This window comes from Pan paniscus, chromosome 10 (genome assembly GCF_029289425.2).
Source record: "Pan paniscus chromosome 10, NHGRI_mPanPan1-v2.0_pri, whole genome shotgun sequence".
NCBI classification, from domain to species: Eukaryota; Metazoa; Chordata; class Mammalia; order Primates; family Hominidae; genus Pan; species Pan paniscus.
In genome coordinates this window covers 119,879,494-120,018,309 of record NC_073259.2, presented here as the reverse complement: position 1 = coordinate 120,018,309, position 138,816 = coordinate 119,879,494, and the positions used below count along the sequence as shown (strand labels likewise).

At 44.0% G+C, this 138,816-nt stretch overlaps 4 protein-coding genes across 13 annotated transcripts; 1 reads left to right on the top strand and 3 right to left on the bottom strand.

Annotated features, from left to right (window-relative positions):
* Window positions 1–14,941: 14,941 nt before the first annotated feature.
* Window positions 14,942–22,877, bottom strand: LOC100971565 (disintegrin and metalloproteinase domain-containing protein 1-like). Its single transcript, XM_034934523.3, is given in 2 exon segments — window positions 14,942–22,774; window positions 22,776–22,877. Coding segments are annotated over 2 exon segments (2,475 nt in total). The 3' UTR covers window positions 14,942–20,401.
* Window positions 22,878–46,972: 24,095 nt separating this feature from the next.
* On the bottom strand, window positions 46,973–50,417 carry LOC100968595 (disintegrin and metalloproteinase domain-containing protein 1-like). Its single transcript, XM_055096181.2, is given in 2 exon segments — window positions 46,973–50,270; window positions 50,273–50,417. Coding segments are annotated over 2 exon segments (2,697 nt in total). The 5' UTR covers window positions 50,313–50,417; the 3' UTR covers window positions 46,973–47,613.
* Window positions 50,418–51,770: 1,353 nt separating this feature from the next.
* On the bottom strand, window positions 51,771–107,097 carry MAPKAPK5 (MAPK activated protein kinase 5). 9 transcript variants are annotated; one of them, XM_008957871.6, is made up of 16 exons: window positions 106,966–107,097; window positions 84,412–84,485; window positions 83,519–83,594; window positions 82,080–82,177; window positions 80,890–80,998; window positions 79,374–79,463; window positions 78,554–78,649; window positions 69,090–69,170; window positions 65,827–66,014; window positions 63,559–63,679; window positions 60,971–61,101; window positions 60,579–60,700; window positions 59,441–59,545; window positions 56,559–56,614; window positions 55,992–56,100; window positions 51,771–53,379 (listed from the first exon to the last, which is right to left on the bottom strand). In XM_008957871.6, the coding sequence occupies exons 1-16, from the start codon at window positions 106,999–107,001 to the stop codon at window positions 53,363–53,365; spliced, it is 1,509 nt and encodes a 502-aa protein (XP_008956119.3). In that variant the 5' UTR covers window positions 107,002–107,097; the 3' UTR covers window positions 51,771–53,362. The 9 variants fall into 9 exon arrangements, with proteins under 9 accessions (XP_008956119.3, XP_034790417.1, XP_034790419.1 ...); XM_034934526.3 differs by lacking the exon at window positions 79,374–79,463 and having other exon boundaries at window positions 51,771–56,100; XM_034934528.3 differs by lacking the exons at window positions 80,890–80,998; window positions 82,080–82,177 and having other exon boundaries at window positions 51,771–56,100.
* LOC100969289 (putative uncharacterized protein encoded by MAPKAPK5-AS1) lies at window positions 106,732–109,963 on the top strand. Of its 2 annotated transcripts, none has more exons than XM_003832457.7 (2): window positions 106,732–108,401; window positions 109,255–109,963. In XM_003832457.7, the coding sequence occupies exon 1, from the start codon at window positions 106,868–106,870 to the stop codon at window positions 107,387–107,389; it is 522 nt and encodes a 173-aa protein (XP_003832505.3). In that variant the 5' UTR covers window positions 106,732–106,867; the 3' UTR covers window positions 107,390–108,401; window positions 109,255–109,963. The 2 variants fall into 2 exon arrangements, with proteins under 2 accessions (XP_003832505.3, XP_008956117.3); XM_008957869.5 differs by having other exon boundaries at window positions 106,840–108,044.
* The last annotated feature ends 28,853 nt before the right edge of the window (window positions 109,964–138,816 follow it).

The following is a 138,816-nucleotide window of genomic DNA, read 5'->3' as shown; positions in this document are numbered from 1 at the left end:
TTTGCTTTGATTGTCTTCATCTGGTTTTAGTATTAGGGTAATGCTGGCTTCATAGAATGATTTAGGAAACGTTCTCTCAGCTACTGTTTTCTGGAAGAGATCGTAACTAGTTGGTATTGCTTCTTTCTTTTTCCCTTTTTTCTTTTCTTTTTTTTTTTTTTTTTTTTGAGATGGAGTCTCACTCTGTTGCTCAGACTGGAGTGCAGTGGCATGATGTAGATTCACTGCAACCTCTGCCGCCCAGGTTCAAGCAATTCTCCTGCCTCAGCCTACCAAGTAGCTGGGATTACAGGCGCCTGCCATGGCGCCCAGCTAATTTTTGTATTTTTAGTAGAGACAGGGTTTCACCATCTTGGCCAGGCTGGTCTTGAACTCCTGATCTTGTGAGCCACCTGCCTCAGCTTCCCAAAGTGCTAAGATTACAGGTGTGAGCCACTGCGCCCAGCCAGTATCGCTTCTTTCTTAAATGTTTGGTGGAATTTACCAGTGAACCCCCATCTAGGCCTGGTGCTTTCCTCTTTGAAAAGTTACTAATTATTGATTCAATTTTTAAATAGATACAGGCTACACTAAGATGATGTGTTTCTTTTCGTATGGGCTTTAACAGATTGTGTCCTTCTAGGAATTGGTCCATTTCATCTCTTATCAAATTTGTGAGCATGGAAGTATTCCTAATATTTATTATGGGATCAGTAGTGATGGGATCAGTAGTGATGTTTATGGGATCAGTAGTGATGGGCCCCTCTTTCATTTCTGATATTAGCAATTTATGTCTTTTCTAGTTTTTTCTTGGTTACTTTGCCTAGAGGTTTATCAATTATATTGATTTTTCCCAAAGAAACACATTGGTTTCATTCCTTTTCTCAATAGATTTCTTATTTTCAGTTTTATTTATTTCAGTTTTTATTTTTGTATCTCTTTTCTTCTGTTTGCTTTAGGCTTACATTGCTTTTCTTTCTCTAGTTTCCTAAATTGAAGCTAAGATTATTGATTTTAGACGTTCTTTCCTAATATATTCATTAAGTGCTATAAATTTCATTGAAGTATTGCTTTCACTGCATCCCACAAAATTTTGACAAGTTGCATTTCATTTTAATTTAGTTCAAAATATTTTTAAATTTCTCTTGAGACTGCTTTGACCCATATGTTATTTATTTATTTATTATTTTTGAGATGGTCTTACGCTGTTGCTCAGGCTGGAGTGATCCTGCTGCCTCAGCCTCTCGAGTAGCTGGGACCACAGGTGCACACCATCAGCTAATTTTTAATTTTTTGCAGAGATGGGGTCTCCCTGTGTTGCCCAGGCTTGTCTTGAACTTCTGGGCTCAAGCAGTCCATCCCTTTGGCCTCCCAAAGTGCTGGGATTACAGGCATGAGCCACCATGCCCGGCTGACCCATGTGTTACTTAGAAGTGTGTTGTTTCATCTCTAGATATTTTAGGATTTTCCAGCTATCTCTCTTACTGACTTCTAGTATAATTACATTTTTAAGAAATCTATTTTTTATTTTTTAAATTGAAATAAAAATATAGATCTGATTTACCATCTTTACTATTTTTAAGTGTACAGTTAATAAATACTCTATATATTTTTTCAAAAATAATTTCATTGTGGTCCAGGAGCATACTTTGTTTGATTTCTATTTTTAAAATTTTGCTAAACTATGTTTTATGGCCCAGAATGTGGTCTTAGGGAATGTATCATATGAGCTTGAGAAGAATGTGTATTCTGCTTTTGGTGAATGAAGTGTTCCATAAATATCTTCAATTCTCAGCTACCTTCCATGTCTTCTTAGTGGAGGTAGGAGTAGATATAACATTTTTTGTTTTTTTGTGTGTGGTGATGAGGTTTCACCAAGTTGCCCAGGCTGGCTTGAACTCCTGGGCTCAAGAGATCCACCTGCCTCAGCCTCCCAAAGTGCTAGGACTACAGGAGTGAGCCACCACTCCTGGCTGGGTATAACTTTTTAATAAATTATCCACTGCTTTCAACATAAACCACTTCTATATCCAATTCCCAAATCTATCTTGGAATTTTTATAGCTCTTCTAACAGGGTTTTAACTCTAAGGGAGCAAGCCTTTACACCAATGTCAAAATTACCTCACTGTCCTATCTGAATATTCTCCAAGGTTCTTCCTCCTTCCTTTACCCAGAGAGGATTTTTATTTCTTTTTTTTTTAAATAATGAATAAACTGGTCTTTTTTCCTCTCTGCCTTATAGTATAAGCCCTATTCTCTTAAGGAATCCAGGTCTTGACTTCTAGGAACATGACTCTCCTAGCTTCTCAAAAAAGCACCCCCACCCTCACCTTTTTTTTTTTGAGATGGAGTCTCGCTCTGTTGCCCAGGCTGGAGTGCAGTGGCACAATCTTGGCTCACTGCAAGCTCGGCCTCCCGGGTTCACGCCATTCGCCTGCCTCAGCCTCCCAAGTAGCTGGGACTACAGGTGCCCACCACCATACCCGGCCAATTTTTTTGTATTTTCAGTAGAGATGGGGTTTCACCGTGTTAGCCAAGATGGTCTTGATCTCCTGACCTCATGATCCGCCCATCTCAGCCTCCCAAAGTGCTGGGATTATAGGCGTGAGCCACTGCACCCAGACTTTTTTATTTATTTTATTTTTTATTTTTTTGACAGAGTCTTACTCTTGCCTAGGCTGGAGTGCCGTGGCGCAATCTCAGCCCACTGCAACGTCCGCCTCCCAGGTTCAAGCAATCCTCATGCCTCAGCTGCCCAAATAGTTGGGACTACAGGTGCACACCACCACCCCCAGCTAATTTTTGTATTTTTAGTACAGACAGGTTTTCATCGTGCTGGCTAGGCTGGTCTTGAATTCCTGGGCTCACTTGATAGGCACACCTCGGGCTCAAAAGCACAACTCCTGTTTTGTTTTGTTTTGTTTTGTTTTGTTTTTGGAAATAGAATCTTGCTCTGTCACCCAAGCTGGATTGCAGTGGTGTGATCTTGGCTTACTGCAACCTCCACCTCCCAGGTTCAAGCGATTCTCCTGCCTCAGCCTCCCAAGTAGCTGGGATTATAGGCATGCATCACCACGCCCAGCTAATTTTTCTGTTTTTAGTAGAGACAGGGTTTCACCATTTGGCCAGGCTGGTCTCAAACTCCTGATCTCAAATGATCCACCCTCCTCAGCCTCCCAAAGTTCTGGGATTACAGGTGTGAGCCACCATCCCCGGCCATCCACTCTTAATAAATAAAAAATACTTTGATCCTAAGACTATTTTTTTCTGCCAAGGATTCAGCTTCCCAAGTAGCCACATGCTGGGCTAGTTTTTTGTTTGTTTGTTTGTTTGTTTTGGTAGAGATAGGACCTCAGTATTTAGCCTAGGCTGGTCTCGAACTCCTGGGCTCCAGCAGTCCTCCTGCCTTGGCCTCTCAAAGTGCTGGGATTACAGGTGTGAGCCACCATGTTCAGCCCTGCCAAAGATTTTGAGAGCCCATTTTGGAACTCAAAACCAAAAATTTGACTCTTTATTCTTATTATTTGATTCCTTTCTTCCTGGGACAATAAACTTCAGCCTCACTGTTTCTATTTAGTTAGAAGAGCTTTCATTAAGAAGAAATTACTGAGAAGAAAATTATTAATAAGAGGAGAAAATACATTGTCATCCAATTCAGAATGCTATTCTGAAAATTATATAATATTTATTATACTTTCTATTGCTTCCCTTTTTTTCCCTGTCTTTCACTGGCTTGGATAGATTTCCTTTATTCCTTTTCTTATTCCTATGTTACTTTGTGAAGTTTTACTTTGCTTGTCAATACTCAGTTACTCTAGTGGTTACTTTCCTGTTTCTAATAATCATGAATAAACCTCTATCATTATGTCAATATAAATAGTAAGTTATAGCAGTTAAGTGCTCCATCAAAATAATTTACTTGTGGCCAGGCACAGTGGCTCATGCCTGTAATTCCAGCACTTTGGGAGGCCAAGGCAGGCAGATCACTTGAGATCAGGAGTTCGAGACCAACCTGGCCAACATGGTGAAACCCCATCTCTACTAAAAGTACAAAAATTAGCTGGGCCTGGTGGCATGCGCCTGTAGTCCCAGCTACTTGGGAGGCTGAGGAACAAGAATCACTTTAACCTGGAAGGTGGAGGTTGTAGTGAGCTGAGATCACACCACTGTACTCCAGCCTGGGTGACAGAGCAAGACTCCATGTCAAAAAAAAAAAAAAAATTTATTTGCCATTCCCCTTACCTTTTTCTACCATGAAAATATAATTAAAAGGTTGAGCACAAATATTCCAGGCAAAAACAAATAAGAAGAAAGCAGGGATTGCAATGTTCAAAACAAAGTAAAATTCAAGATTAAAATCATTAATTTTACAGGCAGTGGCTCACACCTCTAATCCCAGCACTTTGGGAGGCTGAGGTGGGCGGATCATGAGTTCAGGAGATCAAGACCATCCTGGCTAACATGGTGAAACCCCGCCTCTACTAAAAATACAAAAAATTAGCTGGGCGTGGTGGCAGGCACCTGGAGTCCCAGCTACTCAGGAGGCTGAGGCAGGAGAATGGCGTGAACCCAGGAGGCAGACAGAGGTTGCAGCAAGCTGAGATCGCGCCATTGCACTCCAGCCTGGGTGACAGAGCGAGACTCCATCTCAAAAAATAATAAAATGAAATGAAATGAAATAAAATAAAATCATTAAAGGGGAAAAGAGGATATGTAGTTATTAAGAGGTACACCCAAAAAAGAAAATTTAAGTCATAAATTCTTGTTTTCTTCTTCTTCTTCTTCTTCTTTTTTTTTTTTTTTTTGAGGTGGAGTCTTGCTCTGTCACCCAGGCTGGAGTGCAGTGGTGCCATCTTGGCTCACTGCAACCTCTGCCTCCCTGGTTCAAGTGATTCTCCTTCAGCCTCCCGATCTTGGCTCACTGCAACCTCTGCCTCCCTGGTTCAAGTGATTCTCCTTCAGCCTCCCGAGTAGCTGGGACTACAGGCACGTGCCACCATGCCCAGCTAATTTTTTGTATTTTTAGTAGAGATGGGGTTTCACTGTGTTAGCCAGGATGTTCTCAATCTCCTGATCTCATGATCCGCCCACCTCAGCCTCCCAAAGTGCTGGGATTACAGGCGTGAGCCACTGGGCCCAGCCTAAATTCTTGTTTTAAAACAATATGGCAATCAAGAATGAAATAATATATCACTACAGACCTAACAGATGCCAAAAGAATAATGAGGAACCACTACAAACAGCTTTACAGACGTACATTTGATACCTTAGATAAATGGACCAATTTCTCAAAAAGCACAAACTACTACATCTCACCCAATGTGAACTAGATAAGTTGAATATCTTTATAGCTATTAAGAAAATTGAATTTCGCCAGGCACGGTGGCTCATGCCTGTGATCCCAGCACTTTGGGAGGCTGAGGCAGGCGGATCACCTGAGGTTGGGAGTTTGAGACCAGCCTGACCAACATGGAGAAACCCTGTCTCTACTAAAAATACAAAATTAGCCAGGCATGGTGGCACGTGCCTGTAATCCCAGCTACTTGGGAGGCTGAGGCAGGAGAATCGCTTGAACCCAGGAGGTGGAGGTTGCGGTGAGCCGACATCATGCCATTGCACTCCAGCCTGGGAAAACTCCATCTCAAAAAAAAAAAAGAAAGAAAAAAGAAAATTGAATTTATAACTTCACATCTCCCAAGAAAAATAATCAGGCCCAGATGGTTTCACTGGAGAATTATAACAAACCTTTAAAAATAAATTAACACTAATTCTACACAATCTCTTCTAGAAAAATAAAAGAGAAGGAAAGGGAACCCTATCCGATTCATTTTATGAGGCCAGCGTCACCCTGATACCAAAACCAGAGAAAGACAGTACAAAAAAAGAAAACTACAGACCAATATCCTCCATGAATATAGATGCAAAAAAAATTTAATCAAATATTAGCAAATAAAATTCAGCAATGTGAAAAAAAGAATTATACACCATGACCAAGTTTTGTTTTTTCCAGGGATGCAGGATTGGTTTATGTTTGAAAATCAAACATTGAATTCACCATGTTAGCAGGCTAAATAAGAAAAATCCCATGATCATATCAATTGGTGCAGAAAAAAGCATTTGGCTAAGCTTTACATCCATTCATGATAAAAACTCCCAGAAAACTAGGTAGAGAGTGAAAACTACCTCAATGTAATAAGAACATCTACAAAAAGCCTATAGTTAATGTTTTACTTAATGGTGAAAGACTGAATCTTCCCCCTTGCAGGATACAGTAGCAACATATAAAAATCAATTATATTTCTGTATACTAGCAATGAACAATTTAATCAAAATAAAAATGCAATTTAAAATCACTCAAAAAATGAAATATTTAGATGTAAATTTAACAAAATATGTACAGGACCTATTAAATGAAAACCACAAGACACTGATGAAAGAAATCAAAGATGTAAATAAATAGAGATTTGCTATGTTTACAAATTGGAAGACACAACGTAATAAAGATACCAGTTCTCCTCAAACTGATACATAGACTTAACCCAATTCATATCACAATCTGAACAAGATTCTTTGTAGATACAGACAAGAAAATTTTAAAATTTATATTTTGCAATATAAATTTTCTAAAAGACAAAGGAACAAGACTAGCTAAAACAACTTTGGAAAATAATAACTTGGAGAAATCACTCTTTTCTGTTTCAATAGTATGCGGTATTGCTGATGAGATACACACATAGATCAATGGAACACAGGAAACCCTTAAATAGAGTTTTTGCACTTTTTAAATTTAGCATAATATTCTTTTTTTTTTTTTTTTTTGAGACGGAGTCTCGCTCTGTCACCCAGGCTGGAGTGCAGTGGCGCTATCTCAGCTCACTGCAAGCTCCGCCTCCCGAGTTGACACCATTCTCCTGCCTCAGCCTCAGGAGTAGCTGGGACTACAGGCGCCTGCCACCACACCCAGCTAATTTTTTGTATTTTTAGTAGAGACGGGGTTTCGTCATGTTAGCCAGGATGGTCTCGATCTCCTGACCTCATGGTCTGCCCACCTCAGCCTCCCAAAGTGCTGGGATTACAGGCATGAGCCACCGCGCCTGGCCAATTTAGCATGATATTCTTAAAGTTCATCCACATTGTAGCAGGTGTTAGTATTTCATTCCTTTTTTTTTTTTTAAGAGTTAGGGTTGGCCGGGCGTGGTGGCTCACGCCTGTAATTCTACCACTTTGGGAGGCCAAGGCAGGCAGATCACAAGGTCAGGAGATCGAGACCATCCTGGCTAACACAGTGAAACCCCATCTCTACTAAAAATACAAAAACAAAATTAGCCAGGCGTGGTGGCAGGCACCTGAAGTCCCAGCTACCAGGGAGGCTGAGGCAGGAGAATGTTGTGAACCCGGGAGGCGGAGCTTGCAGTGAGCTGAGATCATACCACTGCACTCCAGCCTGGGCGACAGAGCAAGACTGTCTCAAAAAAAAAAAAAAAATTGTTGGGGTTTCACTCTGTCGCCCAGGCTGGAGTGCAGTGGTGCAGTCATGGCTCACTGCAGCCTCAAACTCCTGGGCTCAAGAGATTCTCCTGGTCGGGCACAGTGGCTCATGCCTGTAATCCCAGCACTTTGGGAGGCCAAGGCAGGTGGATCACTTGACCTCAGGAGTTCCAGACCAGCCTGGCCAACATGGTGAAACCCCGTCTCTACTAAAAATACAAAAATTAGCTGGGCGTGGTGGTGCACATCTGTAATCCCAGCTATTTGGGAGGCTGAGGCAGGAGAATACCTGGAACCTGGGAGGCAGAGGTTGCAATGAGCTGACATCTTGTCATTGCACTCTATCCAGCCTAGGTGACAGAGCAAGACTCCATCTCAAAAAAAAAAAAAAAAAAAAAAAACATGGAGATTCTCCTGCCTCAGCCTCCTGAGTAGCTGGGACCACAGGTGCATGCCACCACAAACTTAAGTTTAAAATTTTTTTTAGAGACAGAGTATCACTATGTTGCCCAGGCTGGTCTGGAACTCCTGGCTTCAAGCAGTTCTCCCACCTTGACCTATCAAAATGCTGGGATTACAGGCATGAGCGATTGTGCCCAGCTCAGCTCATTCCTTTTTTATTGCTGAATAGTGGTCCATTATATGGATATACTACATTTTAGTTAATGATAGACATTTGGATTGTTTTCATTTAATGTATAAGTAACATGCTATAAATACTCATGTACAAGTTTTTGTATGGATATGTTTTTGTATTTCTTGGGTATATTATGCATATATGAGTGGAAGTGCTAGGTCATAGGATAACTCTGCATTTATTTAGCATTTTAAGAAACTACCAAGCTTTGATTCAAAGTGGCTGCACCATTTTACATTCACACCAGCAGTGCATGTGGGTTCTAATTTCTCTACATCCAGAATCTGTGTTTTTTATCTTTAACCATTTAGTTCCTAGCATATAAATATTTCTTAAAAGTAAATGTTTAAATTTAAAGAATGAAGTCAATAGGAAAATAAACAAATGAACTGAGGTCAGATTAGTTTGTTGGGTCTTTTTTTTTTTTTTTTTTTTTTTTTTGAGACAGGGTCTCACTCTGTAACCCAGGCTGGAGTGCAGTGGCACCATCACAGCTCACTATAGCCTTGACTTGGCCTGGGCTCACTGATTCTCCCACCTCAGCTTCCCGAGTAGCTGAGACTACAGGCGCAAGCCACCATGCCTGGGTAATTTTTATATTTTTATATTTTTATATTATATTTTACCATGTTATCGAAGCTGAGCTTGAACTCCTGGATTCAAGCAATCTGCCCCTCAGCCTCCCAAAATACTGGGATTACAGGGGTGTGCCACCACACCTAGCCTGAAGCCCAGATTTGTATCATTTGCCTGTTTCTGTGGTATAAATACTCCCACCACCATGACATAACAAGATAAGATGGTGGAGTATACATATACATGGGGGAGAGTTATGGAAGATTTTCTCCCCGTGGCAGAGTAATTATCTGGAGCCATATTACATATACAATGGGGAAGTGATAAAAGACCTCACAATTTTTTAAAGCTTTATGTCTAAAAGCAGGGTGAAAACATTTTACAGTTGTTCAACATTTTGCATTCTCATTAGTAGAGGAAGACTGCCTTTTTTCTTTTTTGAAAAAATACTTCAGTGATACTTTTCTGCCCCTTTCCCACAGCTTGCCCACAAAAAATGACAAAATTCAAGAATGAAGTTTGGGGGAATAAGAGGCTAAACTGTTTTCAAGTTAGTGTAACACTTTGCCTTCATTGTGGGCAGAATTGCACCTATCTGAATTTATGATGGTGTGATCTGGGTTTTCAGTAAATTACTTAAAAAAAAATTTTTCCCTCTCACTGAGCCCAGAGAATGAAATGGAGTATGACCCCAGGTTAGGAGGAATTTCCATCAGACATTCCTAAAAGGACCAGAAAAGATGTCAGGTTGGGGCCAAGGAGAGAGATCACCAATCCAAGTCCCCCAGGGAGGGGCTTGGCCCCTGGGCTCCAGGAACACTAATATCTGTAACATCCAAATGTATTTTCTTTCCCATATCGTCATTCCCTTTGTTTAACTCAAGTCTAGATAAAACTAGAGCCTGAACTTGGCAGTGCTTTGGGTAAGTAAAAGAAGGACCTGGTTCTCCACTGGCCTGAGGCAGCACAGAGAAGACAAAAGCGGTCCAGAGAAGGCAGATAAAGGATGGCAAGAAGTCACCAGTCAACACCAGAGTCTCTTGGGGCAGCACCTGGCTGGGTCACAAGTGACTACCAATGACAACACGTAAACATTCCTCATAATTCCCCAACACACTGGGGAGAGGAACCAGGAGAAAGGCTATACTTCCTAGAGGCACAAACACACCATGCAGAACAGACTATTCTCACTCATGCTTAAGGGAACTCTGACTCTTGAACCCAGACATTTAAGATCCCAAGTTCCATGTACCTGCTCATTCATTCCTGCCTCCATTAAAACTCATCCTTCCCTGCCACAGTCTATCCTAAAGGGGTTCAGCCTTATTTGGCTGGAGTTTGGGGTTTATAAACATTCAAAATTTACTTAATGAGCTTTATAAAATTAACAATATTGTATCTGAACAAGATTTTGGATTGTGCAGTGGCTATGGACTGGCAAAAAGCATCCTACCTGGCTGGGCACAGTGGCTAATGCTTGTAACCCCAGCACTTTGGGAGGCCAAGGTGGAAGAATCACTTGAGGCCAGGAGTTCAAGACTAGTCTGGGTAACAGAGACCTCCATCTCTAAAAATAAAAATAAAAATACTTAGCACAAGAGGCTGAAGTAGGAGGGTTGCTTGAGCCCAGGAATTTGAGGGCTATGATTGTGCCATTGCACTCCAGCCTGGGCAGTAGAATGAGACCTCATCTCTCTTTTTTAAGAAATTTTTCTCCAAAGCAGTTTATTAATTTTTTTAATTCTAATTTTTGTGGGTACATAGTAGGTATATATATTTATGGGGTACATAAGATGGTTTTATACAGGCGTGCAATGCATAATAATCTCATTATGGAGAACGGGGTATCTGTCCCCTCAAGCATTTATCCTTAGTGTTATAAACAATCCAGTTATACTCGTTTAGTTATTTTAAAATGTACAATTAAATTATTACTGACTATAGTCACCCTGTTGTGCTATCAAATAGTAGGCCTTATTCATTCTTTATTTTTTTTTGTACCCATTAACCATCCCTACCTCCCCCTACCCTCAACTACCCTTCCCAGCCTCTGGTAGCCATCCTTCTATTTTCTATCTCCATGAGTTCAGTTGTTTTAACTTCTAGATCCCACAAATAAGTGAGAACATATGATGTTTGTCTTCTGTGCCTGGCTTATTTTACTTAACATAATGATCTCCAGTTCCATCCATGTTATTGCAAATGATAGGATCTCATTCCTTTTTATGGTCGAATAATACTCTGTTGTGTACATGTACTGCAGCCTCAACTTCTGGGGCCCAGGTGATTCTCCCACCTCAGCCTCCAGAGTAGCTAGGACTATAGGTATATGCCACCACTCCTGGCTAATTTTTTGTATTTTTTATAGAGACACGGTTTTGCCATGTTTCCCAGGCTGGTCTCAAACTCATGTGCTCAAGCAGTTCACCCACCTCAGTCTCCCAAAGTGCTGGGATTACAGGCATGAGCCACCGCACCCAGCCCACATTTTCTTTATCTATTTGTCTGTTGATGGACACTTAGGTTGCCTCCAAATCTTGGCTGTTGTGAACAGTATTGCTACAAATATGGGAGTGCAGCAGATATCTCTTCAATATACTGATTTCTTTCCTTACCCAGCAGTGAGATTGCTGAGTCATATGGTAGCTCTAGTTTTAGTTCCATAGTGGTTGTACTAATTTACATTCCCACCAAAAGTGTAGAAGGGCTCCCTTTTCTCCACATCCTCGCCAGCATTTGTTATTACCTGTCTTTTGGATATAAGCCATTTTAACTGGGGTGAGATGATATCACATTGTAGTTTTGATTTGCATTTCTCTGATGATTAGTGAACAGTCACCTTTTCATATGCATGTTTGCCATTTGTGTGTCTTTTTTTGAGAAATGTCTATTCAAATCTTTTGCCTATTTGATCAGATTAGATTTTTTCCTATGGAGTTGTTTGAGTTTCTTTTTTTTGAGATGGAGTCTTGCTCTGTCACCCAGGCTGGAGTGCAGTGGCACAATCTCGGCTCACTGCAAACTCCGCCTGCCGGTTCACGCCATTCTTCTGCCTCAGCCTCCTGAGTAGCTGAGACTACAGGCGCCCGTCACCACGCCTGGCTAAATTTTTGTATTTTTAGTAGAGACAGGGTTTCACTGTGTTAGCCAGGATGGTCTCGATCTCCTGACCTTGTGATCTGCCCACCTCGGCCTCCCAAAGTGCTGGGATTACAGGTGTGAGCCACTGCACCCGGCTTGAGTTTCTTATATACTCTGGTTATTAATGCTTTGTTAGATGGATAGTTTGCAGATGTTTTCTTATATTCTGCGGGTTGTCTCTTCACTTTGTTGATTGTTTCCTTTGCTATGCAGAAGCCTTTTCACTTGATTTGAGCGCATTTGTCCATTTTTACTTTGGTTGCCTGTGTTTGTAGGGTATTACCCAAGAAGTTTTTGCCCAGAGCAATGTCCTGGAGATTTTTCCCCATGTTTTCTTGTAGTTGTTTCATAGTTTAATGTCTTAGATTTAAGTGTTAATCCATTTTGATTTGATTTTTGTATATAGCAAGAGATAGGGGTCTAATATCAGTCTTCTGCATATGGATATCCAGTTTTCCCAGCACCATCTATTGAAGAGACTGTCTTTTCCTGTTCTTGGCACCTTTGTCAAAAATGAGTTCACTCGGTGTGTGGATTTGTTTCTGGGTTCTCTATTCTGTTCCATTGGTCAATGTGTCTGTTTTTATGCCAGTACCATGCTGGTTTGGTTGCTATAGCTCTGCAGTATAATTTGAAGTCAGGTAATGTGATTCCTCCAGATTTGTTCCTTTTGCTTAGTATAGCTTTGGCTATTCTGGGTCTTTTATGGTTCCATATAAATTTTAGTATTTTTTTTCTATTTCTGTAAAGAATGTCATTGATATTTTGATAGGGATTGCATGAAATCTGTAGATTGCTTTGGGTAGTATGGACATTTTAACAATGTTGATTCTTCCAATCCATGAACATGGAATATCTTTCCACTTTTTGGTATTCTCTTCAATTTCTTTCATCAGTGTTTTATAGTTTTCATTACAGAGATCTTTCACTTCTTTGGTTACGTTAATTCCTAAGTATGTAATTTTATTTGTGGCTATTATAAATGGGATTACTTTTTTATTTCTTTTTCAGATTGTTCACTGTTGCATACAGAAATGCTTCTGATTTTTTATGTTGATTTTTTATCCTACAACTTTACTGAATTTATCAGTTTTAATAGTTTTTTTGTGGAACCTTGAGGTTTTTCCACATACAAGATCATATCATCTGCAAACAAGTTTAATTTGACTTCTTCCTTTCCAGTTTGGATGCCTTTTATTTCTTTCTCTTGTCTGATTGCTTTAGCTAGGACTTCCAGCACTATATTGAATAACATTGGTGAAAGGGGGCATCTTTGTCATATTCCATATCTTAGAGGAAAGGGTTTCAGTTTTTCCTCATTCAGTATGATACTAGCTGTAGGTCTGTGGTATATGGCTTTTATTATGTTGAGGTATGTTCCTTCTATACCTAGTTTTTTTATAAGGGTTCTTATCACGAAGGTATGCTGAACTTTATCAAATGCTTTTTCAGCATCTACTGAAATGACCGTATGGATTTTGTCCTTCATTCTGTTGATATGATGTATTACATTAATTGATTTGCATATGTTGAACCATCCTTGCATCCCAGGGATAAATCCCACTTGGTCATGATGAATAATCTTCTTAATGTATTCTTGAATTAGATTTGCTAGTAATTTGTTGAAGATTTTTATCAGATATTCATCAGAGACCAATGCCTGTAGTTAGTTTCCTTCCTTCCTTCCTTCCTTCCTTCCTTCCTTCCTTCCTTCCTTCCTTTCTCTTTCTCTCTTTTTGTTGATGTGTATTTGTCTGGTTTTTGGAATCAGGATAATATTGGCCTTGTAGAATGAGTTTGGAAATATCCCTTCCTCTTCTATAGTTTGAGTAGGATTGGTATTGGTTCTTCTTTAAATGTTTGGTAGAATTAAGCAGTGAAGCCATTGGGTCCCAGGCTATTCTTTTTTTTTTTTTTTTTTTTTGAGACAGAGTTTCACTCTTGTTGCCCAGGCTGGAGTGCAATGATGCAATCTTGGCTCACCGCAACCTCCGCCTTCTGGGTTCAAGTGATTCTGTTGCCTCAGCCTCCCAAGTAGCTGGGATTACAGGCATGCGCCACTACGCCCAGCTAATATTTTGTATTTTTAGTAGACAAGGGGTTTCTCCATGTTGGTCAGGCTGGTCTCAAACTCCTGACCTCAGGTGATCTGCCCACCTCGGCCTCCCAAAGTGCTGGGATTATGGGCATGAGCCACTGCGCCTGGCCCTTTTTCCATCTCTTTGTTTTCAGTCTGTTTGTGTCTTTATAGGTGAAGTGTTTTTCTTGTAGGCAAAAAATCAGTGAGTCTTGCATTTTTACCCATTGAGCCACCCCATGTCTTTTGATTAGAGAGTTTAGTCCATTTACATTCAGTGTTATTATTGATAAATAAGCACTTACTCCTTCCACTTTGTTATTTATTTTCTGGTTGTTTTGTGGTCTTCTTTTCCTTCTTTCTTTCCTTCCTGTCTTCTTTTTTTTGTAAAGGTGCTTTTCTCTGATGATATAGTTTCTTGTGTCCAGGTGTGGTGGCTCATAGCCATAATCCCAGCATTTTGGGAGGCCGAGGCAGGCGGATCACCTGAGGTCAGGAGTTCAAGACTGGCCTAGCCAACATGGAGAAACCCTGTCTCTACTAGAAATGCAAAAATTAGCTGGACGTGGTGGTGGGCACCTGTAATCCCAGCTACTTGGGAGGCTGAGGGAGTGAATTCCTTGAACCTGGGAGGCAGAGGTTGCAGTGAGCCAAGATCGCGCCACTGCACTCCAGCCTGGGCAACAGAGTGAGACTCTGTCTCAAATAATAATAATAATAACAATTTAGTTTCTTGCTTTTTATTTTTTGTGTATCTATTATATGTTTTTTTGGCTTGAGGTTACCATGAGGCTTGCAAACACTATATTATAACCCATTATTTTAAACTGATAACAACACTATTTGTATAAAAAAACAAGCAAAAAGAAAACTAGTAAGAACTCTACACCTTAACTTCATACCTCTGCTTTTTAACTTTTGGTTGTTTCTGTTTATATTTTACTGTGCTATGTCTTGATAAGTTGTTGTTATTATTTTTGATTGGTATATTATTTATTCTTTCTACTTAAAATAAGAGTAGTTTAAACACCACAGTTACAGTGTTATAATATTATGTGTTTTTCTGTGTATTTACTATTACCAGTGAGTTTTGTACCTTCAGGGTGATTACTTATTGCTCATTAATATTCTTTTCTTTCTGATTGAAGTGCTCCCTTGAAAGCATTGCTTGTAGGGCAGGTCTGATGTTGATGAAATCCCTCAGCTTTTGTTTGGGAAAGTATTTCTCCTTCATGTTTGAGGGATATTTTCACTAGATATACTATTCTAGGGTAAAAGCTTTTTCCTTCAGAACTTTAAATACGTCATGCCACTCTCTTCTGGCCTGTAAGGTTTCCACTGAGAAGTCTGTGACCAGAAATATTGGAGCTCCACTGTACGTTATTTGTTTGTTTTCTTTCTTTCTTTTTTTATTAAAAAAAAAAATTGATTTTCCCAGCCCCAGCCCCAGCAGTCCATGGGGCTGAGGAAGCCTGGCTGATTTGCTTGTTTTCTCTTTCTGCTTTTAGGATCCTTTATCCTTGATTTTTGGGAGTTTGATTATTAAATCCCTTGAGGTAGTCTTCTTTGGGTTAAATCTGCTTGGTGGTCTACAACCTTCTTTACTTGGATATTGATACCTTTCTCTAGGTTTGGGAAGTTGTCTGTTATTATCCCTTTGAATAAACTTTCTACCCCTATCTCTTTCTCTACCTCCTCTTTAAGGCCAATTAATCAGATTTGCCCTTTTGAGACTATTTTCTAGATCCTGTAAGCATGCTTCCTTTTTTCCTTTTCTTTTTGCTCCTTTGGCTGTTTATTTTCAAATAGCCTTCTTCAGGCTCACTAATTCTTTCTTCTGATTGATCAATTCTGTTACTGAAAGCCTCTGATGCATTCTTCAGTATGCCTATTGCATTTTTAGCTCCAGAATTTCTGCTTGATTCTTTTTAATTATTTCAATCTCTTTGTTAAATTTATCTGATAGAATTCTGAATTCCTTCTCTGTATTATCTTGAGTTTCTTTGAATTTCCTCCAAGACAGCTATTTTGAATTCTCTGTCTGAAAGGTCAGATAGCTGTTTCTCCAGGATCGGTCCCTGGTACCTTGTTTAGTTCATTTGATGAGGTCATGTTTTCTTGGATTGTCTTGATACTTATAGATGTTTGTCTGTGTCTGGGCATTGAAGAATTAGGTATTTATTGTAGTCTTCGCAGTCTGGGCTTGTTTATACCTATCCTTCTTGGGAAGGCTTTCCAGATATTTGTAAGGACTTATCTAAGCTGTATCTGCTTTAGAGGGCACCCCAAGCCCAGTAATGCTGTGGTTCTTGCAGATTCATAGAGATACTGCCTTGATGGTCTTAGACAAGATCTAGGATAATCTGGATTGCCAGCCAGAGACTCTTGTTCTCTTCCCTTAATTTCTCTCAGACATACAGAGTCTATCTCTGTTCTGAGCCACCACTGGGGGTGCAGTGACACAAACACCCCTGAGGCCACCACCACTATGACTGCACTGGGTCAGACCTGAAGCCAGCACAGTACTGGGTCTTGCCCAAGGTCTGCTGTAACCACTCCCTGACTACCGCCTATATTTATTCAAGGCCTTGGGGCTCTGCAATCAGCAGGTGGCAAGGCCAGCCAGGCTTGTGTCCTTCCCTTCAGGGTGGCGAGTTTCCCCGGGCCCTGGGTGGGTCCAGAGGAGCCAGGGACTAGACTCAAAAACCTTAGAAGTCTACCTGATGTTCTGTTGTACTGTGGCTGAGCTGGCACTCAAACCACTAGATGCAGACCTTCTCACTCTTCCTTTCCCTTTCCAAAGGCAGAGGAGCCTTACCCTGTGGCCACCGCCACCATGGGCCCATGGGATGTACTGCCAGACTACTGCCAAAGTTCCCTTAAGACCCAAGGGCTCTTCAGTCAGCTTGTGGTGAATGCTGTCTGGCCCAGGGCTCACCCTTCAGGAAATTAGGCTCCCCTCTGGCCCAGGGCAGGTCCAGAAATGCCATCCAAGGCTAAGTCCTGGAATCGGGGACTCTAGCCCACTTGATACTCTACTCACCTGTGGCCGAGCTGGTACCTAAGGTGTAAGAGAAAGTCCCATTTACTCTTCCCTCTGCTTTTCTCAAGTGGAAGGAGTCTTGCCCCATAACCACCACAGCTGGTAATGTGCTTAGTCTCACCTGAAGCCAGCAAGTCTCAGACTCTCGCCCAAAGCCCTTGATGTAGTGCCTGGGTATTGTTGCTGGTTATTCAGGGCCCAAGGGCTCTTCAGTTAGTAGGTGATGAATGCTGCCAGAACTTAGTCCTTCCCTTCAAGGCAGCAGGTTCTCTTCTGGCCCAGGGTGTGTCTAGTATTATCATCCAGAAGTTAGGGCCTGGAAAGTGGGCCCCAGAACTCTGACCAGTGCCTTATCTTGCTGTGGCTGAGCTGGTATCTTAAGATATAAGGCAAAGACCTCCGCACTTTTCCCTCTCCTCTCCTCAAGTGGAGGGAATGGGAGTCTCTCACAGCTGTGAGCTGTGCAGCCTGGGGTGAAGGGGGAGGGGTGATGCCCTTAGCCACCCCAGCTGGTTTCAAAGTAGGTCATGTCCCCACCACCCTCTCACCCAGTCCACTGTCTCAGGGCCAATTCAGCACTAGGACTCACCTAGGTTTTGCAGTCCCTGTGTCCTACACTGCCTTTCAAGTTTCTTTGGGGCCCCAGAACACTTTAGCCCATGGTGGTGAGGCTTGCAGGAACTCAAGTTCCAATGCTGGGATCTATCATTTCCCTCTGGCTAGAGCTGGTTTAAATGCTCCCTCTGTTGGCAGGATCAGCTGTGTTTGGTCCAGTTATCCTTTCTGATTTTTAGTTCTTATGAATGTGCTTTTTTGTGTGTAGATAGTTGTTAAGTTGGTGTCCTTGCTGCGGTGGGATGATTGGTGGAGTCTTCTATTCCACCATCCACCCTGCCTAGACACCATCTTTAAAAAAAAAAAAACAAAAAACATCCTGCTCAAGGTACAAATATTGCCACAGTTGTGACAGTTGGATTTGATTAAATTATTCACTTGGTCAACATTTATTGAGCATCTGTATGAGCTGGGCCTACAAAACTAAATAATGATGCCAACTTGCCACTCCATTCTGTCAGGATGTAGTAGGGGAAAAGACATTTTCATCCATAATAACTACACAATGTAGTAGATTCATGACAGATATCAGCATCCATTTGTAAGGCTTTGGTTTCGTTAGAGTCACTGAAGAAGCACCTCTGTTCTGGGCAATTAAGGACATGTCTTTCCCTTCAGTTTTTTTTTTTTTTTTAATGGAAGGAAAAGGTTCATGAGGCAGTAGATTCACTCATTTCTGGGGAGGGATGCAGGTCCCACCACTTACTAGCTAGCTCTAGAGCAAACTCTTCAGTCTCTGTTTCCTCATGTACAAGATGGAGGTTTTATTGGGAAGTTGGGAGGATTAAATTAAGGTAATGAATGTAAAGTATTGCTTTAACACAGTGCCTAGAACAGAATGAATGGTTTTTATTTATTTGAGACAGGGTCTTGCTCTGTCGCCCAGGCTAGAGTACTGTGGTGGTATCATAGCTCACTGCAACCTCAAACTCCTGGACTCAGCAATCCTCCTGGCTTAGCCTCCTGAGTAGCTGGGATTATAGCTGCACACCACTATGCCCAGCTAATTTTTTATTATTATTATTATTTTTGGAGAGACAGGGTCTTACTATGTTGCTCAGGCTGATCTTGAATTCCTGGCCAAAAGTGATCCTTTCAACTTGGCCTCCCAAAGTGTGGGGATTACAGGCATGAGCCACCAAGCCTGGCCTAATGTTAACATTATATTTGCTTTGTGCTCTCTTCTCAGAGAAGTAATTGCCACCTCCAGAACTCTATTACCTGTACTGGAGAAGTTCCTTCTGATATTCAATCAACAAGTTATTAATATAAATAAATTTTTTAAAAATGAAAACTAGAGGAAAAAATACTTTATTTATTTTTAGTTTAGTTTTTTTTTTTTTTTTTTGAGACAGAGTCTCGCTTTGTCACCCAGGCTGGAGTACAGTGGTGTGATCTTGGCTCACCGTAGCCTCAACCTCCCAGTTTCAAGCAGTTCACCTGCTTCAAGCCTCCAGAGTAGCTGGAACTACAGGCACATGCTACTACTCCCGGGTAATTTTTGTATTTTTAGTAGAGACGGGGTTTCACTACGTTGGCCAGACTGTTCTCAAACTCCTGACCTCAGGTGATCCGCCCTCCTCAGCCTCCTAAAGTGCTGGGATTACAGGTGTGAGCCACCGCGCCTGGCCAAAAATAGTTTAATTTCATACATATACTCAGCACTGTGGTAGATGCCAGTATACTATTATAGAATTAATGTAAACACAGTTTCCTAACTCTAGGTGATGTTCATCAGCCACGAGTTATCTGAGGGGTATGAAGTTCATCCCAGGAAAATTAGTAAAACAGAAGAGCTATGAAAGTTGGCCTCACTTTGGGAGTCTGAGGCAGGTAGATCAGGAGTTTGAGACCAGCCTGGCCAACATGGAGAAACCCCGTCTCTACTAAAAATACAAAAATAAGCCGGGTGTGATGACATGCACCTGTAATCCCAGCTATTCTGGAGGCTAAGGCAGGAGAATCACTTAACCTGGGAGGCGGAGGTTGCAGTGAGCTGAGATCGCACCACTGCACTCCAGCCTGGGTGACAGAGCAAGACTCCATCTCAAAAAAAAAAAAAAAAAAAAAAAAAGCTGGCCTCGAAGAAAAAAAGTATTTTAGGTAAAAAGGGAGGATGGCTATAGGAAGCATCTAGAAATATTGGGAAGTAATAAATCAAATATACATATTTCATATTAAACATCTGCCAGATTTGGAAAGCAGGTGACCTCAATGCTGACCTCTTAACCTACGGGCAATCAGGGTCTTCTACTTTGATATAGTCCCTCCCACAGTGCCCCAGAATAAAGTGGACTCAGTAACTATACCATGTGGAACCTGAAGAGTTGTCTAATATGAATCGGGTTTTATTTGTTTTTGCATTTAAAAACTTCTCCTTTGATGAATGCACATTTATAGGGCAAGTTAGAACAACCAATCACATAAACAACTGTCCTCACATAATAGGTAGTTGTTACTTAAAATGAAAATCCCAGAGTTAGTAATAAATTCAGGTACATACAATTCTGTATGTCAAACAAATAGAAGATAGCATGTCCTGAAAAAGTTTCTGGTGACTAAAACAATTGGGCCAAAAAGACAAGGACATTGATGTCCAAAGATGCATGTTAATGGTTCAAATGAAATGTGAAAAAGCAAAAGGTACTAAAATATTTAACATATTAAATTAATGTAAATTTAATTACTAAAATGAATAATAAAAGTGAAAGAATCCTTCCTTCTACATTAGTATATCTGAGTCAGAGCCACTAAAGCTATCTATTTCTACTTCACCAAACATCTCATTCCCACTCAGTACTTGAGGAGTTTGATATACTTGGCTTCATCTCCCTATTTCTAACCTTAGGAATCTGATTCTTCCTCCTCTTCTTCCTCCTCCTCTTCTTCTTCTTCTTCTTCCTCCTTCTCTTCTTTTTCTTCTGTGGCCACTTCTGCTGCTTCTGGCTTTATTTCTGGGGCCGGTGGTGGAGCCACTGCTGGAGGAGCTTCTGCTGGGGCAGCCTCTGGTGATTTTTTAAGCAAGCAGATCAAGCAAATAATTGTACTTAATATTATAAAAAGTATAATGAATGATAATATCATCATGTCTACAGCATGTTCTTCACGTCTGGAATGAGTCATATTGTGATTTTCACCTTCTCCTGAAGGTGTCCCACCTAGCTTACCAGGAGGGCCACTGTCCACACTACCTCCACTTCCTGCAGTAACACAGTCAGGGGGGGCATGCCCTTCATTACAGTGGCAGTGCCCTAAATCATTACAAACTCCCTTCCCATTACACGTTTTTTCTGGGTTGCAGGCAGAAATCACTGGGGTTTTATCTGTGCAGGCGGAATTTAGGCAGACTTTGTTTGGTGCACAGTAAATGCCATTGTGCACATCTCCTTCATCAGGAATGTCAGTACTCATATAGGCATCCATGCTCCAACATGAGCCATCTCCCTGAGGGACCTGAATCATTGTATGTTGGAGATTGATTTTTGGTAAGCCTGTAATACCTGAACATATAAGTTTCCCACAAAATATATTACCATCTGAACACCGAACATATTGTGACCCAGGACTGGTAGAAATGCCACAGTTTCCAAATCGGTCCCCTTTGCTGTTCATTGAATTGTAACACTCTTGTGAGGCTGATTTTGCACCATATCCATATAATTGTAAGCACTGATTATTAGGGTCCATACAATGACCTTTAAGGCACTCGTAAATTTTATGACATTTTGAGCCATCTTGCTTATGCCTGTTGTTGGGTCATAATGCAGATGTACCATTGCAAAATTCTGGGAGATCACAGGAACGACTAGAAGGACGGCAAGGATATCCCTTACGGTGAAATTTACACTTATGACAACATGGACCATCACTGCACTCTGCTTTCGCCTTCAATATACAGTTTTCATCACAACATGGGTGATGCTGACATAGAGAACCACAGTCACACTGCTCCGTGTCCTCCACCACACCATTTCCACAGGCAGAATCCCTACGCTTGCGGCCCCTGGGCCATGGCTTGTTAAATAGGCAGGCCCCTTTGTGTTCTCGAAGGAACTGGTAGAAGTAGTCAGAGCTGCAGTTGCTGAAGCCACTTTCTTTTGTGATATTTTCATGCATGAGGCAAAAGTGCTTATCTTTACAAAAGCAGGCCGAGTGGTCGTGCTGAATACCCAGGTTGTGCCCGAGCTCATGGGCCATCAGGGCTGCAAACAACAGCGCATCTTCATGATGGAAGGATTCAACAGCTGCCACAAAACCGCTTGAGCAGGCACCACTGAGAAAGGCCTGGCCCATATTCTGTCCAGGGTGATGCCCAACGATCATGTGGGCAACATCGTGTTTTGCACGATGGAAGAGCATCTCTTGTCTCCAGTGATTGAAATTCCTGAGTGTGATTTGCAAGTCCACTGTGACATCTATTAGGTCCCCCTCGGTCCAAATCTCCATTCCAGCCAGCACCACCTCTGTGTTTATTCCCCTAGTGAAGCTGTTGGCCAGAGCAATGACATCCACTACTGTCTGGACCGTCTCATTGACGTTACTGCCCCACATCTGGAACCGCTGGTTGTTGACCACGACAAACATCTCCACGTACTTTTTGTGTGACCACAAGTAGGACAGCGCCTGTAGATCATGAGGCTTCCTGCTCCCTTGTTGCCAGCTAGTAGACACCACATGGCTGTCTCTGGAAGTGACACCACAGGAGACTCGCGCTTGATGTGCCATGGTGTATAACACATGTTCAAACTGTCTTGAAGAGTCCATGGGCTCACTGCTGTAAGATTTTTCCTCCTTAATCAGGATGCCCCTGAGACCTGCACAGATGTTGACAGAAACAAAAGAACCTGACACTCCTTCTATGTAGCCTTCATAGTGGCAGTCATGTGAGATGAAAGGCAATTCTTGCCCCAGGAGGCCATTGTGGTAACTGTAGACTGGAAAGTTATTCACAAAATGGTTTCTCTTCACCTTCAGGTGAACCAAGTGTTTCTGGCCTTGCATAAGTAGCAAATAGGTTGCCTTTTCCACTGGGTCTTCACTTCCCCTGACCATCAGCCACTTTGGGATGACTATTTCATAGGAAGAGTAATATACCGAGGCCATGTCACAGTATATGCTCGGGAGAAAAATTATCCCCAAGAGCAACATGGTCCCCAACCTGACACACGAATGACCTGGCATTAGCCCCAGCCTCAAACTCTTCATCTGGGGAGCCCAGGTCTGTCTGAAGCACCCTCCTAGCCTCATACAAAACCACATGGAGTTTCATCAGAGAAGACAAGAAGGAGGCAGAGTCTCTCACAGAGGCTGTTACTGACATGACCCTAGGGAATCAGTTGATGATGCAACTTGTGTCCATGAGCAGCAGCTCTCCCTGACACGCAGACCGTCAGACACAGGTACTAGCCCCAGATCTATGCCGGCTGCATGAAGCTACTTTCAACTCTGAAAGACCCAGCTTTCTGGCTGAGTCTCTGCCTAGTCTTCCGGGTCTATCTCATATCGTTCAGAAATTTTCCATACTTGATGACTTTCCCTTTCAGCTTCAGCTTCAGTGCTCCTGATTAAGGTCCTATTGACACCATGAAGGAAATTCTATAATGTAGGACTGTACTGTGCAAGAGGAAACAAAATCTTCGTGCCTTTCTTCAACTGAGCCACGTGGAACAACCCCTCCCCCACCCCTCCTGTTGTCCGTTGCTCAGCTAACTCCAAATGTTCCAGACCAGGGGGCTTGGAGATCTCTCTGGTGGGCATAGTCCACTGTCCATTTCCTCTCTTCTAAAACTCATGTTCTGAGCATATGAACATCTTTACCCAGGGTGCTCTTTTCTTCTCAGTGAGGCATTATGGATATGTGTGTCTGCATTTCAGTGGCCAAGTGAGGTGGCTACCCTGTGCCTCAACATAAACAGTAGGCTGGTGACCCATGGACAAGGCACAGTAGTGTTTTTTTGGTTTTTTTTTTTTTTTTTGAGACTGAGTTTCGCTCTTGTTGCCCAGGCTGGAGTGCAATGGCCTGGTCTCGGCTCACTGCAACCTCTGCCTCCCAGGTTCGAGCAATTCTCCTGTCTCGGCCTCCCAAGTAGCTGGGATTACAGGAACCTGCCACTGCACCTGGATAATTTTTGTATTTTTAGTAGAGATGAGGTTTCACCATGTCGGTCAGGCTGGTCTCGAACTCCTGACCTCAGGCAATCTGCCTGCCTCGGCAACCCAAAGTGCTGGGATTACAGGCATGAGTCACCGCACCCAGCCAGTCCTATTTTTTAACATCATCAAAGTTGAGTTTTTACGTTCTGATTATAACACTATCCAAAAGAGTATATGGGAGATGCCAACAGAGCAGCTTTCTATTATATGTGATTATCATAAACACATTGGCTGGTACCTCCAGGACTACACTCTCCTGGGGATAGCCTCACATAGGGAGGTGCTAAGATTATTCTTATGTCTGTTCAAAGGTAGGTGTGCTAAAAGTCACCCTGTGTTAGAATATAATCTCTATGCTTTCAGTGACCACCTCTATTTGTTCATCCTGATACCATCAGGCTTATAAGAGGCCTTGTCCAAGAGTAGATGAACACGAATTATTTTTGAATGAATAAAGGACTCTTGGGTATGAGTGGTACAGTGTGTCATCTGTTGTGTGTTATTTGTACTTGTGTATTAGGTCTCCTTTCATTTCACTTTCTTATGAACTTCATTGTATGATGGGCCCTTCTCTCTTCTAATCTTAAAAATGTGTTTATCCGTTGGATCAACCTCTTTATATGCTGCACTTTCTCACCTTAATGAAACCATTCCATTCAATCCATATCATTCTCCAGTAACCATCCAAATCTTGCCTGTGTTTTATACTGAATGGCTTTGAGAAAGAGAACATACTTGCGCTCTCCATTGTTCATCACCTATTGTTTGTTTTTAACATTTTAAATTCTGGAATACAGTGCATTCACTAAAAGGTGCATTTTTTTTTTCAGACTGAGTTTCCCCCTTGTCGCCCAGGCTGGAGTGCAGTGGCGTGATCTCAGCTCACTGCAAATTCCGCCTCCCACTGTCCATTTCAAGGTCTCCCAGGTTCAAGTGACTCTCCTGCCTCAGCCTCCCAAGTAGCTGGGATTATAGGCACCTGCTACCACACCCAGCTAATTTTTGTATTTTTAGTAGAGATGGGGTTTCTACTAAACCAGGCCAGGCTGGTCTTGAACTCCTGACCTCAGGTGATCCACCCACCTCAACCTCCCAAAGTGCTGGGATTACAGGTGTGAGTCACAGCACCTGGCAGAAAAGTGCATTTTTGACATAGATGTAGATTTGGGGGAATTATGAAAAATAAAAAAGCTGTATAAGCATAAATTTGTTAAAGCAATCAACACTTTGAGCTCCACAGAATAAACATAGGCTCCTCTTTATAATTACAAATCCCTCCTCTTGCATATGTACCCAGGATGCTGTCTTTTTATTATTATTATTATTATTATTATTATTATTATTATTTTGAGAGACAAGGTCTTGCTCTGTCACCCAGGCTGAAGTGCAGTGGTGTGATCATGGCTTGCTGTACCCCTGAACTCCTGAGTTCAAGCAATCCTCCTGCCTCAGTCTCCCAAGCACCTGGGAAGACAAGTACATGCCAAAACACCTGGCTAACATTTATTTTTGAACTTGTGGTGGATTAACAGCTTCCTCACTTTTTTTGTACTTTCACCTTCTAAATATGCAACCTGTAACATGTAGCTTCATTTCACCTGTGTTTAGACTTCATATGAATACATAAAAGTGTAACTTTTTAACGGGGCTTCTTTTATTCCATAGTTCACTTAAGTTGCCTCCATGTTGTTGTGTGAACCCAAAGTTCATTCCTCTCCATAGCACAACACTGGTATTTCTCTGTGTGAATCCCTTATGACTCATGATCCTTTCTTTATCGGTTATCCTTTGCTTTCAGGGTATACCATGAACACTGCTGCTGTGAATATTATTGTCTATGTAACATGATGCAAATGCATATGACCTTCTAGGGTATAAACCTAGAAGTAGGGCCAGGCATGGTGGCTCATGCCTGTAATCCCAGCACTTTGGGAGGCCGAGGCGGGCAGATCATGAGGTCAGGAGATCGAGACCATCCTGGCTAACACGGTGAAACCCCGTCTGTACTAAAAACACAAAAAATTAGCCCGGCATGGTGGCGCGCGCCTGTAGTCCCTGCTACCTAGGAGGCTGAGGCAGGAGAATGGCATGAATCTGGGAGGCAGAGCTTGCAGTGAGCTGAGATCGCGCCACTGCACTCCAGCCTGGCTCATCCTTTCTGTATTGATTCTAGTAGAAAAAGGCTTGCATCCCTCAGCCCCCATCCAGCTAACTGCTCTACTACAGGTTACCAGTGAATACCTCCATTGTTAAATCACATGATCAACCCTCAGTCCTGTCTTTATGAAACCATCAACACCATTTGCTGAAGCAGGAGGATGGCTTGAGACCAGGAACTTGAGACCAACCCTGGGCAACATAGCGGGACACCATTAAAAAAAAAAAAAGTTGGCTGGGCATGGTGGCTCACGCCTGTAATCCCAGTACTTTGGGAGGCCGAGGCGGGCAGATCATCTGAGGTCAGGAGTTCGAGACCAGCCTGGCCAACATGGTGAAACCCCATCTCTACTAAAAATACAAAATTAGCCAGGTGTGGTGGCACACACCTGTAATCCCAGGTACTTGGGAGGCCGAGGCAGGAGAATCGCTTGAACCCGGGAGGCGGAGGTTGCAGTGAGCCGAGATCATGCCATTGCACTCCAGCCTGGGTGACAGAGCGAAACACCATCTCAAAGAAAAAAAAAGTTAGTGTGAGGTGCCTTACATATTTAAAGAATCACTGTACCTACTGGATGGACAATAGGCTATAAAGGCAGTCAGGATGGAAGCAGAGGACCAGTTAAAGCCTTGTGCAGTTGACTGTGAGGAAGTTGAAGGTGACTTGCACCACTTTGGAGACTGGGGGTGGGGTAAGAGGTCACTTTCTGGACATATGTTAACCATAGAGCCAAGAGGATTTCCTGCTGAACTGGGTTTGTCATGAAAACTCCTCCAGAAACTCTTTTCTTGGTTTTCTGAACAGAGCTCTCCCTTGCTGGTACTCTACCACACTGTGTCCAGTCTTTCTGTGTCCCATCTTTCTCTGACTTATTTCCTGACACCACTGCCTCGTAGCAACATCCACATGTGGAACACCCTAGAGCTAAGTCCTCACCCAGTCCTCAGATCCCTTCTCTAGCTATAATCCCTCTCTAGGCAATGTCAGCCACTCCCCATGGCTTGAAGTGTCACTGATGCATAGACAGCTCTCAAATATGCTTCTCTTGATCATGTCTCTCCTGAAATCCAGACCCAGTCATCTTACTGCATAGCTGACATGCCTGCTTGGATGTTTAGCCGGCATCTCAAACTGTCAACACTTCCAACACCTGCTCTATCCAAACTCATCCCCATCTCAGTAAATGACAACTCCATTGTTGCAGTGGCTCGGGGCAAAGCCTCTGGAGCCATCCTGCTCTGCTGCCTTTCTCTCACACTCTACATCTGCTCTCTCAGCCAACCCTTTACCTCCATCACACAGTATTTCCATATTCCAACCATTCTCACAGTACCACTCCAACCACCTTCCTACAAGCTTCCGACATCTGCTTGGCAAATCACAGGCACTGCTAAGCATTGTTGGCTCCTACAATGGATTGCCAATTGCCCTCTCCTGCCTGGTCCTCACATAGGAGATGGAGTACTCCTTCCACGCGTCTCAGTTCACATCACTCCTGTGCTACAACCTTCCGTGCTTGCCATCTCCACTGCAATAAAAATGCCATTCCCAAGGCTTTATGTGACCTCTGTCCACCCACAGCCCTCATTCACTACTCTTCGCGCTGCTCACTCTGTCCAGAAGTGCCGACCCTCCTTGCTGCTCTTACATGCCAAGCAAGCTCCTGTCTTAGGATCGTCTGCTTAACATTCCTTCTCCCTGGTTTGCCCATCCGTGGATACCTGCAGAGCTTTCCCCCTCACTTTCTACACATCTCTCCTCAAATGACTCCTTATCAGACAGGCCCCTGTGACCACCGTTTAATCTAGCACGCCACCCTAACATCACTATCAGTCCCCTTGCACTGCTCATTTTGCTTCACTGCACATAGTAAAACCTGGCACATCGTGTAGTTATCTGATTATTGCTCACCTGCCCCAACCCCAGTTCATAATTTTCATGGGAAGAGGCTTTGTCTTACTCACTGCCACATGCCATAGTGCCTAGAACTATGCATGAATAAAGACTCGATACAGAGTTGTGGAATGAATGAATGAATGAATGAAAACACAGGAAGCTACAACAGGTGCAAGCCTCTCAGTACAATGGCACTTCTTTTAAAAAGTATAAATCTGGGCAGTCAAGGCCTGGTGTGGGCCAATAGATTTCCCCTGGAGATTTGGGCACTAAGGACAGAAGACAGGGTCAGAAGAGGCAGAAGATCAGGATTCTTGATTTGGGATCCAAGAAATAAGATTGCCTTAATGTCATCATGGTCTTGAGTGGGGCTCTGAGGAAAGCAAGAAAGTGCATGCCGGCCTTAGCCATATGGTTTGGCTCTGTGTCCCTGCCCAAATCTCATCTTGAATTGTACTCCCATATTTCCCACGTGTTGTGGGAGGGACCCGGTGGGAGACAATTGAATCATACTGTTCTCATGGTAGTGAAGAAATCTCATGAGATCTGATGGTTTTATAAGGCGTTTCCACTTTCACTTCTTTCTCCTTCTCTCTTGCTGCCTCCATGTAAGAATTGCCTTTGGTCTTCTGCCATGATTGTGGGTCTTCCCTAGCCACTTGGAGCTGTGAGTCCATAAACGTATTTTTCTTCCCAGTCTTGGGTATCTATTTATCAGCAGTGTGAAAACAGAATAATACACTTAGCCATAACTGAGCCCAAAGTAGTGAGTGATTGCCAAGTTAACCAAACTTTGCTCCTCACCCGCAGAGATTTGCTCTATAGTAGTGGAGACAGAATATGTTTGCAATGACCACGTAGTAGGTCAGAATGCCATATCAGAGAAATTCAGTATTATAAGCTGATGGTGATTAAATCTGATCGTTGCTGAACAATACACAATTAATAATACAATCTATATTCATCATGGCATTTGATTTGAGATGCCATCAGCATTTATTTGAGCACAGGCTGTATGCCAGGCACTGCACTAGATCACCTCACACACATTATCCAATTTAACCTCACGAATACTCTGTGAGAGGCAACTTTTATGTGGCATCTTAACTGAGGAGGAAACCCAGGTCTCAGGAAGTTCAGTTCTGTGTCTTAAGACACAGTGAGAACATGACACCTGCTACTTAGGAATGTGGAACACGGAAGTCCCCTCAATCAGAACAAAGATGACTTTCTCCCTTTTAAAAAGGTTCATTTTTGCTCTAAAATATATCTTCCGGGTTGGATTTATTAGGCTAGCAAAACACAAGATGCAGAGCTGACATAGTTCTCAGAGAAGTTCTTAGCATCCAAGGCAAGAAGAGAGCTCCTGGAGGGCTCAAGAAAAGTGTCTCAAATGTTTTCTACTGAGTTGTTTTGTAAAACATTTTTAGGTATTTAGAGTGATTATAAACGGCTGGGTGCAGTGGCTCACACCTGTAATCCCAGCACTTTGGGAGGCCAAGGTGGGCCGATCACCTGAGGTCAGGAGTTTGAGACCAGCCTGACTAACATGCTGAAACCCCGTCTCCACTTAAAAAAAAACAACACAAAAATTAACTGGGTGTAGTGGCAGGTACCTGTAATCCCAGCTACTCAGGAGGCTGAGGCAGGAGAATCACTTGAACCTGGGAGGCAGAGGTTGCAGTGAGCCAAGATCGAGCCATTCATTGCACTCCAGCCTGGGCGACAGAGACTTATTAAAAAATAAATAAATAAATAAATACTTAAATAAACAAACATGGCCAGTGTACTGAGTCTGATCAGTTGTCTGCTCTTGTAAAAGCTCATGAATAAGATTAACAGGCTCTTATTTTAGGTGTATTAGTGTAAAAATATAAAACTTTCCATGAAAACCCTTCATAGTTGTGAAATTTGATGCACTTATGTAATTTTGTGGCAGCAGTTTTAGTTTTTCGATAAAGAGATACATGAATGTCTGGAACTTTCCATAAATCATGACACATTCATTACCTCAAAGTGGGGACCCATTCTTATTTTTTTAAACCAAAGAATTAATTGGTGGCCTTTTGCTTTGTCTTAGTATATTTATTTGTATCTCTGCCTAGTTATAATACATAAGTTATTCATGGAAATAGAAAGGATGGCTTGGGTGTGTAAGGGACCAGTGGCAGGCATGAGGGAGAGCTTTTTCTCCTGTTCCTTAGCACTGACATTATGCTTTTTTATTTCTGTTTTTCATGTGAAGTTGTCTGCGACACCCAGCTCATCACTATCTGTGAGAAGAAAGGTTTCCACTATTGAAAATCCTCTACCAGAAGAAATGTTGTGGTTTGAGGATTATTTCGTGTGTCTCTTACAAGGTTTTGTTTATGTTTCTCCTCTAAGACATAAGTACACCTCCAGAATTGTGGTTCTGAGAACACGTCTCATGAGGAAACACATTTCTCACTCACAGTACCATCTCATCAGTCTGGGTAACATAGGGAGACTTTTTTTTTTTTTTTTTTTTTGAGATAGGGTCTCACTGTTGCCCAGGCTAAAATGCAATGGTGCAATCATGGCTCACCATAGTCTGGACCTCCCCCGACTCAGGTGATCTTCCTGCTTCAGCGTCCCGAGTAGCTGGGACCAAAGGTGCTCATCACCACATCCGGCTAATTTTTGTATTTTTTATAGAGACAAGGTTTTGTCATGTTGCCCAGCCTGGTCTCGAACTCCTGTGCTCAACCGATCTGCAATCTCAGCCTCCAAAAGTGCTGAGATTATAGGCATGCACCACCATGCCTGGCCAGGGTGATCTTGTCACTACAAAAAAATTAAAAAATTAGGCCAGGTGCAGTGGCTCACGCCTGTAATCCCAGCACTTTGGGAGGCCGAGGCAGATGGATCACGAGGTCAAGAGATCAAGACCATCCTGGCTAACATGGTGAAACCCCGTCTCTACTAAAAATACAAAAATTAGCTGGGCATGGTGGCACATGCCTGTAGTCCCAGCTACTCGGGAGGCTGAGGCAGGAGAATCGCTTGAACCCCGGAGGCAGAGGTTGCAGTGAGCCAAGATCACGCCACTGCACTCTAGCCTGGCGACAGAGCAAGACTCCATCTAAAAAAAAAAAAAAAAAAAGATTAGCCAAGTGTGGTGGTACATGCCTGTAATCCCAGCTACTCAGGAGGCTGAGGCTGGCAGATGCTTGAGCCAGAGAGTTCAAGACTGCAGTGAACCAAGATCACACCACTGTACTCCAGCGTAGGTAACAGAGCAAGACCCTGTCTCAAAAATAAAAGGCAGAAACAAGAATTAGGAAGACAATTAAGGGTTAATATTGAAAACAAAAACATTTATTTTCAGCTCCAGGCTTCATTGATCTAGAATATATGAACACTCAATTTCAACAGTGCAGTATCTGTTTTTCTTTTTTTACATTTTTTGCAATTTTAGAAAATGAGATAAAATTCAATAATATAAAATTCTCTATTTTAAAGTGTACAGTTCATTGGCTTGTAGTATATTCACAAGGTTGTGCAACTGTCACCACTACCTAATTCTGGAACACTTCCATCACTTCCAGAAGAAAGCCTGTATCCTGTTAGCAGGCACTCCCCATTCGTCTCTTCCTGCAGCCCTGACAACCACCAGTCTACTTACTGTGTCTATGGTCTGGCCTGTTCTGGGTATTTCACAGATACCTTAGCATTCAATTTTATACCAATCTGATATATTTTAATGAAATATAGGAACAATTCACACTTACATCTTCAGATTTCAGCACTTCAGCTCTTTCCACATACACTAGCTGGCAAATGTCACCTTCTATTGAGTTGAACTGATGGCCATTGCATGCCATGTAAAAACTATCCACATCAGCCTATGTACACCAATGGGGGAAAGGAAAAAATTAAGACAGATACCTTAAAAATCTGCTTTATATTCAATATGCATGGTTTTATTCATTCTCATCAGCTTTTAAAATTTATACTTAGGAGAGAAAGCAACTACCAAAAGTTACATCTATTGAAGCTGATTGGTAGGCTAATCGCACTCTGTAAGTCAGTATTCTATGTCTACAGTGTTTCCTGGGCTATCACAGAGTTTTTAGTTGAACTGGCAGAAGGTACTGAAGTGCCAACAAGTTGAAAGCTGCTACAATTTTAATATGCAGCCAGCAACAGTCAACATTTCCCTTAATAGCGATTTTTTTTTCCTCTAGTCATCACTTGTGCAGCTGAAAGTAAACACTCACTTCTGCAAAGCCTGGAACCAAATCATAAGTGACGCTTGTTATGAAAGAACTCTTTAAGAAAATGTCAGTATTTATGTTAGAAAAAAATAAAAGACCAGGGGAACTGGTATGAGATGAAAAACCAACTCCTCTTCAATAAATCAAATAATAATACGTGATAGTTAGATCCCATCTAATGGATACCATCAGGAGGTCTTAAACTGCCACCTAGTATCCAATACCAAAAGCAAAGCTCTTGGTCAAAGTCAAGAGGCCCAAGATGAACCAGCCTTTAAAATACTAAGTCTCATTCCCTAGCAGTAGAAAATGGGTGAAAATGAGGAGAAACAGCCCCCTTGAGGCTAAGCTGCGAAGGCACATGTGCGTCTGTGAAATGGACACAGGTAAACAGGACCTTCTAGTCTAGCCTTAGTAGAAGCAACAGAGATGATTCCAGTTTTTACACTCAGCCAATTTTTTGAGGCAAGCAGGGAAGCCAAGGTTTGTCTGGATTTTATTCCCACACGGGCATTAGCCCAAACACAGAAAGTTGTGTGCTTTGGCCCTACCAACGTTGACAGGCTGCTTCTGGGAATTCTGCAAAAGGAAACACTGCATTGTTAACCTTAAGGAAGAGACTCAAGGCTACACCAGGCAAAAATAGTCCTGCCTGTCCACCCTCACAGGGTTCTGAATCTCACAGACACTGTAAGCTTCTCAGCAGCTTTTAATTACCCTCCAATGTGGTAATTGTGAATTCTTGATTACCTCTGCTTTTTTTTTTTTTTTTTTTTTTTTTTTAGACAATGTCTCACTCTGTCGCCCAGGCTGGAGTGCAGTGGCATAATCTCGGCTCACTGCAACTTCCACCTCCCGGGTTCAAGGGATTCTCCTGCCTCAGCCTCCCAAGTAGCTGGGATTATAGGTGCCCACCATGATGCCTGGCTATTTTTCCTATTTTTAGTAGAGACGGGGTTTTGCCATTTTGATCAGGCGGGTCTTGAACTCCTGACCTAAGGTGATCCGCCTACCTTGGCCTCCCAAAGTGCTGGGATTACAGGCATGAGCCACCGTGCCTAGCCTTATGATTTCTTAATATGACCAAGTGAGCTAAGCAGCTGAGGAAGATCAATGCTGAATGTACTTTTATTTTGGAGGGGCAAACTGGCAGGAGGTAGGGAGGCTTTACTTAGGGAAATAATCCGTGTATTGAGTATAGTGCATTTTAATTTCAAAATGTTTAAAGCAGGCTGTTGGATAAGAAGCCTCTTTAAGGCCGGGTGCGGTGGCTCATGCCTGTAATCCCAGCACTTTGGGAGGCCGAGGTGGGTGGATCACAAAGTTAGGAGTTCGAGACCAGCCTGGCCAATATGATGAAACCCTGTCTCTACTAAAAATACAAAAATTAGTCGGGCGTGGTGTGGGTGCTTGTAGTCCCAGCTACTCAGGAGGCTGAGGCAGGAGAATTGCTTGAACCCGGGAGGCGGAGGTTGCAGTGAGCCACGACCGAGATTGTGCCACTGCACTCCAGCCTGAGTGACAGAGCAAGACTCCCTCTCAACAACAACGAAAAAACAAAAAAAAAGCCTCTGTAATACTAAGAGGTTATAACCTAAGATGGCTTCCCCCATTCTTCAGGAGCAATGGCATCTTTTTGAAATGCTTTTGGCTGAGTAAGCAGAGAAGTCAGCACATGGATTCACCAGGAGAAACCCCACCACCTGAAAGTCAGGGCCTCTGCTCATCTCTTCAGAGCCTCAGGCACCACCAGGGGCTGGCAGAGCCCTCCTGGGGTCTAGAGCTCTGCCAATGCTCACTAAGCAACCAGGCCACCTCAGAGGAAAGGACAAGGCATGTGACCAGATCCATTCAATGAATTATTTCTTTCTGCTACCTGAGCCCAGGAGTTTGAGACCAGCCTGGGCAACCTGCGAAACCCCGTCTCTACGAAAAAAATACAGAAATGAGCTGGACATGGGGATGGAAGCCTGTAGTCCTAGCTATTCGGGAGGCTGAGATGGGAGGATCACTTGAGCCCGGGAGGTGAAGGTTGCAGTGAGCTGAGATCGTGCCACTGCACTCCAGCCTGTGCAGCAGAGCGAGACCTTGTCTCCAAAAAAATAAAATAAAAAAGGAAAAGAGGCATCCAGGTGAGTCAGGATGGCATGATGGTGGCCTAACCAGAATGTTGCAGCAAAAATTTTTTTTAAAGTGTACTTTTTTGAAATGACAACATCACTAAACGGTTCAGATTTCCCAGTTAACATATTGGTCTTTTCTTTAAAACCTTTTTTTTTTTTTTTTTTTTTTGAGATGGAGTCTCGTTCTGTCGCCCAGGCTGGATTGCAATGGCACAATCTTGGCTCACTGCAACCTCTGCCTCCCGGGTTCAAGTAATTCTCCTGCCTCAGCCTCCTGAGTAGCTGGGATTACAGACGTGCGCCACCACGCCCAGCTAATTTTTGTTTTTTTAGTAGGAATGGAGGTTTCACCATGTTGGTCAGGCTGGTCTCGAACTCCTGACCTCATGATCCGCCCGCCTCATCCTCCCAAACTGCTGGGATTACAGGTGTGAGCCAACGCGCCCGGCCTAAAATCTTGGTATTAGAAATGCACCTTCGCCTGTTCACATATTTTCTGAGCATCTAGTATGTGCCAGGCCCTGTGCTATGTACTAGCTAGAGAGTAGGGAACAAACTACACATGGTTCCTACTTCAACTCACCATCTAAATGCACTAAACAAAAGCCTGAAGCTAACTGCCAAGAACATTGCAGAAACAGCTTTTATTGAAAATGTTTGCATTGTATGGACCCAAAATTTTAAATAAACCTGGCTTTTGTTTCCTTCTGGTCCTTCGGTTTTATTGTTCTCTTCTGAGGATTAACTCAGAAAAAGACAAATCCATTATGATCAAGGTCCTTCACTGTCACAGGAATCAACTACAGTGTTGAGAACATACCTCTACTTCTCCAAGGAGGTGTCTGCTAAGGCTGTGGTAACTACGCCTGGAGATGAAAAAAAGCCAACATACTCTATTAAGTGGTCATCTGTCCTTTTCTGCCCCCAAGAAAAACAAAATTGAACTTCCTTCTGCTTTTCATATGTCCTGAAGAATTGTAAATTCTCTACCCAAAGACCAAGTTTCCTGAGTGTGACACTACAAATTTGTAAGCACAACCTTTTTTTTTTTATCTTTTAAAAAAACTTTTGTTTGTTTGTTTGTTTGAGACCAAGTTTCACTCTTGTCGCCCAGGCTGGAGTGCAGTGGGATAATCTCAGCTCACTGCCACTTCCGCCTCCCAGGTTCAAGTGATTCTCCCACCTCAGCCTCCCGAGTAACTGGGATTACAGGCACCCGCCACCATGCCCGGCTAATTTTTTTGTATTTTTAGTAGAGATGAGGTTTCACCATGTTGGCCAGGGTGGTCTTGAACTGACCTCAGGTGATCCGCCCGCCTCGGCCTCCCAAAGTGCTGGGATTACACGCCTGGGCCACTCTATCCAGCCTAAAAAAAAATTTTAAGAGACAGGGTCTCACCATGTTGCCCAGGCTGGTCTTGAACCCCTGGCTTTAAGCCATCCTCCTGCCTTGGCCTCCCAAAGAGTTGGGATTACAGGCAGGAGCCACTACGCCTGGCCTCACAACTCATTTTTATAAGACCTCCAGCGTACAGCTAAGGCCAACAGAAATTCAAAAAATTATCAAAGAGAAGGCTCATGAGTCCTTATTTAAAAATCTGTGGTGGGGAAAATAAAAACATAGTTAGGTGCCCAGGCTATGGAGTCAGGCTGCCTAGGTTTGAACCTTAACTCTGACACCTACTAGCTGTTTAGCTGTGGGCAAGTGACATATCTGTGCCTGTTTCCTCAACTGTAAAATACATGGAATCTTTTTTTTTTTTTTGAGACAGAGCCTCGCTCTGTTGCCCAGGCTGGAGTGCCGTGGAGTGATCTTGGCTCACTGCAACCTCCGCATCCCAGGTTCAAGTGATTCTCCTCATCAGCCTCCCAAGTGGCTGGGATTACAGGCGTGCGCCACCAATCCAGATAAGTTTTGAATTTTTAGTAGACATGGGCTTTTGCCATGTTGGCCAGGCTGGTCTCAAACCACTGCCCTCAAGTGTTGCGCCCACCTTGGTCTCCCAAAGTGCTGGGATTAAAGGCGTGAGCCACTGCACTTGGCCAAGATGGCATCGTTGAGAGGATTCAAGGAGACAATGCATGGAAAGCACTTGGCACAGGGTCCGGTCTCTAGTAAGTGCTTCAGAGTTGGTAGCTACTGAGCCTATTATTCTCACTACAGCCGATATTAGTTTAACTTCCAGTCTTACACCAAGAGGGTATTATTAGGTATTAGAAAATCCCTGTTAGGATGATAGGGATTAGCCCCTAAGACCCAGAGTTAGCAATAAATAATACAACTCATGATACCAAGATAAAGGGTTCTAGCCCCATGGGGAAGAACATGCAGCAACCTGTTTCGCAGTCTCAGAAAAACATGTCAACTTGAGCAACCTTCACTTGATCAAAAGACACAAGGGGAAGGATAGTGCAGATGTACAAGGAAAATTCATTCACAGTAAATATCCACAGTACTACCTGCACATTATGAAGGGCAGTACTTGTTATAGGGAACTGTGTGGGTTTATTAAACAGGTGACTGTGGTGGATTTATACGACTTCAGACTATTTCAAAAGCCTAAGTGCTCTTAAACATTTTTTTCCCAATCTATTTCTGGGTCTTTTCCTTTGTTACTTGCTTATTGCCCTAGTTGTTAAGTAGAAACTGTAACAATACTGCTGTCATAGAAGGTCTCACAAACAACCGCCTCCCTTCCCCACACCTTCATCCCACTCCTACTAGAAGAGGAACGCGTCCCTGGAATTAAAAGTGAGGGTGCCACACTCTTGCTTGTCACTTATGTCTAGCTGTGTAACCCTGGGCAAACCACGTATCTCCCTCTGCAGTCACCCTCCTCATCTGTAAAACAAGGATAACAACAATGTCCGTCTCCTCGAAGGTTGTAGTGAGGATTAAATGAGATAAAGTGTGTTAAACATTTAGCACAGTGAGTGATACAGAAGCCATCAATAAACGTTACATATTATCATTGTTGTCCTTATTATTACATGTGCTATCAGACTGAAATGCCTTAAGGCACGATTTTCCCATGGTTTGCAAAGCTCCTTGGCAACCTTGGAAGGCTTTCTGATGGTCAGTGAAAGGAGCTATTTAAGTGCTTTTCTGTTCTTAATGTCAGCTTGTAAACTCTAAATCCACCGGATAATTGAAACGTGTTTTAAATGTCTCCCTATAATCATCCCTGTTTTACAGAGGAGTAACCTGAAGCCTAGAGAAAGAGTAACTGGCTCAGGATTTCACGCGTAGTAGGTTGCAAAGCTGGAATGTAAATCCAGGCAATTTGAATCCAGAGACAACACTCTTTATCTCTTTTTCTCTTTACCAAACAAACCATCTTCTTAATGTATGACAACACACACTGTGTGTGCATATTTATGGGAGCATCGTTTAGGTAGCAAATCTGCATTATCATGCTAATCCCATTCTGAGTGTCAGCAAGAAGTCAAATCTTTATGGTAGATGTCAGTAACAGACAACTGTTAGCCAGAGTTGGGCAGGTTGGGAATGTTTCAGCTCTTTGTGGCTCCCAAGGACTAAATCTGTTTCCAGCTTTTCCCTATTTTCTGATATCTCCAGTTTATGCATCATTCCAACTCATACTGAGCACCTGTTATGTATCTAAAAATTGTACTAAAGGCCGGACGCGGTGGCTCACGCCTGTTATCCCAGCACTTTGGGAAGCCAAGATGGGTGGATCACAAGGTCAGGAGACCAGCCTAGCCAACATGGTGAAACCCCCATCTCTACTAAAAATACAAAAATTAGCCGGGCATGGTGGTGGGTGCCTGTAATCCCAGCTATTCGGGAGGCTGAAGCAGGAGAATTGCTTGAACCTGGGAGGCGGAGGTTGCAGTGAGCTGAGATCGTGCCACTGCACTCCAGCCTGGGAGACAGAGCAAGACTCCATCTCGGGGAAAAAAAAAAAACTGTGCTAAGTCCCACAGGATGTATACCAAGATGAATAAGATACTCCTTGTCTTAAGGAGTTTATGAGTATAGAAACACATAGACGTGAAAACAGGCTGGGCGCAGTGGTTCTCACCTGTAATCCCAGCACTTTGGGAAGCTGAGACAGGAGGATCACTTGAGGTTAGGAGTTCAAGACCAGCCTGAGCAACATGGTTAAATCCCAACTACTAAAAAAATACAAAACTTAGCTGGGCATGGTGGTGCACACGTGCAGTCCCAGCTACTCAGGAGGCTGAGGCAGGAGAATCGCTTGAACCTAGGAGGCGGAGGTTACGGTGAGCCAAGATTGCACCATTTGCTCTGGCCTGGGTGATAGAGCAAGACTCTGTCGAAAGAGAAAAAGAAAGAGAGAGAGAGAAAGGAAAGAAGGAAGGAAGGAAGAAAGGAAGGAAGGAAAAGAGAGAGAAAGAAGAAAGAAAGAGAAAAGGAAGGCGAGGAAGGAAAGAAGGAAGGAGAGAGAGAAAGAAAGAAGGAAAGAAGGAAAGCGAGAGAGAGGAAGAGAGAGAGAGAGAGAAAGAAGGAAAGAGAAGGAAAGCGAGAGAGAGGAAGAGAGAGAGAGAAAAAGAAAGAGTAGCTCGCTGCCAGCGCAGTATTCTCAGGGTAAACGGGATGTGAGTTAAGTAATCGCTAAATTACTTATAATACCTAATACAGTGTAAATGCTGTGTAAATAGTTGTTAACTTGTATTTTTTATTTGTATTTTTGATTGTTGTACTATGACTTTTATTGGGATTTTTTTGTTTGTTTTTGAAACAGACTCCCGCTCTGTCACCCAGGCTGGAATGTGGAGTGCAGTAGCGGGATCTCAGCTCACTGCAAACTCCACCTCCCGAGTTCAAGCGATTCTTGTGCCTCAGCCTCCCGAGTAGCTGGGATTACAGGCGTATGCCACCATGCCTGGCTAATTTGTGTGTGTGTGTGTGTGTGTGTGTGTGTATTTTTAGTAGAGATGGGGTTTCACCATGTTGGACAGGTTGGTCTTGAACTCCCAACCTCAAGTGATCCACCCGCCTCCGCCTCCCAAACTGTTGGGATTACAGGCATGAGCCACCGCGCCTGGCCTGTTTTTACTTTTACTTTTTCTTTTTTTTTTTTTTTTTACTTCGAATATTTTCTATTGTAGTTGGTCGAGTCTGTAGATGTGGAATTCACAGATATTCAAGATTTACCGCTTAAGAGTCCTTTCTCTAGGTGGTTATAGAGGTTGAGTATCCCTTATCCCAAATGTTTGGAACCAGAAGTAGTTTGGATTTAGGATTTTGGTATATCTGCCTATATATAATGAGCTATCTTGGCGTTGGGATCAAGTCTAAACATGAAATCCATTTGTTTCATATACATCTTATACACATAGACTGAATTTAAAATTTTATACAATATTTTAAATAATTTTGTGCATGAAACAAAGTTTGTGTTAAGTACTTATGTGTGGAATTTTTCACTATGGCATCGTGTTGTGGGGGGTGCTCAAAAAGTTTCGGATTTTAGATCATTTCGGATTTCAGATATTTGGCTTAGGGATGCTCACCCTGTACAGTTTTTTGAGTCCTGGCCTGGAGCGGTGGCTCATGCCTGTAATTCCAGCATTTTGGGAGGCCAAAGCGGGTGGATCACCTGAGGTCGGGCATTTGAGACCAGCCTGACCAACATGGCAAAACCGCATCTCTACTAAAAATACAAAAATTAGCCAGGTATGGTGGTGTGCGCCTGTAGTCTCAGCTACTCAGGAGGCTGAGGCAGGAGAATTGCTTGAACCTGGGAGGCGGAGGTTGCAGTGAGCCAAATTCATGCCACTGCACTCCAGCCTGGGTGACAGAGAGAGACTCTGCCTCAAAAAAAAAAAAAAAAATTCTGATTTTGGAGCATTTCAGATTTCGGATGTTTGGATTGGGGATGCTCAAATTGCCTAGTTTTTGGAGTCCTTTTGACCCCACTGAAGTGACTCTCATAAACTCAGAGGCTGTTTACCAACCTGTTTTGTGCTCTCCTGATTTTCAGTAAGCTTTTTAACTGTAGAAATCACATAAAAAGCTTAAAGATTTTCATGAAGAAAATAGAATTTGCCTTCATTATTTTGTTTTTTTCCCCATCTTTTTATTTCAAGCTTATAGAAAAGTCGAAAGAAGGCACAATGATCTCCCGTTATACCTTTCATCTAGACTCACTATTAATGTCTGGCCATGTTTGGTTTTCTCTATACACAGGTGTATATAGGTATGCATCTGTATACGTGTGCATGTATGTGTGTTGTGTGTGTCTTTTATTTCTGAACCTTTTGAAAGTAAGTTTGGGGAACAGTTACCAGGCTGCTGCAGTGATCTGTAAGTGGAAGTGATGGTGTTTTGTGGTGTGAGCGTGTCATGTAAGTGCTAGGAGGAGGCAAGTACAGGACATCTTAGGAGCACACAGGAGAGACTCCTAATGAGTCTTTTCTGGTAGACAGAAGGGGTTTCATGAAGACAGTGACTGGTAAACTACAACCCAAAGGACTGCTTGGAATTAGCCAAGCAACAGGTGGAACAGAGCATTCCAGAGAAGAGAACAGTGGATGCAAAGGTCTGGAGCAGGAGGAGAACATGCATTTGAGGAAACTGCATGTAGATGTGCGTGTCCAGATCATCCCAGATTGAGGTGAAAAAAATGGGGAATTGCTACAGAAAGGAAGGAGTAGACCTTTTGTTTGTTTGTTTGTTTGAGACAAGAGTCTTGCTCTGTCGCTCAGGCTGGAGTGTAGTGGTGCAATCTTGGCTCACTGCAACCTCTGCCTCCCAGGTTCAAGCGATTCACCTGCCTCAGCTTCCCGAGTAGCTGGGATTACAGGCACCCACCACCACACCTGGCTAATTTTTATACTTTTAATAGAGATGGGGTTTTGCCATGTTGGCCAGGCTGGTCTCAAACTCCTGACCTCAAGTGATCTGCCCGCCTTGGCCTCCCAAAGTGCTGGGATTACAGGCGTGAGCCACCACACCTGGTGGGAGTAGATCTTAGAGGGCCTTTTAAGCCAGGCTTAGGAACCGAGAGTTTATTTTGAGGGCAGTGGGGAGCCATTGAAGGTTTTAAATGGAGTTAGGATGTGATCAGATTTGCAATTTTGAAAGAATACTCTGACTGGAGGGTGAAGAAAGAATTGGAGAGAGGTCTGAGAAGAGGCAAGGGGGCCAGTTAGGATCCACGGGCAAGATGGTAGCAGTGAGAATGCAAAGAGGTAGATGAGATTTTCAGGAGAAAGACTTGACAGCACAGAACTAGATAGGGCGAGGTGAGGTAGAGATTGCAGAAAGTCAGAGGCGAGTCCCAGCTTTCTAGCTTGGGCAGCCGAGTGGGCGATGGAGCCCTTGACTAAGTAGCCAGGGAGGGAGGAGACACTGAGGTCAGTTGTGGGTGTGATTTGAAGTGCCTGTTGGAGATGGGTTAGAGATGTCTGGCTGGCCCCTCTGAGCTCCAGGATGGAGGCCTGGTTGGGAGGCAGTGCAGGCAAGTCACGCCCTGTGCCTTCTTCCCACACAGCCTCGGCCTCACCATGTGTGTCAGGAGCTGTTTCCAGTCCCCCCGTCTCCAGTGGGTGTGGAGGACAGCCTTCCTGAAACACACCCAGTGCAGGCACCAGGGGTCCCACCGATGGACGCACCTTGGAGGCAGCACCTACAGAGCGGTGATTTTCGACATGGGCAGAGTTCTCATTCCTTCTCCAGGGAGAGTCGCTGCAGGTGAGCTATTGATTCTGTTTCACTTTGTGGGACTAGAGTGGCCGTGGGAGAATGGAGGGTGATCCGGAAGGCAGAGGGGAACACTTGGGCAGCAGTGTGTCCCAGCAGGCCATGCTCTGGCTCTCGAGTTGAATTCCAAGCACCACTAGGGGGCTGAGTGTCTTGGGCGCATGATTCAGCTTCTCCAAATCTTACTTTCCTTATCATTAAATGAGCTAATGGTAGTGCCTTCCTCCTTGGGATTTGGCGGAGAGTTATCCGTGGGAAGCACTTGCTTAGCACAGTGATTGCTCAGTGCATCCTAAATTCTCAATCAGTGATGAGCTGCCATGAATGCTGTGATTAGAATTTAACCACCAAGGCAGGGCGCAGTGGCTGAAGCCTGTAATCCCAGCACTTTGGGAGGCCGAGATGGCAGGGTCGTTTGAGCCCAGGAGTTCAAGACCAGCCTGAGCAACATCATGAGACCCCATATCTGCAGAAATTTAAAAATTTTCTGGGCACAGCCGGGCGCAGTTGCTCACATCTGTAATCCCAGCACTTTGGGAGGCCGAGGCAGGTGGATCACCTGAGGTCAGGAGTTCGAGACAATCCTGACCAACATGGTGAAACCCTGTCTCTACTAAAAGTATAAAAAAATTAGCCAGGCATGGTGGCGCAAGCCTGTAATCACAGCTACTCGGGAGGCTGAGGCAGAAGAATTGCTTGAACCCGGGTGGCAGAGGTTGCAGTGAGCCAAGATCGTGCCATTGCACTCCAGCCTGGGCAACAAGAGTGAAACTCCGTCTCAAAAAAAAATATCTGGGCACGATGACACACACCTGTAGTTCTAGCAACTCGGGAGGCTGAGGTGGGAGGGTCACATGAGTCCAGGTGGTTGAGGCTGCAGTGAGCCATGATCACACCATTGCACTCCAGCCTGGGCAACAGAGCAAGACCCTGTCTCAAAAAAAAAACAAAAGAAAACAAAACAAAAAACAGCAAGGCGCAGTGGCTCATGCCTGTAATCCCAGCACTTTGGGAGGCTGAGGCGGGCAGATCACAAGGTCAGGAGATTGAGACCATCCTGGCTAACGTGGTGAAACCCCATCTCTACTAAAAATACACGAAATTAGCCAGAGGTCGAGACCAGCCTGACCAACATGGTGAAACCCTGTCTCTACTAAAAATACAAAAAAAATTAGCCGGGCCTGGTGACGCGCACCTGTAATCCCAGCTACTCAGGAGGCTGAGACAGGAGAATCACTTGAACCCGGACGGCAGAGGTTGCAGTGAGTCTAGATCGTGCCACTACACTCCAGCCTAGGCAAAAGAGTGAGAGTCCATCTCAAAAAAAACCAACAAGGCCGGGCATGGTGGCTCACGCCTGTAATCCCAACACTTTGGGAGGCTGAGGCGGGTGGATTGCTTGAGGTCAGGAGTTCGAGACCAGCCTGGCCAACATGGTAAAACCCCGTCTCTACTAAAAACACAAAAATCAGCTGGGCATGGTGGTGCATGCCTATAATCCCAGCTACTCAGGAGGCTGAAGGGGAGAATCACTTGAACCTGCGAGGCAGAGGTTGTAGCGAGCCGAGATTATGCCACTGCACTCCAGCCTGGGCAACAAAGCGAGACTTTGTCTCAAAACAACAACAACAAAAAACAAAAACAAAGAATTTAACCACTTTTCCTTGGGAACTGTGCTACTTCTGAAATCTAGAATGCTGAAATTCCCCTTTTGATTATAGCCTTCCTCTCTTCTACCCCCACTCCCTCTAAACCTGCTTCTGGACCGACAGGATAAGAGTCAGCCCTCTGGTCTCTGGTCTTCTCTTTACCAGCCCCTTCCTGGTTTTACTTCTTTTCTACTCAGTTCAGCTTTTATTAGCTAGAGTCATTTTGGCTTCAAGCAGTAGAAAACCTAACAAAACAGTGACTGAAACAAGCTAGAAGTTTCTTTCTCTTGCACATAAAAGCCCAGGTATGTGGTCTGGGGCACTGTGTGATGCGACTCTGTGGTATCAGGGACTGACTCTTTCTAGCATGTTGCTCTGCTGTGACTTTTCATTTCCACTCTCACCTCGTGGTCCGTCTTGGCTGCCTCACCTCCTGCTATCACATTCTCATGCCAGCCAGCAGGAAAGACAAAGGGTCAGAGAGCCATCCCTCTCCTTTTGACCTTCTGTGGTGGCTGGTTGGCCAGTTCTCCATCCTAAATCAACTCAGGCACAGGTTTTCTATGCCTGCGTGTCTAGGCTTTCCAGCACTGCTGACCAAATTACTCAGCCGTGCGAACTGGCTGCACAAGCTGGTTTCTGAGCTCCAGCCTCAGTTGGGCCATTGGTGCTACGCCTGAGCCTCTCTGTTCCTTCACTCTTATCTCTCTCATGTTTAGGATTGCACCACTGCACCCCCGCCTAGGCAACAGGCTTTTTTAGATAACCTGCTCTTAAAAAAAAAAAAAAAAAAAGGCAGTGGAGAAGAACATAAAGATCACTGGACAGAAAGTTTCTTGACTTTCTCCAGAATATTTTAAGAACCAGTTCACTTCACTTCTCTCCATTCCCACTGCCTCCACCCCTACCTTCTCTTACCCAAATGATGTCATCAGCCTCCTAACTCTTCCCTTGCCTCTGGCTCTCTGGATTTTACAAAATCCCCTCCCACCTCCAGAGTTACCTTTCTAAAACACAGATCTTGTGGCTGGGCGTGGTGGTTCACACCTGTAATCCCAGCACTTTGGGAGGCCAAGGCAGGCTGATCGCTTGAGCACAGGAGTTCAAGACCAGCCTGGCCAACATGGTGAAACCTCGTCTCTACGAAAAATACGAAAAAATAACAATTCATGTGAGAGTTTATAAATATGTCCAATTTCCTAACATCATTTCTGAGAACATCTATTCAAATACCTGTTTTGGGCAAGGCACAGTGGCTTACACCCGTATTCCCAGCACTTTGGGAGGCTAAGACAGGAGGATCACTTGAGGCCAGCAGTTTGAGACCAGCCTGTGTAACATACTGAGATCCCCATGTCTAAGAAGAATTTTTTTTTTTTTTTTTTTTTGAGACGGAGTCTCATTCTATCACCCAGGCTGGAATGCATTGGCATGATCTCGGCTCATTGCAACTTTCGCCTCCTGGGTTCAAGTGATTCTCCTGCCTCAGCCTCCCGAGTAGCTAGGATTACAGGCATGCACCACCATACCCGGCTAATTTTTTATATTTTTGATAGAGATGGGGTTTCACCATGTTGGCCAGACTGGTCTAGAACTCCTGACCTCAAGTGATCCGCCTGCCTCGGTCTCCCAAAGTGCTGGGATTACAGGCATGAACCACCGTGCCCGGCCCTAAGAAGAATTTTTTTTAAAAATTAGCCAGGCATGGTGGCATGTGCCTGTAGTCCTAGTTGCTTGAGAAACTCCAGCAGGAGGATTGCTTGAGCCCAGGAGTTTGAGGCTGCAGTGAGCCATGATCATGCCACTGCACTCCAGCCTGGGCAACAGAACTAGACCCTGTCTCAAAAGAAAAGAACAAAAACCAAACACTTGTTCTTATCTTGGTTTCCCATCTTCAACATGGTCTTGTAACCCTGAAGCTCAAATCAGTCATAAAGATAAGCAACTAAAATCTTAAAAGTCTATTACAAAAAAACTCTTTATTTGCCAAATTTCTTAACTTCTTTGTCCAAGGCTGTGAAATCCTGTATTGGCTTTATGTATTGCTTCCCAATTATCTACTTGCCTATTGGTCCTTAAAGAGCTCTATTAAATCAGCCAAGAATAATCATCCTGTGTATAAATCATGATTTATGTCATGATTCCCTTACCCTTGATGCTTTAAATATGTGATGCTCATTCTCTTTATTACAGTCACCATCAGCATGCCCACTATGAGGGTTACCCCTTCTGTAACTCCCCAGTTCTCTGTACAAGTGCTTTTCAGCTTCACATCTTTTGCAAAAGTCTCTAATACAAGTTTACATTTGGAGACCTTTAATTAAACAGTTTCACTTTTGTCCTCAAAACTCTCAAGTGCGTGCCAACTGATAGCATGGGTTCTTGCTTTTTTGTTTTGAACCAGAATCTCATTCTGTTGCCCAGGCTGGAGTGTGGTGGCACGACTGTGGTCCACTGCAGCCTCTAACTCCTAGGCTCAAGGGATCTTCTCGCCTCAGCCTCTGAAGTAGCTGGGACTACAGGTGCACACCAGCATGCCCAGCTAATTTTTTAAAATTTTCTTGGTAAATTTTTTTATGTTGCCCAGACTGGTCTCAAAGTCCTGGATTCAAGCCATCCTCTCGCCTTGGCCTCCCAAAGTGCACTGTGATTACAGGTGTGAGCTCCCACCCCCAGCCTGATATCGTGGTCTCTCACTGTGAATTTTGATCTTTTGGCATAAAACTCATCCTGGATTTGATGATCAGAATCAGACCTGAGAACTTGTGACCTGGTTTTCCTACCTGTTTCCCTTGTAGTCACGTATCCACAACTGAAGGCTTCGTTTCGGATTTTGCTTTGAAGTTTTTATTCCACTCAGAGTAACTAACATAAGTTTCTTGAAAGCAGACAGCAGGCGTTATCCTTTGGTTTGTTCTGTTATCGCGCATACAGTAGGCAGTTAGAAGAGAGGCTCGGCAAGTGTGTGCTCAGGGACTGATGCTCAGGACCTTCCCTGAGACAGAACATTTGCTCAGTCTGTAGCTCTATCGTACCTGAGAAAGATTTTGCATGTGCCATGCCTAGAGACTAGCAATCCCCATATTTTGAGGTTGGCTCTGGTTAAGTCATTGACTTGGCCAACACTTATTGAGCACCTACCATGAGCCGGGCCCTCAGAGCTAAATAAGATGCCAACCTCATTGCCAGCCATGCTGTCAGGATGTAGTAGGGGAAAAGATACTTTAAACCGTAATGACTGCACAATGCCATAGGTTCATGATAGGATCGACATTCATTTGTACGGCTTTGGTTTCATTAGAGTCACTGAAGATAAAGCCGTGTTCTGGGCAGTTAAGGACATGTCTTTTTGCTCACTTTTTTTTTTTTTTTTTTGAGACAAAGTCTTGCTCTTGTACCCCAGGCTGGAGTGCAATGGCGCAATCTCTGCTCACTGCAACCCTGGCCTTCCGGGTTCAAGCGATTCTCTTGCCTCAGCTGGGATTACAGGGAGTGATGATTCATGTGGAAAAAAACCTTTTTATTTATTTAAAATCACCTATATTTCTTGAATAGAAGCAGACAGGGCATATTAGAATATTCAATCACTATAATAACATTCCTAACATAATGGGTCACTATTACTGGGATGGATAACCCAGTCACAGCAATACAGGCATGGATAATCGATAATACATTACATCAGATCATGTGAATGAAAGTTTATATGCCCTGAAAAGCAATTTGGGTGACTCAGAAATTGGCCCAATTGAAACAAGAGATTGATAGCAATGACCCATGAGAAGAGCTAAAATTATTTCATGAAATGTGAGAAAACAGAAATACATAATATTTTATATATGATTTTATGTATGAGAATATAACGAGTTTACAATGAATACTGGAAGTGAGGAAATCCCTCTTCGTACGGGTGGAAATCCCTCTTCGTACATTAGCATGTTTCTACAGATTACATAGTCCAGTCACAGCCTCTGTAGACACCAATTCTCACTTCACCTTTGCTTCTATGAGCTTCTTATTCCCACTCAATGCCTGACATGTTTGAGATATTTGGCTTCATCCTTCATTCTTCTCCTTCAGCTTTTCCTGTCTTTTACCTGCTTCCTCTTTTGGTGCTGGCTCTTTCTGGGCATCTGGTGGAAGGGCCTACTGTGCTGGTGGGGCCTCTGGTGGTGGGGCCTGTGGTGCTGGGGGAGCCTCTGGTCGTGGGGCCTGTGGCGTGGGGGGAGCCTCTGGTGGCGGGGCCTGTGGTGGGGGGGCAGCCTCTGGTGGCGGGGCCTGTGGCACAAGGGGAGGCTCTGGTGGCAGGGCAGCAGCCTCTGGTGCTGGGGCAGCCTCTGGTGGTGGGGCAGCCTCTGGTGGTGGGGCCTCTGCTGGTGGTGGGGCCTCTGCTGGTGGTGGAGCTTCCTCTCCTGGTGGTGGGGCCTCCTCATCTGGTGGTAGGATTTCCTCTGCTGTTGGGATCTTATCTGCTGAAGTCAGCTCTGATTCCAATGTTGTCTCCGTTGATGACTCCTCTACTTCAGCCACTGCTGTCTGAACTTCAGAGCAGAGGTAAGACATTGTAAGTGGAGTGCACAATAAAAGTACAAGAAACAAAGGAACCAGGAACACTATCAGTTTATAGTCTAGGTCTTGTCTCTGACGTTGAACACGAGCACTACCTTCAATACCACTTTCATTGTTGTTAGTAACTTGCATTCCTGGGGGACCACTGTCCACACTGCCTCCATTTCCTGGATTTTTGCAGTCAGGAGGAGCAAAACCAAACTCACAATGGCAGTGCCTTAAATTGTTACAAACACCTTTCCCATGACACGATTCCTCTGTTCTGCAGTCATACAGGAGTATGGAGTGATGAACACAGGAGTGATCCATGCAGACTTTGTTTGGGGCACAAGAAGTGCCGACGCGCACATCTCCATCATCAGGGATATCAGTAATGTTATGGGCATCCATGCTCCAGCACCAGTCATTGTCATGAGGGACCTGGATCACTGTATGTTGAGCTTTGACTCGTGGTAAGGATTGAACACCTGTACATATGAGTTTCCCACAAAATACATTATCACCTGAACATATAACATATGTTTGCTGATCCTCAGTGGGACGGCCACAGTTTCCAAACCGGTCTCCTCTGGTATTTATTGAAATGTAACAGTCTTCCGGGGCAGATCTTGCAGGGTACCCATATATATTCACACATTGGTTATCAGGGTTCTTACACTGACCCCCAGAGCAATAGTGAATTCTATCATACAACGTGCCATCTTGCTTGTAGCTGTCTGCAGGGCATTCTGCAGAGCTACCGTCACAATATTCTGGGAGGTCACACTCATCCTGAGTAGGATGGCATAAAAACCCCTTCCTTCTGAAAGTGCAGCCCAGACAGCAGAGGCCATGGCTGCACTCAACATTCTCCTTCAGAGTACATGTGGCATCACAGCATGGGTCGAGGTGACAGGCAGAACCACAGTCACACTGCTCTGTGTCCTCCACCACACCATTTCCACAGGCAGAATCCCTACGCTTGCGGCCCCTGGGCCATGGCTTGTTAAATAGGCAGGCCCCTTTGTGTTCTCGAAGGAACTGGTAGTAGTAGTCAGAGCTGCAGTTGCTGAAGCCACTTTCTTTTGTGATATTTTCATGCATGAGGCAAAAGTGCTTATCTTTACAAAAGCAGGCCGAGTGGTCGTGCTGAATACCCAGGTTGTGCCCGAGCTCATGGGCCATCAGGGCTGCAAACAACAGCGCATCTTCATGATGGAAGGATTCAACAGCTGCCACAAAACCGCTTGAGCAGGCACCACTGAGAAAGGCCTGGCCCATATTCTGTCCAGGGTGATGCCCAACGATCATGTGGGCAACATCGTGTTTTGCACGATGGAAGAGCATCTCTTGTCTCCAGTGATTGAAATTCCTGAGTGTGATTTGCAAGTCCACTGTGACATCTATTAGGTCCCCCTCGGTCCAAATCTCCATTCCAGCCAGCACCACCTCTGTGTTTATTCCCCTAGTGAAGCTGTTGGCCAGAGCAATGACATCCACTACTGTCTGGACCGTCTCATTGACGTTACTGCCCCACATCTGGAACCGCTGGTTGTTGACCACGACAAACATCTCCACGTACTTTTTGTGTGACCACAAGTAGGACAGCGCCTGTAGATCATGAGGCTTCCTGCTCCCTTGTTGCCAGCTAGTAGACACCACATGGCTGTCTCTGGAAGTGACACCACAGGAGACTCGCGCTTGATGTGCCATGGTGTATAACACATGTTCAAACCGTCTTGAAGAGTCCATGGGCTCACTGCTGTAAGATTTTTCCTCCTTAATCAGGATGCCCCTGAGACCTGCACAGATGTTGACAGAAACAAAAGAACCTGACACTCCTTCTATGTAGCCTTCATAGTGGCAGTCATGTGAGATGAAAGGCGATTCTTGCCCCAGGAGGCCATTGTGGTAACTGTAGACTGGAAAGTTATTCACAAAATGGTTTCTCTTCACCTTCAGATGAACCAGGTGCTTCTGGCCTTGCATAAGTAACAAGTAGGACAGTCCTTCCACTGGGATATCTCCTCCCTGGACTGTCAGCCTCTTTGGAATAATTATTTCATAGAAAGAGTAATAGATTGATCCCAGGTGACAGTACATGCTTGGCACAAAAATCACCAAAAGCATCAAAATCTCTAACCTGATACATGAAGGTCCTGGTACTAGCCCCAGCCTTAAGTTCCACTTCTGTGGAGCCCAAGTTTGAAACTTTATCTTAGCCTCTTCCAAGGCCACTTGGTTTTTCCATAAAGCAGGATGTTGGCAGAGTCTTTTAATAATGCCACCAGTGACATGGCCCAAATAAATCAGTTAATGATTCTGGGCCTATGTCCATCAGCAGAGCTCTCCCTCGCACACAAACCCTCGGAGGCTCAGGTGTTAGTCTCAGATCTACGCTGGCTCCCTTATTGGCAGTTCTTGCCCAACTCTGATTCTTACAGAACTTCAAGCCGTGTTTCTCTTCCTGCTTCTCTCCTGGCCTTCGGCAGTTTCTTTAGTATGTCTTCCTTCCAACAGCAACAACTTTAATCTTCCTTAGTTATATTCCTTTTACTTTCATGGGAAGATATTCCAAGTAGAAGGCCTGTAGTGATCCAGCCAGTACTGTAACTCAGGCAAATTATTCTTTATCCTCAGCTCAGGCCACACAACTTGATATCCGTTAATCTGCTCATTCTTTGAAACCCAACATTCTGTCAGGGGGTGGGGGGAAGGGGGCAGGGCTTCTCTGGGGATCTCTGAAAAGGTCAAAGTTCTTTGTGGCCCACTGCCTCTTTCCCTCATTTCTGCAGTTTTCAGGGTACCATTTCTCAGTTCAACTCTCCTTTGTCAGTGTCTGGTTTTTTTTCTTTAATTCAAGAAAATCTGTATGTGGATGTTCAAGTTTTCCCTCATTATCATTGGTTCATAACAAATGAGTTTAGATATTTTATATCTGCATATAATCTTCTCTACCAAGTTTTCCTAATGCACGGATATATTATGTGTTAAGTAAAATGGGCTCAAGTTTCACCATGGGAGTATATAAAGGATCAGGATCAAAGTTCAGTTCCTCCAACTGCCCTAACATAAAAACAAAGTGTGGGGCCCGGGCACGGTGGCTCACCCCTGTAATCCCAGCACTTTGGGAGGCCGAGGCAGGCGGATCACCTGAGGTCGGGAGTTCGAGACCAGCCTGGCCAGCATGGTGAAACCCCGTCCCTACTAAAAATGCAAAAATTAGTGGGGCGTGGTGGCAGGCGCCTGTAATCTCAGCTACTCAGGAAGGTGAGGCAGGAGAATCGCTTGAACCCAGGAGGCGTAGGTTGCAGTAAGCCGAGATCACACCTTTGCACTCCAACCTGGGCAACAGAGTGAGAATCCGTCTCAAAAAAAAAACTGTGGGGTCAAAATAAAAGCTGACTAACCAGGTGTCTAGTTAACATTTCATCAAGAAAAGAAAACTGGGCTATATAAGAACTTTTAAAAGATTTCTTCGGTTTGGAACTAAAATTGACCTGAAATGTCTGTGGAAGTCCTTGAATTTGGTTTTGATGTCAATTTCCTTGGTGTATTTAGCAGTACAAATTTAAAAGGAAAAGAAGCCCTATGCACCCATTCCTTACGCAGTTATTCTGTGCATTCTAGATGAAGAAAAATAAAACTCTACATTTTTTATCTTGTATAATTTTACAGCAAGTCAAATATTTACAACATGAGACCTTTCAAATATGAGATACGACTACAGAAAGGAATGTAATGGTAGCATAAGATCTTAGATAACAGCATGAGAGCAGATCAATTTATTCACTATTCCTATTAAATATTTAATTCCTAATACAGATAATACAATGTATCATTAGCATCTAGCAAGAAAATTTATACTGTCACAAACCCACTAAAAAAATTTACAGCAAGAAAAGTGAAATGATTTCCAGCTGTATTTCTTCTTGTGATTTATGTAAGCGCAAAGCTTCTTAAAATTATATTTTGAAAATTATCACAGATTTTAGGGTGTTTCCCTGTTTCTTAACCAAAATAGGCAGCGCAAATTAGGTTAAGCCATTTGGTGGGATAAAAGAAGATTCAATAATGGAAGAACATTCTACTCTTTAAATAAATAATTAAAATGAAATATCCAATTTTCTAATTCTCAAATTGAAACGTATTTTCTTCAATAAATACATGCACATACACATACCCACACACAAGACCTTATTTAAATCTTTTGGCTTCTTTGACCAACAATTACCATTTCTTCAACTCATTTTTTTCTCAAATGAATACAAGCAACATAAACTCTTTTTAAAGAGTAATTCCTGCCAGGCACAGTGGTTTGCTCCTGTAGTCCCAGCTACTTAGAAGGCTGAGGCAGGAGGATTGCTTGAGCCCAGGAGCTTGAGTCTAACTTGGGCAACATAGCAGGATCACGTCTCTTTTTTAATTTTATTTCTGAGATGGAGTTTCGCTCTGTCACCCAGGCTGGAGTGCAATGGTGCGATCTCCACTCACTGCAACCTCTGCCTCCCAGGTTCAAGCAATTCTCCTGCCTCAGCCTCCCGAGCAGCTGGGATTACAGGCATGTGCCACCATGCCTGGCTAATTTTTTTATTTTTAGTAGAGACGGCATTTCACCATGTTGGCCAGGCTGGTCTTGAACTCTTGACCTAAGGTGATCTGCCCGCCTCAGCTTCCCAAAGTGCTGGGATTACTAAAGGCATGAGCCACCACGCTGAGCCTCATCTATGTTTCAAACAGTAAATTCAGACTGGCATTCTCCTATATTCATACATATTAGTCAGAGAGAGACAAGTTTTTTTACTACATCAAGCTGACTTTTATAACTGTGGTAAAGTCTAAAAGTATCTGATTGACCAGTAATGGCTTTAGTAAGCAGAAGGTTAATAAATCATGTAGGCAAACAGGAGAGCATAACCTGCTGCTTTATAAGAATTATAAATATACCTGTGTTATGTTTCCACAGGTATAGGTGTTTGTTAGGCCAAAAAATATGAGAAAGATATCGTTTCACTTCCAGTTATGTGCAAATTTCGAGTAGCAAACCTGACAGTTATGTTAAAGCAGAATTTACTGCTGGACTAGGAATATACAAACAAAACTCCACTTCGAAGACCAAGCCGAGTCCCTTGGGAGCTACTGTTTTTTTTTCAAGGTATGCTGTTGCATTACAACAGCTGGGGCATCCTCCAGAGTGTTCACAAACTTCCAGCTTGGTGCTCATTTGGATGTGTCTGGACACAGCACTTACATTGAGGGCATGAATTCAGCTTGAAGTGACTGAAACACGGGCAACAGATGCTCAGAGTCGAAGGGAGTATCACTTTGGATACCTTTTCCATCGCACCTAAAATTCAGCATACACTGAAGGAAAAAATAATCATCCTGAGCCTTTTTAGAAGACACTCAAGTCACAAATTTAAGAAGTTATGGATATAATGGATATGCTAGAATATTCCTCTAAAGAAGGAGAAGAGTAACAAAGGTAATTACTGTTTTTTTCTCCCCATGGAATACTGAACCTCTGCCCTAAGATAGGAAAACTACAGTTGTTCTAATATTACACAAACAAGTGCAGTATTCCTAACTGTAAGAAGTGATCTGTAAGATTTGCATTTCACTGAAAAACACAACAGGCACTTAATTCAACTCTCAGTCAAGTTTTCTGGTCAGTAAATTTAAAAACATTGGTTTTTCTTCTGTTGCTGGTTAGATTTTGCCATCATGAAAAGTATTCAGGTCGCGCACGGTGGCTCACGCCTGTAATCCCAGCACTTTGGGAGGCCGAGGTGGGCGGATCACGAGGTCAGGAGTTTGAGACCAGCCTGGCCAATAATGATGAAACCCCGTCTCTACTAAAAACACAAAAATTAGCTGGGCGTGGTGGTGTGTGCCTGTAGTCCCAGCTACTTGGAAGTCTGAGGCACGAGAATCGCTTGAACCTGGGAGGCAGAGGTTGCAGTGAGCCAAGAGCAAGCCACTGCACTCCAGCCTGGGGGACAGAGCGAGACTCTGTCTTGGTGGCAGCAGCGTGGGGGGTGGGGGGGAGACATATTCTCCTTACAGGAAATCCATTTATAACAGTTATCAGTCACCTAAGATTAGTGAACTTTATCTCAAAAAATATCTTTCAATTAAATTCTCCAAGGTAAAAAGGAACCAATGTAGGCCGGGTGCAGTGGCTCACACCTGTAATCCCAGCACTTTTGGAGGCTGAGGTGGGCGGATCACGAGGTCAGGAGATCAAGACCATCCTGGCTAACATGGTGAAACCCTGTCTCTACTAAAAATACAACAAGAAATTAGCCGGGCGTGGTGGCGGGCACCTGTATAGTCCCAGCTACTCAGGAGGCTGAGGTAGGAGAATGGTGTGAACCTGGGAGGCAGAGCTTGCAGTGAGCCAAGATCGCGCCACTGCACTTCAGCCTGGGCGACAGAGCAAGAATCCATCTCAAAAAAAAAAAAAAAAAAGGAAGCAATGTAATAAGGTAATTCTTAAGACACTTGTTTTTTATCATCTATTCCCACAGGCAGTCACACACATACAGGGCATACTAACCAAATGTCACCCTAAAGATTCAGGGTGGAGGAATTACTCAGCACAGTGGAGGAGTTAGAAAATAAGTTGCTGGTGAGATCAATTTTGATCGAAGAGAATGAGATGAGAAAAAATGGAATAACAGATGACTATCCTCTCCCTCTGCTCTGCGAGCTGGAGTCTACCTGCCAGCTTTTCTATGTACCAACCTAAGTACCCACCAAAAACTGCTACACACACACACACACACACACACACATACACGAAAATTGGTTTGTTATGGAAACCCATATGCACAACAGAAAACTAAAAAAGGACCTAGCCTTATTTTTCCTTCAAACAGCTGCTCTCGGGGCCAAAACCATGCTTCCTGAAAATGAAGGGTAATAAACAAGATAAATGCAGCCCAGAGGATGCCAACACAAAACCCAGACAGACATATTACAGAGAAACAGGGCAGCCTTATAAAAAAAAAAAAAACCAAAACTGGATCATCTTACATGATAATCCAATAGTCCCACTTCAATTAATTACATGTAAATTTCTCGGACAAATTATTCCAAAAACAGGACCAGAGGAACAGGGAACAGAAATAAGGAGTAATGGAGCTGGTGAAGGCTGCAGGGAAGGGGAAAGGACAAAGCAGGACCTCCTGGAAGGGGAAAGGGAAGCTCCGGTTAAACATATAAAGAATAGGCCAGGCTTGGTGGCTCATGCCTGTAATCCCAGCACTTTGAGAGGCTGAGGTGGATGGTCAGGAGTTCGAGACCAGCCTGGCCAACATGGTGAAACCCTGTCTCTACTAAAAATACAAAAATTAGCCGGGCATGGTGGCGGGTGCCTGTAATCCCAACTACTTGGGAGGCTGAGGCAGGAGAATCACTTGAACCTGGGAGACAGAGGTTGCAGTGAGCCGAGATCGTGCCACTGCACTCCACCCTGGGTGATAAGAGCAAGACTCCATCTCAAAACAAACAAACAAACATATAAAGAAAGAATAAACCCAAGGCCGGGCACAGTGGCTCACGCCTGTAATCCCAGCACTTTGGGAGGCCGAGGCAGACGTATCACCTGAGGTCAGGAGTTCAAGACCAGCCTGGCCAACGTGGTGAAACCCTGTCTCTACTAAAAATACAAAAATTAGCCAGGCGTGGTGGCGGGCACCTGTAATCCCAGCTACTTGGGAGGCTGATGTGGGAGGATCACTGGAACCTGGGAGGCGGAGGTTGCAGTGAGCGGAGATAGTGCCACTGTACTCCAGCCTCCACTACAACAGCAAGACTCTGTCTCAAAAAAAAAAAAAAAAGAATAAACCCAAAAGAAAACCCTGTTAGATTTAAGAAACACACCAGTACCCTTTTAACAAACAGATATGACAAAAAGGAAATGTTCCTGCTTTTCTCTTGGGAATTAGGGGGCAGGAGAAATGAGGGCTCACCTCCCTCTTCTTCCATCATGGAAGTTGGCTCCCCAAGCTCAAGTGTGCCTCCTGTGAGTTCCAGCAAGCAGTCTGCAATGACAGCCACAAAAATGTCTTGGCAGTAGAGCTAATCTAGCAATGGTGTGGAAAATAAACACACAGGGCAATTGAAACCAGAATCCAGAGTCCTTGATTCAACTGTTTACTAATCAGAAAGGTCGGTATAGTCGGTCCTTTTTCTACTGCTGGCAAGTGATTTTTGTATATTTTATTACAAATAAAACAATATTGCTTGACAGCATCATCTGTCATCTTACAAATATACAACTACACAGTCCTAAAGTAATAATATGTCTCTAGAACTGAGCTTTTCTTAAAAACAAATAATAACTAACTATACTATTATTAAGTCCTGCACCCTAAATCTATACAGCAACTTTAATCAATGTGGAAATGAAATTATGATTTATTAATTTACATAAAATTACTTTATACATTAAAGAATAATTTTTCAAATTGTTAAAAAAACAAAGTCTGAAGCTGTCATTATTGGGATTCGTGGGACGTGGTTTGCTCTTCTATCACCTGCTTCACAATTTCTGCCAGTTTTAGTCGATCTACTTTATCTGTGAATCCACGACCTGAAAGCAAAAAAAGAACAAGGTCAGTCCTCAAATTCTTTGAGAGGTGGCAGACTCTTGACAGAGACCCAATAAGGTCCACCTTACCAGTATCAAATTCACCCTCACCAGTGGAGGAACCACCGCCACCACTGATCAAAAGCAGTTCAGATCCCCCATTTTTCAGGTAGCAATTGTACAGTTCCACTAACCTGGCAGTAAAAATCCAAAGCTCACAACACACAAGCAAACCACAAAGAGAGACAAGATCTTTGTAATACATACAGCTGACAAAAGACTCATATCCAGAATATATAAAGAATTCCTATACATCTATAAGAAAAACACAACTCAGTGAAAAAAAATGGGCAAAAGACTTGAATAGGTACTTCACAAAAGAGGAAATCTAACTGGCCCATAAACATTTAAAACGTATATCAGTACGTTTTAAGGGTACATTTAAGGGTAATGCAAACTAAAACCACATTGCAATACCACCTACAAACTAACCAGGATAACGAAGATTTTTTTAAAAGACAATAGCAAGAGTTAGTGTGGACGTGAAGTAACCAGAACCCCCAAACACTGCTAGTGGGAGTTCATAAATTCACTTTGAAAAACTGGTAGCAGTACCCACTAAAGCCAGACAGATGAAGACCTCCATGAACCAGCAATTCTAATCCTATACACGTAAGATAAATGAGCTCATCAAAAGACATTCGCAAGAGTATTCACCACAGCCCTTTTCTTAATTCCCCAAATCTGGAAATAATCCTAAAGTCCATTCAACAGTAGAATGGAGAAATATAGCACACATTCATACAGTGAAAATGAATGATCTGCTGCTACACACAACATGGATGGATGTCACAAATATAATGACTAAAATTTAATTGACTAAAAGAAGCCAGACATAAAAGAACACAGACTTGTCTGACTCCATTCACAAAGAATACAAAACCAGGCAAACTTAGGCTACAGTGCTAGAAATCAGGACTGTGATTACCCTTGAATGGAGGGAGGGAGTGACTGGAAGAGGATGCATGTTCTACTGCATGATCTAGGTGCTGGTTACAGAGGAGTGTTCAGTTTGTGAAAATTCACTGAAGTCTGTATTTCATATGTGATCACTTTTCTAAAATGACATATTTCAAGTTTTTTTTTCCCTTTTTTTTTTTTTTTTAAAGACGGAGTCTCACTCTGTTGCCCAGGCTGGAGTGCAGTGGTGTGATCTCAGCTCACTGCAACCTCCGCCTCCCAGGTTCAAGCGATTCTCCTGCCTCAGCCTCCTGAGTAGCTGGGACTACAGGCGCATGCCACCATGCCCGGCTAATTTTTTTTTTTTTGTATTTTTAGTAGAGGTGGGGTTTCACCGTGTTAGCCAGGATGGTCTTGATCTCCTAACCTCATGATCCGCCCGCCTTGGCCTCTCAAAGTGTTGGGATTACATGCGTGACCCACCGTGCCTGGCCCTCAAATTTTTCTTTAAAAAAATCCCAGGGAAGTGAATCTCCTCCAAGAATGGGAATGGCCAGGCTAGCACTTTAGATTTCTTATGGCATGTCTAAGAAACAAGAAGGCAGGCCAGGTGCAGTGGCTCACACCTGTAATCCCAGCACTTTGGGAGGCCAAGGTGGGTGGATCACTTGAGGTCAGGAGTTCGAGACGAGCCTGGCCAACATGGGTTGAAACCCCGTCTCCACTAAAAAAAAAAAAATACAAAAATTAGCTGGGTATGGTGGTACGTGCCTGTAGTCCCAGTTCCTTGGGAGGCTGGGGTGGGAGAATCGCATGAGCCCAGGACGGGGAGGTTGCAGTAAGCCAAGATCGCACCACTGCACTCCAGCCTGGGCAACAGAGGGAGACTCCATCTCAAAAAACAAAACAAAACAAACAACAACAACAACAACAAAAAAAAACGCGGAAACAAGTGAGGCATTGAAATCTTCAGTTTGCTCCCTTCCCTGAGCATCCTGGAGCATAAGTCTAGTACAGTTTGCTCAACTGGAAAGACAATATTAAAATCAGTTTCAAGCCAGGCACAGAGGCTCACGCCTGTAATCCCAGCACTTTGGGAGGCTGAGGCAGGTGGATCACTTGAGGCCAGGAGTTCAAGACCAGCCTGGCCAACATGGTGAAACCCCATCTCTACTAAAAATACAAAAATTAGCTGGGCATGGTGGCACTTGCCTGTAGTCCCAGCTATTCGGGAGGCTGAGGCAGGAGAATCACTTGAACCCGGGAGGCAGAGGTTGCAATGAGCAAAGATTGCGCCACTGCACTCCAGCCTGGGGGACAGAGTGAAACTCCGCCTCAAGAAAAACAAGGCAGTTCAAGAAATTCATCTCTACCTTATTTGCTTCAGGAAAAAAAACTTAACCAGCAGTAGATTTGGCAAACTTTCTCCTCTTTCGTGAAACAGCTCTTCTCTAAGCCAAGCAGATCAGCGGGATCAGCAGGGTGGACTCGCTGGCACTTTGTCCTCTTTCTCCCCTTCAGCATCTGTTGCTTCTTAATGACCTGGTGAATAGTCCTGGTATCTGAGAGGAGTTCTGAAATTTGGGTTTTTTTTTTACCCAAGTGGTGTGTGATGGGGGCTTTCTAGTGTTGAATCTGCAATACACAATTCACTTGAACTCCGGAAAATAAGTGAAAGGGCCAGATATCCAGGTATGCCTGGGCAGTTAATGTAGAGCTAACCCCCATTCCACAATGCTCCACTCACTCTCCAGCCAGCCTCACTTCACTTCAAAACAGCCGCAGCTCAGGCCCCAAAGAGATACTATATGTTCTAAACATAATCACTTGTCTGCATTCCTGGGGAAGGGAGGTGATGAAGGCTCCTACCATTCCAGCTGAAGCTCTGCAGAGTATCTCTTAGGAGTTTGCATTCCCGGTTATACTTCCAAGCCTCCTGCATTACTTCATTCAGTTTCTCATCTTCATTCTCTCCTATTGGTAAGGATGAAGAGGAATTTGCATTTTTCCTGCAGCATCATGGGGTTTTAGTGTGAGAGATGGAAGGACGTGATGTCCAACTGGTTGAAAAATGTTGACTGAATGTGCAAAACTTCACCAGACAAGGGCTTTACTGCTAGTCCCTACATTATGTAGACCGCATCTGGTATGTGGACTCTTTTTTACTCTGACATCTTTATACAAATCCACTGATGGCCCCAGAGTCTTAGCACCAAGGGATGGGAAACAGGCTGTGGCAGACTCTATTGCTGAACAAAAGACACCTGGTCAACCAAAGACCAAAAAGTGGGAGAGTGGGCTACTTTCTCTCCCCTAAGCTCATTTCTTACTTTAGAAAGCTATCTGAGGTACACTACATGAGTTCTCTTAAAACCCAAGGAATCTAGGGAGATAGATAGGTCAACCCAACTGTTTTCTGGCCTAGTATGTGAAGCCTCTCATTTATCTGCTGAGAATAGCCCCTCACCCGCCGATGAGTGGAGAGAGAACATAACGAAAGAAAGCTCTCACTCCAAAGGACCCACGTGTAAGTCACTCTGCCCATGACATGAGTAGCAGCAGGAGCCACTTCTGAACTAAGGAGGTATTCTCATATTTATGAGCTAATGGCAGCCTTGCACTCTAAAGGCTCTGGAAATGGTTAACAGCCTGCAATGAGATTCAGACCCTACCCACATTTTCCATTCTCTATCCCCCAACCTGTGCCCTTGTTGTCAAACTAAGAAAACACAAAATTGCATGCTTGCACCTGACACTGCCAATTAAGTCTAAACTAGAAATTCCACAGAAACAAAGGAGGGGCAGAACTTAACTGCATTTCTAAGCTCCCACTGTCCAATCTTTTTAGTGGGCATAGACTACCTTATATAATGTACTTTTCTTATAACACAAGATGAAACAGACAACCCAAAATTAAACCATTCCTTTTGCCATGTGCATGCATACACCCACCCACCCCTGCACACACACACTCACAGACACACAGAGGATTAGTAAATGGTGTGACCTTTACCAGCCTGGGGGAGAATACACTGAGCAATCACATCTCGGAGTTTTTCCAAGGCAACATTGGAATCCTCGGCTCCATTCTCATGGTCGTGGATATAGACACTGTCCTTTGGCTTGGTGCTTTAAGAGTTTGAGGGAGGGGTAATGACAACGTGAGACCCCAAAAACCAACTCTGGACAGATATTAACTCTAAACATAAGGCAACAGATGTATCAGAAAAATAACAATAGTGTCCAACTCCTGATACTATTTTAAGAGCTTATCCTCTCCACCCTCTTCAGAGGCTAAAGAAAGACCCCTAGCTGAGCAAGTTAAATTTCTTAAATTTCAGAACCCAGTACTCAGCCATTCCAGCCATGAAGAAGAATCGAAGAAATAAGCTCAGTTACCCAAGTAACTTCCTCTTCCGCAGAATGGGGTTGTTCACTGAGTGCAGGGGTTTGAGGCTGACTTTCAGATCCTGGATTCTCATGTTGGCCAACTGTTCCGCGTGAGCCTGCTGGATTCCTGCAACCACTGCCTGAATGCAAACACTGCCATCAGTTTTTCATATTCATTGCTGGGCACCTAAAAAGCCAGTCTAAGAAAGTGGAAAGGAAAAGCTCAAAGTACTAAGAAGGTAATTTCACTCTTATGCTGAAGGAATATAAATATTTTGATAAGGCAGAGGACTCTTCCCCATGGATCAGCAGGAACCAGGAAACACCAGGCCAACCAAAGGTCACACAACAACTAGCCCTTCTTCCCTGGTGGGGGGACAGAAATGCAAGTAAGAAATACCAGCAGGAACCCCACTCAAAGCCACTACTGAGGGGAAGTGTAAAGAGGCACATATGGACATCAGCGGAAAGGCTGGCAGGCTGCTGCCCAAGAAGCCTTACAGACGGTATTGATTCACCTCAGCCCTGACAGCTCAGAGCCCTGACCATCTCACATGGCCAAGGCTGAGGCCACATGACCGAGGCCACAACCAGTCAAGTAATTTACAGTAAGAAATAGCTGTCATGGAGTCTGGAACTCTGGAAGTTTGTGCTTTTATGAACAGTGTATAATCTCACTACGGGCAGACGAAATCATCAGAAGGCTTCATAGGAATATGATCCCATTTTTGTATTTTTTTTTTTCCATTTTTGTACTTTAAAAGAAGGACAGAATGTGTGTGTGTGTGTGTGTGTGTGTGTGTGTGTGTGTGTGTGTATCCCAGAAAACGATCAGGAAGTATACATCAAGCCATAGATTACCTCACCTCTGAGGGGTGTGACTGTGGCAGGGAATGAAAGGGAACTTTTACTTTTTAACACTGCTGTACCATCTGAATTTTCACAACAAGAATTTTTTTGAGACGGAGTCTTGCTCTGTCTCCCAGGCTGGAGTGCAGTGGTGCAGTCTTGACTCACTGCAACCTCTGCCGCTGCCAGGTTCAAGCAATTCTCCTGCCTCAACCTCCAGAGTAGCTGGGATTACAGGCGCATGCCACCACGCCCAGCTAATTTTTGTATTTTCAGTAGAGATGGGGTTTCCTCATGTTGGCCAGGCTAGTCTGGAACTCTTGACCTCAAGTGATCTGCCCGCCTCAGCCTCTCAAAACTGCTGGGATTACAGGCGTAAGCCACCATGCCTGGCCTTATCTCCTCATTTTTAAGATCTTGAGTAACCTCTATGTGCTGACAACCAGGATCTAAGTAATCCCTTTGGATTTTTGAATGACCAAACCATTTCTGGAAAACAGGAAGACAACCACCCACAAATCAAAGAGAAGGCAGAGAACTGTACTTTCCAGTTCTCCTTTTTCTTCCATGCTCCAGCTAAACTTAGAAAGAGACGTCTAACACTTCCACCCTACCCCTTCAAAGCTGTTAACACTCAAGTCTGTGTCACCGCTTTGAGCTCACAGCCACACTATGGTCCCACCCTATAAATCTCATTCATTTGAATGTTCCTCTGCCATCTCAAACAATATCTAAAACCTAAGAGACTCCCTCTCACCCAAACCAGCCTCCTTCCTAATCTGTCAATGTTATCACCAGATATGCCACAACTGTCCCCTTATATCTAGTCTATCACGAAAAACTGTAGAAATTTTTCTTCAAAAATATTTAGCCTGTTCATTCACCTCTACTTCTCTGCTCCCATAGCCACCTCCAACTTCTAGATTACTGCAGAAGTATTAGGCTGGCAAGTCTGCGAGTCGCCAAGTCTGACTATCTCTAAATACCTTCCTAGTGGCAAATCTCTTCTCAAAAAGCTACCATGGCCTCTCAGCTGCATCCCACTAAGACTTAAACCCCTCTGTCCACTTGCAAAGCCTGGCCCTGCCACACCCATCTCATTAACTTCCCATTAGTGAGGCCAAATTATTTTTCCCGATGATGTATTTGCATGTGTTTTTTTGCTTATGCTGTTCGCCACGCATGGGCGTTTACACTGTCTACTCAAATTCTTCAAGGACAGCGCATGTCCGAACATGAGAAAGAACTCAGATGCTGCAACACAGAAGACAGTTAATACATGTGAGGGGTTCTGCCTTCTCTTTGGGAAAATTACATCCCTTCAAAGATGTGCTCTTTTTCTGAATTCCCACAGCATTCACAGAAAAGTTAACATGCAAAGCTCTGATATTTGAAATGTTCCCTCTTTGTTTCATGTTTATTGGCCTTGCCTTCCCAGCCAGTCTTGTTTAAACCCCTTGGGGAAAGGGAGGGAATCTTAAACTGTTCTGTGCCCGCAGCCCTGTAGCAGAAATATGGAGGCTATTCCTTTGAGTGCTCCCTTAGTTTATATTCACCAGGCCTTGATTTGGTCTTTTACCGAAAGAAATTCCTTATTTTGGATCCTGACTCTCAGGAAACCAGAGATGTTTCTCTGGGAAGGATCGTGTACTCTGCACTGTTTTGCCTTTAACCCCTCACTGAGCCAAGCCCCAGCATTCCTTCCCAACACAGTCTTTTCAGCCAACAAAGTAAACATCATTCAAAACCTTGTCCATCATCAGCTGAGCAGAAGGCAGCACATTATCCAGGGCCTCAGTGGAATTGAGCCAGGGGTGGTCCAGCACTCCCTCGATGGTGAGTCTCTCCTCCGGTTTGACCTTCAGGAGCCTGTGGAGAAAACGCCAACAGGGCTGCCATGCACAGTTGCTACCAAAAGGCCATAGGAAGTTCCTGGACCTGGCTCTAAACAGTTCTGATTACTTCTGACTTCTGCAAGCCTGGGCTTTCCACCTGCAGAGCACAGATGGGATTCTAGTCTCCAACCACTTGTAGGGGTACTATGGCTTGAGGCAGTCCTTTGTATACTGGAAAAAGTGAGATTAAAATGGTAGAAAAGGGCTTAATCCAGTGATACTTTTGAGTTCTAGGGTTTAATAAGGTAATCCTACATATGGCTTATAGTTCCTCAGACCTTGAATCTCCATACTGAGGTTTCTAGGACAATGGGCTTTAACTTCCAAAAGGAACTCAGAGTGCTCTTTTTGGCTGATAGTGGCTGCAGAATTAGTTGAAGGGTCATGAGGTTCTGGAAAAGCAGGTTGCTACCCAATATAAAACTCTTAGATGTCACCATATGGCAGGACATGAGCCCATTATTCCACAGACATTCAAAAGCTAAAAACCTAGAGTCTCTGAGACAGGGATGGCATTTCCTTCTAAGCCCAGGGTGTTGCTTCTGTGCTGTCTGCCTTCAGATCATGCTTCTTTCCATCTTGTTCATTCCCACTGATGTGGTTCCTAGCTCATCTCAGCCCGTTCCCTCCTTCCAACTCCATCTCTCATTACAAATGTCAGGACAACATGCCTAACTGCTCCTTCAGCTTGTCTGCCACCTTCTTCTGGATCATTCTGAACAGATGGCTTCAGATTCTAAAGAAAGGATTATCTGGAAGATCCCAAAACCAAAAAGATAATCAGTGTTGCTCTAGGGACAGGAAATGTATTCTATAGAAAACTGGCAAAGAACTACTTACAGGACATTGAGGTTTTGGTCAAATAGCTGGGAATACAGCAAGGAAATAGCATGTCAAGACAGATGGTGATTTAATCGTTGCACCCACGTTCCTAAAAACTTGTACTTGTCTATTTTAGAAAACAGTCCCTCTTTATAGCACACAGAACCTGCCCCCAACCCCCACCCTCTAATCAACAGGACAAGCTTACTTTTGAAAGGGAGTAATTTCCACGGAGAAATGGCTGTACTGTTGGGAGACAGCTCCCAGGTGTTGCCCCTAAACATGTACCTTCATCCCATTATAGAGGAAGAAACTGAGACCAACAAGGGAGACACTGCTCAGTGAAGACCCAGCAGTGGGAAGACAGGGGCAGTGCCTAAGTCCATGGGCACCCAGCCTCCCACACAGGTGGGCAGAAAAAACAAACATATTCTAATTTAGGCCTGACTTCTTACCTAGTCCTCCAGCTACCAAAAGACTCTGAATATCAACTCTCCCTCATCCACTCACTAGCCCTAATTCTGACTAAATCTTCCCATCTTAAGATATGCCAGAGCAGCTGGGTGCGGTGGCTCATGCCTGTAATCCCAGCACTTGGGAAGGCCGAGGCGGGCAGATCGCTTGAGATCAGTAGTTTGAGACCAGCCTGGCCAACATGGTCAAACCCCATCTCTACTTAAAATACAAAAACGAGCTGGGCATGTTAGCGGGCTCCTGTAATCCCAGCTACTGCCGAGGCTGAGGCAGGAGAATCACTTGAACCCAGGAGGCGGAGGTTGCAGTGAGCCAAGATTGTACCACTGCACTCCACCCTGGGCAACAGAGCGAGACTCCGTCTCAAAGCAACCAACTGGCAGCGCGAAGGTGGAGGGTGGGGTCCAGGCCTGACAAACCCACATAACCACAGCATCCAAGGATGCTGTTTGTCATCTCGGCACCTAGTTCACCTCCTGGCATTGTATCTGTCCCAAATGACATGCCAGCTCACACGTAAGAAGGACAGCACACCAGGTTTATAATTTAGGGTCTTGAATTAATGTGCAGAGACTGCCTATGGAGGGACCTGGGTTCACACCCTGGGGACAAAGTCTAGGGATGCAACAGGAGGGAGGAAAGCTTCATTCGCACCAAGGTGTGGACACTGAGAACAGTCACCTCAGGCTCCAGAGAGATTTCTGTGATATTAAAACGGGGAGGAGCCTGCCTAGGAAACCAGTGACTTTTCTCTACCCACATTCCCTTGAGCTCCACCACCTGGAGGCCTCCTTGGCCTCCCTGCCCAGCAGCCCGTGAACTCACTTCCTCACAACATCTTTGGCCATCTCTGAGATCTGACTCCACTCTTCCTCTGGGAACTCAAAACTGCCTGTCATGATCTTTCTTCGCATATCCTTTGGGATAGTCCGGCTGTGGTGTTTGGAGTAAAAAGGAGGGTATCCGCACAGCATCACATAGATAATCACCCCTAGGGACCACAAGTCACAGCTCTGAAAGCAAAAAAGAAAATGGTCACTCACAGCAGAAGCAGAGCCCCCAAATAAACACCCCATGACAGGCTCAGGAATAGCCCCTGCAATATATAGGCTGATATAAACTAGAGTCACTTAACAGAGACTAGGAAAGCTGAAGGAAGTCTTAGGAGAACTAGTCTTTATCTCCATATTTTCTTTCTTTCTTTCTTTTTTTTTCTTTGAGACAGAGTCTTGCTCTGTTGCTTAGGCTGGAATGCAGTGGCGTAATCTCAGCTCACTGCAACCTCCGCCTCCCAGGTTCAAGCGATTCCTCCTGCCTCAGCCTCCTGAGTAGCTGGGATTACAGGCATGTGCCACCATGCCGCCTGGCTAATTTTTGTATTTTTTTTTTTAGTAGAGATAGGCTTTCACCATGTTGGTCAGGTTGGTCTCTAACTCCTGACCTCGTGATCTGCCCGCCTTGGCCTCCCAAAGTGCTGGGATTACAGGCGTGACTCACCACACCTGGCCTCTCTCCATATTTTCAGTAAGCTACCAATACTACATACATGCATCCCATCATACAAAGCCAGTCTGGGATAAAATGTACAGGTACTTTCATTCTCACTCTTTAGGCCCAAGCACCTATCTGATCCCTGTGTACAGGTATAGGATGCTTTGCCCCAGCCAGAAAAGAAATAAATATAAACCAGCTGGTTGTGAAACCTCTATGTAGAAACAAAGCAACTAAGAGACAGGTAGGCTCACCTACAGTACAGCACAGGCCACTTCATAAAGGCCCAAAGCAGTTTGACACAGATCATGGAGAGGACTGGAGGGAAGAACAGAAGGTCTAAATGCATTCCTTTGACCATGAAGGACTCACTAGGTCCATTTGCAAGCTCTTACACCATTCTGGGGGAAGATACTGTGAAAAAAAGAAAACTGCTACCAACTACCATGTCTGCAGGTAGTAAGGTGACTCCATGGCCTATAATCACTGCATAAAGGACTCCTATTTTAGTTAAATGCAGCTCCATTTGCTTTGAAAACTGGGTTTGCAGAGGCTTCAATTCAAGCCTTTCTTGAACAGCGAGATAAAAGAGGTGCCTGCCTAAGATGGCAGCCCCGTGAGCCTGCCACTGGGGCCCCACACTCCCCCTCACACCACAGCTGTGCGGTGCTCTGCATAAAGGCTGAATAATGGGGTGTCTCAGGTACTCTCGCCTGTATTTTCTTTTTTTGAGACAGTCTCGCTCTGTCACCAGGTTGGAGTGCAGTAGCACAATCTCAGCTCACTGCAACCACTGCCTCCTGGGTTCAAGCGATTCTCATGCCTCGGTCTCCCAAGTAGCTGGGACTACAGGCGCCCGCCACCACACCCGGCTAATTTTTTGTATTTTTAGTAGAGACGGGGTTTCACCACATTGGCCAGGATGGTCTTGATCTCCTGACCTCGTGATCCGCCCACCTCGGCCTCCCAAAGTGCTGGGATTACAGGCGTGAGCCACCGTGCCAGGCCTGCCCATGTTTTCACATTATACTAGTAGATATTTGTGGATGACACAGCCCATGCTGTAGAACAGAATCACAGAATAAAATTACAGGGGTGGAAAGGGACCTTCAATCCCTCACTTTCCAGAAAGGGAACTAATACTGCAGAGATCATGTCATCTCTCAGGTCCTCTGTCAAGAGTGAAACCAAGTGACCTCACCAATGTCACACAGATTAAGAGTAGTGGAGCCACAGCAAGTGTCCCAGCCTACTGCCTTTTTACCATTCTCAGCCACTTCTGTCATCTATATCTAGCCTCAAGTCCCCAAGTAGCATCTTTTTTCTGATCTACTTACTCAGTGACTCCAGGGCCTATTTCTAGAAGCCCTAAACCTCTTGTGCTTTAGAACAGATAGGATCGGCTGGGCACGGTGGCTCACACCTGTAATCCCAGCTCTTTGTGAGGCCGAGGCGAGTGGATCACCTGAGGTCAGGAATTCAGGACCAACCTGGCCAACATGGTGAATCCTCGTCTCTCCTAAAAATACAAAACATTAGCCAGGCGTGGTGGCAGGCGCCTGTAATCCCAGCTACTTGGGAGGCTGAGGCAAGAGAATTGCTTGAACCCGGGAGGCGGAGGTTGCAGTGAGCCGAGATTGTGCCACTGCACTCCAGCCTGGGCGACAGGGTAAGACTCTGTCTCAAAAAAAAAAAAAAAAAAAAAAAAAAGAACAGACAGGATCAATATGTGGGCTACAGGCTGGGTGCGGTGGCTCACGCCTGTAATCCCAGCACTTTGGGAGGCCAAGGCGGGCGGATCACTTGAGGTCAGGAGTTTGAGATCAGCTTGGCCAACATGGAGAAACCCCGACTCTACTAAAAATACAAAAATTAGCTGAGTGTGGTGGCATGCACCCATCATCTCAGCTACCTGGGAGGCTGAGGCAGGAGAATCGTTTGAGCACAGGAGGTGGAGGTTGCAGTGAGCTGAGATCACACCACTGTACTCCAGCCTGGGCGACAGAGCAAGACTCTGTCTCAAAAAAACAACAAAAAAAATGTGGGCTACAGATTAAGAACCGTAATATTACCAAGTAACACTTAGGAGCCCTTGCTATGTGTATCAGATACTGTTCTAAGCTATGTGTATCAGATACTGTATTTTATGGGGTAACAAAGAATGGTGCCATAAATGACCACAAAGTGTTCTCTAGCGTCTGTATCTCAGAAATGGCCTCCACCTCAAAAACACAAGCCAACCATATGTTTTCAGTGTGGCCAGTGGACCATATGGACAGTCAAAAAAATAACCTGACTGATGATCACGGTCCCTAATTACCACTGCAAAAGCTAATTGGGTACAAACTTTATTTGATATTTCATTAAACAAAAACTTGAATTCCAAATACTTTTCTGCGAGTCTGGCTGAACCTTATCTGATATTTCATCAAACAAAAACTTGAATTCCAAATACTTTTCTGCGAGTCTGGCTGCTTCTTTAGGGCAGGAATATTAAGGGGTGAGAAAGGAATTGGCCACACTCCCAGAGGGCCACAAACACCTCACTAAAGGAGAGGGGCTGCATCTGTCAAATGAAGAGAAATCTCTTCCTGTACCTTGTTGTAAGTGTAGGGCGTCGGTGAGGTAGGTATGATGCCAGATTTCTCCTTCTGATGCCTTCTTTGCGCCTCCAGTACCTGTCAAGAGTCAGACCAAAGGGGACCATTTAATGAAAATCACACCACCGATAACCTGCCTTGAGACAGGCTACTATGAGACTGAAGGAGGTAAACAACTGGCAATCAGCCATCGAAAAAAAACTCCACATAAACACTACACTTCCAAAAACGTTTTTTTCTTACAACCAGTAATTTATCCATCAGCCAAGGAAATACTCAGGTCAAGGACATGAAGATGAAGTTCCTAGAGGAGATTCCTCTCTTCTTCCTGCCCATCAAGGAATCTGAGATCACTGACTTTTTCCTGGGGATAGCCCTTATGCCTATGCGAAAGCAGATCTGTCCAGCAGATGAGCTTCAAGCCATCTGTTACCATCAGGGACTGTGACAGTCATGTCAGTCTAGGTGTTAAGTGCTCCAAGGAGGTAGCCACTGCCACCGTGAGACCATTATCCTGGCCAACCTCTCTAATGTCCCATGAGGAGGGACTCCAGAGGGGGGCACAACATTAGCAGCCTCACACTGTTCCTTGAAAAGTCACAGGATGCTGAGGTTCTGTGCAAGGGGACTTCATCCCACACCCCGACCTACTTGATACTGTCTCAGCCCCTGTGCCCATGAAGCTGGGGCAGATGGGATACAACTGCTACCGCTTAGCCAGGGGCTGCGGTGCCATCTTGGGCAACTTTGCAAAGGCCATCTTCAGTGCCACCTCTAAGACCTGCAGCTATCTCACCTAATAGAAATTCACTGACCATCTTATAAAAACCTACACTAGGCTGGGTGCGGTGGCTCACACCTGTAATCCCAGCACTTTGGGAAGCCAAGGCAGGCAGATCATGAGGTCAGGAGTTCGAGACCAGCCTGGCCAACATGGTGAAACCCCATCTCTACTAAAAATACAAAAATTAGACGGGCATGGTGGTGGGCGCCTGTAATCCCAACTACGTGGGAGGCTGAGGCAGAAGAATCACTTGAACCCGGGAGGTGGAGGTTGTGGTGAGCCAAGATTGAGCCACTGCACTCTAGCCTGGGCAACAAGAGCAAAATCCCATCTCAAAAAAAAAAAAAAAAAAAAAAAAACCTACTCTAAAGTCTCCATGCAGAGGACCTGGGCTCTAATCACGACCACCATATAGAGCTTTTACACAAGAACAACAAAGTGAGTTAATTAAACCTGAAAATAAAACACCATTCACAACAGCAGAAAAAATATTAAGCATTAAGAATAAATCTCACAAACATGTGAGAGACCTATAAACTGACTACATAATATTGCTGAGCAAAATTATGAGACAAACATGAATGGAGTGATACAGCTTGCTCATAGGTCAGAAGACTCAATATCACTAAAATCTCAGCACTCCCACATTGAATGATAGCTCTAAAACAACCCCAGTCAAAACTCCCAGTAGGCTTTTTTATAGAAATCAACAGCTGACTGTAAAGTTCACATGGAAATGCAAGGAAGTCAGAATAGCAAAAACAACTTTGAAAATGAAGAACAAAGGTGGAGGGCCAACGCTACCTGATTTCAAGAATTATTATAAAGCTACAGTAATCAAGACAGTGTGGTATTGGGGTAAAGATAGAAAAAGAGATCAATGGAATAGAATAAAGAGTCCAAAAATAAATTCACACATATATGTTCCATGATTTTTGACAAAGGCTCAAAAGCAATGCCGCAGAGAAAAGACAGCCTTTTTCATGAACGGTTGCTTCTGAGGGTGGGGCTTAAAAGATAAAAATTAAGGCGGGGCATGGTGGCTCACGTCTGTAATCCCAGCACTTTGGGAGGCTGAGGCAGGAGGATCACGAGGTCAGGAGATGGAGACTATCCTGGCTAACACGGTGAAACCCCGTCTCTACTAAAAATACAAAAAATTATCCGGGCGTGGTGGCAGGTGCCTGTAATCCCTGCTACTCGGGAGGCTGAGGCAGGAGAATGGCTTGAACCCTGGAGGCAGAGGTTGCAGTGAGCTGAGATCCGCCACTGCACTCCAACTTGGCAACAGAGCGAGACTCCGTCTCAAAATAAATAAATAAATAAATAAATAAATAAATAAATAATAAATAAATAAATAGAACAACAAATGGTGCTAGAACAACTGGACATCCAAATGCTAATAAGTGAACTTGGATCCATACCTCATGCATTATATAAAAATTGACTCAACATGGATCACAGACCTAAATGTAAAACCTAACACTATATAAAACTTCTAGAAGAAAACATAGGAGACTGATCTTGGGTTAGACAAAGATTTTCAACATAGGAAACCAAAAGCACAGGCCTTAAAAAAGTTTTCTGATAAACTGGCATTCATGAAAATTAGAATTTTCTGCTCCTCAAAAGACACTGTTAAAGAATGAAAAGATAAGCCACAGACTGGGAGAAAATCTTTGCAAAGCACAGATCTAATAAAAGATTCGTATCCATCTCTTGACAACCTGGGAGAGTTTAAAAAAAAAAAAAAAAAAGAGTCAGAGTCAGCTGGACGTGGTAGATCATGCCTGTAATCCCAGCAAGTTAGGAGGCTGAGGCAGGAGGATCACTTGAGCCCAGAAGTTCGAGACCAGCCTGGACAATGTGGTGAGGCCCCATCTCTTAAAAAAAAAAACCAAAAATTTCTTAATTAGCCAGATGTGGTGGCGTATGCCTATGGTCCCAGCTCCTAAGGAGGCTGAGGTGGGAGGATCGCTTGAGCCCAGGAGGTTGAGGCTACAGTGAGTCGTGATTGTGCCACTGCATTCCAGCCTGGGTGGCAGAGCAAGACCCTGTCTCCAACAAAAAAAAGAAAGAAAGGAATTCATATCTGAAATATACAAAGAACTCTCAAATTCAGTAATAAGAAAATAAACAACCCAATTTTGTAAATACAGAAAAGGTCTGAACAGACACTTCCCGAAGAAAATATACAGAAGGCAGGTGCATACACAAATGTGTACACAAAAGAAAAGATGGCAGACATCATTACTCATTAGGGAATGCAAATTAAAACTACAAAGAAATACCACTACATATACACTAAAATGGCCAAAATAAAAAAGACTGACCATACCAAATGCAGGTGAAAATGCAGAAGACCTGAAACTTTCATACACTGCATTAAAAAAATGAGCAAATGGAGTCATTTGTAGGCCAGAAATATTAAAGAAAAAAAAACAGGCTGGGCATGGTGGCTCACGCCTGTAATCCCAGCACTTTGGGAGGTCAAGGCGAGTGGATCACCTGAGGTTAGGAGTTCAAGACCAACCTGAACAACATGGCGAAACCCTGTCTCTACTAAAAATACAAAAAATTAGCCGGGCGTGGTGGCACATGCCTTTAATCCCAGCTACTCGGGAGGCTGAGGGCGTGGTGGCACATGCCTTTAATCCCAGCTACTCGGGAGGCCGAGGGCGTGGTGGCACATGCCTTTATAATCCCAGCTACTCGGGAGGCTGAGGAAGTAGAATCGCTTGAACCCGGGAGGTGGAGGTTGCAGTGAGCCGAGATCATGCTACTGCACTCCAGCTTGTGCCAGGAGCAAGACTCCATCTCAAAAAAAAAAATTAAAATTAAAATTAAAACCACAATGAAATATTACCTCACACCTTTTACAGTGGCTATTAAAAAAGATAAAAGATAACAAGTTTTAACAATGATGTGGAAAAAAGGGAGCCTTTGTACACTGTTTGTAAGAATGTGTATTAGTATGACCACTATGGAAAACAGTGGGAAGCTTCCTTAAAAAATTAAAACTAGAAATACCTTATCATCCAGCAGTGCCACTATTGAGTATATATCAGAAGGGAAGAAGGGAAGGGAAAGCAGAAAGAAAAAAAAGGATGAAAGAAAAGGAAAAAAGGATGAAAATACAAAAGATCAGAACTCCAGTTCCCTGTACAGTCTAATATATATGTCACTGATTGGAAGTCTCAGAAAACAAGTAGAGGAGTAGAAAAATTGTTGAAGAGATGATGTCTGAAAAATTTCCTAATTTTTATTTGATATGGTGTTTATTTGATAAACACCATAAACCAACAGATCCCAGGAGCTCAAGAGATCCCTGGCAGGAAAAACAAAGGAACAAGAATGCATACATAATCAAATTGTTGGGACTTTTTTTTTTTAACTTTTATTTTGGGTTCAGGGGTACATGTGCTTTATGCGTGTTAATTATATAGGTGAACTGCAGTGTCTTCACAGGGGTTTGGTATACAGATTATTTCATCACCCAGGTTTTATATAAGCATAATACCACATAGGTAGTTTTTTGATCCTCACCCTCCTTCCACCCAAATTGTTGGGATTTCTGTTTCTGCTAGGATATAGAAAGCTGGAAAGTGTCAAAGATAAATTATAAAATCATCTTTTTTTTTTTTTTTTTTTTGAGATGGAGTCTCGCTCTGTCACCAGGCTGGAGTGCAATGGCTCAATCTTTGTTCACTGCAACCTCCACCTCCTAGGTTCAAGCAATTCTCCTGCCTCAGCCTCCCGAGAAGCTGGGATTACAGGTGGCTGCCACCACACCCGACTAATATTTTGTCTTTTTAGTAGAGACGGGGTTTCACCATGTTCGCCAGGCTAGTCTTGAACCCCTGACTTCAAGTGATCCGCCCCCCTCAGCCTCCCAAACTGCTGGGATTACAGGGGTAAGCCACTGCGCCCGGCCCATCACTTTTTTTGAACCCATCAAAGATCAGGTCTCAGGGCAACCAATTATTCGGAAATCTTTAAGTCAGGCCCTTCCAAGGAGAGATGGGGAGTGAAAGCTGGCTCACCTATGGCAGAGCGCAGGAGGAAGTGATATCACATGCCATTTGGGTAAAAAGAATTCAGCGAGGTTTTTAACAAACTGCTAAAGGCAAAATGTAGGCTAGGATAAGAGTACAGACCCTCTAGGAGCCATACAAACAAGGAAGACTCATGCCTGCTCCCATAATCTTCTGCACAGACTTCCACCAGATATTCATGAGACTCAAGAACACAGGTCCTGCCCAACAGCAGAGAAACAGATACCTCTCGGTCCCCCATTGCCATCTCCCTTTCGGCAGGCTTGCAGGGACCAAGCAGTAACTGACAGCAATCTATTGCTAAGGGGGGGCCAAGACTGTAAAGAGAGATCCCCTCTGAGGTACAGGTGCACTAGCAAGGCCAAGACTGAGGGTAGAAGTGGAATATTTTTTTAAAAATTTTTTTTAATTAAAAAAAAAATGGCATTTCAGATCCCACCTAACCATAAGGTAACAAAACAGGAATCCCATGCCACTGAGGCACTGAAGACAACGATAGCAACAACAAAACTCACACTCAGCTCAACTTTTGAGTAGAGTGATTTAACCCTCAAACCCAACACTAAAGGCCGAGCAACAGAAGAGGCATGCCCACTTTTTAGGCTCTCAAAAAAGAAAAAGAAAAAAAAGAAAATCCTAATAAATCTACAAAAAATTTACTAGATTTAATAAATGAATTTAGGAAGGTCCCAAGACACAAAGTCAATATACAAAAATCACTAGTATGGGCCGGGTGCAGTGGCTCACGCCTGTAATCTCAGCACTTTGGGAGGCCAAGGTGGGCAGATCATGAGGTCAGGAGATTGAGACCATCCCGGCTAACAAGGTGAAACCCCGTCTCTACTAAAAATATGAAAAAAAATTAGCCGGGCGTGGTGGTGGGCGCCTGTAGTCCCAGCTACTCGGGAGGCTGAGGAAGGAGAATCGCTTGAACCTGGGAGGCGGAGATTGCAGTGAGCCGAGATTGCGCCACTGCACTCCAGCCTGGGCAACAGAGCAAGCCTCCATCTCAAAAAAAAAAAAAAAAAGTCACTAGTATGGCTGGGGGCAGTGGCTCACACCTGTAATCCCAACACTTTGGGAAGCCAAAGTGGGTGGATTACCTGAGGTCAGGAGTTCGAGACCAGCCTGGCCAACATGGTGAAACCCTGTCTCTACTAAAAATATAAAAATTAGCCAGGTGTGGTGGTGGGCGCCTGTCATCCCAGAGGCTGAGACAGGAGAATTGCTTGAACCCGGGAGGCAGAGGTTGCAGTGAGCTGAGATTGCGCCACTGCACTCCAGCCTGGGCAACAAAGAGTGAAATTCCATCTCAAAGAAAAAAAAAAAAACCCAAAACAAACAAAAAAAACCACTAGTATTTCTATAAACTAGTTAAAATTAGAAAATGAATTTTTTTTTTTTTGAGATGCAGTTTCACTCTAGTCACCCAGGCTGGAGTGCAATGGCATGATCTCGACTAACTGCAGCCTCCACCTCCCGGGTTCAAGAGATTCTCCTGCCTCAGCCCCCCAAGTAGCTGAGATTACAGGCACTGGCTACTACGCCCAGCAAATTTTTGTATTTTTAGTAAAGATGGGGTTTCACCATGGCAGCCAGGCTGGTCTCGAACTCCTGACCTCAGGTGATCCGCCTGCCTCAGCCTCCCAAAGTGCTGGGATAACAGGCGTGAACCACCATGCCCAGCTGAAATGTTTTACAATATCATTTCCAACAGCATCCAAAAACAAAATTTAAGGATAAATTTAAGAAAATATGTGCAAGACCTGTAACATTAAGAAGCATAAACATTTTTTAGGAAAATTAAAGACCTAAACAAATGGAGAGATATATACCTTGTTCATCGATTGGGAGACTTTTATATTGTTAAGATATCAGTTCTCTCCAAATTCACCTACAGATTAAATACCACCCCAGTCAAATCCCAGGAGGCTTTTCTGTTATACAGAAGTGAATTCTAAAATGTAGAGAAATGCAAAGGATCTAGAATAGCCAAAACAATTTTGAAAAAGAATGAATCTGAAGTCAAGATATAATGTAAAGCTACAATAATGCAGATGCTCTTGCTATAGACACATACATATATTAAACAAACAGAATAGAATCCAGAAAAGACCAACAGATATATGGCCAGCTGGTTTTCAACAAAACTGCAATTCAGGCCAGGCGCAGTGGCTCATGCCTGTAATCCCAGCACTTTGGGAGGCCGAAGCAGGCGGATCACGAGGTCAAGAGATCAAGACCATCCTGGCCAACATGGTGAAACCCCGTCTCTACTAAAAATACAAAAAATTAGCCGGACATGGTGGTGGGCTCCTGTAATCCCAGCTACTTGGGAGGCTGAGGCAGGAGAATTGCTTGAACCCGGGAGGCAGAGGTTGCAGTGAGTCGAGATCGCGCCATTGCACCACTCCAGGCTGGGCAGAAAGAATGAAACTCCGTCTCAAAAACAAACAAACAAACAAACAAAAAACTGCAATTCAATGATGCAATCCTTTTACAAATCCTTTTACAAATGATGATTTGTAAAAAACATTTTACCAATGATGCTGCAACAACTTGACACCCTTAAGGGGGAAAAAAAGAACCTGGTCTCTCATTTCATACACACACAAACTCAGATGAATTACAGACCCAAATGTAAAAGCTAAAGCTATAACCTCTTATAAGAAAACATCAGAGAAAATATTTATGCTTGTGGATCTTAGGAACAAAAAGTACTAAGCATTAAAAAAAAAATGGTGAAACAGACTTCATTAAAATTCAAAACTTCTGCTATTCAAAGGCCATTAAGAAAATTAAAAGGCAAGTCACAGACTGAGATGAATATTCATGATATATATATGGAAGGCAGAATAATGGCCCCCCAAGATGTCCATGTTATAATCCCTGGGATTATTTTACCTTGTATTGCAGAACAATTAAGTTAAGAATCTTAAAATGGGGAGTTATCTAGGTAAGGCCAATGTGATCAGTAGGGTCCTTATAAGAGGCAGGCAAGAGGGTCAAAGTCATAGAGAGAGACATTCATTGGAAGATGCTATGCTACTGGCTCTGATGATGAAGGAAGAGGCTACAAGCCAAAGAATGTAGGCAGCCTCTAGAAGCTGGAAAAGGCAAGAAATGCCTCCAGAAGGAACACAGCCCTGCTGACACCTTGATTATAGCACTGAGTACCATTTCAGACTTCTCATTTCCAGAAGTATAAGATAATACATTTCTGTTGTTTTTATCTACTAAGTTTGTGACAATATGTTACAGCAGCAGTAAGAATACAACATACATATGGCAAAGAACCTGTGTCCAGAATATTTTAAAATTCTTATACCTCAATTCTTTAACAAGAAACCAACAATAACAAAATGGCAAAAGATGAATGCCCATACTTACAACAGAATGGCCAATACACATGTACAAAAAGTGCTCCAAAATAGTGGCCATCAGGACAATGTCGTGATTAAAACTATAATGAAGTAATACTCTGCCCGCTACCAGAATGACTAAGATGACAAATGCTGACAAGCAACAAGCATGAGGCGTTAGTAAAAATGTGAAATGACTGGAACTCTATACGTTGCTGGTAGAAGCATAAAATGGTATAGCCATTTTGGAAAAAAGATATGGGCATGGGGGAACATGTCCCCCCAAAACTGTAAATGAAGTGTTCCTAGCAGCTTTCTTCATAATAGCCAAAAATGAGAAACAACCCAAAATCCTGTCAGTGAATGGAAAAAACAAATGCAGCTTAGGTATATAATGAAATACTACTTGGCAATGAAAAGGAATTAACGAGTGATAAATGCAGGAACATGGACGAATCTCAAAAACATGCTAAGCAAAAGAAATGAAGCATACAAAGTCCACGATTACATTTTTCTGAAATTCTTCAACAGGCAAAACTAACCAATAATGACAGAAAGCATGTCAGTGGTTGCCTAGGGCCAGGGGTTAAGTTGGGAGGGGACTGACTGCAAAGTGGCACAGGCAGCTTGTGAAGTGAGGGGCGTGTTCCACATCTTCAATGTGGTGGTCGCCATATGGGGTATATATTTGTCATAACTCATCAAACTCTCCTTGAAGTGGAGGTATTTTACTGTATGTAAATCATACTTCTAAATCATACCTCAATAAAGTTTATTTTATTTTATTTATTTATTTTTGAGACGGAGTCTCGCTCTGTCGCCCAAGCTAGAGTGCAGTGGTGCCATCTCGGCTCCTTGCAACCTCCACTTCCCAGGTTCAAGCGATTCTCCTGCCTCAGCCTCCTGAGTAGCACGAATTACAGGTGTGCGCCACCACACTCGGTTAATTTTTTATATTTTTTTTAGTAGAGACAGGGTTTCACCGTGTTATCCAGGATGGTCTCCATCTCCTGAACTTGTAATCCACCCGCCTCAGCCTCCCAAAGTGCTGGGATTAAAGGCATGAGCCACCGCACCTGGCTAAAGTTGATTTTAAAAGAATAAAAGATCTACACCAAATAAAGCAATCTGTAGGTTTCTAAAGCTAAGTTCTCCCCCTCCCATCTGTAATATATGCCTACTTGTGCTGTAGAATAGAAGGAACACGAGTTGATGGGCAGCTTGGTGACAGATCTTAGGACAGAAACCGCACATGCTTACCTGGGGTGCTACATAATAAGGGGTGAACTGGGGTGTCATCAAGTCACCTTGGTCAATCTTGGCAAATCCAAAGTCACACAACTTCACTGGGGCATCCTGAAATTAAAAAAAAAAGGAGTCACTGCTCCAGAGTGCTCAGTAAACATTAAAGGAAAATCCAGGTGTAAGACATGTTACCCTGAGATCTAACAAGTTTCTTTCCGGCTGAGATGCGAACTTATGAAAATAACATGTCCCCAGGTCTGGAGACAATGATTCACACTGAGGAACTGTCCTTAGTAATGCAGAAGTAAGGAATTCCTACCCACTCACACAGCTATTTTTGCTTTAGAACTTGTAAGGGCAGCACTAACGTCAAGGTCTTGGCCTAGGAACCCTTCACTCTATAAGCCCATCACCTCTCATCAATCTGGGATGCTACTTCACTTTTAATATCTGCCATAAGCTTCATGATAGACAGAGCAACTTATCTGGTGGGACACGGGGCAGGGGACAGAGCTGAAAGGGAAAACAGCAAATGAAACGAGATAATATATAACAGCATACAGATTCCTGCCCCTTCCCAAAGGTCCTCCAAATAATATCCAAAATCATTAAGTCCCACAAATACATATCAGTATCATCCAAAATTATCAATGCCGGGAGTACAGTAGTACAGCTTCTCTGAGCCTCTAGCAAGGGAACGAGTTGAAGAAATAAGCTGTTTGAAGCACTTTGGCTTAAAGCTTTTTCACCATGAATTCAGAGCGCTCCAAACACACCCACTCCTGAACTATGTTAAGAGTTGCAGCACTAAAATGCAGAAAAACAGTCTTCTCACCAAAGAGTTATCCTTAAAAAGCAGATTTTCAGGCTTGAGGTCTCTGTGCGCAATGTTTAACAAGTGACAGTGCCGCAGAGCCAAAGCTATCTGAAAAAAGACACAATGAAACAGTCGCTTCTTAGAAAAGATCACTCTTTAATACACCTGGTGTAGAGAACTCAGGATGTTAAAAAACAAGCCTTCATTAAGACTGCGTTCAGTTTCAATTTTAAAGCAGAAATTAAGAAAAACTTGGAATACCAAGAAACAGAATGGATTAAGCTTAGTTTAACTGCAACTTGTATTTTGTCAGACAGAAAAATATGATGGTACAGCAATTCTTTGTCAGAATAAACTGATGGGTAAATCCTGTAAGAAATGGGAAAAATGAAATGCTCCCACTTTCATTCATCTGAGGTATGACAGACACTGCAGAAGAAACACCTAAGCTGAGCAATGGTCAGCAGGCGCAGTTTCCACAGCAGGGCTACCGGCAGGCTCGCCTGGCTCAGACAAGAATGGCACTCTCCAGGGAGCTGAGGGTCAAGAAATCAGCTGACTGGGTTTTTCCAACTAATACTGGAAACTCATTTTGCTCATCATGCTTGTTGAAAATGTTGCCTGTTTATGTGGATTTGAAGGGGTTTTATTTTATAGAAGATTATCAGAGCTCATCCTTTAATCCTAATATTTGAAAAAATTAAAGGTATAATTTTAAAAATCAAACAGAAAGAACAGATTTTACTTGTTCTTTAACTCTCCATATGGAATTTTCTCAGCAATCCAAGTATCAGTTCCTCCCTACCAGAAAGGAGGCATCCAAAATTGCTTAAGGTTCATGGGAAACTTGGAAGAACTTTTTATTAAGAAGCAATTGGGCTGTGCTTCCTAATTCTCTTTGCTTTGCTTGCCTGGTATGAAGATAAGCCTTGAGGGTTTAGCTTTTCACCTCTGCAAGAAGTGATTATCAGCTGGATTCCTAGTATTGTTTGTGACATAAATCATTTCTATAGCAATAAAATGTGATGTCAACATAGAATATAACCAGGAATAATTCAGAATTACAAAGATCTTAGGATATTATTAAATCTGAAGAAATCACAGAAAGGTGGCTCACATGCAGGAAGCATCTTATGTACAATTCTCCTAAAATATATTTTTATACCATACAATCTTTCAGGTGGTATCAGCAGCATTTTATTGCAAAGTTCAATAACAGTACTTGGTAGCTACATGCCTAAAGATAACTGCAGTCTACAAAGCAGTTAAGATCGCCTTCCTTCCAGAGTTTATTGAAATCTCACAGCAGCCTCAGGAAACAGTTGACAACCAATTAAGAACACAGTACCCCCACCCCCAAGTATAAAAGGGGTCACATTTCTCCTGTCAAAACATCTTTTCTGATTACATAACAAAGCAGGCAATGAGAAGTCAAATAGAGCTTTTCTTTAAGTTTTCTTTTCTTCCCCCCAATGAAATTGCGCTTGTTAACCAACTTTGGTGGCAGTTTGGTTGGTACCTGGGGTTAACTTGCCTGCTTTGTTACTTGGCTGGCTTGCTTCTCTGTAAAGTGCCGGTGCTGGCTGATTCTGTGAAATAGCTCTCCCCCTTCCATCATCTCCATTACAATTAAGAGTCGGGCCCTGTTTGAAAGCATTTGATTTTGTTAAGTTAAAAAAAAAAAAGAAAAAGAAACAAAAAAACCCTGAAACATTAAGAAGCTGACCTAAAGATACTGCATCTACAAAGTGTGTAACAACTTCCTAAGTCCAGGGTAACACAGTTACTAAGAGCAAAAATTCTCATGTTCTGAAAAAAAAATTTTAATGTGATTTTTGGCTACCATTCTTTCATATATGCTTCCAGCTTCCATCCAAATGCTTTCACCAACAGAGCACAGTTGTGAAAAATAAGCGGTTTTTTCCCATTTGTTTGATTTCCCATTTGTTTTTAAAATTCTGTCTTCTTTTTCCATCTGGAAAATTCCTACCCTTCCTTCAAGTCCTAGCTTCCACACAGCCTTTGTGAGACACCTCTCCTCCCAGACTATAGTTAGCAGCTCCTCTCCTTTGTAAGCTTAGAATATTTTAGGGATGCCTGTCCTTAGTGCCTATTGCACTGCTATGATGATGGGTTTACATCTCAGTCCTCCCAAAAAAAACCATACCTTATTTAATTTTGAATTTTAACAAAGAGACTTAGAATGCCACCCAATATGCTTGCCAAACATTTGGTAACTAAAAGAATAATGTTGATTTATTTCTTTAAAAGGAAAGTTAGACTAAGCAATAATAAAGGCTTTTTGTTTTATCAGCCTCTAAGACTCTGCCTAGAATAATATTTGGGCCCCTTTCACTGATTTCAAATAGAATCTGTTTAAATTCTACATTAAATGCTTTCTTGAAATGAGAAAGTAATCAGAATCATCAGGGGATGTGAAGAGTGGTAGGGGCATAGATGAAATTAGACTGGTCACAAGAGGATTACTGTTGAGGATGGATCATGAGAACTTGAGGATTCATTACATAATTCTGTCTGCTTTTACAAATGCTTGACATTTTCCAAATTACAAAAAGGGAGATGGAGGGGGAGAAGGAAGGGCAGAGGAAGGGAGGGTAGGAGGAAGAAGGAGAGGGAAGGGGAGGGAGCACATAAAAGAGAGGACAGCTCCACTACACATTGGCCTACATGTGGGCATTTGATGATGACACTGTGTAGTCTTACCTAGGGCTGGACTCATGGGGAAACTGGACACTGTTAGCAAACACTTCAATAATCTGAACTATGTTTGGGTGTGTGGCACACATCATGTGCAGACGTACCTTAAAGAGAACAGAGGAAATGTATCAATAGGTAGGGGATACCAACATTTTCTCTCCAAAAACTGACCATACTAGGTACAAGCTAATTACAATAAAAACTTTATCACTCAGAATGATGTAAAAACCCAGTGTTTTCAAAGATTATCTCCTTAATGCTTTTTCCATGAATAAAAACTCACCAACAGATTTACTTCCTACTGTTCCATTTATTTGCAAAGGAAAATCTGGCAAACAATTCATTTCATTTTAGAAATTATTTGCATTTCTTTACGCAAAAGAAGTCCTTCATTGCACATGTTATTAGAATGTCATTACCATATCCAGATAATTTAAAACCAATGTATAACCAGGGGCAGTGGCTCACACCTGTAATCCCAACACTTTGGGAGGCCAAAGTGGATCGCTTGAGCCCAGGAGTTTGAGACCAGCCTGGGCAACATGGCAAAACCCCATGTCTACAAAAAATACAAACAAAATTAGCCAGGTATGGTGGCAAATGCCTGTGGTCCCAGCTACTCAGGAGGCTGAGGTAGAAGGATCACTTGAGCTTAAGGAGGTCAAGGCTGCAGTGAGCCATGATCGTGCCACTGCATTCCAGCCTGGGTGACAGAGCAAGACTCGGTTTCAAACAGAAACAAAAACAAACCCAATGTATATTTTTAAAAACTAAAGGCCGGGCACAGTGGCTCACGCCTGTAATCCCAGCACTTTGAGAGGCCGAGGCGGATGGATCACCTGAGGTCAGGAGTTCCAGGCCAACCTGATCAACATGGAGAAACCCTGTCTCTACTAAAAATACAAGATGCGTGGTGGCGCATGCCTGTAATCCCAGCTATTCGGGAGGCTGAGGCAGGAGAATCACTTGAACCCGGGAGGCGGAGGTTGCTGTAAGCCGAGATTGCGCCATCGCACTCCAGCCTGGGCAACAAGAGTGAAACTCTGTCTCAAAAAGAAGAAACAAACTAGAAACATCCTCAGAGTCCTCCTGTAGCATCACTTTTATACACCATTCACCTGACTCTTCCTCGTGCTATTTTATCTCCACCTTTAAGTACCTTCTTCAATAAGCAAAACTGAGGTAAATCTGAATACATGAGGGTACAAGAATCACATTAATTTTAAAAGAACAAGAGGTGGCTGAAAGGAAATGACTCAGTGGCCTTTGATATTGACAGATCTAGGACTACTTTACTAAGATAGCATGAATGGGGAAGAGAGGTAAAGTTTGGACATAAAACTTTTTATGCATCACTGTATTCTCTCTAGGAAGCTGCCTTACTTGCAAAATAACAATTCTTAGGCACTTCAACTATTTAATTAAGTCGAGGCAATAAAGCATACCTCATTTCTAGCTTTTGGACGATCAAGAAGAATTTTCAGTGCAAACCGTTCTTGAGTAGATTTCTTTACACAGACTCTAGATTTAGAGAAAAAAAATCAGTCAGAGATCATATATGTTAGAATGAAAATTAATTTAACAAGCTTTTTCTTTGAGATTTGTACTTCTCATCAAGGATATGGCCAGGTGCATCCAGAACAAACTTGCCCCCAAGGGTAGCAGGTGGGGGAAAGAAGCATCTCACCCCTCTGCCCAGCAGCCAATGCTCAGGCCTCAGCTTCTAAGCCATGCTTTTGGGGCTGTGGGTCAATGAAAAAATAATGGCCTCAGCTGGCTACAGTGGCCCCACAGTCTCGACACCCTTTTTTTTTTTTTTTTTTTTTTGAGACAGAATCTCGCTCTGTGGCCAGGCTGGAGTGCAGTGGCATGATCTCAGCTCACTGCAATCTCTGCCTCCCTGGTTCAAGTGATTCTCCTGCCTCAGCCTCCCGAGTAGCTGGGATTACAGGCACCCACCACCACACCTGGCTAATTTTTGTATTTTTAGTAGAGACGGGGTTTCACCATGTTGGCCAGGATGGTCTCCATCTCCTGACCTCATGATCCGCCTGCCTCAGCCTCCCAAAGTTCTGGGATTACAGGCATGAGCCACCGCGCCTGGCCAGTCTCGACATCTTAAATGACTCTATAAAAAGACCATGCGACTCAGTCACTCTTAACTAATTCCTAAATACATGAGAAAAAGCCTAACATAAAAACCTGTACTTGTTAAATTCAGCCTATTCCTCAAATCTGGCACACCTGATGTGTCTAATTCAAGATGTATTTCAAATGGCCCTTCTCAGAGTTTGCACATGCCAACAATTTGCCATAATTTCTCATATGGATCTCTTACCTAACTGGACCACTAATTCCAGCTCCCAGCTTCTGAGTCCAATTGATACTGTATTCTTCTAAAATGGAAGTTTCCTATTAATATAAAAAAAGGGAGAGGACAGAGAATGATTCCTCAGTTAACAAACTGAATAAGCAGAGATGGGACAACAGAAGACCTGTCGCTCAACAGCTCATCTTCTAAGAGAATCTGATAAGCAGAACTTTGTGTTCTACAGGGCTTTATGACATTTTGTCTAAATGACAATGACTCAGACATTGTTTTCCAATTTTCCAACAAGAAAGCAAAGACTTCACGATAAAGGAAATTATTCAGCTCATCTATAAGGTACATTTCCATAGACAATCAATGCTTTTGGGGGGTTCTGAGAGGAAGATACTCTTTCAAAATGCATCAATTACTAAATGCCTCTTTGCTACAATGGTCAAGTATATTTTATGAGATTCTAGAAAGACTAGTCAGATATATGCTGCCAAGCTGTAGAGGCCTATATCCCTGAACAAGTTGATTACATTATTGGAATAACTGAATAAACTGAGACTTAAAAGTTCAAAAAAAATAGTAACTAATCAATATCATAGTAAACATCCAATTTCCAACAGCACCATTTTGTGTACAGATATATTCTGTCAATTTCATTATGTAAGTATATTTCTGATATAAATAACTTTCAACAGTTTAGGATAGAGCCTCTACAGTTTAATGAAAGTTGTAATGGAATTCTTGGCTAACTATTGCATGTTAGCCTCTGTTGCCATATGCTTTTAGATAAAAAAGAATTTAATTAATTAATTCATTCACTCACTTATTTATTATAAGAGACAGGGTCTCGGCCGGGCTCACACCTGTAATCCCAGCACTTTAGGAGGCCAAAGCAGGCAGATCATGAGGTCAAGGGATCAAGACCATCCTGGCCAACATGGTGAAACCCCGTGTCTACTAAAAAATACGAAAATTAGCTGGGCGTGGTGGCGCGTGCCTATAGTCCCAGCTACTCGGGAGGCTGAGGCAGGAGAATTGCTTGAACCCAGGAGGCGGAGACTGCAGTGAGCCGAGAAGACCGAGGGTCACCCAGGCTGGAGTGCAGTGGTGTGATCATTTCTCACTGCAGCCTTGAACTCTTGGGCTCAAATGATCCTACCACCTCAGCCTCCCAAGTAACTAGGAAAACAGGCACACACCACAGCATCTGGCTAATTTTTTTCTTTTTTCTTTTTTTTAGAGAGAGGGTCTCGCTATGTTGCCCAGGTTGGTTTCAAACTCCTGACTTCAAGCAATCCTCCTGCCTCAGCCTCCCAAATAGCTGGGGTTACAGGCAAGAAAGTCACATATTTAAATTGTGATAGTCTAAAATTCATTTTTGCAGGGTTCCACAGGTAAAATAGGAAACCAACTGCAGAACTTAAGAAATCAAAATCCTTCCGGGCACAGTGGCTCATGCCTGTAATCCCAGCACTTTGGGAGGCCGAGGTGGGAGGATCACCTGAGGTGGGAGTTCAAGACCAGCCTGACCAACATGGAGAATCCCCATCTCTACTAAAAATACAAAATTAGCCAGGCATGGTGGCGCATGCCTGTAATCCCAGCTACTCAGGAAGCTGAGGCAGAAGAGTCGCTTGAACCCAGGAGGCAGAAGTTGCTGTGGGCCAAGATCACGCCATTGCACTCCAGCATGGGCGACAAGAGCAAAACTCCATCTCAAAAAAAAAAAAAAATCAAAATCCATAAGACTTTCACGTTGTTTTGTTGCAATGAAAATCTGATAGACTATGCAGCACAAGAATCCTGCTCACTAGTATACAGGAATAGGATATTTGCTTACGTAATACACACTCACTGAGCAGCTAGTATACCAGGCTAAGTTCAGGTATGAAAACAAGGCCTCTACCCAGTGAATGTGCCAGGCTTGGAAAGTCTTCATCTCCACCCCTTTGTGTGTCCAATTCTTGGTAAAGGTTCTCAGCATACAGTAAATAACTATGGAATGAATGACTAGAAAGGAATTAATCCCTAGAAAGGCAGACTAAAGCCTTGTGATGAAGGGATATTGAGTTAGGAGGACCCAAAAGATCGCTACACAAACTCCCTTCTGAAAAACTGTGCGTCAGGATTATGGAGCTTGTCAAGGTCACACAGTGAGTTATGGGCACAATCAAGGCTATAATCTATGGCTCTGGCGTCCTCTACCATTCCCTACCCTAAGCACCTTTCCATCTATTAAGGGTAACTGCCCAGGCCCTAGCATAAAGATGAGGAACAAGTACTGCCCAATCAGAGAGGTCCTAGGCTCCATCTTCACTCACCACCTCCTCAACAGAACTCAAACCTACCCACTTAACCTGCCTACTTCCTTCACTTATCTGCTACATGACCTGTTTGACTTAGGAGTATCTGACGAGACCCAGGGGAATAGAGTAGTGGGAAGGAGGGAGTTGAAGCAGAATTTAAGCATCGTGGTAAAAACTGTTCCACTCAACTAATGGAATCATACACTCACAGTAGACTCTATGGAAAATAAGATTTGTTCTACTGAACTATTCATTATAATCAGAGTTCATATGCCCAACCCCCCGGATGTAAAAATAAGTTGTCTGACCAAATTCTCCATTGTACTTATTTTTTTATTTTTTGAGACAGAGTATTGCTCTGTCGCCCAGGCTGGAGCACAATGGCGTGATCTGGCCTCACTGCCTCCCGAGTTCAAGCGATTCTCCTGCCTCAGCCTACCAAGTAGTTGGGATTACAGTTGCGCACCACCACACCCAACTAATTTTTGTATTTTTAGTAGAGATGGGGTTTCACTGTGTTGGCCAGGCTGGTCTTGAACTCCTGACCTCAGGTGATCCGCCCACCTTGGCCTCCCAAAGTGCTGGGATTACAAGCATGAGCCACTGCATCCGGCCCTCCACTGTACTTACTAAGTTAGTACTCTACCTGATGGACAGCCAAGAAAGTTCAACTTGTAGAGACTCTGGAGTTTTGACACTGAACTTTGCAGAAGGTAGGAGAACCACTACCAGGCTCTCCTACAGCTGAATTTCTGGACCCCATTTTTTATACCTCCTGTCCTTTTTCCCAGGCTTAATTCTTCCATCTTTGTTGATGGTGCCATAAACACTAGCCAGCTAAGGCTTCACTGAGCCCAACTGGGTCAAAAAAGTTAACACACACCTTTCAACTAGATTGCCCACGGCTGGCACATTTTCTCACATATTTTAATGACAAAGGAGAAGGTAGGAAGGCATGGTCAATTAAAACACTTCTACTGAAGGAAATTATGGACTAATTCTTCAAAGACATCAATGACAAATGCAAAGGCTGGGTTGTGCTAAGAAATATACACACTACCTTAAATTAACAAGGATACAAACACTTGGAATAAAATCATTTTTGAGAATTCTCCAAGACAAGGGGTCAGCAAATTCAGCCATTGCCTGTTTTTGCAAATAAAGTGTATTGGAATATAGCCACATCTACTCGCTTTCATACTGTCTTTGGCTGCTTTCACACTACAACAACAGAGTTGAGGGGTTGCAACAGAGACCACAGGGACCGCAAAACCTAAAATATTTCCTATATCACCCTTTACAGAGAAAGCTTGCTTTTCTAAACACTGTTCTAAACCGCTGGATCTCAACAATAACTGCACATCACAATCGCCTGAGAAGATTTTTTTAAAGCTACCTGATGCAGGCCGGGCATGGTGGCTCATGTCCATAATCCCAGCACTTTGGGAGGCTGAAGCAGGCGGATCACGAGGTCAGGAGTTCGAGACCAGCCTGACCAACATGGTGAAACCCCATCTCTACTAAAAATTAAAAAATTAGCCGGGTGTGGTGGCGGCGCCTGTAATCCCAGCTACTTGGGAGGCTGAGGCAGGAGAATCGCTTGAGCCTGGGAGGCGGAGGTTGCAGTGAGCCGAGATCACGCCACTGCACTCCAGCCTGTGACAGAGTGAGACTCCATCTCAAAAAACAAACAAAACAACAACAACAAAAAAAAACAAAAAAACTACCTGACACAAAGGGGATTCTAATACTACTTGTTTGAGAAGTGGCCTGGGCATTAGTCCTCTATTCCTACCTTTATCTCTAGTAAGGCAGACCCTAGTCATTCTCTGAAGCTCAAAAACTAAGAAAAAATGGAAATTCTTTTTTTTTTTAGACGGAGTCTCGCTCTTGTTGCCCAGGCTGGCGTGCAGTGGCGCGATCTCGGCTCACGCCAACCTCCACCTCCTGGGTTCAAGCTTTTCCTGCCTCAGCCTCCTGAGTAGCTGGGATTACAGGTGCCCACCACTGCACCCAGCTAATTTTTGTACTTTTAGTGGAGACAGGGTTTCACCGTGTTGGCCAGGCTGGTCTCGAACTCCTGACCTCAAGTGATCTGCCTGCCTCGGCCTCACTTGCCTACCACTTCATGCTGTGAATACAAGAATTTCCATGCCTGTGCTGGGATTACAGGCATAGAAATTCTTGTATTCACAGCATGAAGTGGTAGGCAATTCCTCGCCACAATGGAAAAGTTAAAAATTAAAATTGTCAAAAAGAACTATTTCAATACAGTGTAAATCAAACAAACTGAGAAGTACAGATTCTTGAAAATCTGCTAGAGGTTCAGGTAAAAATAGTAAGCTTTCTAGCCTAGGATCCTGCCATCCTTCTACTCCTCTATCCCCACTGCTTACAGCATAGTCAGCTGGTGACCATGCTAGTTTTCCCAACATGGGGCCAGCTATGAAAATCAGCAGTTCTGCTGCTCTAGGGGGTGGACTCAATTTGGGGTGAGGAAGAAAATTCATGGATCTACCAGCTAAAAGTGGTGAATGTGGATGGAAATGAACAGCTTTGGCAGTCGTCCTTGTTAGATGGGCAGAACATCCAGAGATTTAATGGGAAAATCCTGAAACAGAGCCATAGAAAGTCTGAGTTAAGCTCTTCACATGACCATCACTGACTGGGAAATTATACCTAAGAGAACCAGGAAAAACTGAAAACCAAAGGAGACTTTAGAGCCAGCAGCAATTTTTTAGAGTTTCTCCAAACCCACATACACATTGATCAGGGGGGTATAGCTCAGCAGTAGAGCATTTGACTGTAAGTTGATCAGGATAGGGTAAAAGCCTCAGGGGCTGAAAGTATTTGAGAACCTCTGCCCAAATCACTGGCTGACAACTAAGTTAAACAGATACAGGGACAACCCACCAAAAGCCAGGCTGGGAAGAAAAAATGAAAATATTTTATTTTCTTTTGAGACGGAGTTTCACTCTTGTTGCCCAGGCTGGAGTGCGATGGCGCAATCTCGGCTCACTACAACTTCCACCTCCCAGGTTTAAGCAATTCTCCTGCCTCAGCCTCCCAAGTAGTTGGGATTCGCTGGGCACGGTGGCTCACGCCTGTAATCCCAGCACTTTGGGAGGCTGAGGCGGGTGGATCACCTGAGGTCAGGAGTTCGAGACCAGCCTGACCAACATGATGAAACCCCGTCTCTACTAAAATTACAAAATTAGCCGGGCATGGTGGTGGGCACCTGTAATCTCAGCTACTCAGGAGGCTAAGCCAGGAGAATCGCTTGAACCAGGGAGGCAGAGGCTGCAGTGAGCTGAGATCATGCCATTGCACGCTAGCCTGGGCAACAAGAGCGAAACTCAGTCTCAAAAAAAAAAAAAGAAGAAAAGAAAAGAAAAGAAAAAAAGAAGTGCTGGGATAACAGGCGTAGGACACTGAGCCCAGCTGAAAATAAAAATTTTAAAATTGACCGGGCACAGTGGCTCACGCCTATAATCCCAGCACTTGGGAGGCCAAGGCAGGAGTATCAAGAGGTCAACAGTTTGAGACCAGCTTGAAACCCCATCTCTACTGAGAATACAAAAATTAGCTGGGCGTGGTGGCGGGTGCCTGTAATCCCAGCTACTCGGGAGGCTGAGGCAGGAGAATCGCTTTGAACCTGGGAAGCGGAGGTTGCAATGAGCTGAGATCGTGCCACTGCACTCCAGCCTGGTGACAGAGTGAGACTCCGTCTCGAAAAAACTAATAATAATTTAAAACTAAGCAGAGACATTAGCACACCAAAGGAAAAATAGATTCTGGTTTAATTCTAAGCAATTAACTGTAAATATAACAAGCCACAGGGGGGAAAACTCAGAATCCAGAGTTGCTATATTATCTAAATGTCCAGTTTTCAACCAAAATTACTAGACTTGTAAAAACCAGGAAAGTGTCACCTAAGCTCAGGAAAAAGAGAAATCAATAGCATCCATCTCTGATTGGATGCAGATACCAGATTGAGCAAGTAGTTGCACTTAAAAGCAACTATTTTAAACGTCCAAAGAATTAAAGAAAACTGATGACGAAGTAAAAAATAATGATAAATAGAGATTTTCAGCCGAGAAACAGAAAAAAATGAAGAGGAACACATGGAAATTCTAGAGTTAAAAATTATAATGACTGGCATGAAAAACTGATCAGAGGTGCTCAACAGGCTGAGCATGGTGGCTCACGCCTGTAATCCCAGCACTTTAGGACGCCAAAGCGGGCAGATCATGAGGTCAGGAGCTCGAGACCAGCCCGGCCAACACAGTGAAACCCCGTCTCTACTAAAAATACAAAAATTAGCCAGGCACAGTGGCAGGTGCTGTAATCCCAGCTACTCAGGAGGCTGGGGCAGGAGAATTGCTTGAACCCAGGAGGCGGAGGTTGCAGTGAGCTGCGATCGCACCACTGCACTCCAGCCTGGGTGACAGAGCAAGACTCCGTTTTGGGAAAAAAAAAAAAAAAAAAAAAAAAAAAGAGGTGCTCAACAGATTTTCAGGTGACAGAATAATTAGTGAACATGAAAATACATAGAAAGAAATGATCAAATCCAAAGAATAGACAGAAAAAAGATTAAAGAAAAATGAGACCTGTAGAATAATGTCAAGCGTTCCAACATATGTGTAATGGGAGAGCCAAAGAGGGGTGAAGATGGGGGAGGTGGGAATATTTGAAGAAATAATAGGCAAAACCTTCCCCAACTTGATGAACAGTAATAACCTATGGCCTCCAAGAAGCTCAACAAACTCTAAATAAGATAAACACAAAAAGAACCACACCTAGACATACCACAGTCAAAACACTGAAAGACAAGACCAGGTGCAGTTGCTCACGCCTGTAATCCCAGCACTTTGGGAGGCTGCGGGGTGAGGATCACTTGAAGTCAGGAGTTCGAGACCAGCCTGGGCAACATGGCAAAACTCCGTCTCTACAAAAAATACAAAATTTAGCCTGGTGTAGTGGTGCATGCCTGTGCCTGTGGTCCCAGCTACTGGGGAGGCTGAGGTAGGAGGGTTGCTTGAGCCCAGGAGATCGAGGTTGCAGTAAGCTGAGATCATGCCACTGCACTCCAGCCTAGGCAACAGAGCAAGACCCTGTCTCACACACACACACAAACACACACACACACAAAAAAACACTGAAAGAGAAAGAGAAAATAATGTAAGCATGAAGGGAAAAAATGACAAATCATGGACAGCAATATAAATAATGGCTGACTTTTCATCAGAAACAATGGAAGCCAGAAGACAGTAGAATCACATAATGAAAGTACTGAAAAAAAAACTGTCAAGCATAAATTCTATATTGAACAAAACTATCCCTCAAAAATTAACAGTGAAATAAAGGCATTATCAAATAAATAAACACTGAAAGAATTCACTGCTAGTAGACTTGGCCTACAAGAACTACCAAAGGAAGTCCTTTGGAGAGAATGGCAATGCTACTGTATGAGAACTTGGATCAGGCCGGGCACGGTGGCTCACGTCTGTAATCCTAGCACTTTGGTAGGCCAAGATGGGAGGGATCACCTGAGGTCAGGAGTTCAAGACCAGCCTGGCCAACATGGCGAAACCTCGTCTCTACTAAAAATACAAAAAAAAACCCCAAAATAGCCAGGCATGGTGGCACACGCCTGTGTTCCCAGCTACTACGGAGGGTGAGGAAGGAGAATTGCTTGAACCCGGGAGGTGGAGGTTGCAGTGAGCCGAGATCATACCACTGCACTCTAGCCTAAGCAACGGGAGCGAGGCTCCATCTCAAAAAAAAAAAAAGAAAGAAAAAAGAAAACTTGGATCCACAAGAAGGAACAGAAAGTACTAGAACAGGTAAACATGGAAAAAATTATTTTCTTCTCTTAATTTCATAAATATACATAAGATAGGTTATAACATATAAAGATATACATGACAATAAGAACACAAGGGAGAAAGGAGGAAATAGAGCTACCTTGGAGCAAAGGTGCTGTATATTACCAGACTTTAGTCAATTTTAACCCAAAGTGGACTGTGATAAATTAAAGATGCATATTATAATCCTCATAAAAGCATTTCAAAAATACATATCCAGAAAATCAACAGAGAAATTACATCAGATGGTAACTTGGATCAAGAGGGGAAAAAATGAAGAATAACAAAAATGGTAAATATACTGTAGGTTAACATAAAAGGCTGTAAATATATTTTATTCCTTTCTCTCTTATTTAAAACACATAAGATTTAACTGCATAAACAAATAACTACAACACTGTATTTTCTGGTTTGTAATATATACATACATAATACATAGACAACAGTAACACAAAAGAAGAGGGAGAAGGCTGAGCGCAGTGGCTCACACCTGTAACCCTGGCATTTTGGGAGGCCAAGGCAGGTGGATCACCTGAGGTCAGGAGTTTGAGACCAGCCTGGCCAAAATGGTGAAACCCCATCTCTACTAAAAATACAAAAATTAGCCAGGCATGGTGGTGCACACTTGTAATTCCAGCTACTGAGGACGCTGAGATGGGAGAATCACTTGAACCCAGGAGGCGGAGGTTGCAGTGAGCCGAGATCGTGCTACTGCACACCAGCCTGGGTAGACAGAGTGAGACTCCGTCTCAAAAAAAAAAAAAAGAAAAAGAAAAAAAAAAAGAAGAGGGAGACAATGGAGCTAAACTGGAGCATTTTCTATATTTTACTGAAACTATTAGTATTAATTTAAAGTTAGTCTTAATCTGAAATGGCTTATGATAGGCCATATTCTAGATCATAAAAAAAACTAAATGAATTGAAAATAAATTATATGAAGTTCTCCAACCACCATGGAATTAAGCCAGAAATGAACAGAAGGAAACTTGGGAAATCCATATATATTTAGAAATTAAACAACACGACTGGACACAGTGGCTCACGCCTGTAATCCCAGCACTTTGGGAGGCCGAGGCGGGCAGATTGCCTGAGGTCAGGAGTTCGAGACCAGCCTGATCAACATGGAGAAACCCAGTCTCTACTAAAAGTACAAAATTAGCCGGGCATGGTGGCGTATGCCTGTAATCCCAGCTACTCGGGAGGCTGAGGCAGGATAATCGCTTGAACCTGAGAGGCAGAGGTTGCGGTGAACCAAGATCACGCCATTGCACTCCAGCCTGGGCAACAAGAGCGAAACTCCATCTCAAGAAAAAAAAAAAAAAGAAATTTAACAATGCATTTTTTTTTCTTGAGATGGAGTCTCGCTTTGTCACCAGGCTGGAGTACAGTGGTGCAATCTTGGCTCACTGCAATCTCTGCCTCCCAGGTTCAAGCGATTCTTCTGCCTCAGCTTCCCAAGTAGCTGGGACTACAGGTGCACACCACCACGCCCAGCTAATTTTTGTAATTTTAGTAGAGATGGGGTTTCACCATATTGGCCAGGCTGGTCTCGAACTCCTGACCTCGTGATCCGCCTGCCTTGGCCTCCCAAAGTGCTAGGATTACAGGCGTGAGCCACTGCACCTGGCCTAAACAACACACTTATAAATAACCAGGAGGTCAAAGAAGATTTAACATGAGATATTAGAAAATATTTTATCTCAATGAAAATGCAAACACAATTTGCCAAAAATAATGAGATGAAGTTGAAGTGGTGCTGAAACAGAAATTTATAGCTGTAAATGCCTACCTTAGAAAAGATCACAATCACTAACCTAACCTTCTACCTTTAAAATGTAGAAAAAGAGCAGACTATACTCAAAGCAAGCAGAAAGAAGAAAATAATAAAGATTTGAGCAGAGAGCTATAAAACAGAATACAGAAAAATAGAGAAAATCAATGAAAACCAAAAGTTGATTATTTGAAAAGATCAAAAAAGTTAACAAACCTTTAGCTGACTTGACCCATAAAAAAAGGGGAGGACACAAATTATTAGAAAGGAAAGAGGGAACATCACAATTGACTTTACAGAAATCAAAGTATTAAAAGGGAAAACCATGAACGACTTTATGCCAACAAATTAAAGCACTAGATAAAATGGACAAATTTCTAGAAAGAAATTACCAAAACTCACTCAAGAAGAAAAAGAAAACCTGAATAGACCTGTAACAAGTAAAAAAAACTGAATAACTGAGTATCTTCCCGTGAAACAAAGTCTAGGCACATTGGTTTCAGTGGTAAATACTACACATTTGTAGGGTTTCTCAACCTCAGCACCACTGACATTTTGAGCCAGATAGTTCTCTGTTGTGGGGTTGCCTTGGCCTTTTAGGATGTTCAGCAGCATTCCTGCCGTCTACCCACTAGGTGCCAGAAGCACCCGCTGCCAACTGTGATAACCAAAAATGTCTCCAGATGTTACCAAATGTCTCCCAAGAGGTAAAATCCCTGCCCATTCCATTGAGAACCACATATTTAACGAAATAATGTATTCCAAACTTTGGCCTCCCAAAGTACTGGGATTACAGATGTGAGCCACCACACCTGGCTGTAAAATACCCTTTTATTTCATATTGAAAATCATTACTGGCCGAGCACGGTGGCTCATGCCTGTAATCCCAGCACTTTGGGAGGCCGAGGCAGGTGGATCACGAGGTCAAGAGATCAAGACCATCTGGCCAACATGGTGAAACCCCATCTCCACTAAAAATACAAAAATTAGCTGGGCGTGGTGGCGCAGGCCTCAAGTCCCAGCTACTTGGGAGGCTGAGACAAAAGAATCACTTGAACCAGGGAGGCAGAGGTTGCAGTGAGCTGAGATCGTGCCACTGCACTCCACTCCAGCCTGGCAACAGAATGAGACTCCATCTCAAAAAAAAAAGAAAAAGAAAAAGAAAAGAAAATCTTTACTATGTTCATAGTAATGATCCCATAGAGGAGGGTATACTTTCTAACTTGTTCTATAAAGCTAGCATTACATTCACACCAAAACTAGAAAAACGCATCACAAGAAAGTATCTATCATGAATATAGATTAAACAATCCTCAACAAAATATTAACAAACTGAAACTAGCAACATGTAAGAATGATTCTACACCAGACTAAGTGGGTCTGAGTGGGGTTTATACCAGGAATGCAAGATTGGCTTAATATCTGAAAATAACGTAATATTACCATATACTATATTAAGAATAAAGAACAAAAACCACATAATTAACTCAATAGATGAAGGGAAAATATTTAACAAAAACTCAACACCCATTCCTGATAAAACTGTCAGCCAGGCCGGGCGTAGTGGCTTAAGCCTGTAATCCCAGCACTTTGGGAGGCCAAGGCGGGTGGATCACCTGAGGTCAGGAGTTCGAGACCAGCCTGACCAACAAGATGAAACCCCATCTCTACTAAACAGATAAAAATTAGCCAGGTGTGGTGGCAGGCACCTGTCGTCCCAGCTACTCAGGAGGCTGAGATAGGAGAATTGCCTGAACCCGGGAGGCGGAGGTTGCAGTAAGCTAAGATCACACCACTGCACTCCAGCCTGGGCAACAGAGAGAGACTCCATCTCAAAACAAAAAAATTTTGTTTTATATGTAGAAAATCCTAAGGGATCTATAAGAACTAGTATGCAAATGTACTAAGGATACAAAATACAAAGTCAACATACAGAAATCAACTGTATTTCCATACACTAGTGACAAACAATCCAAAAATGAAATGAAGAAAACAATTCCATTCTTTTTTTTTTGAGACGAAGTCTCGCTCTGTCACCCAGGCTGGAGTGCAGTGGCGCCATCTTGGCTCACCGTAAGCTCCACCTCCCAGGTTCGCGCCATTCTTCTGCCTCAGCCTCCCAAGTAGCAGGGACTACAGGCGCTTGCCACCATGCCTGGCTAGTTTTTTGTATTTTTTTTTTTTAGTAGAGAGGGGGTTTCACTGTGTTAGCCAGGATGGACTCGATCCCCTGACCTCGTGATCCGCCCACCTCAGCCTCCCAAAGTGCTGGGATTACAGGCGTGAAGAAGAAAACAGGAATACATTTATCAGGCTGGACACAGTGGCTCATGCCTGTAATCCCAACACTTTGGGAGGCCAAGGCAGGTGGATTGCCTGAGGCCAGGAGTTCAAGATCAGCCTGGCCAACATGGTGAAACCCTGTCTCTACTGAAAATACAAAAATTAGCCAGGCATGGTGAAGCGAGCCTGTAATCCCAGCTACTCAGGAGGCTGAGGCAGGAGAATTGCTTGAACCTGGGAGGCAGAGGTTGCCGTGAGCCGAGATTGCACCACTGCACTTAAGCCTGGGAGACAGAGTGAGACTCTGTCTCAAAAAAAAAGAATAAATTTATCAAAAGGCAAGATTTATAGATTTATACACTGGAAACTAGAAAACACTGCTTAGAAAAACTGAAGAAGCCCTAAAGAAATGGAAAGCTCTACTACGTTAATAGATAAGATAATATACTTGACCCTTGAACAACGTGAAGGTTAAGGGCACTGACACCCTGGGCAGTCAAAAATCTGCACATAACTTCTGACTCCCCCAAAATTTAACTACTAATAGCCTGTTAACCATACTGACAACAGAAAGTCAATTAACACATATTTTATGTATTACATACTATATTGTTACAATAGAGTAAGATAGAGAAAAAATGTTATTAAGAAAATCATAAGAGAAAACATATTTGCTATTCATTAAGTGGAGGTGCATCATCATAAAGGTCTTCACCCATCTTCAGGATGAGTAGACTGAGGGAAAGAAAGAAAAGGAGTTGGTTGGTCTTGCTGTCTTGGGGTAGCAGAGGTAGAAGAGGTGAAGGGCATGGAAAGGAAGGCAGGAGAGGCAGGCACATCTGGTGTAACATTACAAAAATACATCCTCATTTCTGTCTGACTTTTTTGCTTTTCCATTTCTCTAAAAACATTTCTATACAATACTAATCCTTCTTCCACCATTTGCTTTCACTTCAGTGCCAGTATCACAGAAGGTTCCATTCCATATTCCATAAACAAAGCTAAAGGAAGTCTTGAATAATTGGAACCCTTCTGGCAAATTGTCTAATGTCAATTTTTTCCTGCCCCTGTTTCTTGTACATCTTATTCCTCACTGTCTGGCACAGAAGCACTCATCTCCATCAAGTCATCTTCTATTAATTCCTCAGGTGTGGTGTCTATTAGCTCTTGAATTTCTCCAAGATCTGTACCTTAAAACTCTTCACCCTTCACCTTTTTTGCCATATCCACAATCTCTTTCATGATTTCCTTAACCAGCTCTGTCATAAATCCTATGAAGTCATGCACATCTGGACAGAGTTTTCTCCACCAGGAATTTATTGTTTCAGGCTTGATGGCTTCCACAGCTTTTTCCATAACAATGGCATCTTCAGTGGTGTAATCCCTCTAGACTTTCACTACATTCTATCAGGATTCTCTTCCTTGGTGTTAACAATCTTTTCCAGAGTATCCCATGTAATGAGTCTTGAAAGTCCTGGACCAGGTGCGGCAGCTGAAGCCTGTAATCCCAGCACTTTGGGAGGCTGAGGCAGGCAGATCACTTGAGGCCAGGAGTTCGAGACCAACCTGGGCAAAATGGTGAAACCCCATCTCTCCTAAAAATACAAAAATTAGCCAGGCATTGTGGAGCATGCCTGTAATTCCAGCTTCTCGAGAGGCTGAGGCATGAGAATTGCTTGAACCTGGGAGGCAGAGGTTGAAGTGAGCTGAGATCACCCCACTGCACTCCAACCTGGACAACAGAGCCAGACTCTTTCTCAAAAAGTCCTTGAGACCTCCTGATCTACAGGCTGGATTAGAGACACTGTTTGTGGACAAGTAGACCACTTCAAAGCCTAGTGTTGAACTCATGGGATTCTCAGTGGCCAGGGGCATTGTGTCAAAAAAACTTTAAAAGGCAGTCCTGGCCGGGCACGGTGGCTCATGCCTGTAATCCCAGCACTTTGGGAGGCCGAGGCAGGCGGATCACTTGAGGTTAGGAGTTCAAGACCATCCTGGCCAACATGCCGAAACCCTGTCTCTACTAAAATACAAAAATTAGCTGGGCGTGGTGGCAGGCAACTATAATCCCAGCTACTCGGGAGGCTGAGGCAGGAGAATGACGTGAACCCGGGAGGCAGAGCTTGCAGTGAGCCGCGATCGTGCCACTGCACTCCAGCCTGGGCCACAGAGCGAGACTCCTCTCAAAAAAAAAAAAAGAAAATGGGTTCTCATTATCCAGGCTTTCTTTTGGTAAAAACAGACTGGCAGCTGGTGTTTTATCTTCTCCCTTGAAGGCTCAGAGGTTAGCAGCTTTATAGACAAGGGTAGTCCTGATCATAAACTTGACTGTGTTTACACAAAACGGCAGTTAACCTAGCTCTTCCTGCCTTAAATCCTGGCACTCACTGCTCTTCCTTACTCATAAATGTCCTTTGTGGCATTGTTTTCCCCAGAACAGGGCATTTTTGTCTGCATTAAAAACCCATTCAAGCAGATATCCTTTCTCCTCAATGATTTTCTTAATGGCATCTGGGAACTTGTTTGCAGCCTCTTGGTCAGCAGAAGCTGCTTCTCCTGTTACCCTGACATTTTTTTAAGCCAAACCTCTCTACAGTTATCAAACCATCCTTTGCTGGCATTAAATTCTCCAACTTTAGATCCTTTACCTTCCTTTTAAGACACAATGACTTTTTCTCGAAAAATATTAGAGTCTATAGCTATGCCTTTCTTATAGCACTCTTGCACCCACGTAAAAGCTGCATCTTCAATATGAAATAAAAAGGTATTTTGGCCAGGCACAGTTGCTCATGCCTGTAATCCCAGCACTTTGGGAGGCCGATGCAGGCAGATCACAAGGTCAGGAGTTCGAGACCAGCCTGGCCAACATGGTGAAACCCCGTCTCTATTAAAAAGACAAAAATTAGGCGGGCATGGTGGCACCCACCTGTAATCCCAGCTACTTGGGAGGCTAAGGCAGGAGAATTGCTTGAACCTGGGAGGCAGAGGTTGCAGTGAGCCAAGATCACGCCACTACACTCCAGCCTGGTCAACAGAGCAAGACTCCATCTATGAAAAAAAAAAAGGATATTTCACAACCAGTCGTGGTGGTTCATGTCTATAATTCTAGCACTTTGGAAGGCCAAAGTGGGACGACTGCTTGAGCTCAAGAGCTGGAGACCAGCCTGGGCTACACAGTGGGACCCGTGTCTCTACAAAAAAAAAAGTTATTTTAATTAGCCAAACATGGTGGTAGACACCTGTGGTCCCAGCTACTAAGGAGGCTGAGGAGGGAGAATCACTTAAGCCTAGAAGGACATGGCTGCAGCGAACTGTGATCGCATCACTACACTCCAGCCTGGGTGATGGAGTGAGACTGTCCTAACAAAATAAAAGAAAAAGAAAAAAATGTGCTAAACTGGACTTCATAAAATTTAAAACCTTTTGCTCTTCAAAAGACACCATTATAAAATGAAAAGATAAGCCACAGACTGGGAGAAAATATTTGCCAATCACATAGCTGATAAATGACTTTTATTCAGTTTATAAAGAACTCTAGGCCAGGTGCAGTGGCTGACGCCTGCAATCCCAGCACTTCGGGAGGCCGAGGCAGGCAGATCACAAGGTCAGGAGTTTAAGACAAGCCTGGCCAACATGGCAAAACTAAAATTTTTAGTCTCTACTAAAAATACAAAAATTAGCTAGGCATGGTGGTGGATGCCCATAATCCCAGCTACTTGGGAGGCTGAGGCAGGAGAATCACTTGAACCCGGGAGGTGGAGGTTGCAGTGAGCCGAGATCGTGCCATTGCACTCCAGCCTGGGCAACAAGAGCAGCAAGACTTTGTCTCAGAAAAAAAAAAAAAAGAAAGAAAGAAAAAAAAAAGAACTCTTGGCCAGGTGCAGTAATCCTAGCACTTCAGGAGGCTGAGGCAGGCAGATCGCTTGAGCCCAGGAGTTCAAGACCAGCCTGGGCAACATTGTGAGACCCCGTCTCTAAAAAAATTAATAAAAAAATAAATAAATAATCCTATAACTCAATAAGGCAAAGAAATCAATTTTAGGCTGGGCATGGTGGTTCACATCTGTAATCCCAGCACTTTGGGAGGCCAAGGCAGGCGGATCACTTGAGGTCAGAAGTACGAGACCACCTGGTCAACATGGTGAAGACCTCATCTCTACTAAAAACACAAAAAATAAATATAAAAATACAAATACAAATACAAAAAATTAGCTGGGCATGGTGGCGCATGCCTGTAATCCCAGCTACTTAGGAGGCTGAGGCAGGAGAATCGCTTGAACCCCGGAGGAAGAGGTTGCAGTGAGCCAAGGTCGTACCACTGCATTCCAGCCTGAGTGACAAAGCGAGACTCCATCTCAAAACAAAAAAAAGCAATTCTAAAACGGGCAAAAAGAGGCCAAGAACAGTGGCTCATGCCTATAATCCTAGCATTTTGGAGGCCAAGGTGGGCAATCACCTGAGGTCAGGAGTTCAAGACCAGCCTGGCCAACATGGTGAAACCCCATCTCTACTAAAATACAAAAATTAGCTGGGCATGATGGCAGGTGCCTGTAATCCCAGCTACTCGGGAGGCTGAGACGGGAGAATCACTTGAACCCGGGAGACGGTGGTTGCAGTGAGCCGAGATCGTGCCACTGTGCTCCAGCCTGGGCGACTGAGCAAGACTCCATCTCAAAAAAAAAAAAAAAAAAAAAATGGGGCAAAAGATTGGAACAGACCCTTCACCAGAAAAGAAACATGAATGTCAAATCTGCACACAAAAAGATGTCCAACAGCATTAGTCATTAGGGAAATGCAAATTAAAAGCGTAATACCACTACACACCCACCAGAAGGACTAAAATAGGAAGACTGAAAATACCAAATATTTGTGAAGATGGTAGAAAAAAACAGGACTTTCAAACACTGCCAGTGGGAATGTATAATGGTACAACCACTTTGGAAAACAGTTCGGTGGTTTCTTAAAAAGTTAAACATAAATTTACTATACTGCCCAGTTATTCCACATCTAGCTATCTACACAGAAGAAATGAATACATATATTCACACAAAACTTGTAGTTTTATCACTTTATTCACAACAGCTAAAAACTAGAAATAATCTAAATGTCCTATAACTGAGAATGGATAAGCAATAAAGACTACTGCTCAATAAAAAGAATGAACTGCTAAAGCATGCACTAACGTGGATGAACCTGAGAAATTTGCTAAGAAATCAAACACATAAAATTGGTAAGCTATTAAGGAAATAATTTCTGGAGAAGGCAAAAACTATAGTGACAAAGCAAATCAGTGGCCCTAAGGGGCGAGGAATGGGAACGGGGCTGACTGCAACCAGGCAGAAGGAACTTTCTAGTGGGGATGGAAATGTTATACACCAGAGTGTGATGATGGCTGCATGCCTCTATAAATTTACTAAAAATTACTGAACATTTACACTGAATGTACTGAACTGTACATTTATATTGGGGGTATTTTTATGATGTACAAACTATACAATTTTTTTTAATTTTAAAAACTAAGGAAATGGATTTTCACAAACTCCATCAAATATTAACGACTCGCTATATATATAATAGAAAACAATATGTAAGAATCCCTAATCCCAAAATGTCCACTCTCCAGATTTAGCTAAGTGCCTTGGGTGTAGCAAAGTCATGGGGCTATGGGACTAGAGATACAGGTAATAGAAGATACAGGGAATAGAAGATAGAGCCTCCACTTACAGCCATTTGACCTTATCCTAAATTTTTTTTTTTTTTTGCACAGAGTCTCACCCTGTCGCCCAGGCTGGAGTGCAGTGGAGCAATCTCAGCTCACTACAACTTCCACCTCCCATGTTCAAGTGATTCTCCTGCCTCAGCCTCCCGAGTAGCTGGGACTACAGACACCTGCCACCACACCCAGCTAATTTTTTTTTTTTTTTTTTTTTTAGTAGAGATGGGGGTTTCACAATGTTGGCCAGGCTGGTCTCGAACTCCTGACCTCAAATGATCTACCCACCTCAGCCTCCCAAAGTGTTGGGATTACAAGCGTAAGCCACCACGCCCAGCCCCTTATCCTAAAGTTTTTAAGAGTACAGTAGTCCCCACAGATAAGGGAGGATATGTTCCAAGACCTCCAGTGGATGCCTGAAACCTTGGATAGTAGTGAGCCCTATACATACTGTTTGTTCTGATAACCAAGATGACTACTAAGTAACTACAGGATAGGAAGCATATACAGTGTGAACATGCTGGGATGATTCATGTCCCAGGCAATATGGCAAGAGATTTCATTACACTACAAAGAATAGTGCTTAATTTGAAACTTATGAGAGCCAGGCATGGTGACTCACACCTGTAACTCTAGCACTTTGGGAGGCCGAGGAGGGTGGATCATGAGGTCAGGAGTTCGAGATCAGCCTGGCCAACATGGTGAAACCCCGTCTCTACTAAAAATACAAAAATTAGCCAGGCATGGTGGTGCACACCTGTAATCCCAGCTACTCGGGAGGCTGAGGCAGAAGAATTGCTTGAACCCAGGAGGCAGAGGTTGCAGTGAGCCAAGATCACGCCACTGCACTCCAGCCTGGGCATCAGAGCAAGACCGTCTCAAAAAAAAAAAAAAAAAAGAAAGAAACTTATGAATTATTGATTTCTGGAATTTTCCACTTAATATTTTCAGACTGCAGTTGACCATATGTAACTAAAATTGTGGAAAGCAAAACCGTGGATAAGGGAGGATGAGATCTTAAAGTCCAACCAACCCACTCTCAGGTAGTCTGGCAGCAAGAGTTAAAGTGTTGTGGCTGGAGGCCAGGAAAATAGCTTTCCAGCTGAACACTACAGGTTTGTCTCAGTGCTCACCATCTGCTGAACACCCCCCAAAAAGCAAAACAATGAATACAACACAATGCCACAGACCAAATGTTTTTTATTTGATGTAATGCTGGCTTGCTTCCAAAGCAGTACATCCTAATCAGTACTGATTTTCAAGTCCACCAATAGGTATTGGCTGGACATGCCCAAATTAGCGTAGATTCACCATGACCTATTGAGTACTTCTGAGTGAAGAAAAGCTAAAAAAATTTTAAGAAAATTGGGCTGGGCAAGAGTCAAGTGAAAAAAACAACTCTTTCTAAAGCACCCTTAAGTTGCTATGAGCTACTATTCATTGAGCTCTTGCTGTTAGGTATTATTATTTTTTTGAGAAGGAGTCTAACTCTGTTGCCCAGGCTGGAGTGCAGTGGCATGATCTCAGCTCACTGCAACCTCTGCCCCCCAGGTTCAAGCGATTCTCCTGCCTCAGCCTTCTGAGTAGCTGGGATTACAGATGTGTGCCACCACACTCGGCTAATTTTTGTATTTTTAGTAGAGACGGGGGTCTCGCCATGTTGGCCAGAGTGGTCTCCAACTCCTGACCTCAGGTGATCCGCCCGCCTAGGCCTCCCAAAGTGCTGGGATTACAGGTGTGAGCCACCGTGCCTGGCCTAGGTATTATTATAAGCACATTTGGGTATATCCGCTCATTTAATCCTCAAAAACTAACAAACAAACCAACAAAAAACCCTATGAGCTGGGAGTGCTTTTATCCCATCTACAGATGAGGAAACTAACGAGACAGAAGTGAAGTGATGTCGTACTCAGACACACGGCTAATAAAATAGAAAGGCTGGGCTGGGCGTGGTAGCTCATGCCTGTAGTCCCAACACTTTGGGAGGCCGAGGCGGACAGATCACCTGAGGTCAGGAGTTCGAGACCAGCCTGGCCAACATGGTGAAACCCCATCTTTTCTAGCAATATAACAACAATAACAACAAAATAGCAATAACAACAAAAATAGCCGGGCGTGGTGGTGTGCGCCTGTAGTCCCAGCTACTCGGAGGGCCAAGGCACAAGAATTGCTTGAACCTGGGAGGAGGCGGCTGCAGTGAGCCGAGATCACACCACTGCACTCCAGCCTGGGTGACAGAGTGAGACTCTGTATCAAAAAAAAACATAGGGTGAGATTTCAACTGAGTCTACCTAGAGAAGCTATAACAACCACTAAGTGACATTGCTGCCCTATTTGTATACTTATCTCCTGGAACTATGTCTCTCTTCTGTTCAAAACTCTCCTATAGTTCCCCTTTTAATCAGGGTCAAAGCCAAAGTTCTTACGATGGCCTACAAGGCCCTAAGTGCCTTGCTTCCCATTGCTGCTCTACATCATCTCCACTGACCCACTGCATTCCAGCCACCTTGCTCTTCCTACATCACACTACACCTGCTTCTACCTCAAGGTCTGTCCTTGCTATTCCCACTGCCTGTTATACTCTTCCCTGAGACAGTGGTGGCTTGCTCTCGCATTTCCATCAGAACTCTACAGTGTCACCTCCTCGGACTACCCTATTTAACACAGTACTCCTCACCCTTTCCACACTTAATTAAAACCACCTAGCAGTAACCCCACCCTCTAGAATATAAGCTACATGACAGTAGGGACATCGAGGAGTCTGGCTTGTACCATTTGTGCCTAGGACACCATCTGGCACACAGGAGACAATGTTTAAAAACTGGCCACATATGCTTTGATTCACAACCCAATTAAATAACTTCAGGCGGCATATCATGCCTCTGTGCCAATAAAACCCAAACCAAGGCTGGGCGCGGTGGCGCATACCTGTTATCTCAGAACTTTTGGAGGCCGAGGCGGGCAAATCATGACGTCAGGAGATGGAGACCATCCTGGCTAACACAGTGAAACCCCACCTCTACTAAAAATACAAAAAAATTAGCTGGGTGTGGTGGCACGCGCCTGTAGTCCCAGCTACTGGGGAGGCTGAGGCAGGAGAATCACTTGAACCTGGGAGGTGGAGGTTGCAGTGAGCCAAGAGCATCCCACTGCACTCCAGCCTGGATGACAAAGCCAGACTCCGACTCAAAAAAAAAAAAAAAACTCAAAACAAAAGAAGGATATGTCAAGGCAGTCTTTTAGAATCTTTATGATTTAAAACCTGGTCTTCCTTGGGCCAGGCACGGTGGCTCACGCCTGTAATCCCACCATTTTGGGAGGCCAAGGCCGGCAGATCACGAGGTCAGGAGATCGAGCCCATCCTGGCTATTACGGTGAAACCCCGTCTCTACTAAAAATACAAACAAAAGAAAAAATTAGCAGGGCGTGGTGGGTGGGCGCCTGTAATCCCAGCTACTCGGGAGGCTGAGGCAGGAGAATGGCGTGAACCCAGGAGGCGGAACTTGCAGTGAGCCAAGATCGGGCCACTGCACTCCAGCCTGGGCGACAGAGTGAGACTCCGTCTCAAAAACAAACAGACAGACAAAAAACCTGGTCTTCCTTAATGTATATGTTATATGTTGATGCCTCCTTTAAAGGGTTAAGTTTCTTTGGAATGACTTGATGATTTTGAGAAACTATATACACCACCTAAAGAATTGGTAGAAGTGTAAATTCTTAATCATTACTAGCAACTGTCTTGAAGGGGAAAATAACCCCAAGCTGCCAATAGATGCCTGTCCTTCAAGATAAAATGAAATTATTCAATGCACTGGGTTGACTTAACACTACAAATAAGTAAATAATACATCAAACTTTAAGCGTCAATGTTTAATTTTCATAAGACTAATTTCTTAGCTACAGCTGTCAAGACAGATAACTGGCCCTGAGTGGGCAAAATGTGCCTTTAAAAAAAAAAAAAAGTTAAAAACAGGTTTTAGAAAACTTATTTTATTTGTGTAATTTTCGAACACACATTTGCTTTTCTTTTGGTTTAAGTGCAGTTAAGTCACAGGAACTGTTAACTTTTCCTAAGTAAACTCAATGCTTCCTAGGAGAAAGAAGAGGAAAAAGAAAAAGGGAAGAATACACGGAAAAGTGAGGACAACCTATTCCCCAAGGGACAGGTTTTGTACGGCGAACCACCTTCTTCCAACGGCAGATTTCCAGAAGGCTGATTTCAAACAAATCGGGAGGGATGGATAAATTCCAACTCTCCAAGTTCTGTAGACCATCCGGAAGCAAATGCTGGCGGCCTTGGGGAGTGATCGAAACGTGTAGCAGTAGTAGTAGTAGTAGGGCTCTCTTCGTCCCATTCATTGACACTTAATAGTGTCTCCAGGCCACTCACCTCTGTTCCAGCTGAGCACAAATCACACTCACCAGGGAAGCTAGAGGGAGTCGGACACACACCTACACCCACACCCATACCCTTGGCCCCAGGGCTGTAAAGCGCGATCCACGGAATCCGGGGGAGGCCGAAACCCGGTAGTCGATGGAACCTCTCACTGCAAAATCTCCCTGCTTTTTGAGGCTAGAGCCGAGAAGAACGCCACAGGACAACGCGGGGGAAGAGGGGCACCTCCCCCTTACCTTGATGGCTTTGTCCATGTCGCTCTCCTCCGACATACTCAGTGGGGCCCCCACAGCCAGGAGAGGCGGAGGCTGCTCAGCAGCCCTGTCCCCGCGCGGCCGAGGGAGCAAAGGGCTCGGCACTCGGGCCCCTGGGCCTCGTGGCGACGGGCAGCAGCCGCCCCTCGGGACCGGTGGGGATGAGGACCCCGGCGCCGGCTCTGCTTCGGCGGGCGGCTCTAGGCTGGCGGCAGCAGCAGCGGCGGAGGCGGCGGCCCCTGGGGACAAGTCTTTGTGCTGGGCCCCGCGCGGCCGCCTCCTAGCCTCATCCCCAGCTGGGGAGGCAGGCTCCCGGGGTAGGGCGAGGCGGGGAGGGCCTCGACCCGGGGCGCTGTGCAAGGGCCTCGCGGGGCCGCCGCTTAGACCTGGGCTCGCCAGGTCCTAAAGAGGAGCCTGCGCCTCCGCCTCCGCCGCCTGCACCGCCGCGAAGCCGAAGCCGAAGCAGAGCTCGGCGCCGCTGCTCCCGCCGCCGCCTCAGCGCCACACATCGCCGGGACACCCGCGCCGGGCAGCCCCGCCGGCCGCCCTCACGCACGCGCTGTGCCCCGCGGGAGCTCCAGGCCGCCCCTCCTGCCGCCCAGCTTCGTGACTCCACGGCCCCACGCGCCCCTTGCTGCCTTCCGCTGGGGTTTCCGAGCCGCCCCCGAGCCGCGCACCCGACTTGCAGGCGTCCGCCTGGGCCTCCCTAAGACACGCCGCATACAGGACAGGCCCCTGGGCCTTCCGCGGCGATGGCGCTGCGCTAATGACGTCATAGGCCCGGACTCGCGTGAGTGCGCGTGCGTTGGGGCCTCAGCCTTTATCTCCACTCTGCGGAGATTCACGCCTGGAAAACGCTCTTCTGAGAGGATCTGTGGAGGTCAACCCAGGAGAGAGAAGACAGGACTGAAGCACTGAAAGGGTCCTGCCGTAAGGGCGCAGGATTGTATAGAATATATAATAGCAGTAGCAGCTCTGTTTACGGAGCATTAACCTTACGTGGAGTTATTTCCTGCATTTCCTCCTTTCGTCTTTACAAGGTAGCCGTTTGGCGTCGTGAGGTATGGATGTTCCCATCCCTAATTTGCAAAATAGGTAACTGAGGCTCAGGAGAGCTAGACTAGTTTGTGCACAGCCGAGAAGTGGTCAAGCTAGAATGGGACCCCAGGTTTGTGCTCCCTGCTCTCCACCGATAACCTATCAAAGGGCTTTGCAAGAGCTTTTGACTAATCGTCTGTCAATGGTTCTTCATTCACGTATTAATTGCACATCAGTATGTGCCAAATCTACTAGACATTGGAGAAACAGTAGGAACAACACATGGTACCGGCACATGGATCTTTCAGGAAAACGAAGTAGGTAATAAACAGGAAAAAGCCCGAGTCTGATGCTAAGAAGAACATAAACAGGATGCTGAGGTAAGAGAATAACTGGATGTGGGGACTTCTTCGTATTAGATGATTAAGGAAGGAATCTCAGGAGGTAACATTTAAGCTGAGACCCCTGAGGAATGAGAAAGGGCTGGCTATTGGAAATCCAAGGAAAGATTTCTGGGCAGATGGGTAGAAATTTTAAGGTGGAAATAAGCTAAATATGTTCAAGAATCAGCAAGAAGGTCATTGTAGCTGGAGTAGATCGAGTAGGAGGAGACTGATAAAGGGTGAGGTTGGAGGCTGGGCGCGGTGGGTCACGCCTGTAATCCCAGCACTTCGGGAGGCCAAGGCGGGCGGATCACTTGAAGTCAGGAGTTCGAGACTGGCCTGGCCAACATGGCGAAACCCCGTCTCTATTTCAAAAAAAGAAAAAAAAAAAAGTATAAAAAGGATGAGGTTGGAGATGTGGGCAGGGGCTGCATCATATGTGGCCTTTGGGGGTCATAATCAGGACTTTGGATTTTATTCTAAGCTATTGTAAGGTTTTAAAGTAAAGAGTGATGTGAACAAATTTGTTTTAAAAGATCACTCTGCTTTGTAGAGAATAGAATATAGGAAAGCAAGAATGGAAACAGAGCTATTAGGAGGCTATTGGAGAATAATGCAGATGAGAGATTATTACACTGTCTGAACTAATGAGGTGGCGGTAAAGGTGTAGAGAAGATGGATTTTTTTTTTTTAAAACGGTCCCACTGTCTAGAGTGCAGTGGCGTGATCACAGCTCACTGCAACCTAGACCTCCTGGGCTCAGGCGATCCTCCCACCTCAGCATCCTGAGTAGCTGGGACTATAGGCGCATGCCACCATGCCTGGCTAATTTTTCGTATTTTTTTTGTAGAGATTGGGTCTCTCCACATTGCCCCGGCTGCTCTCCAACCCCTGAGTTCAAGTGATTCACCTCCCTTGGCCTCCCAAAGAACTGGGATTACAGACGTGAGCCACCGTGCCTGGCTGAGAAGATGGATTTAAGATATGTTTTGGAGGTAACATTGTCAGGACTTCCTGAAGGATTAGATGTGGAAGGGAAGGATAAGAAACAGACCAAGGATAACTTTCAAATGTATGCTTAAGCAACTGGATGGATAATGATGCCATTGAGTGAGTGAAAAACTTGATGGAAGTGGAAGATTCAGAGTTCATTTCTATCTAGGTTAATTTGAGACATACCAGAGCATAAGTTAAGTAAGTAATTGAATATTGGAGTGGAGACTTAGTCGTCTACCGAATTATTGTTTTCTTTGTCGGACATACACCTACACTGCATTCCTCAAAGTAAATTTAAGTGTGGCTCTGTGCCTATGCTCTCCCCAGCGGAAAGTGAGCAGAAGAGGTGTGCAGTTTCCAGGCCTGGCCAATACAGACCTCCAACAGGTGCTCCCCTGTGCTGTTACTCCTTCTGCCAACTGGAAGCAGATGGTGACCAGGCTCTGGAGAAGGCAAGGCCTGAAGATGGGAGATTCCTAAGTGGAGGAGAACTGTGCCTTACTGACCTAAATATCCACTCAGTATTGTTATGTGAGAATAAATAAACTTGTGTTGACCGTTTACTTACTTTGAGTCTTTTGTTCTAGCAGCTTTGCCTATGCTACCTAATATGAATAAGAGCAATGATCCCGCGATGAACTTTGGGAGAAAATTTTTAAATGACTTCAGTTGACATCTGTAACAGGAAATATTCGTGCAAAAGTAATTGTGGTTTTTGCCATTTAAAAGTAATGGCAAAAACTGCAGTCATTTTTGCACTAACCTATAGAAGATGCCTTGGATTTATTCATTCATTTCATCCAGTAAGAATTTCTCTCTGCCAGGCTCTATGTCTTGTAATAGAGATGCAGAGATGATGTCATATAATAGAGATGCAGCAATGAAGAGACAAGGTCCCTGCTCTCAAGCAGCTTTTAGTCTAGCTGTTCAACTTACCGACTTATTTGCATATGCTTTCCCACTACCTAGAAACTCATGCTTCCCTCATAACACACACACATACACACACAGCCTGGTTTCTACTCATTCTTCAACTTTATTCTTCTTTGAGGCGGAGGCTCACTGTGTCCCCCAGGCTGGAATGCAGTGGTGCGATCTCGGCTCATTGCAACCGCCGCCTCCTGAGTTCAAGTGATTCTTCTGCCTCAGCCTCCCGAGTTGCTGGGATTACAGGCACCCCCTGGTGCCTGGTGGGATTACACCACGCCCGGCTAATTTTTGTATTTTTAGTAGAGACAGGGTTTCACCATGTTGGCCAGGCTGGTCTCGAACTCCTGACCTTAGGTGATCCGCCCACGTCAGCCTCCTAGAGTGCTGGGATTACAGGCGTGAGCCACCACACCTGGCCAATTCTTGATAATGTTTTTTCAGAAAGGCATGCCTTGCCCATACCCTCCTTTCCTAATCTAAATCAGATGTTCCTATTATCCTGTAACTAATCTCAACAAGGGAAAGAATCTTATTTGTCTTATTGGTCATATGTCCCTAATACCCAGTCCATTGTAGGTACTTAATAAATTTATTTGTCGAAGAAATCAATGAATGGAGAAGGCAGAACCCTGAAGAAAGCGGTTTCTTCCAATGAAATTCCTCTGTTTTTTGCTGGTGTGGCAGCCCTGGTTCACAGCCTCCAGTGATGCTCACATCTTGGTATTTATGATCTTATGTAGTCCTCTCGCCCTGCATGTGGTCTGGATCAAGTGGTTTGCTTTCGGTGAACAGATGTCATGTTCAAGATTAGGTAGCAGAAAAACTCTGGCTTCCATTGGGGCCCTCTCTGACTCTTTTACTTATCTGCTCTTAGGGAAGCCAGCTCACTTGGTTCCTAAGGCTGCTGTAACAAAGTATCACAAATTGGGTGGCTTAAAACAACAGAAGTTTATCCTCACAGCTCCAGATGCTAGACGTCTGTAATGAATGTGTCAGCAGAGGCCGAGTACTGTGGCTCACTCCTGTACTCCCAGCACTTTGGGAGGCCAAAGCGGGCAGAGCACTTGAGGTCAGGAGTTCGAGACCAGCCTGGCCAACATGGTGAAACCCTGTCTCTACTAAAAATAAAAATAAAAAAATTAGCCAGTGGTGGTGGCAGGCACCTGTAATCCCAGCTACTCTGGAGGCTGAGCCAGGAGAATCACCTGAACCCGGGAGGCAGAGAGGTTGCAGTGAACAGAGACCGCACCTGTGCACTCCAGTCTGGGCAACACAGCGAGACTCTATCTCAAAAAAAAAAAAAAAAGTGGTGGGGCACGGTGGCTCATGCCTGTAATCCCAGCACTTTGGGAGGCCGAGTTGGGCAGATCATGAGGTCAGGAGATCTAGACCGTCTCAGCTAACACGGTGAAACCCCCCATCTCTACTAAAAATACAGAAAAATAGCCAGGTCGGGTGGCGGACCCCTGTAGTCCCAGCTACTCAGGAGGCTGAGGCAGGAGAATGGCGTGAACCTGAGAGGCACAGCTTGCAGTGAGTCAAGATCACGCCACTGCACTCCAGCCTGGGCGACAGTGTGAGACTGTCTCAAAAAAAAAAAAAAAAAAGTGTCAACAAAGCCATGTTCCCTCTGAAGGCTACAGGGAAGACTCCTTCCTTCTGGTGGCTCCAGACAGTCCTTGGCATTCTTTGGCTGTATCACTCCAGGCTCTTCCTCTGTCTTCACATGGCCTTCCCTGTGTGTCTCTCTGTGTCCTCTCCTCTTAATAAAACAGTCGTTGGATTTAGGGCCCAACATCATCCAGCACGATCTCATCTTAATTACATCTGCAAAGACCCTATTTCCAAATAAGGTCACATTCTGAGCTTCTGTGCAAACATGAATTTTGGGGCAATATACTATTCAGTCCATTACAGACATGGCGAGGAACTAACGTCTCTTACCAGCTGCCAGTGAGTACCTAAGGACTACCCACACATACCTGAGCTTAGAAAGGATACTCACCAAATTGAGCCTTTAGCTGATGGCATCCCCAGCCCACAACTTGATCGTGGCCCCGTAAGAGACTATGCCAGGCGCACCCAGCCAAGCCATACCCAAACTCCCGACCCACAGAAACAGACTTTTAAATGTTTTTTAAAGTACTAAATTTGGCCGGGCACAGTGGTTCACGCCTGTAATCCCAGCACTTTGGGAGGCTGAGGTGGGTGGATCACTTGAGGCCAGGAGTTTAAGACTAGTCTGACCAATATGGTGAAACCCCATCTCTACTAAAAGTACAAAAATTAGCCGGGCGTGATGGCGCCTGCCTGTAATCCCAGCTACTCAGGAGGCTGAGGCAGGAGAATCGCTTGAACCCGGGAAGCAGAGGTTGCAGTGAGCCAAGATCACACCACTGCACTCCAGTCTGGGCGACAGAGCAAGACTGTCTCCAAAAAAAATTTTTAAACTAAAAAATTAAAAATAAATAAGGTTGGGCACCGTGGCTCACGCCTGTAATCCCAGCACTTTGGGAGGCCAAGATGGGTGGATCACGAGGTCAAGACTGGCCTGGCCAATATGGTGAAACCCCGTCTCTACTAAAAATACGATTACTCAGGCATGGTAGTGCGTCCGGAATTGGTGGGTTCTTGGTCTCACTGACTTCAAGAATGAAGCTGTGGACCCTCGCGGTGAGTGTTACAGTTCTTAAAGGTGGCGTGTCCGGAGTTTGTTCCTTCTGATGTTCGGATGTGTTCTGAGTTTCTTCCTTCTGGTGGGTTTGTGGTCTCTCTGGCTTCAGGAGTGAAGCTGCAGACCTTCGCGGTGAGTGTTACAGCTCATAAAGGCAGTGTGGACCCAAAGAGTGAGCAGCAACAAGATTTATTGCAAAGAGCAAAAGAACAAAGCTTCCACAGTGTGGAAGGGGACCCAAGCAGGTTGCCACTGCTGGCTCCGGCAGCCTGCTTTTATTCTCTTATCTGGCCCCACCCACATCCTGCTGATTGGTCCATTTTACAGAGAGCCGAGTGGTCTGTTTTGACAGGGTGTTGATTGGTGCATTTACAATCCCTGAGCTAGACACAAAGGTTCTCCACCTCTCCAGTAGATTAGCTAGATACAAAGTGTCCACACAAAGGTTCTCCAAGTCCCCACCAGAGCAGCTAGATACAGAGTGTCGATTGGTGCATTCACCAACCCTGAGCTAGACACAGGGTGCTGATTGGTGTGTTTACAAACCTTGAGCTAGATACAGAGTGCCAATTGGTGTATTTACAATCCCCTAGCTAGACATAAAGGTTCTTCAAGTCCCCACCAGTCAGGAGCCCAGCTGGCTTCACCCAGTGGATCCTGCACCCGGGCCGCAGGTGGAGCTGCCTGCCAGTCCAGTGCCGTGCGCCCGCACTCCTCAGCCCTTGGGTGGTTGATGGGACTGGGTGCCGTGGAGCAGGGGGTGGTGCTCGTCGGGGAGGCTCGGGCCACACAGGAGCCCAGGGAGTGGGGGGAGGCTCAGGCATGGGGGGCTGCAGGTCCAGAGCCCTGCCCCGACGGGAGGCAGCTAAGGCCTGGCGAGAAATCGAGTGCAGCACTGGTGGGCCGGCACTGCTGGGGGACCCAACACACCCTCTGCAGCCACTGGCCCGTGTGCTAAGCCCCTCATTGCCGGGGCTGGCAGGGCTGGCCGGCCACTCCGAGTGCGGGGACCGCCAAGCCCACGCCCACCTGGAACTCCAGCTGGCCCGCAAACCCCACGCGCAGCCCGGGTTCCCGCTCGCACTTCTCCCTCCACACCTCCCTGAAAGCTGAGGGAGCCAGCTCCGGCTTTGGCCAGCCCAGAAAGGGGCTCCCACAGTGCAGTGGTGGGCTGAAGGGCTCCTCAAGTGCCACCAAAGTGGGAGCCCAGGCAGAGGAGGCGTCAAGAGTGAGCGAGGGCTGCAAGGGCTGCCAGCACACTGTCACCTCTCAGTAGTGCGTGCCTGTAATCCCAGCTACTCGGGAGGCTGAGGCAGGAGAATTGCTTGAACCCGGGAGGCAGAGGTTGCAGTGAGCTGAGATCACACCATTGCACTCCAGCCTGGGTGACAGGGCAAGACTCTGTCTCAAGAAAAAAAGAACAGATGGGGAGGAGGAGCAAAGATAGCCGAATAGGAACAGCTCCGGTCTACAGCTCCCAGCATGAGCGACGCAGAAGACGAGTGATTTCTGCATTTCCATCTGAGGTACTGGGTTCATCTCACTAGGGAGTGCCAGACAGTGGGCGCAGGACAGTGGGTGTAGTGCACCATGCACCAGCCGAAGCAGGGTGAGGCATTGCCTCACTCGGGAAGCGCAAGGGGTCAGGGAGTTCCCTTTCCTGGTCAAGGAAAGGGGTGACAGACAGCACCTGGAAAATCGGGCCACTCCCACCCGAATATTGCGCTTTTCTGACGGGCTTAGGAAATGGCGCACCAGGAGATTGTACCCCGCACCTGGCTCGGAGGGTCCTATGCCCACGGAGTCTCGCTGATTGCTAGCACAGCAGTCTGAGATCAAACTGCAAAGCAGCAGGGAGGCTGGGGGAGGGGTGCCCGCCATTGCCCAGGCTTACTTAGGTAAACAAAGCAGCCAGGAAGCTCGAACTGGGTGGAGCCCCCCACAGCTCAAGGAGGCCTGCCTGCCTCAGTAGGCTCCACCTCTGGGGGCAGGGCACAGACAAAAAGACAGCAGTAACCTCTGCAGACTTAAATGTCCCTGTCTGACAGCTTTGAGGAGAGCAGTGGTTCTCCCAGCATGCAGCTGGAGATCTGAGAAGGGGCAGACTGCCTCCTCAAGTGGGTCCCTGACCCCTGACCCCCAAGCAGCCTAACTGGGAGGCACCCCGCAGTAGGGGCAGACTGACACCTCACACGGCTGGGTACTCCTCTGAGACAAAACTTCCAGAGGAACGATCAGACAACAGCATTCGCGGATCACGAAAATCCACGGTTCTGCAGACACCGCTGCTGATACCCAGGCAAACAGGGTCTGGAGTGGACCTCTAGCAAACTCCAACAGACCTGCAGCTGAGGGTCCTGTCTGTTAGAAGGAAAACTAACAAACAGAAAGGACATCCATACCAAAAACCCATCTGTACATCACCATCATCAAAGACCAAAAGTAGATAAAACCACAAAGATGGGGAAAAAACAGAGCAGAAAAACTGGAAACTCTAAAAAGCAGAGCACCTCTCCTCCTCCAAAGGAACGCAGTTCCTCACCAGCAATGGAACAAAGCTGGATGGAGAATGACTTTGACAAGTTGAGAGAAGAAGGCTTCAGATGATCAAACTACTCCGAGCTACAGGAGGAAATTCAAACCAAAGGCAAAGAAGTTGAAAACTTTGAAAAAATTTTAGACTAATGTGTAACTAGAATAACCAATACAGAGAAGTGCTTAAAGGAGCTGATGGAGCTGAAAGCCAAGGCTTGAGAACTACGTGAAGAATGCAGAAGCCTCAGGAGCTGATGCGATCAACTGGAAGAAAGGGTATCAGTGATGGAAGATGAAATGAATGAAACGAAGCGAGAAGGGAAGTTTAGAGAAAAAAGAATAAAAAGAAATGAACAAAGCCTCCAAGAAATATGGGACTATGTGAAAAGACCAAATCTGCGTCTGATTGGTGTACCTGAAAGTGACGGGGAGAATGGAACCAAGTTGGAAAACACTCTGCAGGATATTATGCAGGAGAACTTCCCCAGTCTAGCAATGCAGGCCAACATTCAGATTCAGGAAATACAGAGAACACCACAAAGATACTCCTCGAGAAGAGCAACTCCAAGACACATAATTGTCAGATTCACCAAAGTTGAAATGAAGGAAAAAATGTTAAGGGCAGCCAGAGAGAAAGGTCGGGTTACCCTCAAAGGGAAGCCCATCAGACTAACAGTGGATCTCTTGGCAGAAACTCTACAAGCCAGAAGAGAGTGGGGGCCAATATTCAACATTCTTAAAGAAAAGAATTTTCAACCCAGAATTTCATATCCAGCCAAACTAAGCTTCATAAGCGAAGGAGAAATAAAATCCTTTACAGACAAGCAAATGCTGAGAGATTTTGTCACCACCAGGCCTGCCCTAAAAGAGCTCCCGAAGGAAGCACTAAACATGGAAAGGAAAAACTGGTACCAGCCACTGCAAAATCATGCCAAAATGTAAAGACCATCGAGACTAGGAAGAAACTGCATCAACTAACGAGCAAAATAACCAGCTAACATCATAATGAGAGGATCAAATTCACACATAACAATATTAACTTTAAATGTAAATGGACTAAATGCTCCAATTAAAAGACACAGACTGGCAAGTTTGATAAAGAGTCAAGACCCATCAGTGTGCTGTATTCAGGAAACCCATCTCATGTGCAGAGACACACATAGGGTCAAAATAAAAGGATGGAGAAAGATCTACCAAACAAATGGAAAACAAAAAAAGACAGGGGTTGCAATCCTAGTCTCTGATAAAACAGACTTTAAACCAACAAAGATCAAAAGAGACAAAGAAGGCCATTACATAATGGTAAAGGGATCAATTCAACAAGAAGAGCTAACTATCCTAAATATATATGCACCCAATACAGGAGCACCCAGATTCATAAAGCAAGTCCTGAGTGACCTACAAAGAGACTTAGACTCCCAAGCAATAATAATGGGAGACTTTAACACCCCACTGTCAACATTAGACAGATCAACAAGACAGAAAGTTAACAAGGATACCCAGGAATTGAACTCAGCTCTGCACCAAGCGGACCTAATAGACATCTACAGAACTCTCCACCCCAAATCAACAGAATATACATTTTTTTCAGCACCACACCACACCTATTCCAAAATTGACCATATAGTTGGAAGTAAAGCTCCCCTCAGCAAATGTAAAAGAACAGAAATTATAACAAACTGTCTCTCAGACCACAGTGCAATCAAACTAGAATTCAGGATTAAGAAACTCACTCAAAACCGCTCAACTACATGGAAACTGAACAACCTGCTCCTGAATGACTACTGGGTCATAACGAAATGAAGGCAGAAATAAAGATGTTCTTTGAAACCAACAAGAACAAAGACACAACATACCAGAATCTCTGGGACACATTCAAAGCAGTGTGTAGAGGGAAATTTATAGCACTAAATGCCCACGAGAGAAAGCAAGAAAGATCCAAAATTGACACCCTAACATCACAATTAAAAGAACTAGAAAAGCAAGAGCAAACACATTCAAAAGCTAGCAGAAGGCAAGAAATAACTAAAATCAGAGCAGAACTGAAGGAAATAGAGACACAAAAACCCTTCAAAAAATCAATGAATCCAGGAGCTGGTTTTTTGAAAGGATCAACAAAATTGATAGACTGCTAGCAAGACTAATAAAGAAAAAAAGAGAGAAGAATCAAATAGACGCAATAAAAAATGATAAAGGGGATATCACCACCGATCCCACAGAAATACAAAGTACCATCAGAGAATACTATAAACACCTCTACACAAATAAACTAGAAAATCTAGAAGAAATGGATACATTCCTCGACACATACACTCTCCCAAGACTAAACCAGGAAGAAGTTGAATCTCTGAATAGACCAATAACAGGATCTGAAATTGTGGCAATAATCAATAGCTTACCAACCAAAAAGAGTCCAGGACCAGATGGATTCACAGCCAAATTCTACCAGAGGTACAAGGAGGAACTAATACCATTCCTTCTGAAACTATTCCAATCAATAGAAAAAGAGGGAATCCTCCCTAACTCATTTTATGAGGCCAGCATCATCCTGATACCAAAGCCGGGCAGAGACACAACCAAAAAAGAGAATTTTAGACCAATATCCTTGATGAACATTGATGCAAAAATCCTCAATAAAATACTGGCAAACCGAATCCAGCAGCACATCAAAAAGCTTAGCCACCATGATCAAGTGGGCTTCATCCCTGGGATGCAAGGCTGGTTCAATATATGCAAGTCAATAAATGTAATCCAGCATATAAACAGAACTAAAGACAAAAACCACATGATTATCTCAATAGATGAAGAAAAGGCCTTTGACAAAATTCAGCAACCCTTCATGCTAAAAACTCTCAATAAATTAGGTATTGATGGGACATATCTCAAAATAATAAGAGCTATTTATGACAAACCCACAGCCAATATCATACTAAATGGGCAAAAACTGGAAGCATTCCCCTTGAAAACTGGCAAAAGACAGGGATGCCCTCTCTCACCACTCCTATTCAACATAGTGTTGGAAGTTCTGGCCAAGGCAATTAGGCAGGAGAAGGAAATAAAGGGTATTCAATTAGGAAAAGAGGAAGTCAAATTGTCCCTGTTTGGAGACGACATGATTGTATATCTAGAAAACCCCATTGTCTCAGCCCAAAATCTCCTTAAGCTGATAAGCAAGTTCAGCAAAGTCTCAAGATACAAAATCAATGTACAAAAATCACAAGCATTGTTATACACCAATAACAGACAAACAAAGAGCCAAATCATGAGTGAACTCCCATTCACAATTGCTTCAAAGAGAATAAAATACTTAGGAATCCAACTTACAAGGGATGTGAAGGACCTCTTCAAAGAGAACTACAAACCACTGCTCAATGAAATAAAAGAGGATACAAACAAATGGAAGAACATTCCATGCTCATGGATAGGAAGAATCAATATCGTGAAAATGGCCATACTGCCCAAGGTAATTTATAGATTCAATGCCATCCCCATCAAGCTACCAATGACTTTCTTCACAGAATTGGAAAAAACTACTTTAAAATTCATATGGAACCAAAAAAGAGCCCGCATCGCCAAGTCAATCCTAAGCCAAAAGAACAAAGCTGGAGGCATCACGCTACCTGACTTCAAACTATACTACAAGGCTACAGTAACCAAAACAGCATGGTACTGGTACCAAAACAGAGATACAGATCAATGGAACAGGACAAAGCCCTCAGAAATAATGCCACAGATCTACAACTATCTGATCTTTGACAAACCTAAGAAAAACAAGCAATGGGGAAAGGATTTCCTATTTAATAAATGGTGCTGGGAAAACTGGCTAGCCATATGTAGAAAGCTGAAACTGGATCCCTTCCTTACACCTTATACAAAAATTAATTCATGATGGGTTAAAGACTTAAACATTAGACCTAAAACCATAAAAACCCTAGAAGAAAACCTAGGCATTACCATTCAGGACATAGGCATGGGCAAGGACTTCATGTCTAAAACACCAAAAGCAATGGCAACAAAGGCCAAAATTGACAAATGGGATCTAATTAAACTAAAGAGCTTCTGCACAGCAAAAGAAACTACCATCAGAGTGAACAGGCAACCTACAAAATGGGAGAAAATTTTCACAACCTACTCATCTGACAAAAGGCTAATATCCAGAATCTACAATGAACTCAAACAAATTTACAAGAAAAAAACAAACAATCCCATCAAAAAGTGGGCAAAGGATATGAACAGACACTTCTCAAAAGAAGACATTTATGCAGCGAAAAGACACATGAAAAAATGCTCATTATCACTGGCCATCAGAGAAATGCAAATCAAAACCACAATGAGATACCATCTCACACCAGTTAGAATGGCAATCATTAAAAAGTCAGGAAACAACAGGTGCTGGAGAGGATGTGGAGAAACAGGAACACGTTTACACTGTTGATGGGACTGTAAACTAGTTCAAGCATTGTGGAAGTCAGTGTGGCGATTCCTCAGGGATCTAGAACTAGAAATACCATTTCACCCAGCCATCCCATTACTGGGTATATACCCAAAGGACTATAAATCATGCTGCTATAAAGACACATGCACACGTATGTTTATTGTGGCACTATTCACAATAGCAAAGACTTGGAACCAACCCAAATGTCCAACAATGATAGACTGGATTAAGAAAATGTGGCACATATACACCATGGAATACTATGCAGCCATAAAAAATGATGAGTTCATGTCCTTTGTAGGGACATGGATGAAATTGGAAATCATCATTCTCAGTAAACTATCGCAAGAACAAAAAACCAAACACCGCATGTTCTCACTCATAGGTGGGAATTGAACAATGAGAACACATGGACACAGGAAGGGGAACATCACACTCTGGGGACTGTTGTGGGGTGGGGGAGGGGGGAGGGATAGCATTAGGAGATATAACTAATGCTAAATGATGAGTTAATGGGTGCAGCACACCAGCATGGCACATGTATACATATGTAACTAACCTGCACATTGTGCACATGTACCCTAAAACTTAAAGTATAATAATAATAATAATAATAATAATAAAAAGAAAAAAAGAACAGACAGGATCAATATGTGGGCTACAGGCTGGGTGCAGTGGCTCACGCCTGTAATTCCAGCACTTTGGCAGGCTGAGGCGGGTGGATCACTTGAGGTCAGGAGTTTGAGATCAGCTTGGCCAACATGGAGAAACCCCGACTCCACTAAAAATACAAAAATTAGCCGAGTGTGGTGGCATGCACCTATCATCAAAATAAATAAATAAATAAGCAGATTCTGATTCCTTAGGTGTGGGGTGGGGCCTGAGATTCTGCATTGCTAAGAAGCTGCCGAGTGATGTAGATGCTGCTGCTCAGTCTAGGACCATACTTTGAGGAGCGGGTGTCAACACCTCCACGGTTCCTGTCACTCATCAGCCCCTACTTAAGGGATAGGCCTTGCTTCATGTGGATGCCATGTGACCCCATCCCCTGGCCATAGCTGACTGGCCCAGGAATGGCCATCTGACCCAAGCTGGGCCCTTCAGAGGCTCCTGGGAAGTGAGACTGGAACATTATGCCAATTGTGGGTGGCTGTGGACACAGAGAGGTCGTTTTGTCCCAGGCTGAGGCAGTCCTTATCTGCCTCAGGAAATGGAAGCAGTGAGGCTTTGGAGAGGCCAGAAGGAGCAGCCTCCCAGCTCAGAGAGACTCGGCCCTGCCTCCCATTCCTCACTACACTAACTGTCCCTTGTCCTTCCCAGGTGTACCCCTATTGCCTGATGGTTGTGTTACCGGTGGAGGGTGTCCAGGTTCTTGGTGTCTTGAACAAAAAATTGGACAAAACGCACAAAGCAAGGAAAGAAATGAAGAAAATTATTGAAAATGAAAGTATACTCCACAGTGTGGTAGCAGGCTGAGCATAGGGGCTCAAGGGCCCCATTACAGAATGTTTTGGGGTTTAAATACCCTCTAGAAGTTTCCATCAGTTCCTTGGTATATGTCCTACATAAATGAAGAGGATGAAGTAGAGCTACAAAGTCATTTACTTGGTGTACGCCATATGTAAATAAAGAGGATGAAGTAAAGTTACAAGGTCATTTACTCAGTGTACGCCCTAGGTAAACGAAGAGAATGAAGTAAAGTTACAAAGTCATTTACTCGGTGTATGCCCTATGTAAATGGAGAGGATATTTTCTGTCATAGCTGAAGTGTGAATTGGGCTTATGCTCCCTGCCTCCAGACCGTATTTTCGTGGCTCAGTTGGAGTGATGTCTCATCCTTCTGAATTCTGCCAAGCTGTCAGGTTTTTCTCAGGCCATCTTCATTGGTTGAAGTTCACAACAACAGTGCTCTTCTCTAATGTCACACGCTTGGCCAATTGTGCTCTTGGATTAAGTTCTTAGTTGTGAATGCCTGCCAGAAAGGTTGTGCCTTCTGGGCACCTTGGCTCACACCTGTAATCTCGGCACTCTGGAAGGCCAGGAGTTCAAGACCAGCCTGAGTAACATAGCAAGACCTTATCTCAATAAAATAAATAAAAAGATTGGGCACGGTGGCTCACGCTTGTAATCCCAGCACTTTGGGAGACTGAGGCGGGTGGATCACCTGAGGTCAGGAGTTTGAGACCAGCCTGGCCAACATGCAGAAACCCGGTCTCTACTAAAAATACAAAAATTAGCTGGGCATGGTGGTGCACGCCTGTAGTCCCAGCTACTCAGGAGGCTGAGGCAGGAGAATCATTTGAAACTGGGAGGCAGAGGTTGCAGGGAGCCGAGATTGTGCAAGTGCACTCCAGCTGGGGCAACAAGAGGGAAAATCCATCTCAAAAAATAATAATAATAAAATAATAAATAAATAACAAAATTTAAAAATAATAATATAAATGATAATAATAAAGGTTGCATCACATTATGTTTTCCTAGTAGTATGAGAGCATGCCCTGGTTTCTGACCTGTTCCTGTTCCTCAAATATAGCAAAACTGGACAGTCTGTGAATGGAAAGTTCTAGCATCTGCTGACCTGACTCAGCTCAAATCCTTCAGACCTCTGAGCTGGAAGGGGCCCAGAGGTCTCCAAGGCCAGCCTCACTCAGGTGCAGCATCCATGCTGGGGCTTTGTGGGCCGGCTGGAGTACTCAGTGGTTGCTAACTGGCTCCTGTCTCCCCTCTCAGAGCTCACAGAATAAATATCATCCCTCTCCTGGGACAGCTTTTTAGGTATCTCACGTGGTGGTCATTTCCTTAAAAATTTTGTTATTCTGAGAAACAATGCATAGCATAAAATGTACCAGCCTAACCATTTCTTTTTTCTTTGAGATGGAGTCTTGCTCTGTCACCTAGGCTGGCATGCAATGGTGCAATCTCGGCTCACTGCAACCTCCGCCTCCTGGGTTCAAGTGATTCTCCTGCCTCAGCCTCCTGAGTAGCTGGGATTACAGGCACCCACCACCATGCCCAAGTAATTTTTTGTATTTTTAGTAGAGACGGGATTTCACCATGTTGACCAGGCTGGTCTCAAACTCCTGACCTCAGATGATCCACCCTCCTCTGCCTCCCAAAGTACTGGGATTACAGGCATAAGCCACCATGCCCAGCTTCATCCTAACGATTTCTAAGAGTACAATTCAGTAACGTTAAGTATATCCACACTGTTGTGCAGCCAGTCTCAAGAACTTTTTCATGTTGCAAAACTGAAACTCTATACCCACTGAACAACTCCACATGGTAGCCTTGTAAAGCTGCTGAGGAGGCACGATTCCAAAGAATTTTAATATCTCATTTCACAATGATTATTCTCACTTTACAGCTGAGAAAAAAAGACAGTGTGTTAGTCTGTTTTGCATTGCTATAAAAGAATACCTGAAGCTGGGTAATTTTTTATTTTTATTTTTTTGAGACAGGGTCTGGCTCTGTTGCCTAGGCTGGAATGCAGTGGCATGATCTTGGCCCACTGCAACCTCTGCCTCCTGGGTTCAAGCAATTCTCATGCCTCAGCCTCCTGGGTAGCTGGGATTACAGGCATGCCCTACCATGCCTGGCTAATTTTTGTATTTTTATTAGAGATGGGGTTACACCATGTTGGTCAGGCTGGTCTCGAACTCTTGACCTCAGTAATCCACCTACCTCGGCCTCCCAAAGTGCTGGGATTACAGGTGTGAGCCACCATGCCCAGCTGTGAAGCAGAGTAATTTATAAAGAAACGAGATTGATTTGGCTCATGGTTCTGCAGGCTGTACAAGCACAGCACTAGCATCTGTTCTGTTTCTGGTGAAGCCTCAGGAAGCTTAGAAAGCCTGTCAGAAGGCAAAGGGGGAGCTGGCATATCCCATGGCAGGAGGGAGCAAGAGAGATGCCAGGCTTCTTTTCATAGAGAGCTGAATGCCCGTGGGTCGTGACCAACTCAGCGTTCCACTGAGGCTATATGATCAAACAGCAAACTGTTTATCATGAATGCAGAATGTGAGCAAACTTGCTTCTGCTCCAGCCACCAGAAGGTTTGCTGAGGGCAATCACTCCCTGGCACTGTATGCCTTGAGGTTATCTACTGGGACATCCAGAGCCTACTGTTCAAATAATGCAGTCTTGCAAGCCTGCTGTAAATCAAGCTGCTGACCACCAACCACCCCCCACCCTTCTCCCTATCTCCTTTACCCAATAAATACAAAGGGCTCTAAAGCTCAGGGCCCTTGTTCACTAGAAGCAAGGAGCCCCCAACCATGTCTTCCAAATATGCTTTTTTTCTTTATCTTTATTCTCTCATTCGTCCCCCTTTGTTCAGTCCACCAAGGTCCATTCACGCATCAAAGTGGCACCCCAGAACAGGGACTCTGAGGACATGAACGAAGAAGGTCTGCTGAAGCAGAGAAGCTGAAATTGACAAGACGAATGAGGACACTGGGATGAGTCCACTGGCAGCAGATATAAGGTCAGTGCCCTAACGAGGTACTGGGAGCAATATAAGGTCAGTGCTCTCTTAAAGAAGTACTGGGTCCCAGCACTTTGGGAGGCCGAGGTGGGCAGATCACGAGGCCAGGAGATCGAGACCATCCTGGCTAACACGGTGAAACCCCGTCTTTACTAAAAAATACAAAAAAATAGCTGGGCGTGGTGGCGGGCGCCTGTAGTCCCAGCTACTCGGGAGGCTGAGGCAGGAGAATGGTGTGAACCTGGGAGGTGGAGCTTGCAGTGAGCTGAGATCGCGCCACTGCACTCCAGCCTGGGTGACAGAGCGAGACACCATTTCAAAAAAAAAAAAAAAGAAGTACTGGGAATGGGAATTTTTCTGAATCAGGTAACATGGGGCAGAATTTGTCTGTTGAAAAAAAAACGTGCAGTTGCTTAAAGTTTTGTTGAAACAATCTGGTGCTCAGGTTAATTCTCAGACATTAACTAAGATGCTGCAGGAGGTTATTACGCATAACCCATGGTTTCCACAGGCAGGCACTCCTGATGTAGAAAATTGGCACACAGCAGGAGAAGGATTAACACAGGCTCATCAAAAAGGTCTTAAAGTTGATTCTTCTGCTTTCTCCACTAGGAGTTTAGTTCATACTGTCCTTCTGCCATTATATCCTTTTTATTCTGCTGGACAGCAGGAGTCATGTTCTGAGTCTAAAAATCTGAAAGAATCTGTTGTCCCACCCACAGCACCAATTGAAAATAAAAAACAGGAGAGGGAGGATAAAAATTGGCCTATACCGCCCCCTCCAGTTGCAGAAACATCTGTACCGCCTCCTTCAGTAGCCGAATTAGAGACCTCAGTACAAAGAATTTTATGCTCTGCTGCCTGCACTTTTCCTATTTCCATAAGGCCTGATCCAAACAATCCACAGCAGTTTATTCATGAACACACCCCACTAGAGTTTACGTTGTTGAAGGAATTAAAAATTAAGTGTAATTAATAATGGGATACAGAGCCCATTCACCTTAGGATTGCTAGAATCTGTATTTGGTGCTATGCGCCTTTCTACCCTTTGATGTAAAACATTTGGCTTGCACTTGTTTGTCTGCTACTGCATACCTGACTTGGAATTTAAATTGGCAAGAAATGTGTGCAGACCAGGCTAGACAGAATCATGCTCCTGGACACGGAGACATTACAGAGGGTATGCTGTTAGGTAATGGCCCTTTATTCAGACCTGGAATGTCAAATGGCACTCCCAGATCCTGCTTATCAGCAGTGTGCACAGGCTGCTAAACACACCTGGGCCACAATTCCAGAAGAGAGAGTCCCAGCACAATCCTTTTTACATCTCATGCAAGGCTCACAGGAACCCTATGTGCAATTTCTTGCAAGATTACAAGAGGCAGTGAAGCATCAAATTCCTCATACCGCTGCCACAGAAATGCTAACCTTAACTTTAGCTTTTGAGAATGCAAACGCAGATTGTAAACGTGCACTGGCACCTGTGAGGTGTACAAAACTTGGGAAATTTTCTCAGAACTTGTCAGGATGTAGGAACTGAGCTTCATTGCTCTGCAATTTTAGCTCAAGCAATGGCTAATTTAGTAGTTGACAAATCTAAAAGGAGCCAACGGTCAAACCCTAAAGTGGGAAAATGTTATAATTGTGGAAAAACTGGACATTTTAAAAAGGAATGCTGCCTGATCTCAGGGCAGAAAGGACCTTATAATGTGGTGCCCTCCACCCCCCTGGCCCAGCGGAAAAAAACGCCAGGACTCTGTCCTCACTGTAACAAAGGAAATCACTGGGCTATTCAATGCCGCTCAAAATTTCATCAAAACCGCACCCACCTGTCAGGAAACGAGAAGGGGGCCTGGACCCGGGCCCCTCAAACAATGAGGGCATTCCCAGTTCAGACCACAACCCCACTTCAGAGGTGGGTCCCAGGAGGAACATTGATTCCCTCACCCCAGGAACACCAGGAAGTGCAGGATTAGATCTTCCAGTCAGAGAAAGAATTACATTAATTGGTGGAGACAAACCTATCAAAGTTCCCATTGGCATTTGGGGACCTTTACCAGCAGGATACATAGACTAATTTTAGGCAAAAGCTGCCTTAACTTGCAAGGCATTACTGTAGTCCCAGGAGTAGCTGACTCTGATTATGAAGGAGAAATTCAAGTAGTTTTAATGTCACAAGATCTTTGGGTTTTTGAACCGGGAGAATATATTGCTCAATTATTGCTTATTCCCTGCAAATTACACCCTTCTCCATAAAAGGAGAAACGAGGAAATAAAGGGTTTGGGAGCACAACTACATGAGAAATCTATGTTCACAACCTATAGCTTATAATAGACCCACCTGTGTAGTACAAAGTAAAGGAAAGAAATTGTATGGGCTTATGGACACAGGAGCTGATGTGTCAGTAATATCCAGTAAGGACTGGCCCCCAGCATGGCCTCTCAGACTAACCTCCATATCCCTAGTGGGAGTAGGAGCAGCTAAAAGTGTTCAACAGAGTGCTGAGATTTTACCTTGTCTTGGTCCGGATGGACAATCATGTACTTTCCAGCCTTATGATGCAAATATAGCTATCAATTTATGGGGTCAAGAATTACTTACAGCATGGGATATGAGACTTACAAATGAAAACTTTCATAACCCAGGATTTAAAATGTTGAAGGACATGGGATATCAGAGTGGAAAAGGTTTAGGGAAATTCCTACAAGGAAACCCTAACCCGATATCTATAACTGGAAAAACAGAAAAGGGCGAGGATGTCAGGATTTCTGATGGGGATCATTGATATTTCTCCTCGACCCACTGCCTTACCATTAGAATGGCTTTGTGACAAACCTATGTGGGTGGATCAATGGCCCCTAACACAGGAGAAGCTAGATCAACTTCATCTGTTGGTAAAAGAACAATTGAATGCAGGACATATAGAGAAGTCAGCCCCTGGAATTCACCGGTATTTGTTATTCCAAAAAAGTCTGGAAGATGGTGACTACTGCATGATTTGAGAGTTATTAATGCGCAAATTAAACTGATGGGTGCCTTACAGCAAGGTTTACCTTCCCCAGCAGCCATTCCAAGAGACTGGCCTCTTGTAGGAATAGATCTTAAGGATTGTTTCTTTACTATACCATTACACGAGAAGGATAAGCCTCGATTTGCCTTCTCTGTGTCTTCTATTAATCATAGAGAACCTGTTTCTCACTATCAATGGAAAGTTTTACCTCAAGGCATGCTTAACAGTCCTACATTATGTCAGCATTTTGTGGGAAGAGCATTAAAGGAGCCTTGAAGTATGTTTCCCACTGTGTATATCATTCATTTTATGGATAATATTCTTTTGGCCGCTCCTACAGATCAAATTTTACATCAGTTATTCAGAGAAACAAAACAGGCTTTAATTAAATGGAATCTCAAAATTGCTCCAGAGAAAGTGCAAACAACTTCCCCATACTAATACTTAGGAACTATTGTTATGGAGTGGAGTGTACTGTTGCAGGAAGTCAGGGACCCCAAACAGAGGGACCGGCTGAAGCCATGGCAGAAGAATGTGGATTGTGAAGATTTTATGGACATTTATTAGTTCCCCAAATTAATACTTTTGTAATTTCTTATGCCTGTCTTTACTGCAATCTCTAAACATAAGTTGTAAAGATTTCATGGACACTTATCACTTCCCCAATCAATACCTTTGTGCTTTCCTATGCCTGTCTTTACTTTAATCTCTTAATCCTGTCCACTGAGGAGGATGTATGTCACTTCAGGACCATGTGATAATTGCATTAACTGCACAAATTGTACAGCATGTGTGTTTGAGCAATATGAAATGTGGGCACCTTGAAAAAAGAACAGGATAACAGCAATTGTTCAGGGAACAAGAGAGATAATCTTAAACTCTGACCGCTGGTGAGCCGGGCAGAACAGAGCCATATTTCTCTTCTTTCAAAAGCAAATGGGAGAAATATTACTGAATTCTTTTTCTCAGCATGGAACATCCCTGAGAAAGAGAACACGCACCTGGAGGTATAGGCTTATAAACAGCCCCCCCAGGTGCACCTGTCTCTTATGGTTGAGGCTGCAGAGATGAAATAGATTCCAGTCTCCCATAGTGCTCCCAGGCTTCTTAGGAAGAGGAAATTCCCGCCTAATAAATTTTGGTCAGAAGGTTGATCTCAAAACCCTGTCTCCTGATAAGATGTTATCAATGACAATGGTGCCCGAAACTTCATTAGCAATTTTAATTTCGCCTCGGTCCTGTGGTCATGTGATCTCACCCTGCCTCCACTCACCTTGTGATATTCTATTACCCTGTTAAGGTCTGTCACCCACACCTATTCGCACACTCCCTCCCCTTTTGAAACTCCCTAATAAAAACTTGCTGGTTTTTGCGGCTTGTGGGGCATCATGGAACCTACTGACATGTGATGTCTCCCCCGGATGCCCAGCTTTAAAATTTCTCTCTTTTGTACTCTGTCCCTTTATTTCTCAAGCTGGCCAATGCTTAGGAAAAATAGAAAAGAACCTACATGAATATCGGGGCAGGTTCCCCAGTAGTGTACGGCCTCAGAAAGTAGTTCTCCATAAAGGCAGGTTACAGACTTTAAATGATTTTCAATAATTATTAGGAGATATAAATTGGCTGTGATCAATGCTAGGTATTGCAACTTATCAACTTACACATCTTTATCAAACCCTGCAAGGAGATTCTTCCTTAAATTCCCCACAGCAATTGACCAAAGAGGCAGAAGTGGAGTTACAACTTGTAGAGCAGATGCTACAGCAATGATATGCCTCATGGCTACAGCCACAAAAACCTTTGCTTTTGTTTGTTCTTCCTATCCCTCACTCTCCAACAGGACTTTTAGGCCAATGCTTAGAGAAATCTGTAACAGTAATAGAATGGCTCTTTCTACCTAATCAGTCAAAACTTTGCAAGTCTATCTTTCTTTAATTACACAAATTGTGACTATGGGCAGGCATAGGTCAAAGATGCTTATGGGATATGATCCAGATAAAATTATTGTTCCTTTAGACTCTCAGCAACAGTCCACAGCTTGGGAAATGTCAACTGCCTGGCAAATCACTTTTGCAGACTTTGTGGGTGCCATAGACAACCACTGTCCCTCAGACAAAGTTTTGCAGTTTTATAAAGTCCATTCTTTCATTCTTCCTGTGATTACTCATCACAAGCCTATTTCAGGTGGCCAGACTTATTTTACTGATGTCTCTTCTAAAGCTCATGCAGCTATTTATGGACCTAAACATACTCAAACAATAATGATCTCTGGGGTTTCAGCTCAGCGCTCAGAGTTAATTGCAGTCATTCAGGTTTTACAGCTCACAGCTGCAGATCCTATCAACATTGTCTGTAATTCAACTTATGTTGTAAATGTAGCCAGTTGCATAGAAACTGCTACAATTAAAAATACACTAGACCCAGAACTGCTTAATTTGTTTCTAAGACTTCAAACAACTATTGGCTCTCCTTCATCTCCTTTTCATATTTCTCATATTCGCTCTCACACACAACTTCCTGGACCACTATCTCTAGGTAATGATAGAGCAGATAAACTGATTAGTTCTGTGTTTCAGCAAGCTCAAGCCTCTGCACCAAAGTACTTCTGCCCTACTCGCATGTTCCATTTCTCTCGCAGCCAAGCTAGGGCTATAATACAAGCCTGTCCTACTTGCCAGCATGTCCCTGGAGCCACACCTGTAGAAGGTTGTAACCCATGAGGTTTGGCTCCAAATGAAACCTGGCAAATGGATGTTACACATGTAGCAGCCTTTAGTAAACTTAGCTATGTTCACTAATTATAGACACTTATTCTCATATGCTGCATGCTACATGCCAAACAGGTGAGACAGCTGGTCATGTATGGCAACATTGTCTGTCATCATTTGCTCATATGGGGATAACTAAACAATTAAAACCTGACAATGGACCAGCTTATACTAGTCATGCTTTTCAAAATTCTTACAGCTTTGAGCTATAACCCATAAAAAAGGAATTATTATAATCCTAGAGGACAAGGTATTATGGAGTTGGCACATCAAACATTACAACACATGTTGAAAAAACAGAAAGGGGCCAGGTGCGGTGGCTCATGCCTGTAATCCCAGCATTTTGGGAGGCTGAGGTGGGCAGATCATGAAGTCAAGAGATCGAGACCATCTAGCCAACATGGTGAAACCCCGTCTCTACTAAAAATACAAAAATTAGCTGGGCGTGGTGACGCGCACCTATAGTCCCAGCTACTTGGGAGGCTGAGGCAGGAAAATCACTTGAACCCAGGAGGTGGAGGTTGCAGTGAGCCAAGATCGTGCCATTGCACTCCAGCCTGGTGACAGAGCAAGACTCTGTCTCAAAAAAAAAAAAAAAAAAAAAAAGGGAAAAACAGAAAAGAGGGATAGGAGACCAGTTACACCTCAAACAAAACTACACTTAGCCTTATTTTCTTTAAATTTTTTTGACTCCTGGTACAGATGGTAAGACTCCAGCAGAAAGACATTGGCAAGTGTTAGAGGAAAAGAGGAAAGTTTATCCGAAAGTGTTATTGAAATCCCCTGGAAAAAAGACAATGGAAAGGTCTGTTGGATTTACTGACGTGGGGATGAGGGTATGCTTGTGTTTTTATGGGAGATGGACAAGCCGTGTGGGTGCCCTCAAGGTGCATGTGACCATGGAACGGGAGACTAGAGGAACCCAGGGTGGCCAACTATGGGCCTGGTCCCTCTGGTACGAGCCATGAGCCAGCTGAGCCTGAGTGCAAAGATGGAGAGAAGGCCAACCGGAGTCATGACGACATCAACCCCCATAACCTGGGGGCAACTCAAGAATACCACTCAGGAAGCTGGGAAACTACTGGAGCATCAGAGCCAGGCAAAAACCCCTGATTCCATGTTCTTGGCCATGTTAGCCATAATGTCCTGTGTGGTATGTTTTCCCTGTGCAGAGGCAAAAACATTTTGGGCATATGTTCCCAATCCCCTAGTAGTACAACCTATGCTTTGGAGTGACACTCCTCCTGAGATTTATCATGATCAGCAAGTATGGGCTCCAGGACCCCTAACTCCCCTTAAAATAGAACAGTTAGACTCTCAGAACAATGTCATTAATTATACCACCCCACTAGAAGGACTCCCCTTGTGTATCACTACAAAGACATTGCTTAACTGTAGCTGTCTTATGATTCAAGCTCAAGAATGGTTGAGTCATTATGGAAAAGTCATGTGCCTATTAAGTCTTGGTTCTATTCATGTAACTGGTGTGCTAACCAACCATTCCCGGCCCAATCACCCTAATCGTGCTGACTATATGGAATGGATTCCCTTCGATAGTTACTACCCCCCAAGACATGGACCCAATGTCTTGACCCACTGGCTAGAAAACAATCTATGTTAACTGGAGACATTGTGGATTGGGGACCTAAAGGTCAACTATATGGAAAACATGAAAATCAGAAATCATGGCACAAACTTTGCTGGCATTGGTGGCAAGATTTTAATGCTTCTTCTTTATACCACACCGGGATCTAATCCCAGTCTGCCACCCAGATTGCTTGGCATGGAGCAGGCTTTAGCCCGCCTCTTCCTCAGTGGCATTATCTAGGGAGGAAAGGACCAATCCAAGAGATGTTATGGAAGGCAGCACTCCCATTTATGAATGGCGGGATACTATCCAGTGATAGCAATAGTAAGCAACACAGTCTTAATGTTACATTTGTAAAGAATATCACCACTCAATTTATGGTTTGTCTTTTTAATCCTTATGTCTTTTTTGGCAACTAAGAAGGACCAGCTCCAGGTAAACAATATCCAATTGACCTGTAAATCTTGCCAGTTATGTCACTGCATTAATCATAGCACATTGCAAACACATAATGTCTCTACTTTGATAATTTTGGGTCGCATCCCTGGGCTATGGATTCCTGTTAATCTGTCCCAGCCTTGGGCTACCACCCCTGCTTTGCACTTCATGAAACATCTTCTAACTCAACTTACTCATTGCGCCCATAGAGCCTCAGGCATGATAATTTTTGCTATTGTTTCCTTGGTCACATTAATAACTTCCGTTGTGATGTCCTCTGTAGCTTTGCATAGTTCTATTCAAACAACTCAGTACATGGAAAACTGGATGCGTATAGCCAACCAAGCATGGCCACTTCAGAATAAAATTAACACTGAGTTACAAACTGAAGTGGCATTGTTGAAATCCATGGCTCTACGGTTAGGAGAACAAGTACAAAGCTTGCAATTGCAACAGCAATTGCACCATCATTTTAATCACACTCATATTTGTGTAACCAACTTAGAATATAACCAAAGTGAGTATCCATGGGACCTTGTGAAAGCCCATTTGCAGGGAGCTTGCACATCCAACATCACCTTTGATATTGGTGAATTACAAAACAAAATTCTTGATTTAAATAAACAAACTCAAGAGTTTCAGCCTTCTTTAGAAGACTAGACCAAATTCCAGCAAGGCCTGGAGAGCCTCAACCCTTGGACCTGTCTAAAGCACCACATTAACATCTTATATGTAGTCCTTGGAATAATGTTGTTTTGTCTCTGTCTTCTGTTCATAGTCTGTAAAATTGGATGGACTGCCAATCAGAAAATGAGAGCTGCCCAGCCTGGCCTTACATTCTTTCAATTAATTCATAAACAGAAAGGGGGAAATGTAGAGACCTGAATGCCCATGGGTTGTGACCAACTCAGCATTCCACTGAGGCTATATGATCAAACAGCAAACTGTTTATCATAAATGCAGAATGTGGGCAAACTCACTTCTGCTTCAGCCGCCAGAAGGTTCGCTGAGGGCAATCACTCCCTGGCGCCATGCTCTTTGAGGTTATCTACTGAGACATCTAGAGCCTACTGTTCAAAGAATGCAATCTTGTGAGCCTGCTGTGAATCAAGCTGCTGACCGACAACCACCCCCCCTTCTCCCTATCTCCTTTACCCAATAAATACAAAGGGCACTAAAGCTCAGGGCCCTTTTTCACTAGAAGCAAGGAGCCCCCTGACCCCTTCTTCCAAATATACTCTTTGGTCTTTATCTTTATTGCTGTGTTCGTCCCCTTTTGTTCAGTCCAACAGGGATTAGGTCCACGTCACCTTTTAAACAACCAGCTCTTGAGTGAACTCATTACCATGGGGGAGGACACCAAGCCATTCATGAGGGATCCACCCCCATGATCCTAACACCTCACACCTTGCCCCACCTCCAACACTGAAGATTACATTTTAACATGAGATTTTGAGGGGATAAATATCCGTACTATCAGAGAGGTTACTTCAAATGTTCAGGTGCATGACATTTTGATATAGCTTTAAAAATAAGCTATTAGGGCTGTGCCCAGTGTCTCATGCCTGTAATCCTAGCACTTGAGAGGCCAAGCCAGCAGGATGACTTGAGGCCAGGAGTTCGAGACCAGCCTGAGCAACATAACAAGACTCCATCTCTCTCTCTCTCTCTCAAAAAAAAAAAAAAAAAAAAAAATTATATATATATATATATATATATATATATATATATATATATGCATGGTAGTGCACGCCTATAATCCCAGCTACTCAGGAGGCTGAGGTGGGAGGATCACTTGAGCCCAGAAGTTCAAGACCAGCCTAAACAACACAGTGAGACCCCATCTCTACAAAAAATAAGCCATTAGACTCTCAGGTTATTATTTTTATTATTGCCAGGTATCCTCACCCTTACTCCTGGCATGGAAGATACAGTAGGAGTCATAGATGGCTGTAGGTCAGGTGCTGTCTCATAAGTAAGCCATATATCGCCAGGCATCACATCTATGCTCTCACTCTAATATATGTATATTGTAACCCCTTCTATGTGCCAAGGCAGGAGGATCACTTCAAGCCAGGAGCTGAAGACCAGCCTGAGCTACATAGTGAAACCCTGACTCTCCAGAAATAATTAGCTGACTGTGGTGGCACATGCTTGTAGTACCAGCTATTTGGGAGGCTGAGGCAGAAGAATCACCTGAGCCTAGGAGGTAGAGGCTGCAGTGAGCTATGATCGCACCACTGCACTCCAGCCTGGACGACGGAGTTAGACCCTGTCACTAAAAAATATAAAAAATGAAAATATTGTTAAGAAGCTCTTGAGAAGGCTCCAAGTACAGTTCCTGGCATGTAGTGGGTGCACAGTTAATACTTCTCGGGGCCACAGGATTGGGCATCAGATTTACATTTCACTGAAACTTTCTATACCATCTGCATCTATTTCCTTTTGAAAAATGTAAATAAAATCAATACAAATGAACAAATGTCAGCTCTGTTTTATCCTTCACAGAATAAGCCAAATGAGAGTTGGAAGTGACTGCAGAGATTGTGAGGAAATGGAAGCTCAGAAGTTGTGTGGTTTGTCCAAGTTCCCCTGACCAGCTCTGGGACCCTGTTTTTTTCAGTTGAGGTGAAATTCGCATAACATAGCATTTACTTTTTTTTTTTTTTTTTTTGAGACAGAGTCTCTCTGTGTCACCCATGGAGTGCAGTGGCACAATCTTGGCTAACCGCAACCTCTGCCTCCCAGGTTCAAGCGATTCTCCTGTCTCAGCCTCCCGATCAGCTGGGACTACAGGCGCCCACCACCACGCCTGGCTAATTTTTTGTATTTTTAGTAGAGACGGGGTTTCACCGTGTTAGCCAGGATGGTCTCGATCTCCTGACCTCGTGATCCACCCGCCTCAGCCTCCCAAAGTGCTGGGATTACAGGCGTGAGCCACCGCGCCCGGCCGAGATGGGGTTTCACCATGTTGGCCAGGCTAGTCTCGAACTCTTGACCTCATGTGATCCGCCCACCTCGGCCTCCCAAAGTGCTGGGATTACGGGCGTGAGCCACTGCACCCGGCCTGAATTTGTTGTTTTTAAGTGAGCAATTTGGTTGCATTTAGTAAATTCACAATGTTGTACAACCACCACCTGTATCTGGTTCCAAAACATTTTCATCACCCCAAAGGGGCACCCCACCATTAGAACTCACTACCCCTTGGTCCCTTCCCAGGGCCCCCAGCAATCGACCTTCTCTCTATATAGATTTGCCTGTTCTGGATATTTCCTATAAGTGAAATCATACAGTCCTTCTCCTTTTGTGTCTGGCTTCTTTCACTCAGCATCATGTTTTCAAGGTTCATCCACATCGCAACATGCATCAGCACTTCCTTCCTTTTTATGGCTAAATAATATTCCACTGCATGGATATGTCACATTTTGTCTGTCCATTCATCTATTGACTGATATTTGGGTTGATTCCATCTCTGAGCTGTCGTGAATAGTGCTGCTGTGAACGTCCGTGAACAAGTTTTTGTTGGGAGTCCCTGTTTTCAATTCTTTCCAGTATGTGATCCTGGTCTTTGATTCCCTCATTACACTGCCTGCCAAATGTACAGCCAAATTGTATGCAACATCGTTGGAAGGACACCGGTGGGAGGGGCCGTCCTGTTAATTCTTGGAGAAATAGCGTCGTAGTTCAATGTACGTCCCACAAGGTGGCGCCCACACTTAGGAAGCTTCTCCGGGCTGAAGGAAAAGCTCTCTGTGCCCTCTGTGCAGCCACAAGTGGAGGCTCTACCCAGAAGCAGCGGCTTTACACCTAATACTCCTGTGACTGACCCACATCCGAATACCCAGGGAGATTAGGTGGTTCATCACCTGAGAGCTTTGTTTTTACTTCAGACAGCTGCTTAAGGTTCTAATGGGTTCCTGTCACTAAAAGTGCAAGGAGATTAATGTGTCTAGGTTGTCAAAATCAACATGATAGACATTTCTTCATAGCTAATATTTCCTTTCTTATCTGTTGGTTAAAAGAGCCGATCCTCTCACAGTTACAGTGAGTACAGCAGGAAAGAAATATTACATTTCTCTACTTTTTCCAATTCACCCCTACCAAGGTTCTTTGCAGTATTCTTTTCTTGTTTTTTGTGATTTTTTCAGAGATGGGGTCTCACTCTGGGCTGGAGTGAAGTGGTGCAATCACAGCTCACTGCAGCCTTGACCTCCTGGGCTCAAGTGATCCTCCCACATCAGCCTCCAGAGTAACTGGGACCACAGGCACACATCACCACGCTCAGCTAATTTTTGTATTTTTTTGTAGAGATGGGGTTTCACCATATTGGCCAGGCTGATCTTGAACTCGTGGGCTGAAGCAAATCACCCACCTCAGCTTCCCAAAGTGCTGGGATTATAGGCATGAGCCACAGTGCCTGGCCTAAAATACTCTTAAATGATGCACCCTCCATACATAGAAAATCTTCCTAGAAGTAATATCATCCTATATAATGAGATGAGGGTTAAGCTGGTGATAAAGTTAGGCATAAGTAGGGCATCACCCTAAATCCCGAGTTAAGAGGAGTTTGCTGTAGTTTGGGGAGCATATTGAAAACACATTGTTGGCTGTGGGTGGCAAGCCATCCAGGTGCTGAGGCAAGAGACCGAGGGCATGAGCTGTTCCAGTATAATAAAATATATAAAACAACAAGAGTTATACTAGATCTAGATCACAGACATGATTATATATGAATATCATTAATCATTAGTTATCCGGAGGCCTAACCGTCTCCCTGTGGTGCTGTGCTTCAGTGGTCACGCTCCTAGTCTGCCTTCATGTTCCATCCTGTACACCTGGCTCTGCCTTTTAGATAACAGTAGCAAAATTAGTGAAAGTACTAAAAGTCTCTGATATGCAGAAATAATGGCGTAAGCTGTCTCTCTCTCTCCCTGTCTCTCTCTGCCTTGGCTGCCAGGCAGGGAAGGGCCCCCTGTCCAGTGGACATGTGACCCACGTGACCTTACCTGTCATTGGAGATGACTCACACTCTTTACCCTGCCCCTTTTGCTTTGTATCCAATAAATAACAGTGCAGCCAGACATTCGGGGCCTCTACCGGTCTCCGCCTCTTGGTGGTAGTGGTCCCCCGAGCCCAGCTGTCTTTTCTTTTACCTCTTTGTCTTGTGTCTTTATTTCTACAATCTCTCGTCTCCGCACATGGGGAGAAAAACCCACCGACCCTGTGGGGCTGGTCCCTACAGTTGGCCGGGCACGGTGGCTCACACTTGTAATCCCAGTACTCTGGGAGGCAGAGGTGGGTGGATTACCTGAGGTCAGGCCTTCAACACCAGCCTGGCCAACATGGCAAAACCCCGTCTCTACTAAAAATACAAAAATTAGCCAGGCATGGTGGCGCACACCTGTAATCCCAGCTACTCAGGAGGCTGAGGCAGGAGAATTGCTCCAACCCAGGAGGCAGAGGTTGCAGTGAGCCAAGATCACGTCACTGCACTCCAGCCTGGGTGACAGACCGAGACTCAGTCTCAAAAAAAAAAAGAAAAAAAAAAAAGAAAATACATTGTCAAGACTCAAATCACAGAGTGGTGTTTCACATGATGGTAGAGGCTGCTGATTGCCCTCTTGAACCCAGCTTCCATTTCTTCTTTTTCTTATTTATTTATATTTTGAGACGGAGTTTCGCTCTTGTTGCCCAGGCTGGAGTACAATGGAGCAATCTTGGCTCACTGCAACCTCTGCCTCCCAGGTTCAAACAATTCTCCTGCCTCAGCCTCCTGAGTAGCTGGGATTACAGGCATGAGCCACCATGCCCGGCTAGTTTTTTTTTTTTTGTATTTTCAGTAGAGATGGGGTTTTTCCCTGTTGGTCAGGCTGGTCTCGAACTCCCAACCTCAGGTGACCCGCCCACCTTGGCCTCTCAAAGTGCTGGAATTATAGGTGTGAGCCACTGTGCCCGGCCTTTGCCAGGTATCTTGACTAGAGGAAGATAGTGTTCTGGGTGGGAGACTCAAGAGGTCTGGTTACTGAAGATACAGATCTCACTTAAAGTAAGTAAATTGACATCTGGTTTCCAAATCAATCTATTATGAAATTGGCCCATGTCACTTTCATTTGGCCTGATCAAGTTTTTACTGAGAACTGAACTGGGCACAGTGGCTCACACTTGTAATCCCAGCACCTTAGGAGGCTAAGGCGGGAGGATCACTTGAGTCCAGGAGTTTGAAAACAGCCTGGGCAACATAACAAAATCCTATCTCCACAAAAAGTACAAACATTAGCCCAGGAAGCTGAAGCAGGAGGATCATTTGAGCCCAGGAGTTCGAGGCAGCAGTGAGCTATGATCGTGCCACTGCACTCCAGCCTGGATGGCAGAGCAAGACCCTGTCTCAAAAAAAAAAAAAAAAAAAAATTGAGAACATTGGACATTCAGTATCTCTCCCCTCTCTTGGGCATCATGTTTAGGTTCTGTCTCTAGAGCACATCTCAGAGCCTGCTACAGGTAAACAGGCCAGAAGTTAAATGCATGAAACAAATTAAATGCATGAAACATTCAAG

What these genes read in the sequence shown, in the direction of transcription:
- LOC100969289 (XM_003832457.7), top strand. Translation starts at nt 106,868, where the DNA reads ATGGAACCTCTCACTGCAAAATCTCCCTGCTTTTTGAGGCTAGAGCCG.
- MAPKAPK5 (XM_034934526.3), bottom strand. Translation starts at nt 107,001, where the DNA reads ATGTCGGAGGAGAGCGACATGGACAAAGCCATCAAG. An exon ending in GGAATTAGTGGTCCAGTTAG is followed by an intron (nt 83,595 to 84,411) that starts GTAAGAGATCCA and finishes CTCTAAATCTAG; the next exon opens with AGTCTGTGTAAAGAAATCTA. An exon ending in CGCCCTACACTTACAACAAG is followed by an intron (nt 66,015 to 69,089) that starts GTACAGGAAGAG and finishes TTTTGCTTTCAG; the next exon opens with AGCTGTGACTTGTGGTCCCT.